The sequence below is a fragment of the Oreochromis aureus genome, linkage group 16, assembly GCF_013358895.1.
Source record: "Oreochromis aureus strain Israel breed Guangdong linkage group 16, ZZ_aureus, whole genome shotgun sequence".
Lineage (NCBI taxonomy): Eukaryota > Metazoa > Chordata > Actinopteri > Cichliformes > Cichlidae > Oreochromis > Oreochromis aureus.
Genome location: NC_052957.1, coordinates 3,282,785 through 3,426,963, shown reverse-complemented (window position 1 = coordinate 3,426,963; position 144,179 = coordinate 3,282,785). Strand labels below are relative to the sequence as shown.

The 144,179-nt window shown below is 40.2% G+C and overlaps 5 protein-coding genes across 10 annotated transcripts in view; 2 read left to right on the top strand and 3 right to left on the bottom strand.

Moving 5' to 3' along the window:
• Window positions 1-26,296, bottom strand: part of ramp1 (receptor activity modifying protein 1) — a 65,152-nt gene extending 38,856 nt beyond the window's left edge. For both annotated transcript variants that reach the window (XM_031746677.2, XM_031746678.2), the window contains exon 1: window positions 25,719-26,296. In XM_031746677.2, coding sequence (XP_031602537.1) covers window positions 25,719-25,776 — 58 coding nt within the window. In that variant the 5' untranslated portion in view covers window positions 25,777-26,296. The remainder of the gene's footprint in view (window positions 1-25,718) is intronic.
• Window positions 26,297-30,056: 3,760 nt separating this feature from the next.
• On the top strand, window positions 30,057-45,437 carry map3k19 (mitogen-activated protein kinase kinase kinase 19). The gene is made up of 17 exons (XM_039599546.1): window positions 30,057-30,187; window positions 31,003-31,135; window positions 31,562-31,756; window positions 33,598-33,758; window positions 34,122-34,237; window positions 35,610-35,770; window positions 36,501-36,561; window positions 37,441-37,528; window positions 38,235-38,357; window positions 38,561-38,718; window positions 38,800-38,834; window positions 38,951-41,128; window positions 41,931-42,035; window positions 42,304-42,542; window positions 42,652-42,904; window positions 43,014-43,222; window positions 43,596-45,437. Exons 1-17 carry the CDS (start codon window positions 30,177-30,179, stop codon window positions 43,663-43,665), a joined length of 4,296 nt encoding a protein of 1,431 aa, XP_039455480.1. The 5' UTR covers window positions 30,057-30,176; the 3' UTR covers window positions 43,666-45,437.
• ccnt2a (cyclin T2a) lies at window positions 44,386-56,801 on the bottom strand. Of its 4 annotated transcripts, XM_039599548.1 has the most exons (10): window positions 56,579-56,801; window positions 55,789-55,870; window positions 55,568-55,696; window positions 55,202-55,262; window positions 53,910-53,972; window positions 52,437-52,482; window positions 49,180-49,343; window positions 48,940-49,010; window positions 46,173-47,448; window positions 44,386-45,984 (listed from the first exon to the last, which is right to left on the bottom strand). In XM_039599548.1, exons 1-10 carry the CDS (start codon window positions 56,734-56,736, stop codon window positions 45,911-45,913), a joined length of 2,124 nt encoding a protein of 707 aa, XP_039455482.1. In that variant the 5' UTR covers window positions 56,737-56,801; the 3' UTR covers window positions 44,386-45,910. The 4 variants fall into 4 exon arrangements, 3 of the variants coding, with proteins under 3 accessions (XP_039455482.1, XP_039455481.1, XP_031602534.2); XM_039599547.1 differs by having other exon boundaries at window positions 44,386-47,448; XR_005608526.1 differs by lacking the exons at window positions 44,386-45,984; window positions 46,173-47,448; window positions 48,940-49,010 and having other exon boundaries at window positions 49,207-49,343; window positions 52,043-52,482; window positions 56,579-56,800.
• A 1,981-nt stretch (window positions 56,802-58,782) lies between these two features.
• acmsd (aminocarboxymuconate semialdehyde decarboxylase) lies at window positions 58,783-64,656 on the bottom strand. The gene is made up of 10 exons (XM_031746679.2): window positions 64,323-64,656; window positions 63,184-63,228; window positions 61,277-61,373; window positions 61,138-61,187; window positions 60,711-60,947; window positions 60,477-60,570; window positions 60,213-60,308; window positions 59,865-60,037; window positions 59,544-59,642; window positions 58,783-59,172 (listed from the first exon to the last, which is right to left on the bottom strand). Exons 1-10 carry the CDS (start codon window positions 64,377-64,379, stop codon window positions 59,110-59,112), a joined length of 1,011 nt encoding a protein of 336 aa, XP_031602539.1. The 5' UTR covers window positions 64,380-64,656; the 3' UTR covers window positions 58,783-59,109.
• A 548-nt stretch (window positions 64,657-65,204) lies between these two features.
• On the top strand, window positions 65,205-136,941 carry LOC116325699 (transmembrane protein 163-like). Of its 2 annotated transcripts, XM_039599566.1 has the most exons (9): window positions 65,205-65,738; window positions 77,228-77,347; window positions 117,584-117,627; window positions 118,687-118,778; window positions 121,983-122,079; window positions 130,760-130,871; window positions 133,233-133,374; window positions 133,555-133,643; window positions 134,372-136,941. In XM_039599566.1, exons 1-8 carry the CDS (start codon window positions 65,537-65,539, stop codon window positions 133,613-133,615), a joined length of 870 nt encoding a protein of 289 aa, XP_039455500.1. In that variant the 5' UTR covers window positions 65,205-65,536; the 3' UTR covers window positions 133,616-133,643; window positions 134,372-136,941. The 2 variants fall into 2 exon arrangements, with proteins under 2 accessions (XP_039455500.1, XP_031602530.1); XM_031746670.2 differs by having other exon boundaries at window positions 133,555-136,941.
• Window positions 136,942-144,179: the final 7,238 nt, after the last annotated feature.

Here is a 144,179-nt window from a genome sequence, read left to right as displayed (position 1 = left end):
AGAAAGGAACGCTGGTAGCGATACATCAGCCGCCGTCATTACATCTTGTTACGGCTTCGCCTCTAGCCCTGTCACTCACACTCGCGTACACACAAATTAGTTCTTTCCTCCACCTCTCTGTCCTAATCAGACAGCTGGAGACCTCGAGGGTAGGAACTAGCATCCTGGAAAGTTCTCAGATAATTGAAGTGAGAGACAGAGAGAACAGAGGAATGATTTCCTTCAGAGAAACCTCGAGCGTAGCACAACGTACACACGACCCCACTCATGATGCAGTGACTTGAGATGACCATGAAGCTTAACAAGGCCCTCTTTCTCTCCCAGGTACTCTTAGTGTTATTATCAATGCTTGAAGCTGCTGCATACCGATGCCACTTGAAAGCAGCAGCAAAGAAAAAGAAAAGAGCTGAAGAATCAGAAAACAGCCTCCGGTTTTGACAAATAGATGCATACACACAATCTTACCCACTCCCACACCCTCCTACACACTCACACACATAAAAGCTACAAAAGTGGCTTCGTACAAAGTGTTTTCAATTTTCACATCAAACAATTACAGCTTTTCATGAAGTGCTTTCAATTTAGGGGTTTAATAAAGGCAGTGGGTTTTTAACCTAATGAGGCTGAAGTGCTTTTTTGTTTCTACTCTATTGTTAAGTTTGAGGATAAATTAAGAATTTTATGACTGGTTCTACTTATTATTTTACATCGGTTGTTACATCATTATTTTATTTTATGGATTTTTATGGTTGTTAAAGTTCTTCTTATTGTATTAATCCAACATTTAGATATGACATTAAACCTGAATGTTTGGATTTAGATAAGAAAACTGATGCCATGATCATGTACGATATGTAGCAGCCAAGTTAGCTGAGCATAGGGAATTACAGCAGAGGGGGGAAAGAACAAAAAATGTCCTCGCTCTGTTGGAAGACAAAAACATCCCCAAACAAACACAAAGCAAAAGAGGAATTTCTGAGCATGTTTCAATTAAAAACATGAATCTGTATTCCTCTGCAAACGTATCTGAGCCTTAAAATCAGCGCTGAGTCTGGAGTTTGTTGGGGCAACAGTTCACAGAGGGCCTCTTCAATTATGTTATATACAATCTGACCCAACAGAAGCACAGACCTGTAAAACAGACAGGTAAGTCTTGACTCTTTAAATATCATATAGCATGTTCATTTTGGTAGCAGTCCCAAAGATCATTATCCACTTCATGGAACTAGTTTACAAACTCGTCAGCTGATTGCGACCAGAGTAAACAAACATCTTAACTACGGTAAACAACAACAGCTACCTGACATGTGACGTGACACATATTATTACAATAAATGATCAATTATCAAAATTATTAATAGATTTTACCAACAAAACAGAACATTTATGACAAGGAAAAGAATATAACTGACCATCGTCCATTTCCATATTCATATTTAAATGATTTTTCTGTGAAAGAAACAGGAAATCACTGGAGATCTCTTACTGTTAAGCATCACACTCAGCCTCCAGCTCCAGTGAAACACAGCATGCTTGTGCTTCTCTGTGACAGGACCCTACGCCGAACTTACTGTCAGAATAAAAATAAACGGCTCAAACACGTCACCTGAATATTTTATCGGTGTTCTTTTCAGATGTAATAATACAGCACAAACAGGGGAAAACTAGCAGTAATAAATAAATGAAAATAATCAGAAAGATGAGCTCGTTATCGTTACACTCGATGTGATTAATGTGATTAGATAACCCCTGCCTGGAGATCTATATATGGATTTGTGGTTCATATGAGCGCCGATATAATGAAGTGGATTCAGGCTAAGCTCTCTGCATCACTGTTTTGAACAACATGAAAAGTGCTCAATAAATTAGATTTATTTGTATTTATGCTCCCTCACTGTAAATAATAGTCCCCCATAGATTTATCAAACCATATTAAATGCCCAGCAACAGGCCAGGCAACAAGGCACGATGATAAATAACTGCATGGTTTCCCTCATAACAACACGATTTGTGAAGGCTAATGAGATTTTTATCACAGGGATTAGGCTTCAGGGATTGTTATCTACCCCATGTAAGAACCACTTTGATTGCATTTAAAGTAGTCAGGTGTTTAATAAATACTAATGCGCACACACACACACACACACACACACACACACACACACACACACACACACACACACACACACACACACACACACACACTCTCAGAGAGATGGAGGGAGAAATTGGTTCATATCCCTCTATCAGAGCAGGCCTTGTACGCTGCTTTCATGGAATGCTTATTGATTTTGCATCTTCTGCTTTTATAGCTTTTAACAGTCTTGTTAGAGCGTGTTCACAGTCTGCAGTCTGGCCTACATCTAACTTCATCGCCTATCTCTGATTGTTTTCTTCTTTTATTTTGATGTTGAAATGTGTGATTAGCATCCACAGATGTAAACAGGTGCTTTAAAACTACCAGATAGCTGCTGCCTGGTCCTGGACATGCTGTGACCCACTGGTTCAGATACACTTGATTTTTTTCAACATTATTTTTGCTCTGATTTCTGTTGCAAACACTTTGTGGTATCTGCTCCAGACTAACACTTGCTATAAGGAAATATAAAGAACCTCATCAGTTCTTCTTTCACGCTGCCAGCTTCACACACACTCTGTTACAAAGGGTTATTATGGGGCAAACTATTGGGGTTAAGTATCCATCCCCACACAGTTTTAAAAACACATTCCTGGTGTAATCGATGTAATGCTGACAGCTGGCTGAGTGCTCTGCCAGGTGTCGGGCTGACACCTTCCTGCACACCTTGCAGTGTTGCAATTATTTAAAAGGCGTGCATGTGCTTGTGTGTGTGCGTGTGTGTGTGTGTGTGTGTGTGTGTGTGTGTGTGCGCATTTGCCCATCATATTTAGCTCTGTCAACTTGAGTTCCATTTGTCACCAGCTAGTCATTACAGTGAGCCGGGCTTTCATCACAGATAAAGGGCTGCCCAGACTGGCCGGGTCTCTTTGGTAATAGCACGCAATTAATGCGGAAAAACGGCACACAACAATTGGATGAGCGGATGAATGCTACAGTAACACGTTATCTACAAAAAACAAAGGGCAGATAACAGGAAGACATAAGAATAAAGACATATTCTTCTTCCTTGGAACGACTTCTATTTACCAGAGCAGTTATACACAGTGCAGCAGTGCATGAGGGGTGTGGCGATCATTTTAAAGCATCCTGTAAGAGGTGGCTTTAAAATGAGAGGAATTTAGGGAAATTGAGTTTGAATTCGTATCATTTTTCTTACATTCTGTACTTTGTGCTTTTTATTACTCACAGTTTAATTATCTTAAACAAACAGTAACATATAAAGGGGTCAGGGCTGAGAGATCACACTGATAACAATGTTTGTGTATCAAGTATGATACAGCTGGTGCTCTAGTTACATATCTAAGACACATTGCAAAGAAACTGTAACTGAATTTTATTGGAAAAACTGCAAAAACACTGCAACATTGTAACCTTACTGCAGAGCATGCTGGGAAATATATGCACATAAGCTCACAATGTTTGTAAAAACTTTGAGATGAACAATCTGTTTTGTCAGTGAAACTAATGAGCATATAATGAGTCACAGTTGAATATATTTATCAAATGTATTAAAGCTTCGGTTTGCTTGTTTATTTTCATTCAAGCAGCGGCCGTGCTGATGAGCAACAAGCAGCCACACAAAGACATGTTTATAATGAACAAGGTCTCAGAGCGAGTAAGAGGAGAATCAGGAGTGTTAATCGGTGTTTTGAGCCTCGGGAGGAATCGTGCCACTGAGTATGAGCGAGGAGGAAGGCTTTCTCTGATGCGCTCGAGAGGAAACGTTGACAGCAGACACTGAAGTGACTGAAAAAACTCAAAAATGAAGCCTCTTTGAGTTACAGGTTAAAAAACAGATTACGGTTTGGGTTTTTAATTGAAAGCTCAGTGTGGCTGAATCTACACTGTGTGCATATGTGTGTGTGTGTGTGTGTGTGTGTGTGTGTGTGTGTGTGTGTGTGTGTGTGTGTGTACTGTGGAGTGATTTAGAGAGGCTGTCAAGAGAAAGAGACACAAAAGGAAGCACCAAGAGGCAGAAAGCATTTAACAGCCAACAAACAAAAGAGAGCCGGCTTGTAGTGGATGAATGCAATTATACAACACATCAGAATGACTTTAGAGAGAAAGGTGATAAACACACACACACACACACACACACACACACAGTGAGTGTCAGAGCAGGTTTGATTAGAGGTGAGCAGCTGGTGAAGCCCCGAGGAGGAGATAAAGGCTGTAGTCCTGTCACGATAATTTAGAAAGAGAGGGCAACAAAAGAAATGAGCTTTTCTTTTTTTAGCCGTCAACACGCGTTCATGCTACAGATCTCTGTGCGGTGTGAAGATGTTGTAGCAGAAATTTGTTGCAGGCTATGAGCAACAACCGCAGTTTTGGTAACCCTAGCCTTTCCTTTTGTCTTCATGTAGTCTGGGAGTTGGTGGGTTAGGTTTAGTGCACGGCTTTGAGTGATTTCTCAGCAAGCATGTCAACTTTGAATAACCTGACTCAGAGTAAAGTCGACCGTGCTTTCTCGCTGTCTAGTCTTGATCGAAAAAAGTACTGTTTTATATCATTCTTTAATAGGACAAACTCACACTGGGCTAAGCAATCAGAACTCTGAAAAGTCCCTCACAACAACAGGTTAATGATGCTAACACGTCACTGTGACGTGTTAGCACGTCCAGGCGAGTTTAATATGTAACAAAGAGACGGAAATTCACGCACCAAACATACTGAAGCATAAAAAACATAAACTGACCCTGTGTGGGTGTCTGTTCACTGATAGTTAGCAATTAAATTAGATGACAATAAAATGTTCTTGTATTTAAAAAAATTAATAAAATGGGGAGCATCAGTGTTCACCGATCCCCCCGAGACGTGCTTAAAGCTCCAAACATTTAATAAGCAGATTAATACGACGTCATCTTTGGACTTCTTAATAAGATCATGTAAATCCCATCATGCACTGAGGTGACGGGTCCATGGTCGCATCTGGCTTAGCACACTTTTCCATACCGATATCTGGATTACCCACGGCATCCACGATTCCACCTACTGACTCAGTATTCTGGCATTTGTGATGCTGGAACATCAATTTAAAGTTGGAAAACTACTGTAGCTTTGAATGGATGAAAATAGGTGCAAACGTGCCCAAAGGCATGAGGTTTATTCCTGTCTGTTTTTATCGAAATGTTTATTTTCCCACTTTGAAATGCAAAGCAGTCGTTTTGGGATTTGAGGGATAATCTCGCTCATGGAAAACTGCTATCTTTAGTCTGTAGTTTATAGACTGATTGGATTTTCTCTTTTTTATGGGGCAGGGGTTTGGTGTTGGCTGTTCACGCTGCATCTGAGCAGTGGCTGCAGATTGCAAAACCAAACCACTCTTCCACTTCAGTGCTGCAGTGGAGGATTTATAAAGTGGGCAAAAGCACAAGTTAAACCACAGAGCTGCCACTGCTGCAATGTGTGAGTCCTGTCACGCTAGTTTTATTCCATGATTCGCCTTTGGAAAATATTTCAGGATCATTTCCTCACGTCAGTTTAACAGATTAATAGTGGATCACACACAAAACAACTTTTATCTAAAATCTTCTACTGATATTAGTTTGATTTGCATTTTGAATAATTCAAAATTTTGCTAAATATCTTTTTAAATTATTTTAGTTTCCAAAAAAAGCATCTGTTTCTGACTGTGTAGCCTCCCTGAAGTGAATGTTACAGAGGCTGTGACATGTACAGCTGTAGATTATGTTGCAGTGAAGACGATGAAGAAACCTCCACAGAATTGTCTGTTCTCCCGCTCTGCCCTTAAACCAAATTGAGGCATAAATCCTCTGCCTTTTGTTGTTTTGTCCAAGTATCTGTTCAACACTGAGACACAGAGGAAAGTAAAGACATTATGTACTTGGAAACAAACTCGTGCCTAGGGGCCTACGTTTCAGTCTCTGTCTCTCTCTGTTTTTCCTCTTTGTTCTTTAAGCTTTGAATTAAGTTCAGTTTTAACTAAAAATTACAGTTAAACTGTCCATCCCACACTCAAACAATGATTATTTTCCCTGCATATATATAATACATATATATATATATATAATCACAGGCTTATTAATTCATACAATTAATCATTAAGGAAACTGTGATTGGTATAAACTGAATTTATACCAATCAAGTAAATTTCAGCATTTTATATTATAATTATAGTTACTTACCTATATTATACTTGTACTGTAAATTTTCTATGTAACAAAATTAGTTGGAAAATGTAAATGTAATCAAATTAGTTTAACTGACTGTGTCTGTGTCGACTGTGTGACGGGGTGAAAGTGATGTTTTGGCACGCAGCCTTGTTGTGGTTAGTATTTGGGGAACAAGTGTGAAGTTAAAGCATTTCAGCCTATAGTTTAGATTATTTTTACCCCAGCTCAGTAAAAACATGATGCTATCTGCATTAATTAATCCCTGTCTGAATGCACAGGTGATACCATCAAGTGATCCAAATCAGACATAGCTACAATGTTGCAAGTTCAAAAACTGTAACAAAAAGATGGACGTTGCCACTATTACATCACCCGCTGATTTGGGAGCTACATTTCCAACTGCTTTTATGACGCCACCAAAAAGAAAGAATAAAACTGAGTGTTTTGTTAAAAAAACAAAAATCCCGTCCACATGGAAAAATAAAAAACAAAGTCAAACGTTGTCAAGAACTTGCCAAAGCAACAGGTGGCAATATAATCGTAACCGTGTAGAAATGTTGGCCAATCAAATCAATCGAAGATGGTGCAAAGAAACAGTCTTTCTAAATGGATGGACGGTAACTGCATATGTACATGTAAGCATGTAAAAACTGCAGATAGTAACACCAACAGTATTTTGTCTATATCCGCCATTGTAGAAATTAATCTCATGTAAACAATAATATGGCACACAGCGTGACGTCAAAATGATGTTGTGTGACTAAATCTCAGTTTTCCTCGTCCACCCTGGCAGGAGTTTTTATAAATCTCAGTTTTCAGTGATTAAAAACGCCGTAGAAAAAGCTGAGTTTTCAAAAATACCCGTGTACGTGTGGACGTAGCCTAGATCAGACTGAAAAACTCCGCCCTCATATGATACCAAGTAGCAGTCACAAGACAACCACACTTATAAACAAATACGATAACAGTCCTGCATTTTTCCTACACTGAACACCATCATTTACAAAACTGACATCATAAATCAGATTTCAGACACAGATCTTCAGATCATACATGTTGTAGGAAAAGTATTTGTTGAGGTAATAAATGAAGCGTGATGTAGGGTCTGGCTTCATCGATGGCACCGCTGCATCACTTTTGCTGTTTTTGAGCATCCGCATTACTGCAGACGTGCAGAGGCTTGCCAGACTGCACTATAAACAACCTTTATGTGAACGAGTACAGTCTTGTGCTTGCTTATAGGTGAGTTTTTGGAGATATCTAGCAAATCCATTGAACAAGGTATGCAGTAATATTTGTCCATAAAGTCAGTGAAATATGCTGTGGTGGTTTTATTCTCAGTTGTCAGTTTGTCTATAGAGACAGGATTTGTTTGACAGTCTTGTTTCTGGTAATTGCATGATGGTATTGTCATATATTTATGCCCTTAATAATATCTATCGTTTGACTGTGAGTATGTCTAAACTGCTTCTTTATTTTTATTTTTGAGTATGCTTGTTGCTGTTGCTTCATCTGGTTGGAATCGCAGATTTGCTTTCCTTTAATTAAGTATAGGCAGCAGGGTTTAGCCAAAATATTTAAAGCAAAATATGTAAAGTTAAATAAAACATTGCAGAGTTGTTGTTTTTTTCCTCTTCTGTAATCCCATCAGAGAGCTGATACTAAGCCAGTTCTGCTGTTCTGCCCGCAGCACTTCTGAACCAGCGAAGGCCACTGCTGCTGCTACAAACAGCTGAGATCTCTTTCTTTTTCAGTGGAAATTATGTGTTACCACACTTTCAGTGAAAAAATGAATAAAAAATGTAACAAGTTGTCTTTGTGATATGAAGGATGGCTGTAAAAACACTGGCGTGTCTGCTCAAGCATGTGGCCGAGTCTATTTCCCAGACAGAGAGAAAGCTGATTATTGAATTTATAGAAGCTGTAATTTCATTGAACTAATACGATACTCTGCGCTGCAGAGTCCAGGGCTCTCCTGCATAATGCATAATGGCTCAAGTAAGGAGCTGTCATGTATAACCGACAGTAACTCTATCCTGCTGTCCGATGGCTCCTTGAGTGTGACTTTATTTTACAGCTGATCTCAAATTCTTAGTCCGTTTTCTCCTTTTCCCAACATTAAATGTTCTCTCCCTCCTCACATCTATCATCCACCTGCAAGGGTTGACTTCAAAATTTATGAGATGCTCAGATTACACCTGTAATCTGTTCATGCAGGGATGACAGGCTTCAGATTACATGCTCGTGATGTGCTTTATTAAACTTTTAATAGTTCCAGTTGACTGGCACTGACTGATATATCTGAACACAGCAAGAGATAAATATGGATGATGTTATTCAGTCAGTCTGTGGGAAACATCTCTCGATCTGGGAGAGGACTTAGGATTTTTCCATACACAGTTAAGCCATTACTGGCACATTTTTAAATGCCAGACAGGAGACTAACATCAGCTGTAATAACTCGAAAATGTTTTTATTTGAAGATACAATATCAGCTTTATCCCTGAGCTCTGATACACTTGCTGCACCTGCTGACGTAGCGACTGAAAAATGTCTGGATTAGGGGTCTCGAGTGGTTGCAGTGGAGTAAATATCAGGTTTGTCAACCATGAAGCCATGTTCATGTCGTGCTTGGAAGCTTTGATTTCTCACTTAGTTTTTACTGCAAGGAAACAAACTGAACAGGTTTGGAAAAGAGTTTCAGTCTAAATAGATCGCTCACGATTTTAATCCTTCAGGTAGAAAAACGATGCTTCCCCAAGAACATTTCACGTTAATGTTATAAAGTGATGTGAAAAAACACACCTGCTTAAATTCTATAGTTTCAAGAGCCCAACCAATATAAGATTTTTAAGACTGATTTAAAAATCTGACACACAAAACGTGAAGTGTTATGTGGAGCTATTTATGAGTCACAGGTCAAGAAGAACTCGTTGCCCGACTCTGCTCAGTCTTCTTATTGTGCTGTCACAAACTTTAACATTTAAATGATAACTGAGGCTTGTAAAGTCTCTGATGCAGCTCTTGAGCTCTGGTTTCGTGCCATCAAAGGACAGTAAAAGAGGGAAAATAATGTCCTCGCACTTTATTTTCAAATTCTGAAAAATGAACTCCCTGCTGGAAGAGCTGATAGTTTGGACTCTCTTTGTCAAGAGATTAATATGCAGAACTATCAAATACAGAAACTCCTGCTGAGATGTGAAGGAAAAATCTGTAAAGTGAAAAATCTTTCACTGTGACGCAAAAAATAAAAAATAGGATTGAATGTTTTTTAACTGATTACACAGTTTGATTACACATGTGCTGTGTAATCAAACTGTTTTTCCCTTAATGCATTTCTCCTGTTTGTAGGGACCATAAAAAGATTCCTCATGGTTTTCATGGACGTAATGTATAATTCCAAAATATTGAGTTCTCGTGTAAGCAACGCCAGTGAGACTTAATTACTCTTAGTTAAAAATCAAGAGACTACTGTTAGTGCTGTTATAGTCTTTCCAATAAAATAATCAGAAGCAATGCCCAGTGAAGGAACAAGAATTATTTTAGTCACCACTTAATAATGACTCATAAAAGGTTCACATAATTCTTTTAATATATTTTTGGACAGCAGAAGTACTGGGTGCATTTTATTTATTTCCATTCGAGCCAGGAGGAAACATTAGCTCCAACTGTTTCAGTGTTCAGCTGGACACTGTTGTGATCAGAACGACTTAAATCTTAACCTTTACTTACTAAAAAAAATAAGTGTTCTTATAATTTGGATCATTGAGCTGTGGCATCTGTGAGTTTTTAATCTAATGATTTATAAAGAAGAGTAATAAAAGCCTGTGATAAGCACAACTGTTGTTGCACACCACATGGGCGAAGTCTTCGTGACACGACCTTCACCTCAGTTTTTATTACACTGGACCAATTTACATGCTCTCATCACTTTACCTACCACCTACACTACAGACACTGAGAGCTGCAGTCTTCTTAAAAACACACTTCAGGAAATTCTGCCAAACTTCTGTGAGTTAAATATTAAATTCAGAGTAAAATAACTGACAATGTGGCACCAAACAGCACCAACGCAACAGAGCACAAGGCCAAGGAAGCCGTTTGGTCAAACTAAAGAACGAAGCAGAGCTGACACTCGCATTATACATACAAAGCTTTCTCTTTCTCTTCTAACACGATCAACAAACGGTTAAAGAAAAAAAAGGGGCGTATATGAGGCGTTCGATCCAGTCACAAATCAGATAATAAGCAATAACAGGAATACTTATTACCAGTTTAATATCAAGTTAATGCAAAAGCCTGGGATCAAATTTCATCCATATACATACAGTGCATCCAGAACGGGAAGCATATTGAGCATTAAGTGTCAGCAGACTCACTTCACAAAACGAATCATCTAAAACTATGACGAGAGCTTTAGTGTGTGCATGCTAGCTTTCCTTAATTTCATTCATTTGATTGTTCCTGTGTTTACGGTGAACATGCAAAGATCCTTTTCTACACAGAAACAGATGAAACATACAGGTCTTTCAGTGAAGCTGCTCTAAGGTATCAGTTGTCTATTAGGAAATCTTTAGTGAAACATTAACTGAGGAAAAACAACAGCAGAGCGAAGTGCCTAATTTTACGCAATGGCCACTTAATGACATCCAGTCACAAATAAGTTATTCTGATGTAACATTAACACAAGCAATTACCAAGTTTCTACTGACTTAATGCAAAAGTCTTTGATGCATCAAGAACTTAAAATACAGTATATGATACTGTGCAAAAATCGTGAGCCGCCCATCATTTCTTTCTAGTTTGTTTCCAAGGAGCCAGACTTTCTTGTAATTTAAAAACTACATATTCTCAAGCAACAACTCTCAGGCTTTCTGAAGGTCTTCTTTGGACATTGGCTGCTTTTTACCTCATTTTCAGTCATGTCCTTGCAAATGATCAGTGGCAGAAAACAGAACAAAAGGCAGCTAAAATCCAAAGACGAGCTGTGAGTGTCCTTGAAAAAGCCTGGAGAATTATTCCTGAAGAATACTTAAAGAAATTATTAGAAAGCTGCCAAACAGAGTTCAGGCTGTGCTGAAGAATGAAGGCGGTCGTAGCAAGTATTCACTTTCAAGCTCCTTAAAATTGTACCTTGTAAACTGTATTTCCATGCACGTTTCAATAAATCCCATATGGAAAAGAAATAGTAAAAACTTACATGATTTACTCATGAAAGTGGCCACTTTCTTAATACTTTCATATATTGTTTTAGTAAGTATCCAAAACATACAAGTTTCATTTATATAATTTTTCAAGGGATCTTATATTTGTTTTCACTCTTGTATGCTTTTCATACAAGTTTCACACAAGACAGATACAAACTTTATAAGATTTATATACATCTTTTCCATGTGGGATCGCTTCTACCTATTTCCCATTTTCCCAGCAAAGTTTAAAGAAATGACGGGCGTCAGCACAGCACTGTATTTTGGTTAAGTGTTAACATTTAACCATAAGCAGGAAACTGGCATTACTTTCTTTTGGATATGCGCAACAGTCCCAGGCAGAGCTACATTTGTCTGATAGGATATTTACCGTGTAATGTGTGTTTGCACGCCGCCGTTCGATTCCACACTTATGAATGTATTCATGTTGTTGCACCATGTAACAGTTTGTCAGGATGTTGGCGCTGAATAAATTTGAGAGGTGCAGTACTTTAAGATATTTTATGATCGGTGTAAATTTTTATGGGAACAACTTACACACGCTTCCCGAGAGTCTTAATGTTTATAGTTTAATGGGAAGACACATCCAGTTCCACCAGCAGCATCTATCACTTGGCACATGGTAATATAATTCCAGTCAACATACGGCTCTCTCTCTGAGGTAGTAGGAAACACATCATAACATAAGCATTTCCTGTTTTTAAGTGGGAGAACTCGTTTTTAATATCTTCATTGTGCTTATAAGCATTGGAAGGCTGTTAAAGCTGACAGCTCACTGATTTGCTCCAAAGCCATGGCACTGGTATAGCTTCTTTATCCCACTCATGTTACTTCCTTAAATACGCTGTAGATGCACAACCACCGCCTGCCCTGTTGGCACATTAAGACAACTGAACACTGAGTGTTTTGCTCAAGGGCGCTGCTCTGTTATAAGGGACAGCGTGTCTAATGCACTTAACATGAATGTGTTCACACGTACACGTGTGAGATGGTGGATGCTGATTCTTTTGAGTTTTGTGGGTTTGTGGGTGTCAAGCATGACAGTACGAGCTAATACGTGTGTGCATGCGGCACCTACTGCAGCTCATACCAAGGTGCTGAAATCCTGGCTCCATGGTGCTAGACAACACAAGCAAAGACACACAAGGACACGCACACACACTCGGACACACTTTGTTTAACTATCGGTGCCTGAGTGATGCTCATTAGCTGCTGAGGCGTAACAGTTAAAACTGGGTTACTGCTTTGCAAATGCACAGATGTATATCCAAGACAGGCATAAACAAACACACAAACACACACAAATCCATAAGTGCACACACACCCATCATGACCAACTATACAACAGACAAATGTGGAGAGGTAAGAAAGAAGACAGCTTCATGCATTTTTCCCCCTGCAGTGAAAAATTGCATCGTATCTTAATGTTATTTTTTCCCCGGTGTTGGATTTATCTAAACATTTTCTCCATTTTCACAGCAGTGGGTGTGTTGTTGCACCCACGTCTTCATGATTAATGTCAAAGCAATCACTTTCATGTTCCCCAGAAGTACAAAATTATGCCAAACAAAAGCTGAACTATGTATGCATGTCTTTGTGTATGTCTTTCACAAAGAAACAAACAAAAAAAGCAAAGTGTGAAACCAGTTCCAGCATTTTTAGTGGAGTTTTACCTGAGAGAAAAGCACCGTTAGTTTGTGCTTCATTGTATTTATTGTGTGACTCTCTCCGCCATTTTTCATTCATCTCACCGCAGAACACCTAGGACTGATTGCTTCAGAGGATGAGTAAACATCATCTAATTTTGTTTTTAAGTCTCATTATATAAAAAGAAATTTGCTTTATTGATATTTTTGTTTACAGTTTTGTGAGAACCTTTCTTTAAAATCACTTACAGCGAGCGAACAGAGAGCGCTAAGAGGACGGGATGAGTGCTTTTATTAATTAAACTCATTTCCATACGGAAAACTCTGAATGACTCTCTAATAAACTAAAGGCTAAGGATGCTGAAGGTAATGTTGTACCTCTGTTACCTGAAGTAAAAATGATATATGGATCAGGTGATCACTGTGGAGCAGCGGGCTATTTGTCCAGATTTACCAGCAGCCGCAGAGCTACAGCGTGGCGTGAGATTAAACTCATCTCACTTCGTCCGAAGGGATGCTGGTTTTATTGAAACTGCAGCTTAGATCTGCCTTGACTTGAACACTCACAGAGAAGAAATTTACACCCTCTGGATTTGGCTTTTTATTACTATAGCTGGTTGATGTGGTCTTGTGTGAGATAAAGCATAAATGTCTCCCATATATAATCAATATTCATTTCGAGACTGTATAGTCTTTACTGTGGCGTAAGGATATTTCTGCATCTTGATTTACTTTCATGTTTAATTCTATTGCATGACAGGCAAATTAGCTGCAATTACATGTCCAAATTCCAGTGTCAATGTGCAAAATACGTTGCTCTCATTTGGTCCAATTTGGGATTTTCTGCACTGACTCGCTCAATTTGACATTAAATCCCCTTCAGTAAATTGGTGAGTTATGCATCACAAGCACTACAGAGAGAAACAGTTTTAAAAAAGGGCTCATGGAAGGCGATTCATTTGAGCTCCAGTGTGTAATTCAACCTTAATAGATGTCTTGATGCATTCTCGATCATCCAGGAAAGTAAATCTCCAAAAGTTGAATCTGTTCATCTGGACGTAGCGTTTGGTGGGAGAAACGTTTCATCACTCATCCAAGTGACTTCTTCTTCAGACTGAAGAAGTCACAACCTTAATAGAGTTTTTTTTCAGTTGCAACCTTTACGGAAAACCCAATATAAATTTCTAACGTGGGTTGTTTTACATCAGGGGTCGGCAACCCTAGGCACGCGTGCAGGGTTAACTGATGGCACGCACGACCACAGCTGGACTGGCCATCGGGCATACCGGACATTTGCTCGGTGGCCCGATGATTTTTGTTTTTTTGTTTTTTTTGGTGGTGGATTGGCCAGACGCTGGTCGGTGTATAAAAATAACTCAGTTGTTTGGTGTTGGCCATGGCTAGCTTCCACAGATTCAGTAAAATTAATAAGTGGTGGAGGCCAGCAGGTGGATGAGGGAAGGGGAGACAGGAGGAGGAGAGACCCGAGGAAGCCGCCAGTCGGAGCGTCAGGTGAACTGAACTTCAGGTAAGAAGTTATGACCTGCAGTCTATCTGGGTCAGATATAAACCAAGTTTAGGTGGAGTTTATTTTCGTTGTGCTGACTTTTTACAGTCAGTTACAATAACTCGTACTGCGTGCTAGCTAGCATGACGGAGTTTATATACTGCTGGGCGGGTGCTATGATTTTATTGATAGTGAACTTTATTTTATTCATAAGGTTAGTTAGTAGAGTTGCCAACCGTCCTGTACAAACGGAATCGTCCTGCATTCAGAGAAATTATTACGCGTTTGGTGTTGAGCTGAGAAGGAACACAGTTTGTCCCGTACTTCAGCCAGGATGGAAAAAGACACAAAGCTGGAGTTATTGTGTCTTTGCTGCACAGCTGCATCTTCTTCTCCTCCCATTCTCTCCCCTCTCTCTCCTGTTGCTACTTCAATGTGAAACTGATCAATGATCAGCTGATCAGCTTTTCTCTCTTGTTTGTTTATCGCTCACTTTGCGCCACAAAGAGGAAACTTATCATTGTTGTGAGGAGACCATAAATAGCATTTGTATTTTCTGTTGTACAGTTCATTTGCTGTTATGGAGTTCTTCTTATGAATAAAAAGTGTCTTTTTTTTGTTTCAAAATAGCTGATCACTATTCGCTGATAGCTGCCAACATCTGCAAACAAATATAATTCTATAAAGTGGTTCTATATAATGTGTAACTGTTCATATAGAGCGTAATAATAAATAAATTTATTGCTAATGCAATCATATGGCACACTGACTTCTGAGGAAATTTTAAATGGCACTCGCCATCAGAAAGGTTGCCGACCCCTGTTTTACATTGTGACCTATGAGAGAGGATTTCCATGGATGAAATGGCTGTGAAACTCTAATCCACAGTCTTAACTGTAACAGTGCAAGGCACAATCAGTCTGGGAAATCTGAAGCCATTGTCACAAACAGAACTGAGGAATTAAAGGTCACCAGTTCAAATCATAGACCTCAAACGATCTGTGCGGAAACCGAACGCCACCAGAAGTCCTCACCCCAAAATGCCACATGTATTATTCAAAACCTATTAAGGTGGAGGAAGACTGGCCAGCAAAGCCCTTCTCAGCAAATGCAATCCCACCTTTTCTATACCTGTATGTGCACCTGCACCTTATAAATGTACAGAATATAAATGCAATAAACGTACAGCATCAAGATTACCTCATTAACAATAATATTTGATGAAATCAATAGAAATCAGCCATTACTTTAAAAAAGTATCTTATCAAAATATAAATTTCACTGACACAGATCAGTGTACTTCTGAGTTTTCAACAATAACTTCTTAGAAAGTAAAGGAGATAATGTTTGTCCTTATTATCTTTGGTCTTTACTGACATGTTAGCATCACACAGATGCTGGAGATTTGTCACATCCAGTGTGGTCTTCTGCTGCTCTAGCTCATCTGCTTCGAGGTTTGCCAGCTTCTGTGTTCAGAGCGTTGCTGTTGCCCTCCTATCAGCCCGAAGCAGTCTGGCTTTTCTCCTCTGCTTTCTGGCATCAACAGGATATTTTCACCCACAGAAATGCCACTCACTGGATATCTTGTCTTTCATGGATCATTCTCTGTAAACGCTACAGATGGCTGTTTGGGAAAATCCCAGTTTTTAAAATAGACCAGTTAGTCTGGGACTAACAGCCATCCCGATCACCTTTGTTTCTTTATTCAGATGCTTTGTTAGATCTTCAGCAGGTAGTCTTGACCATGTCTACATGACAAAAGGAACTGGGTTGCTGCCATGTGATTCGCTAATTAGATAATTACATTAAGTGGTCAGTGAGTGTACACACAGTTAAATGTATTCACATTTGATAGCTCACATTAAAAATGGGTAAAGTTTCAAATAAATGCACCATATGTGCGAGTATTCCCTGAGAGCCAATAAGAATTAGAATTAGAATACGTCATTAATCCCAGGGGGAAATTCTTTCAGTAATAGTAAGCAGTCTTCAGACTGCCCTAAATTCTTGCTTTCAGATGTTTTTTATTTCTGCTTTCAGCTCAATATGATGTCCCTAATACCATCATCACAGACACGCAGCACTGACCGGATCCTGTTGTTCATGAACTATTAAAATCTCTGAAGTTTGATAAAACAGTTTTATATAGCACCCTTATTGAAAATAAAAACATGATCTGGACTGACAATAAGTTATATATATATGTACTCTGCCATGTGAGATAAATTGTATCATTAGCAGCAGAATAATCCTCAGCAGTGATAAGAGAAAAGCGTTATGGATTCAGATCAGTAGGATCATTCAGGAAGAACCGAGCAGCGTCTCTGACTGGTTCTCTATCTGATGGGTCATCTGTCAGTGATCCAGAGCCTCAGAAAAAGCTATACAGCAACCAGAGGTGCTTGTAGTGTTCATCTGTCCTGTACTGAACAACTTTAAGATCCTACAGACGTCTTTTACAACTGTCCAAAACTGACAGGCTAAAGTTACATAGACACGATTTTCTCATGTGCACCGTCTCAGCATTGTGAGTTAAAGTTTGCTTATTTGCAGATGGAATTGTCTTCAGCCTCACATGAATGCTGGGATAAACAAAAGCACCGTGTATTGGGAAATTTAAGTGGACAATTAAAGTTGTTGTGATTCATTCTGGTCATACAAAAATGTCCAAATCAAACGTGTATTTCAACATAGACCACAGAAAGAGTCAGAGGGCTGTCAAACAAAGCTGGAGTGCATGGTAAAAGATAACTCAGTGTGAGTGAAGTCCAGCAGAAGATTTTAGTAGACGTGCCAGCATCTCAGCAAATTTCCTGTAACAGAGCTCCTGAGCACAAAAAGTATGCACTGCATGTCCCATCACTCAGCCACTTCTACCTCAGGTCATTACTATAAATACCAATGTGTTACTATTTGACCAGCCTTGTAGGATAAATGTTTGGAGAAATAGCTTTCAGGCTTGTTGGTGGCATTACATGACTGCTACGTCTCAGGCGCTCGATGCCGTGGGCTCGGCTCCTGCACACAACCTCTTTGACGTATCGTCATGTGAAGCAGAAATGCTGCAGAGGGAAAAAAATCTTCAAAAGAAAGCTCCAGCCTGATTCACTGGCTGAGTGAGCCGCTGCGACAGGCTCACTATGTCACTGCTCCGTGAGGTTAAATGTAATATATGAGAGTGTTGGGCCAGATAAATGGGCAGTAAAACCTGCTCTCTGTTTCTTAGTTCGAGGACTAGAACTGAAGAGGAAGACGAGTTATGTTCACACTTTCTGATTCTTTTTCATAATGGATCGTCTATCAATGAGACACTCACACCCCTGAGATGAACCTATGATGCTTCTCAACACAGATTTTAGTCTACAGCACTGAATGCAAATAAGCCTTGTACCTTAAACTTGATTAAAAAATATAAATGTTAGTTTGAGAAATCGATCCTTTCAGTAAGTTCAGTGCTCCCAAAAACTCTTCTTGTTCGCTTTTCAACGGTAATAAATAAATGTTGCTGTCACATAAGAAACTGTTTGACTAAAATTGGCTTGAAATTATAAATATGTTCATTTTATAATAATTTTCAGACATCTAACTCTAAATGAATGCTGATGTGGATTTGTGTCAGATGTACAGAAACCTCATTGTTATCTAATAAACCAGCTATAACCACATTATTGGTGGATAATATGCCAATGTTGTGTCTGCCAAGCGCTCACAACAGCATATTTTCCTGACCACAGCGATTTTTACACACGCACTAATGCATGCACATGATTCATGTGCACACGTTGCCCAAAGTTTGTCCACTGTCTTGGATAACGATGCAAACTAAATGTGTATTCTCGGACTAGCCTGCAGTGGCTCCTGGAGGTCGACTGCAGAGAAAGTGGTGCACCAAAAACCTCCTTTGGTTGCTATCAGAGTGGAAGTAGAGTCCTCACTTCCACTCAGTCTGCAACCACAGAAATAGTAACCAAAACAATCGCAAGGTTTTTGACTGCCCGTTGGGCAACATGTTTTCCCTAGTGGAAGGTGGGTCACTTCGGAACAAAGGCCTTATCGACCCGTCTGGAGCTTTAGCCATCAACCTCCTCAGCTTTTTGCAACTGCTCAGGGAATACTCATTTATCCCTCACAACGGGTGATTGCAAAGACTCCAGTCCAGCCCACTGGATGGTTTTGGAAAATGTGAAGGCAAACATAGATTTGGGACTTTTAGAGGTATTTTTATATGTTTTACAGCTTCTCCTACTGATTCAGATCTTCTCCATGGTCAGTCATACTACACGAAAGCAACAGATAAATAATTAAATGACAGAAAAGTTTCTTTTTTTTCACAATGGGTCAACAGTACAGGATATACAGAAATCTGGCCAATGAGCTGCCAGAACTTTCCTGTAATTTTACACATTAATTTCTTCGTGCTGACAGATTTCATTTATTTACCACAGCAGCATTTCTTTATCATGTAGAAAAACTGAGACGTACTGTTGAAATTGGCCTTCTTTTACCTTCTACAGTTCTGACCTCAGCTATATTTAATAGCAAAAGAATAATCAGACAGAAATGCCAACACCTGAACTTTCAGAAATCATTCATCACTGCATGTCATCGGCCAGCTTTATGGAAATGCAAAACGGAATCAATACCAGCGTTCGGCTTGGAGAGTGGGTTCAACAACTGAATTAAATGGACTGTGAATGTTCTCTCACATACACACAAACACAAACAGGCAGCCTATTCATTAGAAAAGCACCCCTGACCAGAAAGATGGCTGTTCTCTGGCATAACCACTGATCCTATAGCTAATTAAGAAGATCTGATCGTTAGTGATCCTAGACACTTTGCACCTCTTCAGTTCCCCTCTCCTAAAAACTGTAGGCAAACACGGAGCTGTTCCTACTGCTCGCCGATTATGGCAGAGCCTTTAGGCTCACTAATCCTCTCAAACGAGTGTTAAATAGGCTCTCGAAAGAAAAGTTAAAAATAGGCCTTCCATGGGTTAGCACGTATTGACTCTGGTACAGTAAACTGCTTTTGCTGCAGCTTTCTGTAGTACAAGGAGATTTGAAAAGCTAAATACTGGAAACACTCATATGGAGTGCATAAGAGGGGCCTTGGGCTATTATCTGTGTTTCCCATTGTGAGCTTTGCTAGCTTGAAGACATCCCACTGAAGCGTGAAGCAGAGTTATTTAATCAGAAAGAGCATATCTTAACTTAACTTATAAATAGAGAAGCCACAGAAGGAGATGAAATCACACAGATGAAGAAGTGCACGAGGGAAGTTATCTAGTATTACGCATGATTATTAGATAACCATATGAAAAACAGCTCCATCAAACAGGGCATGGCTACTTTTGTTGGCTCTCTTTGCCTCATTCACCCTCTATCTAATTAGCTGAGGTCCAGTGGGCGGGCTTGTTGCACAGGATGCACACAGACACACACCAAATCAGCGCTATTAAAACTTTCACAGCCCGGCCCCACCTACCTCGTTTATCTCCTTCTGTCTTGTTAAAGCGATTCGAGCTCTTGCTCCCCTCCCCCGCTATCTGCTGCTCTATGAAGCTTCTTAAAAATGCTCCCTTGAGTCCTTCATATCAGAAATACGCACCCTGTCCAAGCAGAACAGAGACAGCAAAAGCTTTTACACAATCTATCCAGATATTTGATAGCTCAGCTGAGGAGCGAGGCGAAAACCTGACAGAAATATTATCATTATTGTCTCTGGTGGCAGCATCACAGACTGCTGAAAATGTGTCTGCAGCAGTTGGGGTCGAACTTGTGCTCTTTCTGTCTCTCACCCCCTTGTGTTCCCTTGTGTTCACACTGTTGCATCAAAAAAGACCCGTGCCTGCTGGGGCTCGTGGATGTCAGCCAACCGAACACAACATCTCACTGGACGGATAAACCATTCCACACTGATGAAGCAAACCGCTTATCTGCTCAAGAAAAAGGCAGAATTTCATCATCTAAAAATTCTGCTTTCTCCTTCAGGTGCTGGGATAAACATTTGCTGAAATCATACTAAAGTAAATGGACCAATTTTCCAATTTTAAGAAAATGGTTTCTTGTCAAAATAATCTACATCTTCTTTAAATTCTAAGGTTTTACATATCAGAACATAATAAAAAAAAACATCTGGTTCTGTAAGAGGTTACTGTGTCATTTATTTATTTAGGAAAAACTGAGCCAATATGCAGAAGCAGTCTGTGGAAATCTAAGTGCACCCTTACTGCTTCTGTAGGAATTAAAAGCAGAGGTTTTGGGCAGTTTGCTGGTCTGGAGCATTCAGGTGTGCATTAACACAATCCCAAGGAAGAAAGACATCAGCAATGACCTTAGAGAGGCAATTGTTGCTGCCCATCAATCTGGAAGGGCTAAAAGGCCATTTCCAAATAATTTGAAGTCCATTATCCTGCAGCGAGAAAGATTATTCGTGAGTGGAAAACATTCACAACCGTCATCAGTCTACCCAGCAGTGGACGTCCCAGCAAACCGACACCAAGGTTAGTCGGTGCAAAGTTCAGAAAAACTGTATAAAACACGAAACACATCTCAGCCTCCACAGGTTACAGCTAGCATGCTAAATGTTAAAGTTCAAAAACAGCACAATTTTAAAAAAAAATTAACAAGTATGACTCATGTGGAAGGTTTGCCAGGAAAGAGCCTCATCTTTCTAAAAAGAACATGACGGCGCGGCTCGGACCATCACGCACAGCAGCACATATCAGCACAAACACTTCATACCAGCTGTCGGGTTTAAGTGAAGACTGATAACTTGGCTGGACGCTGCTATTGGCCAATATTGGCTCTGTTGACCGATATGGGCCTATCGCCAAGCAACGATGCATTTGGAAATGTCAGCTGTTGGCGTTTCTGTTGTTTCACATCAGCATAGAAAGATTTCTTTATTTTCTTGACACAAGACGAGGAATAGTTATAAAAAAAAACATGATACACCAACAGAAAAGATATCAGTATCTGCATCTGCTATTGCAGAGAGTACTCAACAGAGTACTCAAAGTGCTTAATACAACATGCCACATTCACTTTTTTTATGATTTTAAGTGCTTACTAACTTTCATACTTGGATGCATGCGTTGGAGAGGAACTTAGGATTAATATCTTGCCCAAGGATATTTGGCATGCAGACCTGGGGGAGCCAGGGATGGAACCACCAGCCTTCTAAAAGATGACCTGCTCTACCTCCTGAGCTACAGCCACCCCACTAGCTTTTCAATACTATCAATTACTGCTTCACAGTAAGAAGGTCCTGAGTTCAATTCCACCATCAGGTTGGAGTTCGCATGTTCTCCCTGTGTTTACGTGGGTACTCTGGCTTCCTCCCACAGTCCAAAGACATTCAGTTAGTTGGGACAGGTCAAGTGGAAACTCTAAGTTGCTCATAGGTGTGAATGGTTGTCTGTGTCTATATGTTAGCGCTGCCTGTCTGTCAGACAGAATACATGGACTGGTCAGTCCCCAGCATCGCTTTTAAACAGTCTTTTCAGGTTAAAAAAAAATATGCAAACCATCAAAACAAAGAGCGGATGCACACATTTGAAATTGTTCGCAGCGTTTAGCGATCGTGATGAGCCATAAATGTTCCACAAGATTTAAGCGAGTTGTTATCCGACCACAAACAATTGTCATGTTCCATTCATCATTTTTATGAGATAATAAATTAGTGTTGAGTTCATATCTATTTCAGCTTCTGTGTCGCAGTTTCATTTTATCTTCCTCAGTTTTACAACCATTTGAGTGAAAAAAAAAGCTCCATTATGGTTCCCAGGACTGTTTATGTTGTGTATCCTTGGCGTTCCCACGTGTGCTTGTTGCCTGGACACAATAACACCAATAAACTGTGTAAACAAATAACTGCTTGGAAAGAGACAGCCATTTTTTTGGCTAGCTCGTGCTGCTAAAGTCTCATAGCAGCTTGGGCTTGGGACCGCTCTGTGGCCAGCAGGAGAAACGGTTGCGATGGCCAGCAAAATGAATCTGAAAGACCAGTTGATTCTGAATAAAGCCTCCAAAATGAAATTCATTAAAACTGGCTTCTCTTCTACTAGAATTTTATTTAACTTTGGCTGAAGAGTCGATTAAAAACTCGCCCGAGACCCAGATTTATGAGAGCAGCTCCCACAAACTTGGTTACGGGAACCTGACACTCGGCGTTCTTTGATCCGCTCTGAGCTTCGTACTTCAGTTTGTGTAAACCGTGTCAACCATTTTGATTGTTTATAGAATATTCAGTGAATATGGCCAAATTGTTAGAGACGTTTTCCCCCCTGAATCATTCTATAAAAGTGTTTACCTTTTGTCATTTCACATTTCACTGTGACTGAGTTGCTTCTGTGTGCAAAATGTTTGAAAGGATTCAAATCAAATCCTGAGCCGTCAGATGAAAGACGATCACGTCAGAGAGAGAAGATTAAAGCTTCTCTCTATGTGCCAGGCCCTTTTTGAACGAGTGACAGACTCCTTCCCCTTCATCCATTCTGCACTCTTTGGTGAAAGAAAACTAGCATGGAAAATTAAAAGAAATAAATACCTCTGTCATGGCACAAATGACTGTGGCGAGTTCCACGGCAGGGTTTGTTTTGATTTGTCATTTCCAAGTGTTCTGTCAGATATTAACAAAAGTGAGTTTTGGGAGGAAAACTTTCGAAATTCCCATTTTAGACAGAAATGTGGTGGAGCAGTAATGTGGCAGTTCAGCGGTACTGCGATGATTCATAACTTTCTCTTTCTGTAAATATAAAACACCTACACAGAGTATTAGTTACAGGAAACAAAAGACAAAGAGTAGAGGAAGCTTGCCTGAATGCTGCTGTTAGAGTGTCACAGTCTGAGCGTGCATACATTTGCCACATATTTCCAGTGTGTATTTCAGCTGTGCAGATGTTCATTTTCTTTTTCCACTGACAAGCTCATAGCTTCAAAACACCCAAGGAAGGGACAGCGACCACAGTGTCAAATATTTAGTTCAGGGTTAGCAGACAGGTTTCATATTACAGTTCAGCTAAGGGTGAAGCATTCAGTGGTTAGCATTATGTCTGAGACTATGTCAGCTGAATCTGATGATAAGTCTAAAATTACGAGTGCCGTGAATTTGTGAGTGCTCTCAGCGAGAAAGAGGGAGAACGAGGTTAGGCAAAAAAGTGATCCACATACAGAATGAGATGTCCATAATCTTTCTGCCTCTAACAGGGCTCTGCTTATTGTTATTTTGCTCTTGATGGGCAAATCTCGTCTTTGTATGTCCCACTTTTCCTTCATGTCTTAATTCTGCCCTTAAACCCCATGCTGAACCTCACCAGGCCTTCTTCAGACCATGTCTGAGACTTCCTAACACCAACACTTGTGTCATACTTGCCAGCTGTTCACTAATTCTTTGTCACACAACTGTTTGTTGAGCTTTTCCGGTCCTGTGAAAAACTGAGTCCAACTCCACGAACGTCTGTCTGCAGAGACTGTTTAAAATATACGTGCACAGTCGTCCCACCTGTTTGAAGAATATCACCTCTCAACCGTATCGTACAACAACCTGTTCTCCACTCGGCTTGGACGTGTGGCCTTTCAGATCAAATATAAACACTTTTAAAAACCCATCTTAGGCACTAGTTTTGACAAACATAGTGGCACTTACCGAGAGCCTAACCAGAGGTTTTCTGGTTAGGCTCTCGGTGGCTGTCTTTGCTAAGATTATTTAAGTTTCCAAAGCGAGCCGCTTCACCAAGCAACAGGTTTGTAAAGACAACATTTAAGAGCTGCAAACGCGACGGCCAAGCACAACATTAAAACCTGGCGACAGGTGAAATTAATAACATCGATCATCCTGTCACAATCTAATCTGCAGGGAAACCTTGGGTCCTGGCATTCACGTGCATGTTAATTTGATACCATCAGCCACCTAAACATTGTTGGGAAGCCAGAAGGAATGATTTTAATTAAGAAAGTAAAATAAATTATGCCCACTACAGAGGCAGATCGTGTCACAGTGGTTTCGAGAAATACCCTGAGTGGAACACAGTAATAGAACAGTGTCGTTCCTTCGTTATGAGCACGCTGTAACACCTAAAAGTGGGATTCACTGTTGTGTTTGAGTCAGATTTGCAGCTTTGCATTCTCTGCTGTGTTGGCCAGTGTTTTGTTTTATGCAAATATCATGTGTGTGTTGTTGTGTGTTTAAAGGAAAGAGCAGAGCGTCGTGTCCTGCCTGAGCTCATCTTCGTTTTAGCTGATAAGTATCCAAACAAACAGTCATCACAATAAAATAGATAACTTGTGAGATTTGTTGTGTAGAGAAAACACTTTTATTCAGTGCATTATTGAGATTTTAAAAAAACAAAATTTACAAATTATTATGTTAAAAAATTATTAATCATTTGAGAACAAACCAAACAAAGTCAGTTCTGCACATCTAAACCGTTTATAAAGTCCAGCAAACCCCACTCTCACTAATCTCACTAAAGTCTCACTCTCTGGATGTGAACTTTCTTTCTTTTTGATAAAAAACGAAAGTTTCCAGCCAACTGCAGTCTCCAGCGCGCACATCCATCCTGAAACATGCCACTTCCCAACATCGCTGCTATGCTTTAGTTTAAACAGAGATTATCGTGTTTACACACCACCCAGCCTCCAGTAGTCCTGTAATAAATCTCATATCATGTCATGACAAACACTCGTCCTGTAATTGATATAAAACTGTGTGAAATATTTTATATTCTAATCAACGATTACAATTAAAAGCAGTTTGAGAAACGCTGGCATGATTTCGCATTTTATGTTGAAAGGAAACAAAAACTTCTCATTTTCTTTCACATGTCTGTGGTAAATAAAGGCGTGAATGGCACAGGGTTGGTCCTCCTTTGGCTCTGGAGGAGAAGGCGAGTGAACTCTGTTTAACAGAAGTGCATCCAAACCCGTTTCTTTTACACTGTTCTGGCAGGATGCGTCTATTTCTTCGCGTTTTAGAATCTTCGTTGTGATATTTTTCAAACAAAACTCATAGTTTAGCCCAGAAATATTCGAGTGCCTTAATCAGAAGAGCATCCGTTAAACCACGGTGTGTGGGACTCACCTATAACGAACCACAGGAGCGCCTGTTTCTGCAGAGCTGTGCAGGTTTGCGAGCCCATCCTGTCGCTCTCAAAACGATCCACTGGCTGAAGTTTTGAAGCGAGGAAGTGAAGGGAACGGCAACTAACAAGAGCTCAACGAGTAATTGGTAGCATCATAAATGACTGCTGGTTAAGAAGCCCATGTAATGCGGCCGCACGGTCAATCAGCCCCAATAAAAGCTTCACTGTGTCACCCTGCGCAAACCGCTCGGGGGAGAGCCGAGGCTGCTCCTTGTTCCTGCTGTAGGCTACCTCAACTCCCCCGAGTCCTCCTGTCACCGAGTCATCCAGACGTGAAACATAATGAGTCGTAAAGTTGCAACTCTCTCTCCAACAAGCCGTCCACAGGTCTGAAGAAATCCGAAAAACGTCACTGGAAGCGTGCAGTGTTTGGTTCAAGCGCTCTTGTGCGCAACGGGACGCACCAGTATGGAACCAGTGGAGCTGAGCGACTGTGTCAGGGTTCACTGCTTTCCCCTGAGGACATGGGTCCCGGTTAGCGACGGGGACACCGGACAGACCCAAACAGTGCAGGAAGGGGGAGCGGGGCTCATTTGTAAGAGCGGAGGGAGGGGGAGGGCGCTGGACTTCTTTTCTCATTCTTTGATTGGTTACTCGGATAAATTAGAAAGCCCAGAAGTCTGTAAAAGATATATCTATTACTTTAAATAAACAATAAACGATGCATCCAAATAATAAAAAAACAAAAGTTATGGAGGACAGCGAACCTAAATGATCAAAAACTATGAAGAGAACTCGTGAAAATAAACAGGTGTGAATAAGAACAAACACACAGAGGAGTCTGTAGAGTTCAGAGTTCCATCTGAAGTGTTGTATTGTTGCAGCAGAAGCTGCATCGCTACAGTAAACTTTAAAGTCCAAAAGACAAGAAAATATAATTTTCTGATTCTATATAAAATTCTGTTCTCTTCACTATATTCTATTCGCTGTGCATCCGCCTGTGGTGACGCGATGAGGACAGGTGCAGCGAGTACGGATTCAAGTGTGGCTGTTGTCCAACAGCGACATCTAGTGTTCATATGGAGCGTTACAGAGCGATTTACATCAAATATCACAACTCCAGTCCTCAGGAGGTAAAGTTGGTTTTGTTGTTTAATCTTCTCCTCCATAATTGTATATTTGCACCTCTTGCGTGGATGTAGGCCATGGATAAAAATTATTTCACTTTAAGCTGTTTTCATAGCTAATATCAGATTGAGAATAGAATAGAATAGAATAGCTTTTTATTGTCAGTGTTACAAGAACAGTGAAAGGCAGTTTGGCATCTCTCCATGTGTGTGGAGTACACAATAGCGTAAGTATTTACACAATAACAGACAAATTTACATTTACACAAGAAAGATATGTACAAGTTATACATACACCTGCAAACATACACGCACATACATACATATATGTATATATACATATATGCATCCGTACATACATAGACACACATATTTCCACATACACGCTTACATCTATATACATACACATACATGCCATCTAACTAGCAGGTGCATTGAGAGGTGCAGTGTGATCAGTGATATTGCACATTGAGTGTGTGTGTGTGTGTGTGTGTGGGGGGTGCTGTTGGAACTATACTAAATAATGTTATAATAAATACAGTTTAAAGAGGTAGGGGTGTTGTTTGCATTGAAGTATAAACAGAAATACGATTTATAAATAAGGTGTAATGTCCATGAGTGTTGGCAGTGCAGTTATCTTCCAATCAGGGAGGAGGTAGGGCATGTTTGACAGCCTGTGGGTAAAAACTTCTGTTGAGTCTGTTTGTCTTCGACCTGATGGACCTGTAGCGTTTACCAGAGGGAAGGGGGGAAAAAAGTGAGTGTCCAGGGTGCGAGGGGTCTCTGATGATGATGCTGGCTTTCTGCTGAAGTCTGCCAATATAATTGTCTCTGAGGGGGGTTAGTGAAGTGCCGATTGCCCGCTCTGCTGCCCTCACCACCCGCTCCAGTTTCCTCTTGTCCTCCGCGGTGCAGCAGTTGAACCAGAGTGTGCAGCAGTAAGTCAGAAGGCTCTCAATGGTGGAGAGGTAGAAGTTTATTAGCAGTCTTTGGGGTAATTGGGCCTGACGTAGTTTCCTGAGGAAGTACAGGCTTTGTTGTGCTTTCCCTACCTGGTGGGAGATGTTTGTGGACCAGGTAAGGTCGGCCGAGATGTGGACTCCGAGGAACTTAAAGCTTTCTACCCTTTCTACCTCCTCCCCATCAATGTAGAGGGTAGAGTGCTCAGATCGCTTTGTTCTTCTGAAGTCGATTACCATCTCCTTGGTCTTGGCTGTGTTCAGATGCAGGTTGTTGTCGTCACACCATTGCTTCAGATGCTGAACCTCCTCTCTGTAGGCTGAATCATCGTTGTTGTCGATCAGTCCTATGACAGTGGTGTCATCAGCAAATTTTATGATGGTGTTACTGGTGTGGATTGGTGAACAGTCATGGGTGAAAAGTGAGTATAAAAGTGAGTATAAGAGGGGACTAAGAGGTATAAGAGGGTATAAGTATAGTGAGGTGGTTCCATCCATTTGTTCTTTAGCTTATCCGGGGCCGGGTCACAGGGGCAGCAGCCCAAGCAGAGAAGCCCAGACCTCCCTCTCCCCAGACACCTCCTCCAGCTTGTCCGGGGGAACACCAAGGCGTTCCCGGGCAGTCGAGAAATATAATCTCTCCAGCGTGTCCTGGGTCAGCCCCGGGGCCTCCTCCCGGTGGTTCAGATTCAGGTGCTTGCATAGTTCAATTTGCAGTATTTTTTTCTATAAATTGGATTTTTTTTAATGTGTACAAATAAGAATATTTTTTAAGAAATAAAATTAATAGAAGCGACAGATTTTACTGTGCAGCTTTAGCATTAATTAATATTATATTCAGAAGCTGCAGAAACATAAACCTACTCATGTATTTATTAAAACTTCATATTCTATGGAAAGTCACTTTAAAATTTACTGAAAGTTTTTTTCTTTCTTTGTTTGTTTTTTTCATTTATGTATTATGTATTTTAAAGTGTCAAAACAAAATGTTACCAGAAGGTCTAAACATGACACATATATGCATTTATACAGGCCTTCGTGTCATTCCCTTAGGTGTGGCTTTGTAAAATCGTGATATCAGAACTACAGAAGAAGCTCAGAGACAATTTAAATTCAGAAAGTGTGCACGACTGAAAGGAAACCTGAAACTGGTCAAATCATCTCCCACTGACAGAGTCAGGACCCAATTTCCTCACTGCGGGCTTCACAGATAAGGTCAGACAGGAGGATAAAACAGAAGAAAAAGAATTATACACAAGGTCAACAACATCACTGCTGTGCTGCCAGCGCAGGGACTTAAAGAGGAGACAACTGGAGTCAAATTTCAGGAAAACAAAGTCGGATCCATCTGTTCAGCTGAAATGAAAAGGTCCAGAGGAAATGACACCACAGAGCAAACGCACTGCAAAAACAAAGTGAGAGGACAGAATATGGTCTCTGACAAATACTACCAGAGATATCATCGAGCCCTCTTAACCAGAACCAAAGTCAGAGTTGAAAGGAACAATGAAGAGTTTCTCAGACTGACCTAAGAGTCACTTATTGATCTGTCCTATTTACTTGTGATGGACAAATTACAGAATAATAGGAAAGAAGGAGGAATGAGGAATTAACTGTTCCATCCAGTTTGCTTCTGAAACTGAAACCGACACAAAGTTGCATCTAGAAGTTAAAAACAGAGACTTTCACACAGCTGTGGAGAAGTAATGCAGCGTTAAATTATACCTCAGCTTGGTGTGACTGTCATTATGGAGGATCACACCTGACCATTCAGCTGTAATTGTACGTGGTCTCTGAATGTAAAGACTAGCATGTTTTAACCATGTCAGCAAAACCCATCAACAAAAGAGCAGGTTTGGAGTTTAAAACAGCACCGTGTGCACAAGCAGTCGTCCTAAAGCCTCATTTAGAGAATATATTAGTTATACAGTATCATATTTATGGATATGAAGGCTGGATATATATATGATCGTGCTCAATTATAGGTTTCTCCAGCCTCCCTGTTGTTTAGTTGAGCTTGATGAGTTAAAAGATTGCTTGTGCATTACTCCCCTTCTCCAAAAACAAAGCCTGATCGTGCACAGAGGCAAACATTACTACATGCACAGTCTAACTGCATCGAGCACACTAGACAGAAATCATATTCGTGGTTTCACTTAGGTTTAATGCGTCAGGCAACAAACAGAGTGAAAGCATTTAAAGCCACAGCTTGTCTGTCTGACTGTCTCCAAGGTAACCAAATGTAAACGTACGGCAGAAGGCATGCAGGACAAAACAGAAGAAAGTGGAGGAAACACTGGAGTGGAGAGTGCGCTGAAAAGATCAAACGTCCACAGAAGGTTTGAGAAGATATACAAGTGGACTCAGACAAATGAAACAACAGTAAGTAAAGAATAGTTCATTTCAGCATTTTACTCCAATTATCATCGTGTGCCCTTAAAGCTGCTCACAAATGAGCAACACTTACAACCATTTAATGTCAGGAAATGTATACAAGGCACTTTTTCTATTGTACTTTTAAATTAGCCTGCTTAGCACTCGTTTTAGACACTTCATCCATTTTGACTGTTACTTTTGTCAAACATTAAACCAGAGGGAGTTCAGTCCTCACAGACACATTTCTACTTCACACATATACAAACACTTATAAAATTATTTCACATCACATTGGGGGGGAGTGTTAGCGTGCACGAACATGCTCAAATAAGGTGGTTTACTAAAAAAAACACACTTTTTGTTCATGAATAATCAATCCTGAGACTTTGGGCTATTTTGTTCTTCCTGTTATGGTGACACAACCACACAGAAACACAGAAGTGTTTCCAGATCAACACAAGTTGAAATATTATTATTTAGCTCCATAAACTCTGCGTTTATGTAGTACCATAATGCATTAAGATGTGTATCGCTAGCAGTAATAATGAGACATAATATTTCATACTCTGCCCGAGTCTAGTCTCTGCAGGGAGCACTAGATCACCAGAGACTTACATCACAAGGTTAATGTCACACTAATAATCACACAGACACAGAGGCTGCCAAAGACATCTAGCTGAAAGTGCTTGGTAATATCTATCAGCGGTGTGTTTACAATCATTTCTCCACCTCGTTTTTTTCTCTAAATAACGAAGAAAGTAGCAGTCTGCTCTGACTCACAGCTCAGACACTGTGCTTTTCTTTGGCTCGTGTTCACACAGGTCTGACTGGGGGATGGTGAAAGGGTGTAAGAAGGGCGAGACTGATGATGGGGTGCAGAAAGGAGAGCTGAAGGAAGACAAGGAACAAGGATGCACTCCCCTTATCGCTGCCTGCCGCGGTGCCATGAGTGAGGTACTGCGTGTGCATGTGTGTGTGGGAGAGAGAGTTTGGCAAGTGCATGTCTATTGTAACCATGCTTCAGCTTTGGTAACCAGGCTGCAGATGGATATGATTGGTTGGGTAGACGAAACCAGTTTCTGTCACGTAACACGTCGTACTTTTCCTTTCAATAACAACAATGTGCTGTGATCACATGAGATTATGCGACTTTTTTTAATGTAGCTCCTCTGCATCCTCTTGGGAAGACATTCAAAACAAGCTTGTCTGGAGAGAAACTCTCCAATTATGAGTCAAACTTAAGTTTTCATAAAATACACCCAACCACAAGGTGTTTATACTAAAATGAGCAACAACAGCCCGTTTACTGACAGAAATGACACATCTACACTTCACATTTTTTTGAGATGTTTCAGGTTTTTTATGTGGTGGGTTTAACAGGTGGTTCAGCAGCTCCTAAGGACTGATGCTGACCTGACCGTGTGCAACTTCAGCCAGCAGACAGCGCTCCACGTAAGTCCGTCGGAGCTGCAGGAAAAAATGGTGGGGTGGATGTCAAGGCCTCATCTGCCCCCCCAGGCGCAGCTACTGCAGGCTGCCTGGCAGGGAGACCTGCACTCCTTACAGCACCTGTTGGTAAGCTCACTTCACACACACACTTCACACACACACACACACACACACACACACACACACACACACACACACACACACACACACACACACACACACACACACACACACACACACACACACACACACACTCCCATCTGAGAGTGAGAGGATTTCCCAGATGAGTAGAGACAACACAACAAGGGCAACAATCTTCTCCCATTTCAAAAACACATCCAGTTGTTGTGCACTGTGTGGTTTTGGAAAATGTAAAGGATGACTTAGATTTTGGCTTTTTAACTGTATTTTAATACGTTTATTTTATATAAGCGTTTCCTACTGATAAGGACCGCCCCATAACCACTCACACGACACCAAAGTGATTAAGTAACAGATAAACAATTAAATGACACAAACGTTTCAGATTTTTCATCTACTATAGAATCTGTTTAATGGGTTCACAGTAAAAAAAATCCAATAAAAATGAACAAATAAATAAATACATTTAGATTTTAGATTTATCATGTAAAAAAACAGAGACGTACTGTTAAAAGTGCACTTCTTTTTCTTATATTAAGCTATTTCAGGGATTTTAAACGTATGATGTCTACACTGGCAGAAAGGGGGGAGTTTCACTGGTCCAGCCCAAAGTGAGCTGCACGTGGCCCACAACTGAAATGAAGTTGCCATCGCTGGATTAAAAAAAAGTTTTGATTCTGAGACTGAAAATGTTGTTAAACCTCTAAAATCATGAGAAAATAAATATGTAATATTGTAATGTAATACTAAGGCACATGTAATTTGGCATTTCCAAATGCATTCCTGAATTATAACCACCTCAGAGCAGCAAAGAGGCGTGCCATTGTTCGTGTGTCCTTTGGTGACTTTGTGTATCTGGAAATGTGAAACTAACGCTCAGATGCTTTTGTAAAATGACTGGAAATAGCCCACACTGTTTGGGTATGCTGACAGCTGAGTACTTTGCTGACAGACAGGGTTTTTTTTATTTTATTATGAGTTAAACATAAACTGAATGAACTAATAACTTACATATATCACCCTGGTTATTTATTTATGAAGCACACATGTGTTTGGGGTATTTCATATGCAAGATTCTTTTATATTTAACACGTCGATCTGTTGCTGCTTAATTTATAAATTTTTCCAAAACTCTAACTTGTTACAAACATTTCCAGCACAAAGTACAGCTCACTGAATGTAGGGTAAGGTCTGAGCCTCGTGGCCTCATTTCACACTGCAGCACTTTGTTACACTGTGTGCAGTTTTAATAAAGGGAGATAATTTGGAACAAAAGGCCAAAATTTGTTTAAAAAAATGTGAACATGCAAGATGAAATGTTTTTGTGGTGTTAGATTCCACCATGGAGTCTAAAAGGCTGGAGCAGAGTAAGCAGATGGTTGATGAATATTTTGAATTAGATGCCATGGACAACCTTGATGAGGCAGAGATGGGGAGAAAGAGGGTTGCACAACAGAGTCTGAATATGAACACAATGCATTTATAGAACAGGGACTGGGGCTGATTTGCTCGTGATGGGAAAAGTGATCAAATGTTGCATGAGGTGACAACATGAGAAAATGGAAGGAAGACAAGGAGAAAACAGATCTTCATTAGTGTTTAGTTCCCTATAAAGCATCAAATTAATTCTCCCATAGCTGTGAAGAAGAGTCTGTTTGCTGACTAGTACCATCTGACTGCTTTACGATAACTAATTCACACACACGGTGAGGCCAGTAACATCTAATGGTGGAAATGGATGACACTAAAGCGCGATGCTTGTTAGATCAGCAGTTTAATTTAGATTTTTTTTCCCCCCTGTGTTTGTGTTTGTTTGCACGTGTCAGCTTCAGACCGATGGGCTGGATGTGAATGTTCCAAATAGCGACGGTGTGACAGCTGTGATGCTTGCTGTCAGGGACATCGACCTGTTTGAAGACTTAGGAGCACATTTGCCATGGGAGCACAAACCCGTGGAGGTCATCAAGGAACTGCTCGGAGTTTCTGCGTAAGAAAGCACAAATACATGCACATATTTATACAGTAGATAGGTAACATTAAAGCCTTTTGTCATTGAGCAACATGCCGATTTGGTTTTAAATATGTAAAGTTCACATTTTCTTACATACTATTCTTATTTAATTCACTTTCTGTACAGAATTCACCTGCTTGCTGCATACATGCTACTACTGCACATTCACCTAATGTATAATGTCCCCCCTTTTTTTTGCACAAGTCGAGGAGTGTATCAGGTTACATTTCACTGTGTGTTATACCTGTATAACTATGCATGTGACGAATAAAGAACCTTGAACCTAGAAGTGTAAAAAATGTACTGAGACTTGTTTCATCTGTCTTTTAACTTCATCAGTGATCTGATGGTACGAGACCATAATGGCTGCTCTGCTCTCCACTACGCTGCTAATACCAACAGCTTTCTGACAGAAGACATCATCCATGTTCTGATGGAGGCGTTAAGTCAAAAAGGTACACACACTCACACACACACACCTACACACACACATCTTATCCTCATTTGTCTCACTCTTTGCAATCAATGCCACTGATGATTTTGTCATAATAGCAAGTCCTGCTGGAAATCATTGGGCCTTGGCATTCACCTCCCACCTACAGTGTTGCAGTCCTCACACAATATCCATAGCTACAGCATCCCCGATGGCAGCGGTCTCCTCCATACCACACAAACTGCTCAGGAACAGCTTTAGAGATATGAAAAACTGACCAATCTTCCAAACTCCATCAGTAGCATACACAGGATTTCCCTTAACCAGTGTAAACCATGGCACGGAGGCCCCATCCCACAGCTCACAGGATTCACAGGATCAGATCATCAGCAGTAAGAGACAGATGTTCCTCCCAAAGTCAATGGAGACCAAAAAAGGAGGTAAAGGGACAATAAAAGGGTTCAAAGGAAATAAACATCCCTGCTCAGCTGCGCAAAAATCATGAAATTCCTTATTTCAACAGTGTTTTTAATCTTCTTTGGAAAAGTAAGGATTATCGTTTCATGCTCTTTCAGAACGATCACAAATCGGATTATGTCATGCAGTTTGTAAAGGTTTCTGTAAAATGTAAATGATCCTGTCTACAAGCCCTGCACTTTAACACTGTTGTCCAGCACTATGGTGCTCACAGGATGTGAGTGTATGCTGTTTGTTCTGTAACGTCACAATGCATGACTTCAATCTGCAGATTATAAACCAAATCAGCTGATGTTCCTGTTTATTATTTTTTGTGACACTGCCTCTTAGATTATATTAGAGTACTCTTATTGTTGAGTGAGTTATTTTCTCATTTCATGGTCTTTACTTTGGTTAGTGTTTAATTGATCAGCTACTTATTAAACTTATTAAAATGAATCTAAAGTAAGACTGTGCTAATGTACGAAGTATAAAGCCTCATATTCTCCGTTCTTGATCTTTCTGGCTTTCTTATACGGATACAAATAAACGGGCATACCACATTCATTCATAATCCTGTTTGTCACAGTAAAACAAACAAAGCGTGCACTCATGTGGATATAAGAAAGACTTGTTTGTTAATGTGTGAGGGAGCGCTTCACTAAGAGCCTTTACATGTGTCCGAGTCTGCATCAAAAATCTGCAACCATGTGACAGAGAGAGCATGGATCAGTAGAGATGAACAAATATTTTAAGCCAAAAATAAAAATAGCTTTTTTTTCTTTTTCTTTTACTTTTTTTAACCTATCAGACCCCTGCACCCCGACCCCAGGGGTGTGGCCCCAAACAGGGATTTGCAGGATTTCTGCAGGAAGAAAAAAAGTGGACTTATTTTTCTTTACACTTTACTACTTCTTTCTTTTCCTGGTTTTGTGTAGATGCCATTCCCATTTCACAAATACGGGATTTGGTCTCAGAGTTTGGAGATTCAGACGTAGAGTTGGACATTGAGAGCTTTCATCCTAACCAGTTGATAGCAGCCTCGCCCACAAGGACACCAACCCATCAAGATCACTTTCTTCTATACAGCCACACCAGGGTGAGTTTTCCATCTGCAGTGTGACCAGCATGTTGTGTGTTTTTCAGTGCAGTCAGTTCAGTTAACAAACACACAGAGAGACGGCAGTGTGGTCACCCAGAAGACAAATATATGGACCAGTAATTGGCTCTCTGTTTGAGTGTACATGTGTGTGTGTGTGTGTGTGTGTGTGTGTGTGTGTGTGTGTGTGTGTGTGTGTGTGTGTGTGTGTGTGTGTACATGTGCTGTGTGTAGCTGACACCATACTGCCATGCTGCTGAATTGTGGGTGTTCTTATAGGAAAAGTAGATGAGCAGACAGCTGGTTAGCTGAAGGAGAACAGCAGGTGGTTTACAGGGAAGATCTGTAGTGTATGTATGTATTTTACAGCCACACATATTACACACAGGTATAATGTCTGTGTGCACAACACATTTAGAGTAATACATATATAGAATACAGGGCGAGTCTATAGCAGCATATTAAACTCAGTGTAGAATGAAAAAATACAGCTTACAGGAAAGTTCAGAGTCATATATTTTAATTATAGAGTTATAAAGTTTTACGTTTTTGTGTCAAAGTCACTTGTGGACATTGATGCTACAAGTACATTTAATCTAATTGAAATGTATGTATTTTTTTTATTTTTTTATTTTAAGTATTACAAACATAAATTCCATCTGGAAGATCTTTTATGAGCCTCATTTTTAAGACTGGGGCATGACGACCTCACCTTTGTTCTTGGTTCCAGGAAGTGCCAGAGTCTCCAGGGAGCCCCCCTCTATCTGACCATCATAAAGACCTGAGCCAAGGTAAGGGCGCTTTGAAGGACTTCAGAGGTTTTAGCCATGTTTACTTGGAGTGTTTGGTGAAAATGAAGCAGTATTCCTTTTGTGGACTTATTAGATTGGGGTAAAGTTTGTGCTTTAGTTAACCTAACCTTTTAACATAAGAGGTCAAAAGGGTTAAAGACGAAGTTAACATTAACCTGCAATAAAAATGCCTTTCAGTTCACGGGTCCTGGATGGCAGCTAGTGCTTCAGATTTTGAAAAAGGAACGGAATCAGCATCCCAAATAGGCCATGAGATCAAATCACCTTCTAAAAGGAGGGGGTTGAGGGGGTGTGACTAGATAGGAGTGGTCTCACACTCAACCCCAGGCGGCATGGTTTGGACACCACAGAGGGAAAGCGAGGATGTTAGACAGGACACCAAAAGCATTTCGACTACAGTGAGAAAAAAACTACTGACCACGAAAACAGGATAGAGGAGTGATAGTTTAAAAAATAATTCTTTAAAGTGACCTCATCATGGGATCAGAGACCAACAGGCTCAGAAACAGGTAAAACCTATGACTTCCTCTGTGGTGAGCATTGGTGTGGTAAATATGAACGCTGTACTGCTGTACATTTAATGTAGAAAATAGCAAGTGTGATCTTACGATTATAAGTTTATCTTGTTTGTTTGTATGGTTATCAAGGCTCTTTGTAGAGTTAGAAAACCCCAGATGTTTTTCCCACTGACTGTTACAGGAGGTACAACGTGGCTTTTCTGTTTTTGTACCACTGACAGACTGTTTGGATGGTACATGAATGAGTTTCAGATCAGCATTTTACTATGAAGACTGAAAGAATAAAAATAACATATGATGAACGGGTGTTACGCTGTGTGTTTGTGTGTGTCTGGAGCAGATAAGGGGATCCCCCCCTGTTCCCAAGAAGCCATGGAAACACTGATAGACATCAGGGAAGCCTATCAGGAGGCAGGCAGGGGAGGCAGGTGGGCACGCTAAAATCTCTCTCTCTCACGCACACACATTATCATGTGCAGTCTTTTAAAGTGTGCATTAACTGTATAAAGATAAGAATATAATTTACAAGCTGGTGATCCTGCGCTGACTCCTGTGAACACATCAGCATGTGTTTATAGGTAACCACAGACTGTTGTGTACAGACAAACATCTTGTACAGGTAACAGCCTGCAGCTATAACACACAGTCCTGTATATACAGCGTACACTCTCAGTGGGCTGGTCAACAAATCCCCCGTCCTTTAACACCAACAGTAGAAAAGTGTCTGGTTACAGCCACAGATCTGCGCACAGGCACCTGCCACCGTGTCCAGAGGACAACCTGTTCTACCCAAACAGGTTAGGAACAGGGGGAGAGGGGGCTTTGGTGAATCAGCCCATTGTCTGTTATGAGCAGCTCTCACCACTGAATCAAGTCCAAGCTCTCCAAGGAGAACAAAGGTCTTTAAGCCGGTCTCTCCTTTCATAGCGTCAGCTTCCAGAAATAGAGAGAAATGTGAGCAAAGTGAGGCTTTACATGCAGTTTGAAACAAAACAAACTTCAAATGCATCTGTACATTTCTTTCATTAATGTTCTTATTTATAATTTTTCAGTTGAGACATTACAGTGTGTCCACAAATAATAATGCCAGTTTCTCCATGACAACCATAAAGGGATTTTCTCTCTTTTCCTCAGTCGAGGTGTGTCTCTGCCCAGTTTGCACAAGAGCAACAACAGCAGACATCGGGGCCATGCAGACCACCCTCTGTCGTCTGGCTTGCTGAGAAGCCCCTGCCAGCCAATACCCCCACCACACAGGTATACATATATGTGAACTATCAAGCAGCAGATAGCTAACTCGTTACGCTACTTGTTACCATCACAGATGAAGAGAAGCAGGCGCAGCAGTGCTGATGACAAGAAAAATCTGACTTCTCCTTATTTCTTTGTTAGAAAGTGAAAGTTTAACAAATCTGTGGCACTCACAAAAACTAAATATTGCTTTATTTTATTTTTTTCAGGAGACGAAGAACAAGAAGCGTGGTTGCTGCATCGCCACCCTCCCATAGCTTGTTGTCTGTGGCAGAGCCCAGTCAGCTCAGCCAATCAGCTCCCAGCATCATGGAACCTCTGCTCTGTCCAAACACTATGATGCAGGCCAGAGCACACATCCAGACCCGTATGCACTCTGCATTACACGTTGTATTTCACTGATGACGTTTGATGGTTGTTTAAATTTTACATCTCTTTCTGTCTGCAGGGTTGGGTTCTCATCGTACTATAAATGAACAAAAGGTAAGTTTTAGCCACAATCCTTCTATTTTCCCCAATACTTCCATTTCTTTTTCATCCACATAATGTTTTTATAATGAATAATTCCTGTGTTATTGATTTGCCACGGGTTTCTACAGGGTCTACTGCCCCGAACACCTAAACTCTTGGCACCCCTGGACAACCGCTCCAGAAATGGCACCGCTCTGCCTGTACTAAAGCAACATGTTCCCCTGAAGCCCATCAGTCAGAGCCCCCTTTCTACAAGGACCAGGTTGAAAAGAGAGAGACTGTCCTGGGGCAGCTCATGCATTGATCCTTCAACAACTAAGGCTGGCAGTGAGGAGAGTGGGTCCAGCAGCAGCCACAGCTCAGTCGATTTAGAGGATGAGGACGCTGACAGGGATCAAGATGCATATCTGACTGTCAGTCACGACAGGATGTTGGAGCTTCCAAAGGATGCGAGCACCACTGAGGCTGATAGGACTGGGAAGACAGCGCTGCATTTTAAAGTTCAGTCAAAGATTAGTCATGTTCCACTGATCCGCAGATCAGGACGTAGCCGGAAGGAAGACCTTATCAATCATACAAGTGATCTTCACAACAGTGCAATAGCTTTGAATATTACAAAAGAGTGTGCTGACAGCGAGTCATCAAAAGTATATGACTCTGCAAAAAATGGAGACACTCTGACTCAGGATAAAGGCATTTTGAATAATGTAATAGTTTTCACATCAGAGTCAAAGGAGGAGAAGAACAGTGTGGGGAACACTTCTGAACCTGGGACTGAGATTATCCATGCAGTTATATTTAATGCGAATAATGATCTAAATGAATTGAGAAATGTGAAACAGACAGAAAAAACGAAGTATTCGTGTGATGAAGAAAACCAAGTAGACAAAAAATTTGTTTGCAGTCCAGTAGATGAAACGTTAAATCCCAGTGCTGCTGTGGGGAATGTTCAAGTTTGTACTTCACCTGAAAACATTCATCAGAACGATGGAGGTCACAAGAAAGATGAGAAGCTTACACAGGAGAAGGAGAAAAGAACCAATGTGAACTTTGAACTGAGAACAAGCAATCACACTAAGCAGCCTTTCAACATACTAGCACATAAAGACAGAAGCATTTTAAGTCGGAATAAGTCCAAAAGCAACTTTAAGTACGCCTCGCTGAATACTCAGGTCAAAGATAAAACCAGGAAAAGTCCTGAGCAAACTGGTGGCAGAGAGGGTATTGTAACTAAAGCCAAATCAAAGATGAAATCAAAAGGTCGCTCTAATTCTGGCACTCCATCGCCACGAAAGAAAGTTATTGATTATTCACAGAGCAAAATAATACATCCTGTCACTACTCAACAGCACACACAAGGGAGGGAGCTGAGAAGTGCCCAGCAGCTGAGAAAACCCTGTGTAGGGGAAACACCAAGGTCTAAATCTGCCGTTGACCTCATCACCTACAAGGATATGTTTCGGCAGATACAGAGTCAGAGTCAAGAAGGGCCAGCCATCTACGAGATGTTTGCCGGTCCTGTCTATGAAAACCTCAGAGTTCCCCACACCTGTGAGAAACTAAACGAGAAAAGCCCACCCCAGTGTGCTCCACCTAAGAAGACGCAACAGGGCCATAAAGCAAAACACAGGCAACTAAAATCAGCACCCAGTAAGCCAAAGAGAAGCCCAGCTGAGACAACAGTGTTTTCAGCTAAAAGCAAAGCAAAGCCTGTGCCGTCCAGGATAAAAACTCCAACCACACCTGTCAGGAAGAGCATCCACAAAGGGCGAAATAATCCTCGACTAGACACTGAGGTAGTTCTTAACAAAGGTGTCAACATTTGTCAAGACAAGGGTGAAAGTCACCTGTCTACAATAGAAGAGACCTTTCCTACATATGACTGTGAAACGATCAAATGTGATGACAACACTCTCACTACACCAAAATCTCCCTCTCATGGTGCAGATTTCAGTCACACACACACAAATATTCAAGACACAACAGTAAGTTCATTAACAGGAAATCAAAACAGACCACTTCCAGAGCCCGTGTTATCACAACGTCCTCATCGGCCAAAGATGGACACATGGACATCTTCAAGTAGCAACAGCTACACAATTACGTCCCCTGTTTACCAGAAGTTTCTGGATGAAGCAGGTGACGGGCCACTCACAGACGATCTGCTGCAGTGTCTGGCAGAGGAACTGATCTCTTTGGATGAGAGGGATGCATCTATAGGCCCGCTTAATCCAAATAAGGAAAAGAGCAACCAGGAATCCAGCATGGAAGATGATCGTGTCATGGGACTAAATATGTTTTCCGAGGTAACCATTTTGGAAGTCAAAATGTCAAATCTTTATCTACCGATAAATACTGCTGGTTGAGGAGGATCAGGGTCTGGAGAAGAGATGCCCGTTAGATTGTTTATTCTTCAAAGAAGTGGAGCAGCGGAGGGTACATGCAGAACTGGACATGGGGTATACGTACCATATGTTAATTAAGATTCTCCCAGGACTCTTGAAACAGGAATGTATGTGTAATTTGCATAATACTTATTAGAGAATAAACAATGCAAACAGAACTGGTAAATGTGAAACAAACAAGAACACATTCAAGCAGACGCGTCAGGCAAGAAGCTTTATGGCAGAATGCTGTTTGTGATGGCAGGAGAGGGATTACTTTCAGTTTGGTGTTATGTCTGCTGGGCAAGCACCGCTTTCCTTGCTTGTCCTGACAGAATAACATTGCATTCATTAGTGCTATTTCTGTGCTATGGTGAACTCTAAAGCCTGACTGAAACTATTCTAATAATCATCCTTTTGCAGAAGATCACCCAGCTGTTTTACAACTACTCTTTCAAGAATTTTTTTAATTAAATGAAGGTTAAACATTAGCCTGCAGTTAACTGAGACAGGGGGATCAAGTAAAAGGTTTAAGTAATGGTTTCATTAACATTGCCTTTAAAGCCTGTGGTACATAGCCCATTTAATAAAGAAAAACTGATCATATTTAAAACTGAAGCATTACTAATGCATAACAAATTGTTGAATGAGCTGATAATTGAGTTCAGTCACTGTGATAACGCTTTCTTGTGGTGTAATTATCATTATGTGCCTTTTATTGAAGATTGCTTCAAGAGGCAGTGGCACCGTGCTTGGCTCTGGGTTGGTCTTGGATGACACCATCACATGGAGAAAGGGTGAAGTACTCGGCAGGGGCGCCTATGGCACAGTATGTATCCTAACTTTTGATAGCACACAGCAAAAAAAAAACAAAAAACTGAACAAGAACTTAAAAAAAAATTGTTAAATTACTGAGAATTACCTACTTTTGCCACTGTGTGTTCATTTAGGACTAAATGAACTACTAGAATTTACCTTCTTTGACATTTTCTCTGACATGAAAATTTGCTTTTCATTTATTAAAACATGCACTCCAGAATAATCCTGGAAAACCAAAATCATTTACAACAGCGGGTCTTATTGCCTCACATTACCAGGTGTACTGTGGCCTGACCAGTCAGGGTCAGCTAATAGCTGTGAAGCAGGTGATCCTCGATTCCTCGGACGCTGATGCCGCAAAGAAAGAATATAGTCGTCTGCAGGGGGAGGTGGAGTTGCTTAAAACCCTCAGACACATCAACATTGTTGGCTTCTTGGGTACCTCGCTTCAGCAGCATGTGGTTTCCATCTTCATGGAGTATATTCCAGGAGGCTCCATTGCAAGCATCATTCACAGGTTAGTCTGAAATATTTTGTCTGTTTTTGAGCCCCAGAGCTATCACTTCTGGCAAAATAACTGTTCTTCAATAGTGCCCCGAGTACAAGTTATTATCCGATGCCCTCAGATTTGGTCCACTGCCAGAGCGAGTCCTGGCTCTGTACACTCAACAGATCCTGGAAGGGGTGGCTTACCTTCACGTGAACAGGGTGATTCATCGAGACCTGAAGGGAAACAATGTCATGCTAATGCCAACTGGTGTCATCAAACTCATAGACTTTGGATGCGCACGTCGTCTAAGTTGTATGCATCACACAACTTGCAACAGTGTCGACCTGCTCAAGTCTGTCCATGGCACGCCTTACTGGATGGCACCAGAGGTACACTGGAGTCAAGTCATTTAAATAAATAAATAAATAATCTGCAAACATTTACGCTGCCATGAGACCTCAACTTTACTTTTTAGACATTTCTGTCTTCTCGCTTCAGATTATCAATGAAACAGGATATGGGAGGAAGTCAGACATATGGAGTGTGGGGTGCACGGTGTTTGAGATGGCCACAGGGAAACCACCGCTGGCACACATGGACAAGATGGCTGCCTTGTTCTATATTGGGGCTCAGAGAGGGTTGATGCCTTCCTTACCAGACAGTTTCTCAGAAAATGCAAAGGATTTTGTAAAAATCTGCTTGACAAGGTGAGATGTAGTGCAATGATTTTTGTTTTAAAAATGTATTAGTTTATTTCACAAGCTCACTTGCATGCCAAAACAATTTCTGATTTACTATATCAAGCAGGTATGAGATGTGGTGATACTGTGTAGGTCTAACACAGAAGCAGAAAATCCACTGTACAAGTCTATATACTTGACTGCTTTTATTTTATTTTTTTAACCATTTCGGTGTTAGGTGACATTAATGGTTTGACACGTGCCTAAAATTTAAGGTATCCTGTGCACAGGTTTCAACATGGTGGGCATGTCCATTTATTATGTGCAGTCTGTGGTTACATGCAGAAGGCATTGCATCTTTTATTTCGTTTACTTTTATCTAATTTCATTGTCTCTCTAGTGACCAGAAGCTACGTCCATCAGCTGACCAGCTGCTGAAGCATTCATTCATCCCCACAAATGTGACGTGAAAGAGGAAATAAATGCCGCGATCAGACAGGACTGTGTTGTCAAATTAAAAGATTTCACTGAGTTTGATTTATACAACTCAAAACATCAAATGGTCTTTTGTGACCCTGTGAGAGCTTACTATCTATTCAGCACTATAGCAGTAGTGCCAATGATGGGCAGGATGAAAAAGAACAGTTATGAGAAGCACTTTTGTATACAGTGATATGATCTATAAAATGTGAATTGCATGTAGGATTTTTCCTTCCTCATACATGTGCCATTTAGTTTTTATGGTATTTTCAGTTTTAATAAAAGGAAAATGCATCATCTAGCCCAACCATCATTTTTCAGTGACCCCCATACCTTTATATCGAATCACAAAGAATTCAGCATTTAACTGTGTTTAAATATCATGCCACTGGAAAAAACACAGCATGTCTCAAATTTAACTACAAATCAGTACCGTACAAACTTTTTATTTTGCATTAAATGACAAAGACCACCAGGACTTATTCTGTGTCAGGGTAGTGGCAACATTAAAGTTTATTTGGAATTTTGAAATGAAAAGTGGAGAAAAAGGATGTGAAGAGTAGCTTATGTTCTACAACTGCAGTAATCCTGTGTGCCCGAATGCAAATCCCCAACCAGGGTACAATATAGCCTCAGCCTAATTTGTATTTTGCACACTCTTAACATAAAACAAGTAACCCGGTCAGAAACAGAGAAGATTGGGTCATATCAAGAATTTACAACGGAAGAGTGTTTAATGTATGAAAGGGATAATAAAGCCGTGTCCAGACACGGACAGGGCTGCAAACATAATAAAACCAACTGAATAAAAGAAAGTCAATGATACACAAAAACTATGAAGCACGTCTACATTGCAGATATTTGAGGTCACCTACATATCAGGCAGGTCAATTTGCCTGTGGCCAATTATTCACAGCTAAATGAAAGCGAGCCAACAAGTGTTTCATCCTGAACAGTACCCTGTGACTCAGTGACTGAACAATGGGCATTTCCTTTTTTTATCTAAAGGGCTACAGCTTTATGTCATGAAATGTCTGATGCAGTTAAAATAAAAAGGGTTATGTAAACTTTAATAGCACAACTACTGTCCTTGCCAGCTTTATTTTTTTCCTTGTTGAGGCACAACCTTTGGCATCCAGCTTCAAGTCTACTTAAGAGGTCCAAAAAAATATTTTGGTACAAATTGCATCGCTCTTATGTGATAAGTAGGTGTCGGATGTGCCAGTTGCTGAGGGAATCAAGTAATATTCTCTGATGGAAACCTACAGTACATCACTGTCTTATAGCAAGGCTGCAAGAAGCACACACCACTGGAATGCTTCGATCATTTACCCGATGATGCCCACTCCACTGATCAACAAAATAAAACTCTTTTATAGGTATTACAATAATCTTGTTATACTTACAAGCAGCTCCTAACCTGAGTAGTCATGGTATAGCTTTTTTTTCTTTAAACATACAAAAACGTATGTACATTTATCTCCATTTTTTGTAAACAGCAAGTTAGCGCTCTCCTTCCAAATCCCTTTGATTGAAACATGCAAATCATACGCACAGTACTTAAGTATAAAAAGAAACCAAGACAAGAAAGTAATTTAGGAGATGAATTTTAAACACCTAAAAAATTGCATCCATCAACAGTACTAAATGGAATATCAGCAAACTGAAGTCATCTCCACCTGGCCACCATCTTCCTCCATAAAACCACAGAAATGTGATTCAATGAAAATTACTTCTTTAAAAGAAAAAAAAAAAAAAAAAAGAGGAAGAAAAATAAGGAAAGTGCACCTTCCTTGCTTTTTATAGAACTTGTAATACTTGTGTTTTCTCATATGGATATCTGACATGTAGGGAAAGAACTTCTCCCCCCGATGGAAACAAACTTTCCCAAACACACAACCACCTTTTACACGTTCCTAGACCCATTTGAGGAGGAAGAATAACAAAGCAACAATTCAACACAATAACAGAAAGAGGACTGAGCACCAAAGCCCAGAGATGTGACAGTCAGGAAGCATAATTTTTCATCTTTCACATCTCAGAAGCTGAGAAGTCCAACAATACTCTTTTTTTTGCAGATAACTTTCTGCCTTTCAATAAAGGGTTTATCATCACATAGAGTTTTTTTTTTTTTCTAGGGCACTTAACAAAGAGGTGAGCATAGTCTTTAAAGTTTGAACTGTGTGTAGTTTGTTGCCATTTTCATGTGCTGGCCATGGCTGCAGAGGGGTGGACTCAGTGTCTCTGCTCTCCCACTTCATGTGGCGATTCACTAGGAGGAGGGTACTGCTGAGAGGTCCGCAGCCCACCTGGGTGTGACAGGAGGGGAGGAGGAGAAACGAGAATAAGGAGGAGGAGGAGGAGGAGGAGGAGGAGAAGGGTGGGGTGGAGGTAGGGAGGGAAGGAGGTTAGCCATAGAGCTGCAAGCCAGATGAGACACACTGCAGTACAGGAGAGGAGCAAGGAGGAAAAGAGGGGGAAGAAAAAGATGAAGTACCTGCAGCACTAGAGCCACCCTTGGAGATTTTGCTCACTTTGGAGCTAGCAGTGAAGGATGAGGCCGAAGGGTGGTGGTTGTGGCTGGCCTCTGGATATGCCCTCTTGCGTGATGAAGATGAAGAGGTGGGCCCAGGAGGCCCATGTGTTGTTCCTTCCATGCTGATGAGTCCAGGAGGACCTCGCAGCAGGCCTATCCCAATGCCTGAGCCCTCTGTAGCTCCGCGGCCGTTGCCACTGTGTGTGGGGGCGTAACTGTGTTTATGGTGGCGATGGGGGTTGTGCTCTGCCCCACGATGTTTCTCTTTGCTCACCATTGGGCTGGAATGTTTGCTTTTGTTGTTGTTGGTGCCCATGCCTTCATCTGATGAGCTGTGACGCTCAGAGGACGACACTTTAATCTTCATTTTAAGCTCATCTTTGCTCATCTGTTGACTGGTTTTATCCAGCTGTGAACCACTGCTGGATCCCGGCACAGCTAAGCGAACTTTAAGCGAACTTTTGTCCCGTTTGTCACTGTGATGGCGTCTATCTTGGCCCGAAGAGGAGGGCACTTTCATTTTCATTGGGGAAGCTGTGGCGCTGCCACCACTGCCATGGACTGTTTGTTTTCTGTTGTCTCCTTGGCTCATCATGGATGGTGCATAGCTAGAGGAGGACAACAAATCCCCCCTTACATCACAGTCCATTACTCCACCATGCTGTTCCTGCCTACGTTTCTGCCCAGAGGCAGCCAGCTCTGCAGCATGTTTCTCTCTGTATTTATCCAGTGACAGCTTCTGAGCTGGAGACGGCTGAGCTGGTGGAGGGTAACCAGACTGAGGTGCTAGTTGATGCTTAGCAGCTCCACTCCCACCAGCTCCCTTTTGTTCTTGTTTGACTGGGTTGAAATCTATTTTTTCAGTCTTGTATACCATTGGATGCTGAAGCAAAGAGGAAGCAGAGGTTTGCAAAGATTCTTGGATAGGGATGCTGAGCGGTTCCTGTTTTATACAGGTGGTAGAGTATCCTTGCTGGCTCTGGTTGCCCTGGGGCCATTCACTGTGGCTACCTGGATTGTATGTGGTGGCTATGGAGTCTAGAGACAGAGCTGCTCCACCAGACTGGCTGAGCATGGGCATAGGAAAGGTAGAGCCTGCTTTGGAAAATCCTGGGTTGGAAGAAGGAACGCCAGGAAGTGAGGCATCAGCTTGGTCCTGGGCCAATGAAGGTCCAGGAAATGAGTTGTCAGTCATCTGGGTGTTTTCAGTCTTAGGCTTTTTGGCAGCTTGCGTTGCCTGCAGGACAGAAAATAAGGCTGGTATGACTTTGGTTTTTGTAGCTGTAAGATGATGGCTAATGTAACCCACATCAACTACGCACTGCCACATGACCTACGTCAGCTGATATGAGGTCCCTCTCCTGATTTGCTGCATAAGGTAAGACCTGGGGATGAAGGAAGACTTTTGGCATTTAGCTCCTGCTGTGGCTATAAGCATGAATGGCATCGAAAACGGCGTGGGAAACACGGCTCTTTCCTTCTCTCAAATCAACCATAAAAATTGTAGTAATTCAGCAGTAAGTGTCTCGAACCTTTGGCGATAGCAATGGCAGCTGGTCAGCTGTTTCTATAATTGAATTCGCATTATTTTTTTATAGTTTGCTTCGGTAACGATTGTTTCCGTACTCTCTAGCTTATGTAATTACTTAAACATGCTCTTCTTGAAACAGTGTACACTTGATTATTCTTACTTGTTGGCTTAAATTCGGCTGTGCTGTCTGTTAGACAACTGCCTTTTTTCATGCCGTTTCCATATTTGTTTGTTGCAATACTACCTGAACATAGCCTGAAGTGTACTGATAAAGCTATGTACCTAAAACAATTAGCAATTTAAGTGAACTATTGTACTTTTATGAAATGTGATAATGTAACCTAAGGAGGAACTCCTGAAATCGAATCTTTAAAATGAACTCTAAGAGGTTCCTCTAAAAGGATTAAACCAGGACTTCAACCATGCTGACTTATAGTCAGTATTCCCCAGATTTGAACAACATATTAACTGTGCAACAAGGGGAAAAAAACAACAACAACAACAACAACAAAAAAAACAAAACAAAACAAAAAAACAACACATTGGATAAAGCCTACAGTAACATCCTAAAAGGCCACAGAGCAGCCCCTCTACCACATCTAGGTTTGTCAGACCACATGTCCATGCTACTGATCCTTGCCCCCCACCCCAGTCGTGTTGTGCGTAGTGCCGACACAGGACAGTTTCCAATTTCATTGTACTATTGTACTAGGTATGACTGTGCGATGACAATAAACAGTTATGTTATCTTATCTTATCTAAAAAGGGAGTCCCTTCACTGGGATTTGAAAGACTTTTTGATAACGAATATTCAAGCAGTGAAATTAACGTAAACAGATTTATTTATTTTGTGGTTGTACTTATTTTGTTCCACTTACCCTCAGGTCTTCAGCAGCTACGTGATTCTCTCCTACATTGTTCTCTTAAAGTTTCTGTGTCAAGTCTCATCATTCACACAATCTGGGCTCCATAAATAACCTTTCCTTCTGCGCATCAGTCAGTTACCTCTACTCAAACTAGCCCTTTAATAACTGTTACACAAACTGGCAGCAATGCTCAATGTGGCAAGATTTCAGCTGCAGTTCTCCAACAGCACCTACATGAAGTATTTGCAATTTAAAAACCTGCTGCCAATACTGCAAAAATAAAATATAAATACATTTATGGCTAACAAACAGGGCAGTAAATCCAGCCTACCCTCCAGTTGCGTATCCTCTTTAGTCGGCTGGGCGTTTTCTCCAGAATCTGCAGAAACTCATGGGTCAACTCTGAAAATGCAGGGTATGCATGTTGTTAAAAAAAATGCTGATGTTACTTTTAAAGCCGTTACTTCTATAAACTTGTCCTTGGTTAAGTATGCCTACAAAACAACCAGGAAAAGGACTTAAAGCAAATTGCAAGAGATTACTTTGAATTAAAGGTAAAATTCAGTCTCACCATCAAGCAGCTCGAGAGTGACAGAGTTGTCCACATATTCCCACCAGTGTTTCCCATCAGTAGAAACCGGGATCTCCCAGTTGGACCACTTGCACGCCAGATGGATGCACACACAGGCAATCACTGTGGGCTTGTACTGGAGGCAGAAGGTAGTGAGGTGCAGACTGCATGTTGTGTGATGGTAAAGGCACATGAGTCAGTTGATTCAGTGCAGGTGTAGTCGGGATCAGTCCCACATGTGGACAAAGGAGAAAAACAAGAGGGGGCCGACAGCTTTAATATGATGTTGGAACAGGTTGCAAGACTCATTGTTTTCTAATAGTGTTCATGTTAAATGGATTTTATAAACTAAAAGACTTAATACAAGTACAGCTGTATGGTTGCAGGTATGATAAGGAGATAATTCTAATCGTGTCTAAAAGTAATAAACGTGTCATAAAAATGTTATAAATCAATTGAACAAACAAATTTAAATATCAAGAACAACACAAAGGTAGTGAAGTAGGGAATGACTCCACTCATACTATCAGAAGTTCGCCTTTTTTGTAGGAGCTATCATTGGACATTTTAAGTGTACCGAGGCCACGATTTAGATCTCTGCACAACATCTCACTGCTAATGGGACCTTAATCCATAATCAAAAAGCCTAAAGGAAGACAGTTGACTTCATGGTTAAATTTAACAACATTTTAATAAATTATTAATGCCGTTGTAAGTTGTTGAAAAACAGCTATCAATAACTTCTGCATCGGTGCATTTTAAACACTGCAGAGTGTACAATGTCTGGAATCTGTCTAAATATTGTGACGATAACCATTATCAAAGCCAATGCTTTATATGCTCGCTCTCTATATAAATGTATATTTAACCAATTCGACTGAAAACAAATCTAATGTAATCCTTATTATTGAGTCAAAATAAATCGGAGTTACAAGTTTTCTACATTTGAAGTTCCAACACATTTCCACCACTCACACTCAGCATCCAGACACTGTAAACTGAAGTTTCAGAAGACAAAAAGACAAAAACAATTTCCTCTACCACCAACATTAAAAACCCGTTAAGGACCCGGTTTTTCACCTCAGAAACATGGCATGTCCTTTTGCCCTTACATTCAAAAAACAAAAACCACACGCACACTAAATGATTTGATGAAATTAGTTCCGCATCATATTTGGGTTTTTCCATAGCAGGGGTAAAGTTGTGCCAAGCCATGCAGTAAATGGTACAACTGTTTTTCCACTGCACCACACAGCAATAATAGTCGTTTTCTTGCACCACTGATAAAGATCAATAATGCAGCGATAAACACATTCCATTTGCTGAAACTTATCTGCTTTTCATGGAAGAGAGCAGTTTACCACTGAAGAGCTTTTAAAATACAGCATCCTACAACAGCTAAGGTTTGGTTTTCATTCGCAGAAAACGAGTCCAACTATTGTTAAGAGCAGCTAATAACCAGTAAAATGAAACGCTATCAACACAGGAGTAAAAACTAAACGCCTTTTTCCATTAGTACCTACTTGGATCGAATCGCCACGGCTTTCCATTAGGTCATAGTACCAGGTACTAAAGTAGTGCCTGCTAGGCCGAGTTCCAAGCTATCTGAGCAGGTACTAAATTGTGACGCCGTCAGACTGCATGGCACCGATTGGCTGGTCAGTGGCGGCACTCGATTCATTAGAGCGTCTCCTTCACAAAAATCAAAACCAACATTTTTTGAAACCTGGCAACAAAGGAAACGGCCACCAAAAAACCCAAACAAAACAACAACAACTGATCCTATACTGGAACGCAGTCGATCTGTGTTGAGCCGATGCGAGTAGGTACTAATGGAAAAGGGCCTTAAACTCCAAACCAGATGGATTCAAGTCCACCAAGGGTGAGAAAAGCGTCATTCAAGTAGCAAAAACTTCAGTTCCTCAAATGGACCCTTGAGCTTGGCGTTCTCTGCATGACGCGTGTCGCCTCTCAGACAAACTGTCAACACCAGCAACTGGTGTAGAAGAAATCAAAAGCAGAAGCAAAGAGATCATCTCCCTCTGCACTCTGAATCAGAGTTTTTGTGTGGATACATATCAAGTTTTGGCAAAAACCAATACGATCCTACACTCCCAATTCACTTACACAGTAGAAAAGCAGGGCTTTAACTGGGTGACTAAAAAAAAAAAAAAAAAAAAAAAAAAAAAAAAAGCTCAAGCCAAAATGAAACTAGAAAAACATTTTTCACAGCACTGTCACAGTTATATGACATAATCATGTAGCTGCTGAAGACCTAATTTAGTTATTAAACTTATTTCAAACTTAATTGAAAAGTCTACTTTGGCTACTCTTGTGCTCTCTTCCTACCATTGCAATATAATGCTGCTGCTGCTGGCAGCAATATTATTTATGTAAACTGTCATAAATGACAGCAACTCACTGGAAAAGAAAGATGGAAAACATCCTTCATTTTATCTGCACTAAATGTTGCTGCCTGCAAGATGCAATAACTGCTAAACATGTTCTCTTTCTCTAAATTGTCATAAACATCAGTATCGCAAATTATGGTGATATATTGTTGAGGCTGTGTCGCTCACTCCTACCCTGCTGTAGGGCTGTAGTGGAAATGCATGTCAGGATTGCTTGACTTAGCATGGTGTGGCTCAAGTGGACCAACCTGGGCTAATGGTAAAACCCTGATTTTTTGCAGGTCCTTAATGGGTTATAATTAGCTTTTTCTTAAGCTTAAATCAACTTTGAGCTAGAAGTGCATTTAATGACAGGCAAACATTACAAAGGCTGAAGATATCTAAAGAGATGATACATTTTGAACAGATTCATATGAAAAACAACATTTTAAGAATTAATCTGCGGTACTTACCGGAAGGCCCTCTATGAGAAATGTTTACATCTGTGAAATCTTTAGCTGCTATTCAGGCTACCAAAGTGTCTTTCTTTTAGAATTATGCACTTTTTCGCAACCGAACAAACGTGTGGGTTTCAAGCGCACCACTACACTTCACATTTTGCATTCAACCCATCTGTGCCAACACGTGGTCCCTTGTACAATACACCGCACTGCAACTGGGGCCGGTAACGCTACAAGCCACCACGTCCCGCTACCTTGGAAGAAGGGAGGGGAGCTGAGGGGAGGAGGCAAGCGTCCCAACAACCACCAGCGCAAGTAGGGCCGGTTGGACACTGAAAGGGTACCCTGCATTACAGGAAGCTATGGTGTGCAGTCAAAGTGCAACAAAGAGGGGCAGGATAACAACCTGTTGGTAGCCATGAAATAGGAAGTCTGTGCCAGATCCTTGCTTGCTGTAAGAGAGGGGAAAAAGACAGAAGGAAAAGAAAAATCAATTTTTCTGCAAACCAAAATTATTTTATCATTAATATAAGGACAGAATGTCAAGTTTAGCATTTAAGCAGATTTCCAACGCACTAATTAAGGCAAGACCGAGACTGAATAAAAACTGAGCTAAGCTAGTCCAACATTTTGGAAACTTAAAAGCTGTAGTACCTTTTCTGAATAGAGACTAGAGACTAATAGAGCCACTACAAAGGTAATACAATAGGGCAACAGGGAATGTAAAGACGTGTTTGTAACTGGACATGGATCGTAAATTTGTCCTTAGTCTACACCACAAAAACAACCTTTAGGGCAAACAACAAATGTAATACTACCCCTTATAGACTATTGTATGGTAAACAGTGAAATTAACATTTTGTTCATTTTAAATTGTATTCATAAACAAGTTTGATTTATATGTCATGTGCACAAAGTAGAATGGTAGCAACATATTTCTGGATGACAGAGAATATTAATGTTTTGGTAGTTTTTTTCCTGCACAGAGGAATTTTTGGCAACCTAAATACAGTCCTTTTGTTAAGGGTTTCACTAACTCGAGTATAATAGGAATAAATGTTTGTCAAATGATCACAAATGCCATGAAGATGCATATATCATTATGAAATAGGGTGCAGGCTAATTCTGAGACAGGAAAATAACTGTAATTTGAAAGTTAAAAATAGAATTTCAGCTCATAATTATGTTATTTTAAGAATACTCCAAACTCGGAACACTTAAATGTACAGCTCTGAGTGGTGATTTCTCTCTCTTTGCTCTCATCTGCTCTGCAAAGGCTGCATGCATTCTGGGCTACAGTTTAGTCAGGCAGACAACTCATGCTCTGCATGAGGGCGAACGCAAAAATCCACCAGTACTGGAGCAATTTATCAATATCAAAGGCAGCTCCCGTTTCTAAACAAACAAAAGTTTTAGACAATCATTAATTTGTATGAGGGAAATTTAAAGCTACCAGGTTGTTGTTGTTTTTTTTAGGACTGTAGCTGCCGGTAATCTAGCCTGGTAGTATTAAGATTAACATTTTTGTTTTTTTTTAAAGGACACATTGTTGATTTTATTAGAAACAAAGATAAATCTGAAAACAGTTTCTAGCTGAATTTTTGCAGTTCTTGGTTTATTAAAGATTACAGTTATATTCTAGTTGTATGAAATAGTAATATCTCAAAACCAATTTCATCTCAGTCTTGCTTTAATAAGTGTTGGCCGTTTATGCTATGTCAAAAACAATAATGTGAAGGAAAAAACAAAAACAAAACACAGGGTTAAGTGTTTTCACGTAAGCATTAAATCAGCAAGGTTTTCTTCCCCCTCCCCACCCACATCTGAGGTGGGATAAACAAGAGCAGAGGGCACAAAGAGCAAAGAAGGAAGCCTCTACCTCGCACTAGCTGGGTACATTTCACCACATCAGTGTGTGGGTGATCAATAGTTATTTCAAAGCCTGGAACAAAATACATGACAGGTGAGTTCAACACAGACATAGCTGGGAGGTGACATGTCATTTTGTGATATAAAAAAAAAAAGAAAAAAAAAAAAAAGAAATGTTAAAAAAGCAAGTGAATTTGCAATCTATTAAGATTAGTACACATCTGTGTATGGTTGTTAAAAGTAGATGTTGGAGCTTGATACTGAATTTGGGTAAATTTGAAGTGAGACTTAATTGACTTGTATAAACAGATTTTCCACGATTGAAGCAGGAGAGCACAAACTGTTCTAGTCAAACCAGAGATGCATCAATCCAATACTGGGATTGGTATCTGTCCAACTGTGACTCAAAAAGCTGGCGCAATATCAAGGCTAATGACCCCAATCTACACCCAATCTATTTGACTACCTCGTTCTGTCTCACAGACGTGTGATGTAGAAGCCAGAAGGATGATTGTTCGGGGGCACTTGTGGGGAAGCTTTTATGTAATGTACAGTATTTGCAGTTACATAACATTTCTCTAGTCTAGGAACAAAAGGAGAAACACGCATGACTGTAACATAGAGCTATGTGCATTTTGAGCTCAAATAGTGCTATAGCAAATAAATGAAAGAAATAACACCAATAAATCTATTTACCCACAATAAATAATTAAATGTTTTGTGTACGTTTTCATGTAACATTTTACTAATCACTGCAGATCCACGAAATGTAATTTATCTAGGGTACTCCTTTCTTGGCTCTTGTTTTACATATAATCTAAGAAAGTGATGTTTAAGATTAATCTCATGTTGCCTAACATTACATTAAAAACAAACGAAAAACTATCCCAAGTCTCTTCCCAGTGAAGAATGCATATTTCAACACTAGTATAAAATCACTACAAAGTATCAGCAGATACGCTTTAGGTATCACAAATGGGAAAAGTTGGATCAGTGCATCCCTCGTTTCAACATAGAATTTTGCAATTAGATGGAGGGAAAAAAAAAAAAAAAAAAAAAGAAAAGAATCAGTGCCACATTCGTAATTTGCATTACCAAAAAGAGAATGACATGTCACCTTTACATGATTCACTGAAAACATGTATGTGAAAACAACCATATGCAAATAAAACATTTCAGTCAGCAGGTTGTGATAAACAAATTCATCAGTAATCAATAGCACTACTCCCTTACTTATAATTAACCAATGATATTGACAAACAAACTGCTCTCAAGTCATCCACTCCAGTCACCACTACTCACCCAGGGTCTGCAGCACTATGGATTCAAGTATCACCAGCTCTTGAGCTTGCTGGAGGTATGCCTGAAGTTTGATAGACAGTCATTACAACACAACTGTAATGTGTCTATTAATCTAACCCCCTAACATCTGATTGCAAATGGCCAAAACTCCAAACAGAGAGGCTCATTACACTATTACTACAAGCCTTGATGGGTGTATTTGTTTTGTACACACCAACTGCAGGCCAGTGCAGAATAACAGAACTGTTTTACAGCGTAGGGAAATGCGGCCCCTCCGCTTTAACACAGGCAAACCATGACCACTGAGACAACTGGAAAGAATTTTTTTTTTTAAACAATACAATATGCACAAATGCCGATACTTACATTACTTTTTGTGTCTAGAGGCGGTTCTTGGGGGTTTAGGCAAGCATGTGCAACTTTGATTACATGTTCGAGTTTCCGAGGTTGCTCTTCCACTTTTGCAGCCAAGAATAGGGTGGTTGGAGAGATTATCTGTATAAAAATTAAAAATGTAAGTATATCTGTCAAATCTACTCAACAGGTGGCTGGTGGTAAACAAGAGAGCTAGCTATATTAATACTTACATTCCTATGGAATTTGCTGAAAGAATGGTGCATATAAAATCTATGCATGTAAACGATTGCTGTGTTTATTGTTAATTGAGAGCTGAAGGGAGAGTCAAGGAAATATTTAAACTTAAGGTCAGAGCAAAACAAATGCTCTTATATTTATGTCAACATACAGTCTTAACCAGCTGAAGGAGCCGATATACGTCAACTTTCTCAACTTTTTAAAAAAATAAACGGCAATTTGACAGTTTATAGAGTAACGATTCGCATCTTATTACCTTTAAATAATGGCCTAAATAACAAAAATCACCGAGTGTAGAGAGAAATCTAAAGTTTGTATTTATGTCGGTACAGCGACATAAATATAAACCAGAAGAGACAAATAATGGATTTAAAAAAACATTTACTACAGACCACACTATGGAAATATAACGTTATCCAGTAAATAAATGATATTTTTGTGAAGCTGTGTATTTCTGTGGGCCACTCGAAGCTGCAAATTCGCTTTAAGGCCTTCAACGCGCGAACTATTAGCTACGGAAATAACTAGCATGCTATATTAGCGCGAAGCCAAACGGAAAACAATTAAGAGTGAAAGGCATTACTGTACTTAAAGGTAAAGGACTTAATAAGCTAAAATATTTTTCAAGAATATAACAAAACAAAGCACAGCAACTGAAAAGTCCCGCGTCAAGCTCCCTAACCTCAAAAGCGGTTCAAAATCAGCTAACGGGCCTAGCCAACGGTTAGTTAGCGCCATGTCTCCGTCCAGCCTGCTGGAGGAGGAGATATTTACAAAGGATACACGTTGAGTCTTTGACCCATATCTTGGATCAGATTTGCCGCTTGTTGTCGGTAGGAGAGTTCTCGATCTGCGTCTACTCCACTTCGGCGAGACGGCGTGTTTTCGAGCTGTTCCCGGGTGAAAAACCATTTCGACGAAGACCCCCGGCACGCCGCCATTACTCTCCAACGTTCGCTTGGGCATCAAGAAAGAGGATATGACGTCAGTGTCGCACAGGAAACGCAACTCTTCTGTCTTCTGTGCCCGATTTTTAAGTTAATGAAGACTGCTTTATTGCAAAGGTTATATTGTCACATACACGATAGAAATAAATATAATGCTTTACAGGTTTACAGTATTACACAGTATAATGAAACTTTTATTTTCCCAGCCTCCCTTCCCACAAACCAATTATATAAAAAAAAAGAAAAAAAAAAGATCAAAGAAATGGACAAAAGAAAGTGCAAGTAATAAATAGAAACAGTGGAATGAGTTTAAAAAAATGTCTAAGCTTGAAAGCCTTAGTTGTCCCTTGTATTGCGCAAGTCTAGAAACAGATCTTAATAAGTGTAATAATGGATAATGGTTTGACCTGACAAAAAGCCGCGAAGCCTAGTTGTAGATGTTATAAATTTCATTGGCAGTGACCACAATGGACAGAATTCATAATGAGCATATCAGAGGGATGGCTAAGGTTAAGCAGTTAAGACACAAGATTTGAGAGGCAAGGCCTGAATGGTTGGAACTTGTGCAGAGGAGTGATTGTGGATATATTAAAGGATGTTGAATGTGGAGCTGCCAGGCAGGAGGAAAAGGTGAAGACCACAGAAGATGCTGTTGGTTCTTATATAGCACTTTTCTGCTCTGCCTGAGCACTCAAAGAACTTTATCCAACATGCCTCATTCACCCAAGCAATTTTGTTTTCTATGCTATGTACATTCCATCAAACATTCACACAAGAGCATCTTGGGGTTAGTATCTTGCCCAAGCATATTTGGCATCCAGGGATCAAACCACCAACCTTCCAGTTAGTAGATGACGTGCTCTACCTCCTGAGCTAAAGAATAGGCTTGTGGATGTAGTGAAAAAGGACATGTGGAGGGTTGTTGTGGCAGAAGAGAATGCAAGGGATATGAGATGGAGGCAGATAAAATACTTTGGCCACTGCAGCAAACCTTAATCAGAGTAGCCAAAAGAAGGAAGAGTCAACAGTAGCAGTGGGTGAGTGTATGTCTTGTTCAGGAGTCTGATTGCTTGTGGAAGAATATTTTGGGGTCTTTTAGTCCTGAATTTTAGACTCTTTTAACTTCTGCTCAAGAGAAGAAGCATAAACAGACTGTGCTATGGGTGTGTATTGTCCTTAATGTTGTTTTGGGTTCTCCTAACAACCCTTGTGGCTTAGCTGTCCTGTACTGATGAGAAGGCTGCTCCAGTGATATCTTGGAGGTTTTGAACAGTCCACCTTCCATGCCACACTGTGACTGAGGACCTGATGACACTCTCAACTGTATCTGTAGAAGCTGCTGAGGATTGTAGTCGACATGCCAAATGTCCTCCGTCATCTCAAGTCTTTCCTCAAGTACAGTCTTTGTTGTGTTTTCTTGAGTAACTTCTAGGTGTTGTGAGATCAGGTGAGATCCTCACTGATGTGTTTCCAAATAAATTAAAGGTTTTCAACCTCTCTACCTGAGTCTCACCGATGTATATTGGATTTATATTGAGGTCTTATCATGGCCTGTTGCTCCTAAAGTCAAAAAAGATACTTTAAAACTACATTGTAATTTACATTTATTAATGTTTTAAAGGCTGCTAATGATTTACAATGACAACACTGAACCAGTGTTGCGTCCACACATAACAACAAAAAACTATTTTTAAATTGTATCTTTAGGCACTTTCGTACTTGCAGCTTTTCACACAAACACACAATTTTTTCCTACTTTAGTTGAAGCTGTGCTAAAAAGGAAACAATAACACAGTTTGACAGAGATGAAATGATATTTTTGTATCAACAAGTTGATTCCCAAAGAGTTATTAGCTGCAGTGCAATGCAGTGTGTCCTTATAAACAATGAGGAAACTGGACAAATAACAAACAAAAGAAGTCTGTACTACGTCCATGTCAGCAAAGACCTAAGAGATGCATCTGTCCAAAGCCATTTTACTATAAGAAAGAAGAACAAAACAAGTGACGAAGAAGCAAAGCAGCAGAGCGGCCTATTACATCATATTAACATTTTTATTTAGAGCCTACTGAAACGCTGCAACTTCAAACAGATGGAAAACCTGTTACATTTACAACATTACCATTACTATACCGTAATTACTCTAAAATTTGTGCAGGACTAACTTAGAGTGATAACATTACATCTTTACATTCTGAAAATAGCAACATCAGCTGTCTCTTCTATGAATACAGTGCTTACCTTCTCATGATAAACAACAATAACAACGTTCCATAATTAGAATCTTTTAAAAAATCATTCAAACACAAATATTTGCAAAAAAAATCCTTTGTACTTAATGACCATTGGTGGTATTTCAGTATCATGTTACATAAAAAGCTCCCGTTTCAGTCCCAAGAATTCTAGTGCATTTCCAGCAAGCAGTTTATCCTGTAACACAAAAGAGAGTGTCATTATTTTAAAGATATTTTTTAAAAAAAGTCATTAAAATCTACAAAAAACTGTAATGCCAAGTATATCATATTTGATACATGAGATTTTGGGGGGCCTCTATATCATCAGCGTGATTTGTTTTTTAAATCTAAAGAAAAATGCACACATACACAAATTAAAACACATATATGTAAATGGGTTTTTTTTTTGGTTTTGTTTTATTTGTTAAGTGTTCAATAGACATGGTTCAGATTTTACATGATGTACAATGGCTGGCTTTCCTTTCTTTCCATGTGTGGTAGCATCCACCACGATGACAAACCCTTTCTCCTGTGCTGCTTAACTAAACAAGAGGAAAATAATGCTACCTTTAGTGTATCATCAAACACATCCATCGACTCGATGAGTGACCCTGGCTGTAGCTCACCAAGTGGGAATGGATAATCTGTTCCCAGCATCACTTTATCCTGGAACAGGAAAATGTGAACTTAGCAAATTAAGATTTGGTGAAAGCAGGCATAACTCCATCCTGAAGACATCAGTGTTTCCACACATCAGCACACACTCTCACAGCCCACATTCTCTGTGTTTAAAACTGTCAGTACTCTTCAGTGTGTTTTGAATCTATCCTGTCTCGCCACCAAAGAGGTGTAACTCGTGGAATGAATGAATGTTGGACACCAGCTCACTTTTCCAATAACGTCAATGAGCAGCTTCAGGGAGGCGGGATCGTGAACCAGGGAGTCGGTGTAAAAAGAACCGAGGTATTTCCGTGGACTGACATCGTTGTCAACTGCACAAAGGTCAGGGCGGACTTTGTGGCCGTGTTCAATTCTGCCAACAGTGAATGGGAAAGAGCCACCTGGATACACGTGAACACAGGCACTAAATGTCAAACATCAACACACAGTGGCTTATTTCATCTTAAATTGAGCATAAAGCAAGAATACATTGAAACTGGCTGCCTAATGCTTTTCATATACTGCTGTGATCTTAATAGTAAACTAAATGATAAGCATGGTGTTATCTTTTTATACCTCCATGAGCAAAGCAGACTTTCAGTTTTGGAAATCTCTCAAAGATACCACCAAATATCATCGAGCAAATAGCCATGGTTGTCTCAGATGGCATACCTAAGGAATGAAAAACATTTAAAATATATCAACATTAATAATTTTTCTATTACAATGCACTAAATAGCACATGAAAGCTGGGTTGTTTTAATATTAGTGTTGTTTTTAGTTGACTAGACCAGATGTAATAGTCAGTATGTTCTGTTCCCACTCCAGTATCCTCCTCACCCACTAGCCAGGGTAACCAATACTTTGCCATCCTCCCATCTGTCTGCATGTCCCATGGGTGGACAAATATGGAACAACCCAGCTCCTCTGCTTCCTGTAGTGTTTATCAGAATGAGAAATGAATGAGAAATTAGGCCATAATTATAAAGAAGAATTAGTGGAACCAATGTAGGCATAATTAAAAAACACTATCACAATAACCCCATGTTATTATGTAAGTGTGTAAAGTCTTACAGCATAGAAGGGATAGAGTTCAGAGGCATTGAGGTCCCAGTTGTTGATATGTGACCCAATCTGGACCCCAGGGAAGCCTAGCTCCTTCACACAGCGCCTCATCTCCATCACAGCTAAATCAGGGGCCTGCATGGGCAGCGTGCCCAGGCCCACAAACCTCTTGGGGTGGCTACACACTGTCTGAGCCAAGTCATCATTCAAAAGGACACAGAGATCAAGTGTGTCGTGAGGCTTAGCCTGCAATCAAAACACACGATGAATATACACAAATATATGTGTGAAGACTTCTCGATTGAAGAAGATCATTAAGCAGCTTGTAGTATTGCAAAGTTTAGTGGTAGGCACAACTCAGTTATCTGACACACAGTAGACACCACTTTGTCACACAGCCTTTGACCAAATCTGCTGTGACTGGTTGTGCATTTACCCAATAACTGAACATCACAGGAACGGTCGAAAGGGCCTGCAGTGCGACACCTGCAGGCCGTGAAAAGAAATGCTGCTTTTAGTCACTGATGAAAGGATGAAACTAACAAACTTTGTGTCATTTGTGTCTGTGCATGTACCGTGTTTATCCATGTCCTTTATGCGAGCATTTGGATCCCAGCAGTTTTTCTGTATTACCCGGAAAACCTTCCCATCCTTCATCATCTTTGCTTCACCCTAAAACACAACATTAAGACCACTATCAGCTCTAGTTTCTTTTAATATCTTTGGATTGTCTTTGGACAGATTTTCTTTGTGTTATTGGTCAGTTACAACCTTACTTTCGAAATGCTGGGATGCAGTGAGACTTGCAAATAAAAGCAGAATGCAATGATCCCAGAAACATATTCACATAAAATATGCGCATCTTAGACAGGAAGACTTTCTCAGAAGTAAAGATGAGCAGGGGTTCACCAGTCTACAAGTAGAATAATGTTCCTCAACAATCAATTCCAGTGACTTAAATATTTAATCATCTTTAGTGCAAAATATCAGCAGGATTCAGAGAATCTGGACAAAACTGAAAATCAGTGCTAATGTCACTGATGTTCGGACCCTCAGGCGGCACTGCATTGAAAACAGGGGCGATTCTGTCATGGAAATCAATGCATGTGATTTGGGCTTAGGAACACTTCCAGCCACTGTGCCATCCACAAATGCAAGTTTAAGCTCTATGATACAAAGAAGAAGCCATATGTGAACATCATCCAAAAAAGTCTTGTCCTCTCCGGACGTTCATTTAATATAGACTGAGGCAATATGGAAAACTGTTCTGTGGTTGGATTAGTTTAAATTTGAAATTCCTTTTGGAAAAAATGGCCTTTTCCTCCTCTGGACTAAGAAGGAGAGGGACCATCCAGCTGGTTTTCAACACCCACTTAAAGCACCTGCATCTCTGATGGTATGGGGGTGCATTAGTTCCTGTGGCGTTGGCAGCTTACACATCTGGAAAGATACCATCAATGCTGAAAGCTATATACAGGTTTTAGATGAACACATATATGCTCCTATTGATATGACGTCTTTTATCTGGGAAGTCGTTGCATATTTCAGCATGACAATGCCAAACTGCATACTGTCTATTCCAACAGCATGGCTTTATAGTAGAAGAGTCTGAGTCCTGAACTGCCCTACCTGTAGTCCAGATCTTCACCAGCTGAAAATATTTTGCAAAGACCCCGCACTGCCAGAAGACCCAGCCAGAATCCTCCACCAGACAAGAATGGGACAACACTCCTCTTCTTCATTGTTAAATAAAGAGGGGCGCTTCACAGTGGTAAAGATGGCCCCATCTCCCCTTTCTTAACATTTTTGAAATGTGTTGCTGCCATCAAATTCAAAATGAATGGTACATGTTCCTAGTTTAACCAGTTGATATGTTTTCTATGCTCTGCTGTTAATCAAATATGGGTTTATGAGATTTTCAAATCACTGCGTTTTGTTTTTATATACATTTCATGCTGTGTCCCAGCCTTTTTGAAATTAGGTTTGTGTGTAATTTTAAAGCACATGTTATAACATTTAGATTTGCTAACAAAACTGAGCCACATGATGGCAGCAGACAGTTGATATTACTGCAAATGTTCTGGGTGAATCCAAAAGGCCTGGACTCCTCTAAGATCTTTAGTACGAAGCACACAAGCACAAGTTCATTGCTTATCTGAGTTTAGGCATTAATTCTGAAGAATAGATTGCTCATTGTCAAGTATACTTTGCTGTTACTAAAATGCTCAGCCCATGTTTGGGGCTAAAAGTTGCCAGGCTGCTCTGTATTGGGCTGTGTTACGGCTGTTTGAACCGAATCACTTGACTGATGCTGTGTCACCTCGCTGAGTTCTGCAGCTGCTCACATAGCCAGGGCCAGCCTGGCAGGTCTGTGGGGTGGGTGCAGCCGCCAGCTGGGATGAATCTGCTGTGTGTTCAACAAAGTAGTGCAGTGCATAAGTGCTCCTGCACCTGCACCCTAGCAGAGGAAATAGTGACTTACCTCGCAGTGATGGTGAAGCTGGACAAACCCATCATAGCCGTACCTCTGAAACACATAAAAAATACAGGATTACAAACCCAGAGTTTAAAAGTATCACATATAAATATCAGCCATATATTTGACTCCATATTTGTTGTTTCTGATAGAAAATGTTGATTTTGTTATCCCATCTGTGAGGGTTTGGTCATCATCCTACAGGACTGGCCACTCCAGTGCCCTGAATACTTAAAAGATATTGCCTTTTGAGCATACTGACACTTTTTGCATACAAATGAAGCTGCAGATGAGCTACGTGAGCAATACAGCAGAAAAGCCCCTTTTCATATCCATGCAGATCAGCTGAACTGTGTACTCGGATAATGCCACTGAGGAGCTTCTGTTTTTCCAGTTGCAAGATGGGTTTTACATCCGTGTTTGATGTGTGGATCTGTGGCCTCAAGAAGCTGTTTCAGTGAAAGGTTGCTTTAAATGAAATGTCATCATGCCAGTTTAACTGTGGACTTGATCTTAAGTTCAAATAATGTTGTGCTTAGGGCCCTAGGCCCTTTTAACCAACTCAGAACACACAATAACATAGTTTTATTGCCTTGATACGTTTTTAAATATCAGATTCTTTGCAGAAGATTCTTACAGACATGATGTTTCATAGAGGAAGACATATTTGCAATAAATCATATGGTGTAGAGAATGCCACATGATTTAATGATTTGCATTGTATTAAGTTTTTTTTTATGCGGGAGATCTTGCGGGAGGACTCAGGCTTTAGCTCACGTCTTCTGTTCAGCTTTAAATGTGGGAAATGATTAGCCCGGCAGTGACAGAGACATAAGGGCAGGAACAGATAAACCAAGTCCAACGTCTATTGATTAAAGTTTAACCATCCATAGAGAGGACAGATTTATGCAGTGGACTTTTAATCTCCCTGCTGACAAGCCAGCTGAAAAGTCTATATATTTAACGTTAGTAGCATTTAATAGCCCCAGTTCAAGCTCCATCTGCCAGGGAAGTGACACAAAGATGTTTTTCTCAAACCCACTGACCCACTTCAGGTGAGATCTGATCTACAGACTGTGGGTTTATTTAACACTCCAGCTCCGTGACATTAAAACCCAAATCATCTTGTCTGTGACAGTTCCTACCTGCTTCAGGTCGGGCCACTCCTTTGGTAAAATATGATTGTGAATATCAACCTTCATCCTTATGATTATTATTCACGGAAAACGTAAAAGTCTGCTGGCCGAGGTATCCTGGGAAAAACTGTGGGCACATTCACTCCCCACCCTGAGCCTGAAACCAATGACCGACAGGTGAATGTCTGCTGCTGCTGCTGGGACATTTATTGCCTAATCTTTGAAACAAACAGAAAACCAGAGCAGAGGCTTTAAACTGCTCCTTTAACTGGCTGCCTTCGTTACACTGAGCCTGAATTCTGCACTCATGGCTTTAATTGATTATTTTGGTTTCACATCATGGCTGCAGCTTATTTCTGTGGTTAGCCTGCACAGTTTGAAATGTACTGAAACGACCTTCATTAGCCAACTTTATTTCATTGCTTGCACATATCGCTGCTCGAGGATGCCACCTGGTGGCTGATTAAGGTTGGTCACCCTGCCAGGGTTCAAGATCCAAAACTGGTTATTGTCAATATGCAAGCATATCGAATTTAGGGCAATAATCCCTCACATGATGCAAAAACCTTTAATAACATAAATATACTGGCACAAATATAAGTAGAAAATACAATGGTTAAATACAATTTACTAACGTGCATTAAGGCCATCTGTGGCAGCAGGGTAATGTTAAGTTGCTCGGTAGCTTATTGGATGCCTGTGTAAAGGTCTGGGCTTTGGGCTACAGGTCTCCTGTGCGTATAAATCACAGCAAACTCAAAGTGAAAGAGTAAAAATGCTTGGCTAACTCGGGCAGATGTCACTGCATGTACTGATTCTGAATTAACAGCTGAATTATGGGAGGAGAGAAAGAAGAAGGGGAGGAGGGGGAAAACTTGAAGGTACCGCCTGCTTGATTCACAGCAGATCTCAGCAATTTATCGCTTTGTCGCATCTAACCCTAAACTGTGTCTAAGTGGCTCAGCCAGCTGGGTGTTTGCACTGATCCTACAGCGCTCACTTCTCTCAGAGGGAGTTGCTTCGCTGCTGATGCTACGAAGATAAATCCGTTATCTCCCATCTTGTCTTATCGCCATCTCTTCTCTCTCCCCTCTGCGCAACTGAGTCGACCGGTGGCATATTGGACGCGCTGGATGGCTGCTGCACTTATCGAACCGCTGTGAATCTTTTTTCCATCATCCTCATCTTCCTCTGAGACTGAAAGCAAAACAACCGCAGTAAGAATGACAGACCAGGTGACCCAAGAGTCCTACCCCGTCCCAGACCCGACTGTTGTGGATCCCTGCCCGGCAACGGTGCGGAACGGCCAGTGCGCCCCGGATGGCTTCACCAACCACAATCACCAGCAAGCCAAAACCCCCACGGAGCCCGAGTCATTCACCGTGGGCCAGGAGATGAAAATCACAGACACGGTGGAGGGAGAAGGTAACTTGACACACCTATGGCAGGTTTGGGGATGCATTGTGAAAGTTATGGATGCTCATGTGCATGTGTTTGTGTATGTATGTGTGTGTGTATGTATGTGATGGTGTTTTGGGGGTTGGGGGGGTGGGCTGTGGAGATGGGATGGTTATTTTTACTCATGTGAGATATTTTTAGTCTGCTCCCTGAATAATAAATGACAACCATTCATCAGCAGGATTCATACCAGACAAAATGACCAAATTCAAAGTGAAGTTTAAAGCTTTAAAATCGCTTCAGCTCTTAGACTCATTCATTCATTCATTCATTCATTCATTTGCAGACATTGGTCTACATTGCCTTTGGAAAAAGTTGCCTTTTTAAAAAAGACATGCTACAGACGCTAGTTGTTTATATGTTTCACAAACCCTCCAGTGTGCCTTTGCATTTGCTTAATCACTTCAAAAACGCTTTAGAGAATTAAAAAACAAAAAAATAAACTTATTGCCTGTATTGTAATTGAGACTCTGATTAAATATAAAGAATGTTTATTGGATCTGCTGACATGCTGATTAAACAGTGTTTCTCCCAGTAGTCTTGCAATGTGATCAAGCATGTCTGCAATAATAATAAACTGCTGAAATGTATTAATGTTCTGATGGATTATTGCTAAGAGCTGAAATCCATGTCTGGGATCACACTGAATGATGAGACAAGACTGATACTCAAGCTTGGAATAGCTTTAGGATACACGTCAGGGGGCAGAAGAACAAACTGGAACATTGTGTGTATTAAAAATCACCTTAAGGCAGCGTAGCGTATTATTTGTAGTCAGTTAAATTTTTTTTTTTTTTTTTTTTTTTGGTTGAAAATTGACCAAAAAACCTCCTGAACAATCTTCCCAACGTTTTTGCCTCCAGTTTTTTTAGGTTTATGGAAAGTTTAAGGTTTTGGTTAGAAGACCCTTGTTTTTAGTCATTGTTAAAAGGAACAGTGGCTTCCTGTTTGGAATGGAAAAAGAACAGCAGTCTTCTGTGGCTAGTGTCACTGTTGTCAACCTTAACCTCCATCCTGTGCAGACTCGATGGCTGTGCAACCACATCACTGGACTGCTGTCCCTTTGATTATAACTGCAGCCATTAGAAGGCGCTGTTACAACGAACCCAAACATCAGGTCTTAGATTCTTGCAAAAACGGACCATAAATTTGTGGGGATCCCCTCGATATGTTTGCAATGCCATGGTACCTCTCATGATAACAAACAAGGCGATATAAATCAAAGTAATTACTTACAGCAATATTAAAAATCTGTAAGGAGAGAAAAAAAGAGGAAACTTCATTTAAAAAACAGCAACAAACGAGTGAAACAGACGCATGGTGGTTTAAGCACTGCTGCTGTACATCATGCACACACATTTCATTCAGTATTTTTCACTTTCACAGCCTCTCTTTCACCCCCCCTCCCCCAGTCTTTTTTTCTTCACACTTCTGATTTGCATAAATGATAAATATATCCTGTAATAATGCTGTTTATATATATTTTACTAATGAAGATATACACATGACATGGTGCACATATTGATGACCGATGATAGTAAGGCATACAGCAGGGTTACAAAAGGTTTGTCACACCCCTCTCAGGAGTATCTCTCTTGTATTTCCTTATGCATGTGTTCATATGGGAGATGTGTAATCTGCTGTTTGAGCTGTGTGCCTGATGTTCATCATTTTTAGAAGAGAAAGGTGTGAAGGAGTTGAGCATTGAGAGAGAGACATGCGCAAATGCACACAAGCTTGTGTGTGAGTCAGAGAGACGTACGAGGAGATGTTGAGCACATGCCTTCTGTCTGATCCCCCAGCTGGAGATCATGTGAGCAAAGTGATTTACCATGCTGTCCCACTTCCCCCTCAGTCTCTCTCACACACACACTCACACACACACACACACACACACACACACACACACATTGGTTAGTTAAGGTTTTAACTGAGTTTACTCTTTTTTACTGTTTTACTCTTTCTCTTTAATTCAAGTATTGAAAAACCAAACATCGTTCACAGAGCTACTAAAGAGCATTTCTTACTATTTTAAGTTTTGCAACGTTAGTTATAATTTTACAAACGCCATAAATCCAATGTTCATAGATAGTTTACAAACCAATTATTAACTGATTAGCAGATATTATTAAAGGCATTATTATTTATCTTTTAGCTGATAGTAAACAATAAAAAAACATAGGCCATTTTTATTTATCATTTATAAAACAGTGTATTAGTTAGTAAGATTTTGCACTGAAGTATATACAGAGCTGGTGACTCTGTTATGGGTAATCTTGCCCCTTTTTTAAAGTCACTTAACATCAATACAAGTTATTCCTAATTATCGTGTCTATCCCAAGCTGATACATTTCAACTCAAATTCAAGAGAGGGGTCTAGTGGGTGGTCTAGAGGCGGCTCAGCACTTGACTAAGGCACTTCATGTTGGTGCAATATATGATCAATTTGAGTGCTCTAATAGAATGGAAAGGCACTATACAATATCCATAGAAAATCACTCTTTGCACCTTGTTTACAGCACGTTCAGCTCAGGTTGTAAGAAAAGTTTCTTCAGAACAAATATCAAATAAAACAGGTCATAAAGCATGATTCATTGATATTGTAGCATTTAGCTGGCCTTTTACAACTGTTGATAAACCATGCATGTTTGGTTTAAAGTCATATTAATGAATCTTTGTCCCAATAATATTACACAGAAATCACAGTTTGCTCTGATGGCAGTCGTCCAGATGATTTTCATCTCCCTTTGTGCACAGCCCATGTGACTCTTCTGGTTTTCTTTGAGCTTTTGCCTTAAAAATAAAATCTGTTGCAGCTAGAGCAAAAGATTAGTGACGATGAGTCACAGGATAAATTTTTTTCTGCGTCACAGTGTTACCAAAAAAGGTTGAGTTTTGCTGTTTTCCCCTTCATGGCGACAAATTTATACTTTGTCATTTATACTTTGTGATAATACAAACACAAGCTTGACACTGAACAGTAAATTATTGTTGTGATCCATAAAAGATATCAAATACTTAATACATCAAGTTTAAGTCCTCATAAACTAATTACATGCAGACTGGGGGCTTTTTACTATCTTGATTAAAGATATTGGAGCTATATTGCATCTTTTAAAAGATATAGTTTTACATTCTTTATATCTATTAGGGTGCAAACTGCTTTTGTATAGTTTGGACCAAGTTTGAAACTAAACCAAAGTTTTATTTGGAACAGTTGGTAGCTTTCACTGGTGGGAATCTGGTGAGGGATTATATCTGAGTTGCTGTATGGTCTATCTGACTTGTCTCCTTCTGTCTGCACCAATGTAAGACTAACAGTCTTAGGTGGCAGCAAGAAAGCCTGTGCACAGGGTGAGCTGGAGACTCACGAAACAAAAGAGGTCTCATTTAAAAAAGGAAGTCAAATAAAAGTAATGGACTTAATTTGCATCACGGCACCGGTGGTGCAAGAGTCACTTAGCGACTCTGAAATGTGGTTGTAACAAAGACCGCTGAGCAACAAGCTTCTCTGAAAACATGATGCTGTTGTGGAAACTGAAGGGAAATTTGACTGTCTGTTGGATGTACTCAGGGTATGTGCGGCGTGATGTATTCTGTGAATCTGAAGGAATCCAATTAAGCGCCTTGACTGTTGTTGTGATTTGGTGCTATATAAATAAAATGGAATTGAGTTGAATTAATTAAAATATGAACAGATTGACAGTAAACAACGTTTGGTGTTCTTCTACACATCCTGTCTTCCTCCCCTCACCTCAACCTGTCACAGCAGACGGTCGCCCCCCTCCCCGAGCCTGGTTCTGCTGAAAGTTTCTTCCTGTTGAAAGGGAGTTTTGTCACCAATTTTTATTTCAACTTTCAACTTTCATTTTATTTTATTTATACAGCACCAAATCACAACAACAGTCGCCTCGAGGTGCTGTTGTAAGATAGACCCTACGATAATACATACAGAGAAAAACCCAACAATCATATGACCCCCTATGAGCAAGCACTTTGGCAAAAGTAGGAAGGAGAGGTCTAGTAACACATAGTGAGTGAGAAAGGCAGAGGTGGGACCAAGTCATTGTTTTGCAAGTCTCAAGTAAGTCTCAAGTCTTTATCCTCAAGTCAGAGTCAAGTCTCAAGTAAAGTCAAGCAAGTCCGAGTCAAGTCGTAAGTCAAGACAGACAACTTTCAAGTCAAGTCCCAAGTCCGAAACTTTGAATTTCAAGTCCTTTCAAGTCTTTTTTTTAAAAACAATGTTGCAGTTATATGTTAGGTGGAAATAATAGACCATGTGTTCTTTTTTTAAAATCTGTATTAATCTCATCACCTGATGAAACAAGTAACTTACAAAATATGCACAAACTAATTCTGAAATTGCACCTTGCACAGCTCAATTAAACTTTGCTGCAAGAATAGTCTTCCTCTAAATTACAAATTCACAGAATAAACATTCAGCGAAAAATGCAAAAGCAGAACTTCCTGTTGAAACAAAAACTGCTGAGATTTCCTTATGTACAAAACAAAACATTTCCTTATGTACAAAATAAATATATATATATATATATATATATATATATATATATATATATATATATATATATATATATATATATATATATATATATATATATATATATATATATATATATATATATATATATATATATATATATATACATATATATATATATATATATATATATATATATATATATATATATATATATATATATACATATATATATATATATGTATATATATATATATATGTGTATATATATATATATATATATATATATATATATATATATATATATATATATATATATATACATATACATATATATATATATATACATATACATATACATATACATATACATATACATATATATATATATATATATATATATATATATATATATATATGAACAATGAACAAGAATGTGCACTTTATGTTATTTCAGTTAACTATTAACTATTCTGCATTGCATTTGCAAAAGACCAAATTGGCCAAAAGTCTGTCAGTCATTTGTGCACGATGAGGCCGTAGAATGATGCCACCATAGCTGAAAACTCGCTCCACAGGAGCACTACATGCAGGTACTGCCAAAACTCTGGTGGCCACATGAAACAGAGAAGGAAGAGTCTGCATGTTCATTGCCCAGAACAAGAGGGCGCTCTGTCCATCAGCAATATCCAGGTAGTGACTTAGCTGTAGAGCTGGACTCTTCCCCACATCCTTCTTCTGCCTCTTACAGTAAGCAGCAAAGAGTCCTCCATCTTCAGAGTCCTCTTGATGTTCCTCACCAGGAGTCACAGGTTGCTCTGACTTTGCAGGATTTGCCGCATCTTGCAGGATCAGATCTGGCAAAACAAATTAACAACAGCAAAAGAGCCTTTATTACAATTTTAGACAAAAAAAAAAAAAAAAAACAGAAAAAAAAAAAAACTATATTCAATCTTTACCTTTAACTTTTTGTGTCACCTCTGCCTTTATGTCACAACTGCCCAACACATGGTGTTCCACCCACAACAGAGAAAATGCTGGATCCAAAGCAGCTGCTTTAAGGTACACTGGATCTGAAAAGGGGCAGTGATCCCATCTTCTGCTCTAGCCATTCGCACACTGATAAAGATTCCAAGAAATCTTTTGTTCAAAGATGCTTGGAGGCTCCTGACCAGACCATTCAGGAAACGGACTTGAGGCTTCAGTTTCTCAAGGTGGTGATTGAGGGACAGCACAGATGGAACAACAGCACTAATCGTGACTATTTTCTCACCTTGTGTCAAATCTGTTGCTTCTCCAAAAGGCTTCAATATGTCCACCATCTCCTTCAACAGGTTCCACTCTCGTGTTGTGAATAATAACTCCTTGTGCCCAGCCATTTCAAGAACAGCACAGAGTTTTAGATGTTCACATTGGAGAACTGCCTTCACTTGTCTCAGTGTTGAATTCCATCTTGTGATTACAGCTGCAGGGATCGCTTTCTGTTCACCAAATTCAGCTTCAAACACATCTTTGAATGTTGTGCTTGTGTGCAGTAGAGAGCTGAGCTTAGATAACTTTGAAAGTGAAGGAGATGCCACTTTGGTCTCTGACAAACCATCTTTCACCACCAGCTGAAGTGTGCGCAAAACACTGCAGGCGCTGTGTCTTTGCCATAGCAGCACCTACTGTTTCCTGATCTTCCAAGGTTAAGTCGTGCCAGAGCTCTGGGTCGTCAAGATGATCACCATCATCATCATCATGTTCCTCACCTTGCTCAGTGGGGAAGCACACAGTGAATGCTTTCCGCATATTGGCAGCATTGTCAATAATAATATAGTTTAGTTTATCTTTGATGTTGTATTCGTCACATATAGCTTCAAATTTCTCACAGATTCTTTCACCAGTGTGTAATCCTTTGAAGCGGTCAAAGGCCAGCAGTTTGGATTTTAGCTGCATCCGCTCTGTCTCTTTCTGTATCCAGTGCACAGTGATACCAAGGAAACCCCTCATCCTTCGGTCTGACCAAATGTCCACAGTGACTGAAACATGATCAGTCTCGCTCAACTGAGTTTTTAACATTGAACGTTTCTCAGCAGCGAGGTTCTCTGTTTTTGATATAATTGTTCTGCGACATACCGGGCTGTATTTTCTGTCAACTACCGTCAGAAAGTGCCGAAAATTCTTGTTTTCCACAATAGAAAGGGGCAGGTTGCAACCAATAATCAAGTCACTTAATAATGCATTCGTGATAGCTTTCTGCTGTGGATGAGTCATGCTGTACTGTCCGGCACAAGTGTCCATAAACTGTGATATGGAAGGCTGTTGAGGTTCATTTGTGATCCTCTTTTTCATCTGGTATTCTTCAAATCTGATAGAGGTAAGCATATTAGACTCATGTCAGAAATTCCATTACAGCCATTCATTTGACTTTAAGTTGATCCTAATAATCCTAAATAACTGTTAACACTTAAACCCTCATAGTTTTCAGACAATAAAAAATATAAATGAAAAATATATAAACAATATTTATTAAAACACTTTTCTCAAAACTCTGCATACAGTTCTAATAAGCAATGTTTAGCATCCCTGTTAAGAATAACTGACCTTTGCAAATAAACAACAGCTAATAACATAAGTATTTTATTTGATGTATTGACATAAATGACAGAAGAAAAAGGCCATATATAGCAGGACTACTCAATTACACACTAAGGTGGGCCAGATTTTCTAACCAAATTTTTTTTTCCCTGGCTCAGACATGCAAAAGTTAAACACGACCATATGTTACCGGCACCAAACCTAGGGGAATCTAGACCGGCAACAAGCGGCACACAGGCTAGAGAGCACTGCGTAGCCAAATATGAGCAAACTGTTAGCGTCTTGCTCAGGCCGGAGCTCATTTATTTCTCCACATATACACAATACAAATCACACTAGACCATGCATTCTTCCCATAAAATAAAAGAGTTCATAAACAAAAATAAAGTTACAAAAAGCATTCTCTCAAAAGCAAAATAAATACAAACTAATTCAAAATGACTTTACATACTCACAACTTAAACAAAACACTCGCGGCTAAAGCATAACAACATACCAAAATAACCCATCTCACATTCACACCTTTCCCCACATTCGCGCCATATACGCTATTACTTTTGAACATGGCGTCTCAAAACTCTCATCTCAAAATATAGCCGAACAGTTGTTACTCAACTTACATGACATTTAGAACCAGTTCGGTAACATAAAAGTTTGTTTGTTAGTACCTGTGGATTAATAGAGAGGACACCAAAGTTAGCATCTTGCTCAGGCCGGAGCTCATTTATTTTTGAGCTGCGCGTGCACAGAGCCTATAGCTAGAGTCTCTCTGGTAGTTCCACGGCAATGCAAGAGCACCATCCACTGGCATAATGAAATATAACCATGGTCTGGCAACACATAACAATGTCAAAATAATTCACAATAATAAACAAAAAATAAGGGGGTAATTGGTTTTCTTACAAAAATAAACATGTAGCTCTACGGGGTTAATGATGAGGAGGAGACGGAGAGAAACTCTCTTCCCTGAGTACAGCTACAGAACCCACTTTCTGAAACGGACCCTGCTCACCATTCACCGACAATTGTGAGCTAACAAGTTGCATGTTATTCTTGGATGTGCTTGTAGGACCGGATTTAAAATAGCATGACAAACATATCATACCTGTTAAAGCCAAACAGTATCATCAACGTAGCCCGGAGAACATTTGCTAATAAGATGCAGTTAGCTAAGTCGCTATCTCATCGTAGCAAAAAAAGGCAGCACCTACCGTTCTTTATGCAACTTCAAATGTCGGACAAAGTTGGAAGTTGTTCCATCTCCGTCTGTAATTCTTTTCTTGCATGTTTTGCATGTTGCATTTCGGTTTTTTTTCGACTACTTCGTAGTTTGTGTAGCTGAAAGAAATTACTCTTGGGAGCATCTTTGGCTCGAGCGTTTTTTTTTTTTTTTTTTTTTTTTTTTAAATCTGGTTCATTTGATTGGCTGTGCTACAGCTCACGCTCACATACATACGGAGTGTGGTAAGAATGAATGAATGAATAAAGTGAATTAATGGTCCGCACTTTTTATATAATATGTATGTTAAATTTTAGATTTGGGTAAAATATCAAGTCTTTTCAAGTAAACAGGTTCAAGTCCAATTCAAGTCCCAAGTCACTGGTGTAAAAGTCCAAGTCAAGTCACAAGTCTTACAACCTTTTTTCAAGTCAAGTCTAAAGTCATAAAATGAATGACTCGAGTCTGACTCGAGTCCAAGTCATGTGACTCGAGTCCACACCTCTGGAGAAAGGTGACTGAAGAAGAAACACCCAGTGCATCATGGGAATCCCCCAGCAGCCTACACCACAGGTGTCGAAGTCCAGGCCTCGAGGGCCGGTGTCCTGCAGGTTTTGGATGTGACCTTGATCCAACACAGCTGATTCAAATGGCTAAATTACCTCCTCAACATGTCTTGTAGTTCTCCAGAGGCCTGGTAATGAACTACTCATTTGATTCAGGTGTGTTCACCCAGGGTGTTATCTAAAACCTGCAGGACACCGGCCCTCGAGGCCTGGACTTCGACACCCCTGGCCTACACCTATTGCAGCATAACTAAGGGAGGATTCAGGGTCACCTGGTCCAGCCCTAACTATATGCTTTAGCAAAAAGGAAAGTTTGAAGCCTAATCTTGAAAGTAGAGATAGTGTCTGTCTCCTGAATCCAAACTGGAAGCTGGTTCCACAGAAGAGGGGCCTGAAAACTGAAGGCTCTGCCTCCCATTCTACTTTTAAATACTCTAGGAACAACAAGTAGGCCTGCAGAGCGAGAGCAAAGTGCTCTAATAGGGTGATATGGTACTACAAGGTCATTAAGATAAGATGGGGCCTGATTATTTAAGACCTTGTATGTGAGGAGCAGGATTTTGAATTCAGTTCTGGATTTCACCGAGGCGCTTGCTCAGAGGGGGTTGGCTGACTGCATTAATGTTCATCATTCTTTCAAAGATGATTTTTTATCTTTGAGCCCCAACATAGCTCTCCTCTTTCTCTAATTTGGCACCACTGAAGACAAGTTCAGCCATCAGGCGTGTCCTTTAGTAAAACCACTTTCACTTTATGAAACGATCTTATGACTTGTCAGCTTTTTATCAGCAGATTTTCCCTCCTCTGTGACGCAGTTCTGTGTTGCCATTTAAAGGGAGTTTTGAGCTTGTAACCCCTGTAACCTTTAGATTGGAGTTGACCAGAAGAATAAAGGCTCAGCTCCAATAAAGGTTAAACACAGAGCTGTGTTACTGCGTGGGAAAAATATACATTTTTCTTAATATCTCATGACGAGCATGGCACAGTGCCCCACTGTAAAAAACAAACAAAAACCTGTGCTTTCAGTAATAACTGAGAATATGAACAAATTTTGCATAAACTATCATTTAATGAAGATTTTAAAGCAAATCTCAAAAGCTGATTTCAAGTTGCATTCCAAACATTTGGCTCAGGGAGTTCAGAGGTTAACAGAGTCTCGTTTTTCCCTTTATTAATTTCTATTCTCAACTTGTTTTTGTGACGACTGCGACAGACCCCAGGACACATTTCAGGAAAAAAAAGGAAGAAGAAAAAAGACAACAGCCTTACAATCACTTTTGGATGTAAAAGTTCAGACTTATAAATAATGCATGACTCTGCAGAGCCATCCTCACATTTCATGACAATGAAAACGCTTCAGGCAGTCCAGAAGCTGGGCTGTTTAGTCTGTGACTTCAGGCGAGGAAGTCTCACACCACAGCAGGCCTGAAATTCATGTGAATGTCTTGACCAAGAGTTATTCTCTTTTTCTTTAACACCACATCTCTGTAGTCTGTGGGCTGCCTGATAAATCACTCCAATAAAGCTGTAAAATATCACAGTCTGATTTATTTAAAATACCTGAATTATTTATTCCATTTCTATGAAACTAATAAATACTAAAGCTAGCAAATACCGCTATAATATTTTAGTTTAGTTAGTTTTCCAAATTAAGAAAATTGTCTCAGTAAGTTTACATTTTTTTTCACAACTGTAGTTGTTGTTGTCATGTCTAAATTTAGTTTTGGTTTAGTTTTAGTTATTTACAATAACACAATGACAATGATATTAACACTAAAAGTAAGGAGCTACTTTACTGCGTCCATACGCTTTGAATTTGTGAGTGCTGGTGGCGGAGTGATACGGGTGCTGTTGAGGTTCAAATGAAACCGTTCGGTATGAACTGTGTTTCCAGATTATTCCATGAACATCTAATGCTCTCTTGGAAGGTGATGAGACAATAATAATTACCCATGAAGACGTCTGCCAGCCTTTTGGAGTTGAGTCATTATAAATGGTGTTGCACTGAAACTTTTTAAATGGATCTTCACAGTGACCTTCCTTCAGACTGAAGGAAATCTGAGATTCTTCTTATACAAGGATGCACTGGAAAAGTAGGGCACATCAGTGGTCCCAGGAGTTTTTCCCACCGGACACCCTTTTGAAAGTGTACCTGAAACAAAGCGGGTAGTTTTCTGCAAAAATCCAGCATACTGTGCTGTAGCTGCTCTGTTTTATTCTTTTTTCTCTAAGTACTGATCACAGTACACCTTTATTACATTGAGCTGTCTGTACTAAACACCCCCAGTCCAGTTATTTGTGCAAAGTGTTGAATTAAACTATATTAGAATATCTTTCTGTATCTTCAAGATTTCATCTTAACACTTCTTCTCTGTGGGACACATGATTGCCTTTAACCGTTTTTTCAGTAGACTAAATTAATTACTCCGGGTTAAAGAGAGTTGAACTCCTTTTTAAGTGTATTAATAACTCAGATTGCCACCTACTTTACCTCTGACCACACAGTAAAGTGTTTCATTTAATGAACCTTGCAAACCAGAGACAAAAAAAGAGAGAGTTGTCCTTGTAACAGAGTTTATGTGTCTGACTGCAGGTCTCCTGGAGAGCAGCATGCGCCTGAAGCCCCATGAAGCACAGAACTACAGGAAGAAGGCGCTCTGGGTGTCTTGGCTCTCCATCGTCGTCACTCTTATTCTGGCTGTGGCAGCTTTCAGTGAGACTTTGCTATTTTTTGGCCATATTTAGCAGCTATAGAGCTGTTTATTTCTCACTTTACTGTCAAAACTCACATTAAAGTAAAAAAACCCCTTTCATAAGGAGTTGGAAAAGACTCAGGATTGAAATACTTAGTTGTATAATGTTAAAAAGGATTTTTTTCTGGTTTAATTCATGACAAAGATCCCATTTAGCACTTTGGATTTAATCCAACCATACACAAAGGAGAAACGATTTGACTAACATACCAAGCCATAAAAAATGTGCCGATGAATGAACACTGATTCCGTAGTTAAAGCACTTAAACGGTATATTCATAGCATTTCTGAAAGCTTTCCCAGTTATAAAAGTGAAGCAAATTGAAGCCCAGCACATTTCATCTGCTACTGTTTTGAAATTTACATGAACAGATCACACATGTTTGGAGCGTATGACCACAAAGAGCGCGTGTCTGATACCTATGCTGACGTGATAAAGGTGCCGTTGGGAAAAGAAAATGATTGAATCTCAGAAATCGATTTCAGAAGCTACATTTTGCTGTTTGTTGCTGGTGTTTTGTAGCAATTTATCCTTTTTTTAAAAGAAATTCTGGTTTGGCGCTGTGTGTTTGGTTCAACAAAGACTGATATTAATTCACCAGATGTGTTCTGTCAGCTGCTGTGTTGGAGAAATTCATAGCTATTGTATATAACACCACACTCCAAGTGACGGAGCACTGAACACATTACTGCTCCAAAGAAAACATCAGGAGTTGCTGTGAAACTGCTTTAATTTTTAGCTAAAGGCTTTGATCACCATACAAGCATCTGAGCTGTTGTTGTCTGTTGTTGTCTTTTTTATGCTTCATGATTCATAAGTCAGTGTTAAATGTGTTTAAGAGACAAACAAACAAACCATTTCTCTGAAATGAAAATGAGATGTTCACTCATGGAGCCAATGTCCATAAAAAGTCTGGCTGTTTTGAAGCAAAACATAAAGAAATGAGGGTTGCTTGAGACTTTTTGCACAGTGCTGTAATTTATCACTATAAACCTTTTTGTTTACAAAAACAGAAGTGAGGATTCGGCATAAATAGACTTATTCTGCAAGCTCGATGTAAGCAGTTTCTTCATCATAGCTAGACTGCAGAGGTTAGGTCTGTTTCTGCTGCACTTGTAGTAATTTCATAATCTCTGAATTACACGGCTTAAAACTAATTTGTCAGCATCAAATCATGTAATAATGTCTGACAGAAGTTTACTTTTTCAAAATTCAGGTTTATCCTCGAAGCCTTTGTAAGCGATATAATGTCTAACATGGAAGTAAATATAGTCTGAGAGCTGTAATAATTATTTCACTGGCCTCATGCCTCTTTAACTACTTAATTAACTCACACTCGGCAGTTAAAACTCACTTCATCTAATTTGAACAAAAAGAAGTTCTTCACATTGCGTGCAACAGTTTCAACACAGTTTCTTGTCTTATGACTTACAGCACAGGTGTCGAACTCCAGGCCTCGAGGGCCGGTGTCCTGCAGGTTTTAGATGTGTCTTTGTTCCAACGCAGCTGATTTAAATGGCTAAATTACCTCTTCAACATGACTTAAAGTTCTCCAGAAGTCTGGTAATGAACTAATCATTTGATTCAGGTGTGTTGAAACAGGGTGAGATCTAAAACCTGCAGGACACCGGCCCTCGAGGCCTGGAGTTCGACACCCCCGACTTACAGGATATGTGAGGGCGCAGTCTGCAGTGACAAAGGGGACGTTGCTTTTTCATTCTGCTAAGATTCAACTTGTGATGTGTCCCAACCTTTTCAAGCCTTTTGTCTTTTCAATTAAATACTGATGAAGCACAAGCTCATTTTCCAAGCATGATGATGGGGTTTGCAGTAGGGAGGAGAACTAGCGCCTCCCCTTTGGTAGAGGCTGGCTCGTCCACTCCAGTTTGGAGTGAGCTGGTGTCTCAAGTGAATAAGCAGCAGTATTTTGCATTCTTGCTCATGAGTGTTGGATGAACTACGTGGGTAACTGACAGTTGGGCCAGTGCAAGGTCTGCAGTGATTAGCTAAAACAGTGAAGCCCAAAGGCAAAGCTGTTGATTTACTGGTAAAACTGTGCTTCGGTCCTTAGCTATGGATAATGATCCATTTAGCAAACAAAGTCTCCTCTAAAGAATTTTTGGGCTCACTTTAAAGATAGTGTGAGATTGGTTTCCAGATAACATGGAGGAGACCTGAAGACACACCCACAAGACGCTGGAGAGAATATTCATGTTATGGCCAGCAGGTATCATCCCCAAAGAGGTGAAGGAGGTGGCAGGGGAGGAGGACGGTGTGGTCTGTCTTTTATGCAACATCCAGTAATACGGGTTATTTTTGCTCTTGTTTGTGCTGTTGTTGGTGCTTTAGCACAGCTCCTCAAAACATGCTAAATCGATTATTGAATCAGAATCAGAAAGACTTTATTTATCCCCAAGGGGCAATTAACATTGCACACAGATTGTCCCTAAAATTGCCACCCATATTTAAAAGAATATTATAATAATATAATACAGATATCAACTCATAATTAAAACACATTTTTAATTAGCTGATGAAATCTGGATATAAGTAGCACTTCTTCTTCAGCCCCACAGGAATCAGGATTCAGTCCATTAAAAAAAAATTACAACCTGTATGTGTAAAAATAGACCAAGATGAGAAAAAAGAAATATTCTATTGTCAATGTTGGCATGAATTAATACAGCTCACAGAGGGAAGTGCAGGGATGAATGAGGAGAAAGAGGCGAAATGTAGAATGGTGTGTGTGTGTGTTTTGTTTGACTCTCAGCACACAGAGAACAGAGACTTCAGCAGAAGAACAGGATGACCCACTAAAATATGAACTTCTAAACTGAGAGAGAGAAAAAAGCAAGAACAAGAGAGCAGAAGGTACCCGGATGTGTAGATGCGCTTCTTTCCACGTCTCCTAAACGCAGCCCTGAGAAGACGAGTCAGGGGAACTTGGTCAGAAAATTACAGTATGGATGCATTGCTTCCTCCGTCTCCTCTCCTGCCACCTGCAGTAGAGGGAAGAGAGGCAGATGGATATGGAGGAATGAAGCTCTGGAAGGTACGATGGCACCAGGGGACGAGGCAGGACTGGGCGTGATGAGTCCTGGCAGGCAGTGCCGGGGATTTAGTGGTTGCGATGGCTCAACTTTAAAGAATACCAGCGTGTCGTTTCCTCCTGCTTGTGCCCTAGTTTCTCCCACTTTCAGGCCCACCATCTTCCATTTTTTATGTTTTACATCTTGTCAATGTATTTCCTCTTTATGGGTTTTCTCAGCATATATCTCCCTCCTTACTCATTATTTCTTTCTCTGTGATTTGCTGGCAAAGGCAAAAATATAGTTTGAGTCTATCAAAATCAAAATACCTACTGTCATAGATATAGCTTTTATGAGTTTTTCTCAAATGGACATGTTTAAACAAAACTCAGTTTTTGGATCCTGTTTTTGCCTTTTAGCTTTTGCCCTTCTAGTTTTCCTTTTCCTCTTCTTCTCTGTCTTCAGCTCTCTCCCTGGAAATCTGCAATGATCCTCTAGCCTTCCGTGACCTTTAGCAGCACTTTAACATTTAGAAAGGAGAAGGGTTCACTGCAAGCCTCTTCTGCTTTACTTTCAATTGTATTGACTCTCGAATGTCTCGGTCATGATTGGCTGCTCTGGGTGAGCTTGCTCTCTTGAGAAGCTGCCTTTTGTGGTTAGGTATTCACCTGTGAAAGTGGTACAAGTCTTTGAGGCTTTATCAGACATATCAGACTCAGAGAGAAAGCACAGACCACACCTGAAGAGAAAGGAGCAGGAACATTTCTGTGCTTTAAGCTGTCCAGCAGGTAATTATATGAACTCTGTGACTGAGAAACACAGGAAACTAGAAGATGACGACAACATTTCCTTTATATCTTGGTAATCTTGGCAAGTATTTTGATATTCATATTCAGGATGATGAAATCAATGAAAATTTCTTTTTAAAAATAAAATAAATAGACAGATAAAACAGATAACTATTGAAAAAAATAAACAATTTTCACAGTAGTTCCTGTCATCCTCCTTCAACTTTCATTTTTTTTCACTCTACATAAATATACACGACTAATATGTAAAAATATGAGACATCGAACGTAAGTCTTTACATAATATTAGATGCAGTTTAGTACAGTATTCACATGATGCACAGGGCATCAAACCAATTCTACTCCAGTCTTAATTTTGTTGTATTCATTGAAAATGGATGCACAATGCATGAAAACGTACTATTTAGTTTTTAGTTTTGTGGTCTGAGAATTATGTTGATGTGTTGTTATGACTGGAGACAAGAACTGCAGGCTTACATATAAAAGTCAGGTGTTTTTGCATCATGCGTGACTGTAACACTCACCTTTCCTTCAAGTAGAAAATAGATTTTTCTGTGTTGCCATCAACCAGCTTATAATAAACATATAAAGCCTTCTAGTGTTTTTGATTAAAGATTCTTGTGTGAATTGTTAGTATTAGAGGATTTCTGCCTTATGGTACATTTTATGGTGCTTGCCAGGCACTGAGAAGCTGTTCCACGCTCAGAGTAGGGACTGACTGCACACCAACAGGAATGATTTTCAGAGTGCCTCTAGGACATCTAGGAGCAGGCTATAGGCCTCCACACTAATAGGCAGCCATGAGATCAATCAGGGCTGTTGCCAACAACCATTTAATTTTTGAGCAAGAAGAAGATTGTGGTAGAAATGAGTAAAAGAGGGTTAAAGTAGTAGGATGGCCGAGGGGAATAAAGCTGAGATTGAGAAGACGCCAAAGCAAGATTTAGAAAGACGGAAGAAGAAAGAGGGAAATGTGGTGGTGCGGTAGTGACAGGATGTGAAGTAGAGGACATAAAAGAGGAAGAATGTTACTAAAATACTGTGAAATTATAAATATAGCAGAGTAAGAGTAAGACAGCAGGAAAAAGAAATAAATAGATTTGGCTTCAGCAGCTTCTCCTTCACTCTTCTGTCTTCCTCTGTGCTTCTTGTTTACTTTCCCTTCTTTCTCTTCATGCAGTCGGGACGTAATTACTGTGATTTAACCCAGATACATAAAGCAAAAGCCCAACATAGTTATAAATAATCCAGCACTTTATGGATATCTATGTGTGCCACGACTGCGTGGCTGGAGACAGAAGTAGCTGAAACCCAGCATGCAGAAAAAACGTAGCTCTGTAACACAACCTCTGCACAAACTTGTAATCTCTGACATGTGCTGAAGGCACAACGACACCCCTGTTTGACCTGCCAGACTGCTGTCACAGATTAAACTCCGCTCGTCTCTACTCAGGCTCATTTTCTTTGACTTCATAAACTCATTCAGTGCAATACTCGATTAAATAATGCTCTCTTGACTGAATACAGGTATCACAAACACGTTCTGGTGTGTAACTTGTTTATTGGAGATAATAGTTTACACTATAAATGTTTTTTTTTGTCTTTAAAGGGTTTATATTGCAGATTTTTCCCTTAGTTTCACCTTGTTGGTTAAAACATACAGTTTGATGCCTCTCACACTGTTAGCATTAGCATTTATCATCTTCATAAATTCAGTTTTTTTGAAACAAGCTGTTTGTAGCGAAGCGCCCGAGGATACCATTTAAAATGAGCTATTTTGTTATGTGTAGACACAGCTTTGGTTTATGGTGCATTTTTATGCTTGAATGATTCATAGGTCAGTATTAAGGGGCTTAGCGAACTAAAACAAACACGATTCTGAAAATGGTCAGGTACAAGTACGAGGACTGGACTGAAAATGAGCGAACAAGCAGCTAATGTTCATAGAAAATCTTTGAAAGACCTTCATAAAACCAGAAGACCTAGAGGAGAACGATCTTTTTAAAAATTCCCATGAATACAGCCTTTATATTCAAGAAAACTCTCAGTATGTGTCACGTCTGAAAAGAAGAAACCTGAAACATGGAAACACGGCGGGAGAAAGGCAGACAAACCAACAGACAGAGGAAGATAGAGGACTAAATACACAAGAGGGTAACGAGGACCAGGAGGGAAACACAGCTGGGACTAATGACACACACGAGACAGGGAGGAAGCAGAATACTCTAACACAGGACACGGCACTGTCAAAGTAAAACAGGAAATACACGAACACAGAAACCAGGATAATTAGACGTAACACGAGGAACACAAGGGAGGCACAGTAACAAAACCAAAGGGCTAGAAACTACCAAAATACTAAAGGATAACTAAGAGAGCTAGAAATACAAAAGACAAAACCATGAAAAACCACTAAAATCAGAGAATATAAATGATCTAAAAGATAAACGCTGGGTAACCAGAACCACAACAATATGTGTTAAATCTATAGCTTAAGATTCTCCCTAACAAATGTTCTCCTTTTTAAGCAAATTTTACAACACTGTGGTGTCCAGTTTTCAGAAAATCTTTTTTAAAAATTCAGCAGTTAAAGTACATATGTGTAAGAAAAAAACAAGACTTTTGTCACGGATGGGGAACGCCGGTGTTTTTATGGAGTGAAAACGAAAACCTCAACTGGGAAAATTAGACTGTGAAAACTATGATGAGCGACAAGAACGTGAAACTGAACGGGAACAAACGTAACTGTGAAATAATCCAAACATGAGTTTGAGCATGAACCCGAACAGTAGGAAGCAGAAACTCTGTGACATAAAGACAAACAGACAACCCGACAAAGAACAGAAGGAGACAGAAGACTTAAATACAGAGGAGGGTAATGGGGGAAGTGGAAACACCTGGGGAGACACAGCTGACACAAATAAACATGATGCCACAAGGGAAGTAAAACTAAACACAATGAACATGGAAACACAAGACTTTCAAAATAAAACAGGAAACCTGGAGAAATGTAGACATGAAACACATGACAGACTGACACAGAAGACAGGAAAAGACTCACAAACACAGGGGCACAGATGAAACCTAGACTAGACTAAACACAACGCAACCCTAACTAAAAAATAGCACAATAACTTTACATATTTCCAATATAACATAAGAAATCAAAAATATAAACTAAACTCAAAATGCTGGGTCACAGACCGAGCTCCTGACGGCTTTGGTCTTTTAATAAAATTTATTTACACTAAAATAAACAAAGAATAATGACAGCCTTGTAAATAAATATGACTCGAAGCACCTTTCATAGAGTGATGTGAATTACGCAGCCATTTGAACAGACAGTGCTCGATATGAATCCACGTTTGTAGCTAAGGCAGAAATGTGTAACTGTGGTCGGTCACGGATTGTAGTTATTTATGTTGTGCTTTTCAACACTTACGCTGGAGTATTACCTGTAAGGATTCAGTCATAACCTTATGAGTTTCATGTCTCTGACGCTTTCATTATTACCTTACTATTATTATAGATCTCATGTTACCATCATAAAGAATAAATGAATGAAAGTGTAACTCACAGACATCAGAGTCTGTACAAAGTGACGTTTGTGTTGAGTTGTACGATATCTGTTTGCTATCTGCAGGACATTTATCACATCCTGGCAGTCACTGCAGAAACAAGCGTGCTAATATACATCTCTCTCCCTCCTCCCTCCTTCTCTTGCTCCAGTTTTACCCTCTCTGCACTTTACTCCCCCAGTCCCTCATCACCTCCCACTTTTCCTCCTCTCTTCCTCTCCACCCAGACCTTCCTTCTTCAGAAGCTTCCACTCTCCATGTTCTATTTCCTTTATTCTGCCTCCACCTTACTTGAAAACTCGACCCCACCCCTGTTGCCACGGTGCCTCGGGGTAGAAAACACAATCATTTATTCATTTGTTTTACCTTCACTCCCAGTTGCAGTCTGTTTTTATTGGTGTTTTCGTTGCTGTTGCTTGTTTTGGCTTCGCTCCCATTATCGTACATGCTCTGACTTGGTTGGAGTTTCTATTTTTATGTAGCCCTCCAGATGTGTATTGTTTATGTGATTACTGGATGAGTTTAGTAATTGGATGAGGCTTAATCTCCTGGTCCAAATGGTCATTGTGTGTCATTGTAGCGTCAGCCACATCCAGTCATCGATTTCTGTCTGTCAGTGCTAAATGTGTCAGAAATTTTATGCCACACATGCCATGGCAGGACAATTTCTATGGACTGTGTAATCCTCACTGCTGTCTTTTTAGGCTCTGAATAAATACTGAAAAATTCCGTGTTTGTTATCCCAGCTTTCAGTCCTGAAAGAATAACTTTTCCCACTTCAAGACTTGCTGGACTTGCACAATGAAAAGCATGCACAGATGAACATAATGTTCAGAAAAAGCATGTCAGGGTATGAAATTGTCAGCCATCTGTGGGCTCATTCAGATCATGAATTTTGTATTGCGCAGACAGAGAACTAAGAAATGTTCCTGTTAGTACACCTCTGTGCACATATTTGCACGTGTGTGTGTATATGTTTATCTAAGAAGGCTTTAAACTCACCCATCAAGTTATTTTTTATTTATGTTGGTGTTCTGGGTGTTCAAGCGCCGTACATTCTACTTCTGCGGGAACTAATCTATTTTATTCACCGTGATCATACAAGGTCTTTACTTAAATAATTATGAAACCTTTGCCTCTGCTGGCCCAAAGGTGCGAATGAAAGCATTATTTGAATGTGAACAGATTGCAGGTGTTGCGTTCTGCATCTGTGTTTGAGCTCAGTCTCATTCGTTCAGTCTGTTTTTTTGTTTAACTCGTAAAACTTTTACAGATTCAATATGTAATTTCAAAAGAGCCATTTCAGCGATCGTTGAGTTTTTCCCCTCCAGTCTCCACTTTTAGGGCTAAATCTAAACTCTCTGAGCCTTCAGCCTTCCAGCCTACTTATGAGCCAAATGCTGGAATGAAAGCTTGTTATTATGTTAAAAGATGGCTTTTCAGGCTGATTGATGTACTTGGACTTTGAGGTGTGTAATTTGCCTCAAATTACTGTTTTCTAAACATTTTTTTATAACCGTGTAAATTATAAACATATCAGGTCAAATCACAGATACTCCTTTCTACAGATAATGTTTTCAGTTCCTCCGTATCTGTGCAGTATTTAGTGATTACACTCGTCATTCCTCAGGTGCTTCTGATTATCAGACAATAGTAAAACAATGGAGAGTAGTGAATTGGGCTAAGGCCACAGATTAGCTGAAATGCTAATCTTGTTAAATGTCAAGCATCCCATTATTCGCCGTGTCTGTGTGTTGTGTTGTGAGAAGGATAATGCTCTCTTTGCGCATCATAATTTGATGGCATGTGCTGAGACTCTTAACCATTCACTATCAATTATACTATGAATGGAGCTGCTCTGTGTAGTATCTCTGCATTCAGCGGGTTGCTGTATCTTACTGTTGGCAGAATGGGGACGAGGGTACTTTGACTTCTCAGGGATAGAGTAAGGTTACAGGGGTGCTACGGCGGCTGTCCTGCATAGCTTCTATTGGGTGACGCATCACTCTGTGGCCCCTGCAGTGTTTGTGACTTATGAGATTCATTAAAGATTCAGATTCATAACAACTTATTCTTATAATTGTTGCAGATCATATAATCTGGACTAAACATTATAAATAAATAGCATAATCTAGCTGTAAATCTCCATACAGACAGGAGCTTTTTGGAGTCCATTATTAGTCTGAACTCTTGAGTAATCAAGCTTGCACAGACTTTGGTTGTTTCCCATCTTCATAAAGAGCAAATGAGGAAACATGTTTGTTAAAATACAAGCTGAAGACAATCAGCTTTTATCTGACAATCATTTGGCTTTTTATTAGCTTTTAAACAATATCTGTTTCTGTAAATCACGACAGCCACACAGAAAACTAGTCCTTTGTCCTCGATAGCTGCTGGCCATGGCCAATGGTAAGTCAGTAAGGGTTTACTGCGGCTCGTGTGAGCTCTGTTTGGTTTGTTTGCACTGGTTTGAACGGGTTACTGTGCAAGCTTAAACAGCTTGAACTGAGCAGTGAGACAGAAACACAAACGAGAGACTCCAATGATGTAAACAAAGAAAGTGGCGGCATTAATAGCAAATATAAATACACCATTTAAAAATATTCCAGCGAGTCGGTTTTTACTAAAATATCAGTAATATTCTTTATTTCTTATCACTTTTATTGCAGTTTCTTTAACTGCTCTTCATTACAGTTACAGATTTTTTTTATTATTAATATGTGTTCTATAAAAACACACATCTTTGACTTTAAAGGTTAATGCACAAGGCTTTAAGAGTGAGATGCACTTGTAAGCTGCCATCTTTCTCTTTATAATGAAAACTATCATAACACAGTGCAGGGATACCGCATTATTACACCACACTGTCACAATATACAGATCCCCTGCTATCTGCACTCTTTGAAGATCCTAGACTGCAGCACTGAGGTTGTTATCAGCAGTTTCTCACACCAGATGCTTCAATCCCATTTCCCCTCCTCCTCTTCAACACCAAGCGTCTGCAGACCAATTAGGCCCACTGTACATAAGCGCGCACATATAGGTGTGACATCCCAACATGACACCGCATGATGTAGGCTGAGGTTATTAATACATGTCTTAAAGCAGTAGAATCTTAAATAGTGATAATAAAGATCTCTTACTTTTACCTTAATCTCTCTTGTCCTGAAACGCTCACACTAATGCCAAAGATTTGATCATTTTAATGATCAAAGTCGATTCTTAATCATTATTGACTGGACGTTTAGTTACATGTGCATAAATCTGTATGTATCACACTGTGGGCGGTGTTTGTATTTGTACTCAGGCCTTTCTGTAATTCCAAAGCCATTTATGAACTCTCTACTAGGCTGAGAATAATGTCAGAGGTATAAATCACAGTCCTAATGTTTCCCCTCCAACTAGAACAGCAGTTTTTAAACATTTTTCTCCTTTATGAGCCTTGGTAATTTTACTACATCTATTAGTAAATCAGTGCAAAACCTGCAGTAGTGCTTCTGTTTGTGTGCTGTCCTCACTGGAACACCCAGGAAGTCTAGTCCCTTTTAGCTTTCAGGACTATTCATGGCACTGATTCAACAAGGTGCTGGAAACTCCTCAGAGACTTGGGCTCACGCTGACCTGAAAGCATCACACAGCAGATTTGTTGGCTGCACATCCATGATGTGAATCTCCAGTTTATCCACATCCCAAAAGTGCTCTGTTGAATTGACATCTGCTGACTGCAGAGGTCATTTCAGTACAGTGAACGTATTGTCACGACACAGTTGAGATCATTTGAGTTTTGTCCTGAAAGATGGGTACACTAAGGTCACGAGGGGACAGATATGGTCAGCAGCAATACTTTGGCAGTTTGTGGCATTTAAATGCTGCTCAGTCGATACCAAAACCTATCCCCTGAACCATTACACAACGATCACCAGCCTGATCACCTTCCTATTTCCAATGCTCTACCTTATTCTGGTGAGCAGAAGCAAGCTATCAGAAGTCGCATCTGTGATTTTGTGAGTTACTTTGCCCTCAACCTGAAGCAGTCTGGCTGTTATCTCATGGCCTCCGACTTCAGCGAGGGATTTTTGCTCAGAGAACTGCTGCTCACTGGACACATTTTCAGACATTTCTCCATAAACACAAGAGTTTTATGGGGGTTTTATGTAGTTTCTGAAATATTCAGACCAGCCCGTTTAGCACCAGCAACTATGCCACGTTCAAATCATCTTTCTTCCTCACTTTGATACTTTGAACTTCTGCTCGTCATCTTGAACATATCTGTATGCCTAAGCATATTGAACTGCTGCCATACTTAATGAAGTGGCAAGTGGGTGTACACTGATAACATACTTAGGTTTTGTTACAAATGGCTACAGATAGATGGCACTAGATATTTGATGTGACATATCGGATCTTTAATTTTCTTTAAATTCAGATGTAAGACTTATAAATGGTCGTGGTGTTTGGTTTGGTTGTGTAACTTTATGTACGAGTCCTTTGAACAAAAGTGCGTGCGTGTCTTTTTGTATGTGCACCCTTGTGCTCTGCTACAAACCCTTGATGTTCAGTGGATACCATGTGGTCATGCACGGTGTATTAAACTACTTCAGTCGTCAGCTGGCTCTGAGCTAAATCAGTTATGAAAACCGACACAGAGAAATGAACTTCTCACTCTCATTCAATTCCTTTTAATGCAGAAATTTGTTTGTGGAAACATTTAGTGAATCACAAAAAAGAAAAAAAAACTAGATTAAGTAATTAGATAAATTTGATTGGTCAAACATGCCTTTTGTGTAACTCACTGCAATCTCCTCATCTACAAATGGTGGCATTTTGTAATAAGGTTTAACCTTTTGAACCCGTTTCCAGTGTTGTCAAGGTAATCCTGTCCATCCCAGCCTTTTAGTCACGCTGAACAGGCTTCTGTTTAGGTTTCATGCTACATTAATCCTCATATTCCATCTGCAGTTTGTGACAGGCAGTCAGGTTTTACAACCATGCTGCCTCCTGGGTTTGATGTGGCTAATGGGACTCTATCCGCTAATGGCAAATAGAGTTTGTTGAAGTTAATTTTAAACATATTTTTTGGCTCAAATCAGGAAGTAAGAAATAAGAATAAGTCTTACTCAAATTTTTTAAGGATGTATGAAGTCTAAAAATCTGTGCAGAGAGAGAGGTGAAGTATTGTGAGTGCACTAACGGCTCAGGTTTATCTTTCTGGTCAAGGTGCTGTTTCTGGATTACTTACAGGCACTGCTTTGTGCCGATATGTAAAGTTTCCTGATGCCATTTTAAAGATGAAGCCACAGAAGATATCCTACCTCACTGCAGCAACAGTGCACTATCGATCCGCGGCTCAGGAGAAATTGTTTTAACAATGCTGCAGGGCTGACGCAGAGTAAGAGGTACTTTATTTTCCAGCTGAGGCAAACTGACGTTTAGGCACACACCTTTAATATTTGAATGAGTTTGATTCCACTGTTGTCAAACACTGCAAACCAGACGACTCTCCACAGTGATGCTGAACAGCTCCTTGGGTTTGTAAAAGTACCTCTCCGCCACACCTCGCCTCGCTGTTGATGCGTCAGGGAACTCTTTTTTTTTTTTAAAGAAGCCATGGAGTGTTTTATCTGTGTATTTGCTTGGCTGTCAGAAACTCTCCATCTGCAGCATAATTATAGGACAGCCTCTCTAGGCAGCCTCACACCATCTTTTATCAGTCAGCACCACTTGACTATTTTTGCTCCTCACTGATGAGCCAAAGAAGTGAGGTGGTGCAGTGTGATCAGACAAAAGAAAGTGTCAGAAGAGACTGCGAGAAAGTGAAAGTGTGTTCAGGATGTTTTGTTTTAGTCACACGGTGTGGTTGCAGCACAGCGTCAGGGTAGCATTTCACAACACGAGTAAGCAGGTATGTGCTGAAAATAAATATATAAACGGAAAACGAGTTGTTAGGATGCAGAGACTTAACAGGAGCTGATTTGTCCTTATTCGCTGCGGCGTTGTGTTTGAGGCCCACAGCTTCACCTCCTGCCTTGACGTCTTGCGTCACGTGCAGCTGCATGTGATCTAGGCATGAGAAAAGCAGTCCTGTGAATATCGTTAAATATTAATGACAGCTCAGTTAATCGGGCTGTAACACAAGTGGAGGCAGCATTGTGTTCATTCCCTTGTGAACTACTCAAGTGCTGAGCAGAGGAAGTTTGCTTTTTTTTCTTCCTAATGGTTCAAAACATCAACCACACATCTTAATGAAATACTCTGGAGTCCACGAGAGAGGATGAAGACGAATGACAATCATTTTCTAATTAAGTTAAAGGTTCACATCATAATTTTTGCAGATATTTACTTTGCTCTGTAATTTTGTTTATGATTTTTTATGTGTTTACACATAAAAAAGAAGGAACACACACATGTAAAGGAAGCACTTAAAACATGTGGCTATCCTAACTGGGCGTTTATAAAGTCAGCAAAGATGCACAGAAAAGAAGATCAGACACCAGCGAGGGAGGATAAGAAAGACAGATGCAACAACAGACATTTTTCTCCTTATCTTTCCTCATGTGGTGCATTTTCCATTGTTATACCTCTTTGACCTGTCTTCCCCATGTGATGTTTTTGTGTAATTTATGTATGGTCGGAGGGTAAGATGGCGCCGCCATTGCGTGCAATAGGTCGGCAGCCTTATGAAATTTCCCCTTGTGGGACTAATAAAGGTATATCATATCATATCATATCATATCATATCATATCCCCTATGTAGCCGGTGTATCAGAGAAACTCAGGAGAGTTTTCTCCAAGCACGACATCCCAGTGTACTTCAGACCCAGCAACACACTCAGACAGAAACTGGTTCACTCGAAAGACAAAACTCCTAAACACAAACTTAACAACGTGGTGTATGCTGTACAGTGCAGCGAGGAATGCCCAGACCTCTACATTGGAGAGACCAAACAGCCACTTCACAAGCGCATGGCACAACATAGAAGAGCCACCTCCACAGGACAAGACTCAGCTGTCCACCTGCATCTAAAGGACAAAGGTCACTCTTTCGAGGATACCAATGTTCACATATTGGACAGAGAGGACAGATGGTTTGAAAGAGGAGTGAAAGAAGCCATCTATGTCCACTGTGAACGACCATCTTTGAATAGAGGCGTGGTTTACGACACCAACTGTCTGCCATCTATAATCCAGTTTTGAGATCCCTTCCCAGACGCCTTAACGCCCACTCACATCCTGGGCCATCTGACCTCAGGAAATCACATGATAGGATGGGTCTAGGTTTCACAATGAGCTCACCCGAAACCCTGGCTGATTGTGACCCACACCCGCTTTCACACCTTGGCGCATGTGATTAGGTAGAGGATCATCAGGGGGTCCTTTGTCCCTCTTTGGGGGGATACTCCGACGGGGTTTAAATCTGGGACTCTCCACCATTTTACCCTAGAACTGAAGAAGCTTCTCGGATGAGAGGTGAAACGTCTTCAAGCAACTCAAAGAAGTCCAGACGCTTTTCTTTTTAATTTCCTTAGACAACGCCACATTTAATCTTTAGTTATTACCTTGCACAGTTTTATCTCCTCCTACCCTCATCCCAAACCGGTCGCAGCACATGGCCGCCCCTCCCTTAAAAGGGAGTTTTTCCTTCCCACTTTCACCAATTGGTTACTTATAGGGGGTCGTCTGATGGGGTTGTTGGGTTTGTCTCTGCAGCAGCTTTAGCTGGCGACTGTTGTTGTGATTCGGTGCCATGTAAATAAAATTGAATTGAACTGAACTTAATATCAGTTAAATTGGTGAACTCACATTGAAACAACCCACTGTAAATGCATTTACATTTTCCTAAGTATAATGGAGCTAAATGGCTCTTAAGTTTCTGGAAGACAAGGTTTTCTTACAGGTTGGGGTTGTAACCTCTATGCCCAACCTGCAGCCTGTGGGGCCGCAGTCGGTTTCTGTCTGGCTTCTGGCTTTTGACTGTCCTGGAACAGCTTAGCACTTGTGATAGATGATGGAAAGCCTTGTCCCACGAATGAAGAGGAGAAAGTCACTAAATGACTCTCAAAGTCTACTCAGCGTGCCATAGCACTCATATCTCTCTGTACAGCGTTTCCATGACCATCGTTCACATTTCTTATGCAGAAAATTTCTTTCTACCCAACAACATTTCCTAAGCATCCATCCGCATGTGATAGTTGTGACAACATGGAAAATATAAAGATTAATGGTCTTAATTTTGTCTGCACTGTGATGTTAGTAAGCTGCATGTGTCTTTTTGAATTTCTGTGTGTAATTCAATAGAAAGAAAATAGTTCTTATGTAAAGCTCCTTACAATAATGCTTTTATTGCTGTTGAGATTTTCACGTTTATTTTTTTGGCACTTTGAGTAACACCGCAAGTGCCATTCAGCAGCGTTTTATTCAGTAGGATTGTGTCTATTTAACTGGCTAACTGACACTGAAACAGTCTACAGTATATGGACAAAAGCAGCGGGATCTGCACACCTTACACCTACAGGATATGCTCGGCCATGCGATGAAGCTCCTGACGCACAGGTTTGTGTTCATGTTCATGCCAGAGGAGGTCTGGGACTCTGCAGTTACTGAGTCAGCAGACTGTTGGAAATCTGCCTTAAGAACCACAGTTTCTTTTGCAAAGTCAAATTGCATGACTAGCAGCTTGCTTTCATACATATATGGAAATAGGACTGAAAACATCTGAATTCAAAGAGGTATGGCTCAATACTTGTTGTCCATGTAATGTATTTAACATCACAGTCCACAGGCAAAATGACATTTATGTCTCATATACATTGAAAAACACAGAATCTAACATTTGATATGTTTGGTACATCAGTGAAAGTACATTCATAACGTTTGTGAGGACTTTACGTTTCACACTTATCACCACTGAATAACCTTCAAAAAGTTTACTGTTGTTTCCTACAGAGTGAAGGACAAACCGCTGAAGTGATTCAGACATGCACATGTTGACATACTTCACTAAATAAACTTGGTTATGAACAAAAATCAGAAATTCAAAAAATTGCTTTGATTGATCTGAGGAGAGTAAGAATAACAGTTTTCACTGTATTCAGTGGTGAGAATGAAAGCAGCAGTGCATTTTTATACGCATTCTTAAACTAGATACCCCCTTTCCTCATGCAGTGGGATAACACAGTGGAACAGACAGGAGAGCTCCAAGAACACCCAGCAGCCAGGTCCAGTGTGATCAATGGTAAACTGATGCTTGGACTGGATCCATTACCAACAGGCCTCGGGTTCTTCATTCTGCAATTTGTTTCCAGGGAACAGATTATATGCTGACTTAGGTGACCTCAGGGTAAAGCGACTGGGAGAGCCTAATTTTCCCCTTAATGCATGAATGTTTTATTGAGCTGATGGAACAGGTAAATACTATTGGAGAAACCTATAAGGGAGCGAGGAAATGAATGCGAGAAAGAATGGGCAAGTCGTTTATCTTCATTCTGCAGAGTAATTTCAGTTTCTTCCGTCATCATTCTGGCTTAGACCTGTTAGGGTTATGTTAGCGCAGAATACAAAGGTGTGCATGGGAAAACACACAAGGGCCAGGAAGTGCAGTCAGATAGAGAATATGAAGATAAGTAGGTGACAGGATAAAGAGGGGAAGAAGTAAAGGGCTGATAAAGTTCACAACATGTGGACAGAGATAGCTTATCTTGTTGTCCATGGAGCAGCTGGAGCAACACCGGTGAATGTTAGTGGTACCTCCATTTCCAGGAATAAGAGTTCAGGAGTATTATTTCTTTAAAAAAAATCTAGTTATATATCGACTCATTTGAGCATTGATGATAGTCAGTGGTGAATTCAGAAGTAGTTTGAGTGGTTCAGGAAATGAATAGTACGTTAAAATGTTCTCTTTGCAAAGGTGCAGTTTTTAGCTACAGTACATTTATACAGTGGATGAAATGCCTGTAGATGAATACTCGACCTTCAGTTTTCCCTTTAATGTTAGCATTCAGGCTATTTATTCATCCCTTAAAAAAAGACTAGATTTAGAACAAAATCCATCCATCCATCCATTTTCTTCTGCTCATCCGGGGCCGGGTCGTGGGGGAAGCAGCCCAAGCAGAGAAGCCCAGACCTCCCTCTCCCCAGCCACCTCCTCCAGCTTGTCCGGGGGAACATCAAGGCGTTCCCAGGCCAGCCGAGAGATATAATCTCTCCGGCGTGTCCTGGGTCTGCCACCTTATCTCTAAGGGAGAGGCCAGCCACCCTTCAGAGGAAGCCCATTTCCGCCGCGTGTATTCGCGATCTCGTTCTTTCGGTCACTACCCACAGCTCGTGACCATAGGTGAGGTTAGGGGCGTAGATCGACCAGTAAATTGAGAACAGACCAGTCAATTTAGAACACAAGTCTCTGGAAATAAATGTACACATTCTGGTTCTTGTGGAGGAACTTTATGCAGTTTTTTCCATCAACGGGATCTCATAAAGGCTGCAAAGCCACCTGCTAAACACACATTCCCTGGAGTATCTATAGTTAACAAAGGAACTATGTGTTTCTGGGATCATTAGTTTTCCCTACTGCTGAATCATAATATCTTCTTTGTGAGTGTTGAATAGACGGTAACCCACCTCCCACTCATGGTACATTCTATCTATCTATCTATCTATCTATCTATCTATCTATCTATCTATCTATCTATCTATCTATCTATCTATCTATCTGTCTGTCTGTCTGTCTGTCTGTCTGTCTGTCTGTCTGTCTGTCTGTCTGTCTGTCTGTCTGTCTGTCTATCTAGATTGGTGCCTGATTGTAGCATTTTGGAACAGCGTCCATGTTTCACTGGTCTGGATAGGCCTGTGCCATGGTGCAACTTAAACCATTTTGATGCATTTTTTGAGTGAGCCGTTGTTGCCTCTCCAAATTGAAGGCTAAGTTCAGTATAATAGAGGGTGTCAGAGACAGGCGGCGAAGTGGACATCCTAAGAAGAACATTTCCTTGCCCTGTCGTAGGGTCAAAGTATGGAGAAGATCATGGAGAACGCTATGTTGATAACAGCTTTTGGTGGAGGCAGTGTGATGGTGAAGGGCATCTTCTCTCTCACTGGAAAAACAAGGCTTGCTGTCATTGGAGGCACTCTCGGTGCAGAGATATCAAGGTGAGATTCTGCAACCACTGGCAATCCCAGAGCGGGGTTTGCCTGCAGTCCTGACCTCCACCCCTTTGAACACTTATGTGATCAGCTTAAGCGTGCCGTCCGTACCAGAGTGACCAACACAATCAGCATGAGGAGGAGGTGCCAGGCTGTTGTTCCTCTGTATGATTCTTCCACATGTCACTGAGGCCCCAGTTTGTTAAATTAAAAAATGTTTAAACTGACAATATGTCTTGTTTCTTCAGATTTCAATCATCCATCTAAATGACACCATATAAGAGTTCACAGCAGAATAAGCTGTTTGGCATTAGCAGCGAAGATTTGGCTAGTTTTTCATAGGCGCAACCCACATACTCAACTCTGCTGCTCAACCCACAAATGCATTTTCCTTTCAAATGTGGCACCATTAAAGGGGCAATAAACAGGCTTTCCAGAGGTGTCAGATTTATTGCCAAGAAGCATAGTTACAGCAAAGAAATAATCGACCAATCACAAACGTCCTTTCTTTTTGTGCTAAGTTTATCTTTCATATAAAAATAATATCAGGTTGTTGGTAGATGATATCTTTGCTGCAGTTTGAACCTCGAAGGTTTAAGGGCTTCATCTCGATCCAACCTTGTCACCCAAGACACATACACACACACACACACACACACACACACACACACACACACACACACACACAGAATAACACAGGGTAAAGCACTTACAGGCAGAATGCAAGTAGGTTTGGCCGTCTCGACAAGAGGTCCCTGAAAATTGAGTGCAAATTAGTCTCCTGTTTCAAGTGTGTGTGTGTGTGTGTGTGTGTGTGTGTGTGTGTGTGTGTGTGTGTGTGTGTGTGTGTGTGTGTGTGTGTGTGTGTGTGTAAAAACGTAATCCTGGCCGATAAACCAAAAATAGATTTTTTTTTCACAATCTCAGTCTCAGTCTTTTATAACTGTGGCTCAGGATGTTTTAGTGAATCGACAGCTTGCACACGACGCACTACACTAAGACACTGAATGGATTTTACACTGAAGGTGGGTGTTATATCAGACATGTGGTGAGAATGAGTTGACAAAATGCTAGTGAACCCTTCACTGGAAGCACCAAAAACAACAATCACTGTCACTCAGGCTTGTAAATCTTTGCACCTCAGCTTTGAGTAAGACTTCTGTTTCATCTTGTTTCTGTTGTGCGGCGTGTCGGTTGTCGGCTGTGGATAATGGTGCATGCACTGCTTAGGGTATGTGTCTGTTTTTTCCCTCAGCTCACTTAATGCCAAGAAAAAAATGTTAGAAAAATGAGAAATGAAATTCGAGCTGCCAGGTGTCCCAGCTCCTGTAGCACTGAAAGCACACACTGTATATACAGCGTCACCCTCACTCAGCTAGGACAAGCACACACTACGTGATGATATGCAACTCACACAATGCAAAAACTGCATGTTGTTATCGTCCCTGAAAGTCAGGTGTAAGAAGATGAGCACGACTGCCTGGTAGATACTAATACCAGCCTATATTTGTGCTTCTGACAGCGAAACATTTTGTTTTCTATTCCTCTTTTTTTGTCTTTCAGTCTCGGGTGTGATTGTTACAACAAATGAAATGTCGAGGATAGATTCCACAAATTATTGATCAAATGAGAGAAGACTTTGCCTGATGTGAACTGTCACAGGGTGTAAATGCTTTTATTTATTCAGCAAATGGATTGATCTGGTTTTTTTTCAATGGGTGGTGTTAACAGCTGATGGTAAACAAATGTGAGTGAGAGATAGTGTAATGGTTTAGGAAAAGTGCCTCATCAAATCCTAATGCAGGATACCACTGAGGCATGTACAAGGAGTAAATAAAAGGGATTTAATGAACTTGGATATTTAAGAATAGTTTAAGGGCCTCAAAAAAGATTACCAACTCAATGTCATTATTTTGTAATGATTAAGGCCATTATAAGCCAAATATAGTCCATAATATAATGTATAATAAATAAAGCAGTTGATATTGAGCCACTGAAAACCACAGTATCACGCCTTTGCTATATTTTCAGCATTTTAAAAAAACACCCCCAAAAACATATGCTTATGAATGAAGCAGAGCTAAAAACTGCAGTACCAGTAGTGGCCACTGGGGGCTGCCTCTAAAAGAGAGTTAGTCCCAAGAGAAATAAACATGTTAAGGCCTGGTCTCTGCACACAGTTTACTTATAACAGCTTACTTGTTGTGCTGCTGCTAGCTGTCTGCTAGGTGTCAGTTCAGCTAATTGGAGCTGATAACTTGTTAATCCACCAGCTAATTAAAATATGGCAACACCCCAAAAGAGATGGTTGCATGTTGAAAGCTATGGAACCATTTAATTAATTTAAGTAATTACAAGTGAAAATTAAAAGGAGATGTTGGACAAGGCGTGTAGTACCTTCTCAAAATTAACTTTACCTCAAAGATGCCAGAAGTGCAGTATTTTTTACTTTGTTATGACAGGACCAGCTCACAGTCAGACACACCCCTCTAATCCATCGCCTGTTGTTTGCTGTTAGCTCTCTCAAGAGGTAGAGGTGAAGGCTAACAGAAAGCGACAACTCCGAATCAAAATAGATGGAAATAGTTTCTGGTCATGACTCATACCTCATTCATTTTTAACCAAGATGAAACTGTGTGTTGGTGCAGACGTGTTTGAATGAGTGAAACTGGGCTGTGATGTGAGGTAGACTGAAGTGCAGATGATTCTTTAAGCAGATTCATACGAAATGTATCAAAGCAAGAGCATTTACTGACATTCAAATGTAGTGGAGATAAGTCAGAGCCGTGATAATAAGAATCTGTCTTTTCTTTGTTTTAAACTCAGGAGAACAGAGTATTGTGGTTCTGTGGAAGAGTTGCATCATCACAACAAGTGTTAAAATCCTTTCTCAAGCCGTACTGTCGCACTATCTTCATCCAGTTTCAGCTATACTGGCTTCAATGACTTTCCTCAGCTGCCACACACTTTTCAGTCCAATTCATCACACAGTGTTTTCAGCCGAGGAGCCTATTGGCGCCTTCTGTGCTGTTGTTACCACGGTGAATGATGATGATGAAACAGGAGGCCTGTTGCTATGAAAGGATTGCTTGTCATATTGTGCATCCAGAAATCAGTAATCCTCAACTTTTTGTACCAGAAAAATTACACATAACTGCACATAACTCTCAGACATGACTAGTAGGTGATTATCTTTCAAGATCAGGACTCACAGGTTTGGTTACAGTTTACTCGAGGGCCCTTAATTTACAGTAAATGCAATTTCACTGGTGTCTACTGGCCTTAAATGATTTCCCTGTAAATAAGTGAAGTATTTTCTCATGTCAGATGAGATAGAAAGGTTTTTCCTTCGAATGGTAAATATTCAGAAGGATTTTTCAACTATTTGTGTTTTAATATGTGTGTGAAGTCTGGGCTCTTGTTTATGTGCACCGAAAGCTCAAAAGGTGATTAATATTGGGGTTAAATGCAATACTGAGCTAATCTAAATAAGTGTGACCTGCATTAGCACACTTCTAATACTGATCAAAGTAACCCTGAAACCATTCCATCAACCTTTCTCTTGAGCTGTTCTGTTAGCTGCCATGTTTGGTCTCTTTGGTAATTCACTGGTTTCTAACTAAATCAAAGAAGTGACATATTGGAAAGGTGGTGCAGCGGTTGGCACTATCACCGCCCATTAAGCAGGTCCTGGATAGGAATCCGTAGGTTAACTGGGTGCTTTTTGTGTGACGTTTGGATACTCTCTCAGGGTATGTCACTTCCTTATAATCGTCTATAGAATTAAATAAAATCTTAATTGGCCAACTGTATGAATTGGACACATTAGAAACTTTTAAAACCTGTTGGAAAAATCAAACAAAACACACAAAAAGGAAAAAAAAAGATGGATCCATGCTTTTATGCTGTTTACACCAAATTCTGAAGAAATTGAGACTCATCACACCTGGCAGTGTTTTTTCAGTCTTCTACTTTCCAGTTTTCACAAACCTGTGTGAATTGTAGCTTTTCTTTCCAAGCTCCTTAGACAATTGTAGCCTCAGTTTCCTGTCTGCTCTTATAATCCACTGTTTTTTTGAGAAAGTACTTTTGCACAAACTAAAATTCAAAGCAGTGTTGGGTCAGGGGGCGAGTTCCCCCTCAAGTCTATTTAATTGTATTTTTATTTGCATCATTTTGCGACTGAATCACATGGCTGCATAACAGTGAGAACCCTTAATGAGACATTTACAGCTCTAATACTTTATTCAGCTCATAACATTTTTTATCATTTGCTACAAATATCACAGTAATTGGTGTTTGACTACTGAAATAATCTTCCCCTACCTCCCACAAATAGCAGCCCACAGTGTGTGTGTGTGTGTGTGTGTGTGTGTGTGTGTGTGTGTGTGTGTGTGTGTGTGTGTGTGTGTGTGGTTGCTTAAGTGAGCATCTCAGAGATTTCTGTCTGTCTGCATGTCTCAATTTGATTATGTAAAACAGTCTCCACAGAGCTCATTATTTAGCTGTGGGAGGTAAACGCTGTGGTCAGAGGTGCACAGCAGATCAGCACTGTGGATCTGCTTAGGACTCAGTTCTTCATAAACAAAACAAAACAGCAAACCAACTTTCTCAACTTATATTCAGACGAAGTCACACTCACAGCGTACACACAAGGATGTGACACTTTACACATGAATTATAATGAATTCAAGCAGCACTTCATGCATTGAAACCATCAACTGAACAATACAAGAGTCACCACTTTAACAGAAGTTAAAGTGGTGACTCTTGCTTAGTTCATAATAATTACAACAATATTCACTTCCATTACTGTTTAGTTGTTTAACGTGTCCTGTCAACCACCAGTGGGTTCTCATTTAGGGCAGCTAATTAGAAATGTCCTTGGATGGGAGAGTTTGAGTCCTCAGGCTATATTACTAATCAGACACATCTGTCAATCCCAACTTATCATCAAACTTATTATCAAACTTTCAGTGTTGTGAATATGTGTATTTTCCCTCAAATCATAATCTTTCCCTAACTCCATGTAATCACCATGTAAGTGTCTAAAACTAACCAGCAAGTTTAAAAAAAGGAAAGAAGCAAAACAACCATAATGGTACACAAACCACAGTTTCCTGATTGGCAAACCAGCTCCAACCTCAGTATATAGAAATGACGAATGGCTCGAGAGCTTTGCATAATACTGTATGTTACTTGGATAGTGCGTTAAGTCATCGATGCCAAAGGCAGCCTAGTGTGTAACAGATAAATGTAGACGTAGATGACAAAGCAACCTTATATGTCAGCTTGGAATGTGTGTTGCTGATAATGAAGACAAACATGATGAATAACTCATAAAACATGATTAATTACATACTTTGTTACATTAATGAAAAATATTCTTTTGGATCTTAACACCAATAAGACTTCAGGAGAAGAGAAAGTACAGCCCACTTCCTCCTTCACATACAGGGAGAAGCAGAGAGTGTGGAGAGACTCTTGCCATCTAGTCTGACAACACCTGAAGCCTGGTCACAAAAGCCCAACAAGCCCAACAGAGACTGTTATTCTTAAGGAAGCTGAAACAAGCACAGCTCCCCCAGAAACATCTGCAGCATCGTTACAAACAGCATCACGATGTGGCACAGAAGCTGTGCAGCTGCCGAGCTGAAGGACCTACACCGTATGGAGTAAAGTTGGAGCTCCCACATGTAGAAGATGTCTACCCAAACCATCTAAGGAAGAAGGCCTGCAGCAACAATCAATTCAGACATTTCACACCCCGCTCACCCTCTATTTGAACTTTTGCCATCAAGCAAACGATCAATTCAGTCCTGCAGGAGCTGATTGAGGAGCAGGTTTTGCCCCTGGAGCTGGGGCCTCCATCAACCCCCACCATAACACCATCCACTAACGGTCTAATCTATTTCACCCTATATAATTATTCCCTTTGGAGCAATGATGTCTAGTTTTTACTAATTTTGTTTAATTTCTTTTTTAGTGGGTTTAGAAGAGATACCAGTCTAATTTCATTGTACCTCTATAACAACAATAAAATCTATTCTGTTCTTTTCTATTCTATTAGTTAAATGTAGGTGCTACTTTGTGAGGTTTTGCATGAATGCATGCATCATCGTGTTATTTTGTATCATTCTATCTTCAGTTTACTTCCTCCAGTTTTTTATTGCGCTACAATGAAAATGAATCCTCACCTGAAATATCTCTGAATCAGCACCTCCTCAAGGTCAGTGACAGAGACATACGTATTGAATAGACTAGCAAGTACACACAGTGGGGAAGGAACACGTTGGGTTTTTTGTTTGTTTGTTTGTTTTTTTGTCCTCTGGAAGTCAAATAATAGGCAATGCCAAAGCAGATGATAAACATTTTGTATCTAGATTAAAAGTATAGCATACTACCTTAAACAGCGTGCTTAATATTTGCATGCAAATCTACATAAAGTTAGAGCTAAAGTTGCAGGCTTTCATACCATTAAATAAGCAGTACAGGGATAGATGTGAATAATTTCTTGTCCTGTTCATGCATAAATCCAGATTGGCGGTAGAAGGCTTCTGCTTAGCCTTTTCATTTGCACAGAGAAGGGTTTTGCAACTCATTGTATCTTGTTTTACTCGAGCAGCATGGATGGAAAATGTTCTCAGGAAGAGGTGCCAGGGGAAATTGAGTAATAGTGATACAAAGAGAGGCTGGGAAATTACTGTAGCTCTCAAGTGCATGTATCTCACTGAAGAAAGAGAGGGAAAGAGTTGGCGGGAGATCAGACATTCAAGCTAGTGCAGGGGATCAGGTGTCTCCGTGCAGGGCTAAAACAGACAGTCAGACTCAGCTGAATCCATCCTGCCATATCTGAAATTTGTTAGGTTACGTGTATGTCGGTGGTTTGGTTGTAAGCGTGTTTATCTGTGTGCCACAGTTGCTTGTCTACATGTCAGACTAAGACTGTAGCAGTTGTTCCCACTCACTTCACAGTGGAACTTACGGGCCAAAGTTAACCACAGCAGCTGCCGAGTTTGGCTCTGTGATTTCCACTAATTATTACTCACTGTATCCCTGACAAGGAACTCTGAAGGCTCGAGTCTTATCAAAGCAAATAGGTAAACAGTAAACAGTGAGGAGATTATTTAATGGGCTGCCAGGAGTGGTAATGCACCCCCAGGAAACGCTTTCCCCTGAGTCTTTGTTGTAATTAGATAGGGAAGTATACAGGGTGATTAGTGCATTTATTTAAAGAAAACAAAGTTTATGTTGTTTTTTGTGGTGATTTTAAACATAAAGGGAAAAAAGTTAAATAACTGTATGAAAATATAAAAATTCATGCAGCTAATGCCAAAGAGAAGTAAGTTAGTTACACAGTGTCTGCATCGGATGCAGGTGAGCAGTATTACCTCCTTCAGTATAGCTTTTTAATCTGGTTCTCACGCTGCTTATAAGCTCCTGTCCTGTCTCCTTGTTTTGATGTTAGGGTCTCAGTGAAAGTTATTTCCTGTTTTATTTTGGTAGTCTCTTGTCTTCTGTGCCTTGCATTGAGTTAATTTCCTTTGTCTTGTTATCCCTGATTTGTTCCCACCCATTTTTCCCTAACCTCATTACCATGTGTAGATATTGTCAAGCCTCCACTTGCACTCTGTTTTCCTGAGATTCCTTGTTTTTGGAATGCTAGCTCCTTGTCAGCTACAGTTTGGATTTTTTAAAGAGTTCGTCATTAAAGCTGCTTTTGGAGTTAATGTTTTGTCTCCTGAATCCGGCACCTAGCTGCCACAGTTTGACAGCTAGGTGATATTTTTGCTTTTTGACAGCACCACAATATTCATCAGTTTCTGCTGCTGTAACTGTATAAAGCTAGACGTTCAGGTCTACTGATATATTTATCGAGCTTGAAGGAGCTGTCCACTTGGACAGCTCCTTCAAGCTAGTTAAATCTGGCTTCTTTCAATTGTGCCAGATTTCTAAAGCTAAGCATTATATACCACACAGGGACCTGGAAAAACTTATCCACGCTTTTGTGACCTCCAGGTTAGACTACTGCAATTCTCTCTACTGTGGTCTCCGAGCCTTCTCTCTTCGAAGGCTGCAGCTTGTTCAGAATGCTGCGGCTCGCCTTCTTACTGGAGCTAGAAAATTTGATCCTATTACTCCAGCTCTTGTTGATCTACACTGGTTACCAATCAAATATTGCATTGAGTTTAAAATTTTGCTACTCACTTTTAAAATCCTGAATAATATTGCGGCCAGTTACCTCACTGACCTCCTCAGTCTGTACACTCCTTGTCGTGCATTAAGATCATCGGGTCAGTTACTCCTGGCCCAACCTAAGTTTAGACTGAAGACCAGAGGCGATCGTGCCTTTGCTTCAGCTGCACCCAACCTTTGGAATAGCCTCCCTGCTTCTATTCGTGCCTTGGACTCTATCCAATCCTTCAAATCAAGATTGAAAGCATACTTATTTGACCTGGCTTTCCTGACCAGTTAATACCCTTTTTAAACTTAATATTAAATGTATTATTTTATTATTAATTTTCTTGCTGTTTTTATCTTCTTAGTAGATATTCTGTATTCACGATCTGACCTTCCTTCTGTATTGAGGTTTGATACCTATTTTATTTAACTCTTCTGGTCTATTAGTGCCTCCGTTCTGTCTGTGCTAGTGCCCGATCTGTACCCTGTTATTGACTTATGTTGTTTCTCTGTATTACTGTGAAGGACTTTGGTGTGCCTTTGGGTTTTTAAATGTGCTATATAAATAAAACTGTATTGTATTGTATTGTACTTATTCATTCATATTTAGTGCCGAAGAACACAAACCTAACACTGCATGCTGCATACAACACAGTACATGTAGTGTATTTAATAGTACTTGTCATAGTGCTGTGGTTGAACTGTGTTGTTCAGTTCAAGTGAAACGCTGTATTCGAGTTCAAACGGTTAGTCATACTTTGTTTTGTGGTCAACTTTCTGTGGTGGATTGCCAGATTTTAGCAAAGGATGTCCAAGTTGGCAACAAAAATGAAAACAATAAAAAACAGTTTGAACAGTTGGAATCGGCTCAGTTTTGGCAAAGGTTTAGTCTCTAGCAAATGCTTTCTACTGTGATATTGTATCGGACAAACGTAGGATGTCTAATTATTTAAAGTGTCTCATTCTTAATAATAATGATAATAATAAGAAGAAGAATACATTTTATTTACAGGCACCTTTAAAGACCTTCAAGGTCAACTTATATTAGTACAATAAAATAAAAGACACAACTATAAAAGTGAATCGAGGTAAAAATAGATCAAGTTATGATGAAGGGTGTACAGTCCTGAATAGATGGGTATTAAAACATGACAGAGAGAGAGTTTGTAGCCTGGAGATCTGGTGGAAGTGCATCCCAAAGTCTCGGGAGTCTCTTAAGTAAGGTCTTAATGATGCCTCAAGGTCACAGCGGAGACCTTGAGAGGAAATCTTGTTTGATGCCTCATAAGTTGCCACAGGATGTCCCTTGGCTACCTGCAGCACAGTAATTCCCCTTGCTAAAGGAAATTAAGAGAATCTTCATTAGAAATGTCTTATGTACCAACACAAACCATTTATGACTCTGCTGGACTGTAATTTCTTTCTAAACACATTCGTGTCTAGCGTACCAGTGACACGTCGTTCTTGGCATTGAGCAGGAAAGCTGCAGAAAATCCTTGAACCCCATCTTAAAGCTTTTAAAATGGTTCCAGGATGAAGCTCTTTAAAACCTGCAGGTGTTTCGGAAGCATGAGTCCAACCAGTCGTGTGCTTGTCCTAACTTAATCTCTGCATGAAACCCCGTGAGTCCACAGCACCATGCCGCTCGCAGATGGCGCCTCCCTCGCTGTGCCCATCAACTGCAGCTCTGCCCTGCTGCAAATCAATACTGCTGGGCTACAGTGAGAGAAGAGCGCTGATGAATGAAGGGAGTAGGGGAGCCCCGCAGGGAGGTACCGAATCAAGGCAGGACGGCTTAGGACGGGGAAAGAAGAAATGGACAGAGGAGTGAAGAAAAGTGCCAAATTAAGAGGCATGATGAAAGAGATGGAAACAGACAGGAGTGGTGGACGAGAGTAAAGAGAGGAAGGGAGGGAGTACAAAAGGGTGATTAATAGTAAAACGAAGGTGGGGTGATGTGGGGAAGGAGAAAGGGAAGATGAATACAACTGCAGCTAAGAGGAAAAGAAGTAGACAGAGCGGGAGGGGCACGGAGGCAAAGAATGACTTCTCCTTAAGAAGTTAGGCAGAGACAAAGGGAGAGCAAGAGGGCCACCCACAGGGGACAAAGAGAGCAAGGAGGATAGAAAAAAGGGAGAGGTTAAAATGAGAGAGGACTGAGGGGGAGAGGCGGAGGGAGAAAGGAAGTATCCCAGTAGGGTTTTTTCCGCAGGGTGAACTCAGCCATAGTGCAGAGCTGAGCAGTAGGTCCTGAATTATTAAACAGAATATTTTGCAGCTGAGCAAACGGCCGCAGCCATGTCGGATGTGTCTGCCGAGGAGGCAAGGGTCGTGTTTTTGTTTGTGTGCGTGGATCGAAATGTAGCTTGAGTTCTTTGGTTAAAGGTCTTAATTTTTGATACTTTATGTAGAAGTGCTTGTTGCTTTTACAGTTTGCTGTGTGTGTGTGTGTGTGTGTGGGGGTGTCTGTGAATGGCCATCAGAGGGTTTGTTTGTCTGCTTAAAGCTGCTAATTAATGTGAAAGCAGCATCCTGAGGGCTTTTCGTTTAACTCCCTGCCCTGGCGGAGAGTAACAAGCAGTTTAAGATCTACATGTTGAGAACCACAAAGGAATACACACACAAACATGAATTCAATAATAGGCAAATCTACTGAAGTCACACTCCTGTGGTTGCATTTCACAAAATAGTTTTCTGAAAGGCAACATGTTTTGTAGTAAGGTTAGTAGTTTGTGTTGATTTATATAGTGACTCACAGTGACTCCCACAGACTCTATATTGTAAACGGATGTAGTCACCATAATGTCATCCTGTGGTGATCCAGTCGCAGCTGTTAGCAAAGCTAAATCCAACCAATCACTTTGCACACCGGCTGTAATGAACAGGAAAACTATCAATGGAGGCTAAAATGATCAGTTTTATTACGCTGTAAAAATATAAATACACTTCTTGATGTAGCAGAGTAGAGAAATAGGTAATTGTGATTTGTGTATATTTTATTTTCTTACTCCTCCCAATTCAAGTCCATAATCCTAGCTACGGTGGCCACTGTAGGACAAACAACTCTGGCTCCTGTCCATTTATGAATGTCAGCCCGTTGCTCTTTACCTCAGCTGTCAATGCTGGGTGAGAAGTGTCCACGTTTCTTTATCCTGGAGGAGGCCCTAAAACGAGTCAGTGAGTCGGTGAAGCTCACTCGTCTTTGCTGACAGCGATAGTGAAGTTTCTGAGGATACAAGTGTCTTAGTTCGGGTTAGCAAAAACACTTTCCAGTACATTTTTTTCCTAGTTTAGCCCCACCTCCAAAAGTTTTGTTATCATTTTACATGCACTTCCTCCCAATGAGTGCAATATCTATACTGTCATGTCATGTCTCCTTGAGTGAATGTTTTCTTCAATTCTTTGATGAACTTGTGGAGTGTGAATGTAGTTCTTAGCTTACTGCTATGAGCTACAAAGCTTTGAAATATTTCACCTTACATTCAATGAAATTTTATTTTCTTTTAAATGAATTTAAGACAAAAAGCTATTCTACATTTTTGCATTTGCACTTTGAATTTATTTTCATCTTCAGTGTGTCTTTTGAATTCCCTTGCAGCAGGTCACCTTGAGCATTGTTAGTCAGAGTTTGTTTTGCTTTGATTTTCCACCTCGGATAGTAAAACAGAAATGTTCTTTTCCACTGGAACTGCAAAATTTATGCTCAGACAGGTGGATTTGCATAAAAATCTTGTTACGTCCAACTATAATGATGCATAATTCCTCCTCCCTGTCAGCTCGCCTCCTTCTGTGTTCCCTCTCCCCTCCTTCTGCTCTCTGTCCAGCTTTTTTGCTCCCCTCTCCCTCTGGCTCTTTACGTACCCGCCTCTGTTTGCTGGTTCCATCTCGTCATTACTTTGTGCAAATAACAGATCTACCAGGACCATGTTTTCAAGGAATAAAATTATCTGCTGTTGAACCACATGACTACAATTCAACCACTGAATCTCTTTCCTCATCTTGGAACCATCTTCAACTTCAATACGAGTCTACTGGGAGTTATTTTGAAAGTGCAGATGAGTCACCTCGATTAGATTAGAAGCTCAGAGATGCATTGATTGGCAGTGCAAGAGTGCCTCCTACAATCTCATCTTTCTCTCACTTTAATCTCTCACCTTTCTCTGTCTGCTGCTCTCTCACACGTGCTGTCTCACTGTGTCACTCTATTTGTCCATCTGCTGCCTGTGCTGCTGCCTTCTCATCCCTCCTCCACCTTTTTCGCAGTCTCCCAGATTACTCCTTTCCTCTGTGTGATGTAAAATGACTTTCACATCCCTAAATTGAGCTCTTGCCCTTGAGGAACACAGGGGAGGACATAATTATGCTTCTATTTGGTTGCAAATGATTCTGTTAATTCAATACAGAATTTCCCCCCAATACAATCAGTGGGAGAGGTGATTTGATGGATAACAAGCATTTGCTGTAGAAAGTGCCTCTGTGGATATAGACTATATTTCTCTGCGGTTTGACCAGAATGAAACAGATTCTTAGCATTAACATTGTAGATATTTACAGATCAGCTTTAACCAATGGTACATGGTCCTGGGTCTCTCACCCAGTGTTTCCAGCTTTTTCTGAACTCCTTTGCATTCAGGAGATGATTTATGTTCAAGTTCTGTATTTTGTCTTACAAGTGTAATATTTCCTAGTGCCTCTGAGTTTATCTTTATTCCTAGTCTAGTAGTATGTTAGTTTCTTTTCGTGTCCAGTCTGTCCTAGTCTCGTTTCTGTGTTTTGTCCTCAGCGTCTCCTGAATGAATTCTGTCTTGTCTCTGTGCTTGTTTTTATTTCTGTCTTTGTATTGAGCCCACTTGTTTCTTTGTTCAGTTACTACTTGTTTTATTTTGATAGTCTCTCGTTTCATGTGCATTATGTCTAGTTTTACTTCTCTTGTCTTGTTAGTTAGATTTATTTCAGCTGTGTTTTTTCTCCAGGTGTTTCCACTCTGGCGTAATCTGTGAGTTTGCGTCATTGTTGTGTTCTCATGGTCCGTGTCTCTCCTCGTGGGTTCTCCAGTTTTAGTCTTGTTTGTTCCTGACCTACATTATGTTTATTTTTGTGTCCAGCAATAAAGCTGCGCTTGGATTTTACATTACGTCCTCTGAGTTCTGCCCATCATACAGAACTTCCTGAGAGGGAAAACTCAGGAAGGTCACATTACTGGTGGAGCTAATGTAACTCCAGTGATTGCTACTAGAGATGGGACTCGACAACCACTTCTGGTTCAGAACCAGGCCAAAACTGTCCAATCACTAGCACCGTTTACCTATACTATTAAGTTTATTTTACCAGCGCTTATGTGAATCATGAGCAAGCCTTTTATTCTATTCTATCTATTCTATCAATAAGGCAATCAATAAAGGACCACACCCAATCAATGATAGTACTGTATCAATAAAAAACATCAATATCAATCAATTCCTAGTGAGGACTTGCTGTATATGTGCTGTATATCTGCTTGCTTTATCTTTTATACAGTTATCCTTTATCAGCCTGTTTTACAAAGATAGCTCACACATTAGTTGCATTACACTCTGCAGAGATCATTTTCACCCCAGAAAGCTCAAAACTACAATCTGTCACTCTCACTAGTTCCCCTCTGAACAATTGTCACAAAGACCAGATGGCTTTTATTTGTTTCTTGGTGATTTGATAGAAATGTTGCTGTCTTGGATCTGTTACAAGTTCCAGAGCTCTCTTTATCAAGTAAATACCTCTGTGAGGTTCTCTGAGGTCTTGTTTTCATTTCAGTTTCTATCCAAATACAGACATGCTGTGGGCATCAGAGCAGCAGTGCCTTGGCCAGAAAAGGGTGACTCCTCTGATTGCAAAATATGATGTTATCACATAGAAGTCTCTAAGAGAACAGGGCATGCTTTAGTTCATGTGACTGGTATCTCAGTCAGCTGCTGAATGCAACTGACTCGGTGCTGTAATAGGGGGATTTTACAAACCAGCGGTCAGCATCACAGTGACTTCATCTTATACACTCCACTTTATCACTCTCAACTCTTTTCCTTCTGCAGAAAACATGACTCTTCTTCTTTTGTCCAGTTATTCAAAGTCCAATATTAGCTGCATGCTATTCTCACAGAGGCAAAATCTTTAACAATGAAAGTGAAAGCAGTAAGAAAAATTTGCACCAAGCAGAAACCAAAGGAAACGAGCTTTAAAGAGCACCAACAAACCATTAGAAAGGGGGAAGTCGGTCCAATACAGCCTGTAAGCTTTTATCATTTATATTTTCATTTCTGCATATTGCCTCAAGCAGAGGACAACAGAGCTCAGAAACTATTAATAGTCATTATGAATGCTTCCATCATGTCTCGCTCGCTGGTCCTCAACACCCCCAAGAGTTCAAAGCCTGGTCTGGAAGTGATGTCTGATCAGATGCTGCTTCATCCAAGTCCTGCTTATAATCAGCGATCAGTGCCAAGGGAACATTAGAGACAGAGAGCCAGAGCCACAGAGAGGGAGAGAGAGAATATCGATGCTAAGTGTTGGCTCTGGCCCCAGTTCTTGTATAACTCACTGATAATTAGGTTTTTACTGCTGCCAAGTCATAACCATTGCTACAGCTATGAGCTATGCAGGTGTTGACAGGACATCTAAGTGAACTATTAGCAAATAGAATAGAATAGAAGACTGTTCGTATTAGAACTGTGTTTTCCTCAAAATAAATACTGCAACACAGAAGAATCACAATTATGAATTTCTTAGCTATCAGGTTTTTTTCTCTGTGCAAACATTATATGTATAAAAAACACACACACATTTAATTGTGGGGACATCCAATTGTCATTAGGCTTTCTCTAGCCCCTTACCCTAACCCTAACCATGAAAAATGAATGCCTAACCCTTACCGTAAACCTAACCATAACCCAACTGTAACCCTTTCACTACAACCACATTTTGAGCCTCAAAAATGCATTCAAACTTGTGGGGACCAGCATTTTTGTCCCTATAAGGGCTGTTGGTCCTCACAAGTATGGTAAACTTCCAATTTTTGGAAGATATGAATACACACACACACACACACACCTACACAAACACACACACACATTCACACACACACACACACATTTTTGCTCTTATTCACGTTCCCATTTTCTTCATGTCTTTTTACATTTTACCCTCATTCTTCTGTTTCCCCAGACTCTATATGATCCTCACATCTGCATCTTACTTCCAGTCCCCTGCTTCTCCTCCTCCTCCTTCTCTTGTAAGCACGTACCCCCTTTCTTTTAGTTGCTCCTCCTTCTCGTTTATTTCCTCCTACCCTACACCCTTCTTTTTCCTACTTCTTCTACTCCATTTCTACCATACTCTGCTTTGCTTTTCCTCTTTGTTTCCCCAGTCTTGTTAGCACTGGTCATGCATGCTTGACTCCCTGATTAACTAACAACCCAGAGGATGTTACACAGAATCGTGTCTGCTCACCTCAAGAGAGGCATCGATTTGCTGGCAGGCGGTAACCACACAGACGGCTGGCACATCGAAATGAGTCTGAGAGCAGAAACTGGAGAAATGAATACATGCTGGGAGAGGAAAGAGGCTGCTATTTAAAAATTAGCAGCTTTATTTAGGGGAGAATTCTGTTTTTTCCATCTGAGTGCATGTTTAATTAAAGGGGGGCATGAAGTGAAAGATAAATATGATGAATGAGGAATAATATCAGCAATAACAAATGAATTAATAGATGACGAATCTGTTCTTTGAAGCAGTGAATAGATTTTAAATACAGCAGAAAAATCTCAGGCTCATTCTATGTATGCATGTGTGAAAACTGCTTCCTCAGTGAACGTGTTGTTAGCTTTACCGTTTGTATTTGAAGACAGAAGGTCAGATATTATGCAGTGAGAAATTCCTCAAAAAGATGCAGATGTAAGCAGATTTTTTTCTCTTTCTCAGTGGATAATTATCCTGTGTGAACCATTTTGGCTATTTTAAAGATTGCATCATATATTACAAAAAAGTCTTTTCTTGCTTCTGAATATGCTGCAGTTTCAATAATATCTGTTTGAATGTCTGGCACCAAGCACAGAATGAATCACCACAGCTAATTTTCTAATAATGTAGAATTGCATGTGATGATGTGCTACAATAGATCAATTCAATTCAATTCAATTTTATTTACATAGCACCAAATCACAACAGAAGTCGCCTCAAGGCGCTTTATATTGTACAGTAGATCGCACAATAATACATACAGAGAAAAACCCAACAATCATATGACCCCCTATGAGCAAGCACTTTGGCGACAGTGGGAAGGAAAAACTCCCTTTTAACAGGAAGAAACCTCCGGCAGAACCAGGCTCAGGGAGGGGCGGGGCCATCTGCTGCGACCGGTTGGGGTGAGAGAAGGAAGACATGATAAAGACATGCTGTGGAAGAGAGACAGAGATTAATAACAGATACGATTCGATGCAGAGAGGTCTATTAACACATAGTGAGTGAGAAAGGTGACTGGAAAGGAAAAACTCAATGCATCATGGGAATCCCCGGCAGCCTACGTCTATTGCAGCATAACTAAGGGAGGATTCAGGGTCACCTGGTCCAGCCCTAACTATATGCTTTAGCAAAAGGAAAGTTTGAAGCCTAATCTTGAAAGTAGAGATAGTGTCTGTCTCCTGAATCCAAACTGGAAGCTGGTTCCACAGAAGAGGGGCCTGAAAACTGAAGGCTCTGCCTCCCATTCTACTTTTAAATACTCTAGGAACAACAAGTAGGCCTGCAGTGTGAGAGCGAAGTGCTCTAATAGGGTGATATGGTACTACAAGGTCATTAAGATATGATGGGGCCTGATTATTTAAGACCTTGTATGTGAGGAGCAGGATTTTGAATTCAATTCTGGATTTAACAGGAAGCCAATGAAGGGAAGCCAAAACAGGAGAAATCTGCTCTCTCTTTCTAGTCCCTGTCAGGACTCTTGCTGCAGCATTTTGGATCAGCTGAAGGCTTTTCAGGGAGTTTTAGGACATCCTGATAATAATGAATTACAGTAGTCCAGCCTGGAAGTAATAAATGCATGAACTAGTTTTTCAGCATCACTCTGAGACAGGATATTTCTCATTTTAGAGATGATGCGCAAATGGAAGAAAGCAGTCTTACATATTTGTTTAATATGTGCATTGAAGGACATGTCCTGGTCAAAAATGACTCCAAGGTTCCTCACAGCATTACTGGAGGCCAAGGTAATGCCATCCAGACTAAGAATCTGCTTAGATACCATATTTCTAAGATTTTCAGGGCCGAGTACAATAACCTCAGTTTGATCTGAATTAAGAAGCAGAAAGTTAGCGGCCATCCAGGTCTTTATGTCTTTAAGACATTCCTGCAGTTTAACTAATTGGTGTGTGTTCCCTGGCTTCATGGATAGATAGAGCTGTGTGTCATCTGCATAGCAGTGAAAATTTATGCTATGTCTTCTAATGATGCTGCCTAAGGGAAGCATGTATAATGTAAACAGAATTGGTCCTAGCACTGAACCCTGTGGAACTCCGGGATATTGAGAAAATCTTACACATGTTTTCTTTTCCCCACACTGAAGTAAAAAAATAGAATATAGGCTCTCAACTGTACTGTCCAGGCCAAAAACTAATGGTGATAGTGACCAGTTAAGTTATTGGAATCATGATGACGTCACATCCACATCCTGTCTGGGTCTTATCAGTGATTAAACACTTGCGCTATCCTCACATACCTACGGTGATTTTCCCTTCTTGTGTGGGTAGGTCTTTAACTTTGTTATAGCTTCCTCTGGTGATGGACAGTACTTCTCAAACTGCATGTTTGTCAGATATTTCCCAAGATGTCCTGGACAGACGTTATTTGTATTTAAAAACTGTGTAATAAAATGAAAATGGATAATTGCACCTCATAAAGTTTGTATTTGAAGCATCGGACGTGGTGGCCTTTACATCTAAGAACAGATTATCTAAAAGTCACTCCAGCCACCATCACCTTATAGGTAAACAGAGAGCCCAGAGGAAGAGAGGACCTTACTATCAACAACTGGGAAAAACCTGAATAAGGATGGACAAAGAACTGACATATAAAAACTACTCAACAGTGCGGGGGAGTACTCGGCTACCCCACTGAGTGCTTCACAAGGGTAGTGAAGTCATCACACCAAAAGTCACAAATATAACTGCTTAACAAAACTAAAGTTTAAAACTGATACATAGACCTTGATCATTACACACATACACGCTCGATACCATCCATCCAGTTGTGTCCAACCTGCACTTTTCTACAGACCTAACAGCAAACGTGATGATGCACAGTCACATGGCAATATGAAATATGCCATCATTTCTGTCTATGAAATGCATCAGAGACAGTGTAGTCACCAAATGAACCCAATGCAGTTAACTCAACTCAGATGAAATGTCCAATCTACTGGAACTCCTTTCAAATAAAGACAAACTATGAGCTTGATGTTGGACCAGGGATAATATATATATATAATATATATATATATATATATCACACCAGGCAAGACCCCAGGTGCAGGCTGTGTAAAGATGCCCCAGAGACAATCCAGCACATAACAGCAGGGTGCAAGATGCTAGCAGGCAAGGCATACATGGGCGCCATAACCAAGTGGCGGCGGCATAGTGTACAGGAACATCTGTGCCGAGTATAACCTGGAAGTCCCGAGGTCAAAATGGGAGATGCCCCAAGGGTGGTGGAGAATGACCGAGCTAAGATCCTGTGGGACTTCCAGATGCAGACGGACAAAATGGTGGTGGCTAACCAACCGGACATAGTGGTGGTAGACAAACAGAAGAAGACGGCCGTAGTGATCGATGTAGCGGTTCGAATGACAGCAATATCAGGAAGAAGGAACACGAAGCTGGAGAAATACCAAGGGCTCAGAGAAGAGCTCGAGAGGATGTGGAGGGTGAAGGTGACGGTGGTCCCCGTGGTAATCGGAGCACTAGGTGCGGTGACTCCCAAGCTAGGCGAGTGGCTCCAGCAGATCCCAGGAACAACATCGGAGATCTCTGTCCAGAAGAGCGCAGTCCTGGGAACAGCTAAGATACTGCATGAGGACCCTCAAGCTCCCAGGCCTCTGGTAGAGGACCCGAGCTTGAAGGATAAACCGCCCGCAGGGGCGTGCTGGGTGTTTTTTTTTTTTTTTCTTTATATATATATATATGGTCTATATACATAGTAGACAGACTGTATATACAGACTGAGGAGTCACCACCTCTCCGACTTCCCTGTGTTAGCTTCCTCAGACATTCTCAGTTTGACTTTTTCTCTTGACTCAACAGATGGGTCGGAGGTCTGGTTGAGCCCCAGAGATTCATAAACTTTGTATGCGAGAGACAGTGAGAGAGTTTGTACGTGAGGGCACAGATAATCGTGAAAGATGGTGAGTGTGACTCAGAATGAAGAGGAGAATCTGGGTGATGCTATCTGGGACAAAACCAGACACAAAGACAGCATATGTGTGAGCAACCATGTGTTATCTTTGGTCTCCCGTTCAGCTTTTCCATCCTTTCTTCTCCACAGTGTTGGCATAGCTGTAGCACAGCTAAGCCTGATCCTATCCTCATACTGGAGGCATCAAAAGAACTGAAAAGTGTGTAACACAGTTGTATTCATTAAAGCTTGTCAAATAAGGTCACATCCTACCTGACACTGTGAAGCATCAAAGTCTTATAAACGGCCAAAAGGCTCCCGCTAGATATATATATATATATATATATATATATATATATATATATATATATATATATATATAAATAACAGGGAACATGACAAGAAGACCAGGAGGAAGGAAAAGAAAAGAAAAGGAAATATGAGCTGAAGGAAATCAGAATAGGAGAGGCTGAGAGAATCGACCAGCCAAGGGAAAGACTTTGAGAAGAGAAGATGAAAGCTTTGAGTTCAAACCAACTGCCAGCTTGCCCTCAAATCTCCTGTTGCCATGGTGATTTAACTGCCCATGTGCTGTCCCCTGAGAGTCTCCCTCTCTCACACACACACACACACACACACACACACACACACACACACACACACACACACACACACACACAAAGAGGGGAAAGCACACAAGGACAGGTAGATGAACAGCACAGGTGTGGTAGACAAAGAATGCCCAAAACCTTTAATCCCATTCATGGAATACTTCATGTTGCATTAGCCGATCATTAATGTTGTTAATAAACAGTTAATCATGCCAAGCTTACGTGTGACAAACTCGGATAGCCTGGAACATCATCAGATGGACATAAATGAGCTGTGTGTTTTTCTTTTAGTTTTTAGGGCTTGTTGTTCTGCTTTGGAGGATACTGAGTAGGATAATAGACTATAAAGGACAGTGCTGTAAAAATCTGGATCAGATAAAGGTTCAACCTGCCAAGAACTCCTTTAATTTGCTCACATGTAAAATAGAGGTGTCATGAACTCGCTGTGTGGAGGCAGATGAGGACCCAAACGCAAAACTCACAGAAACAGAAGATGAACTCAAAAACGCTGCTTTATTGCAGTTCTTACAAAGTAACAGAACAGGTTCGGGGAGGAGACATCGACGACGCGACACTGAACAGAGAAAGACATGCACATAAATACACAGAGGGTTAACGAGGGAAGTGGGAGCACACGGGGAACACAGCTGACACAGATAATCATAACGAGACATGGCAGGGGTAAACAACACTGACGGGAGACTATCAAAGTAAAACAGGAAGTACGCAGAGGTGCAGACAGGAGGAGAGAGAGGACAGGGAGAACACAGGCATAGCGGGCTGGGGAAACATGGAATAAAACACAAGGAGGGGACACGGGGTTCACAGATACAGAGGGGCACACAGAGGGTAACCAAATAAGGAACATTTTAACTGAACGACCCAGGAACTAATGCCTAAATAAAGAGGAAAATACAAAATGCACAAAAACTAAGAATACTGGGCCAACATGGCCCAGGACCATGACAAGAGGTGTCATATGTGGTATCATAAATAATAAATAAAAATGTAATTGTTCTTTTTGGCACTTCCTTTCTTTGCTTAATCATTTGCCAAAAAGACAGAATACAATAAACAAAGATTTAGGTTTTAACTTCTTATTGATTGAACTCCAGCTCAGGTTAACCCAGTGGTTTTAATTTCCTGTTTCTAGATATAGTGATATAGTGTGTGCATGTGAGAGGTGCTGGTGATTTCAATAAAAAGGAATTACATTTATGAATATCAGTGTTGATTTTTTAAGAAATAACTTGTCTAATCACAGTCGCTTTTCATTTTGTTATGCTGATTTAATAAACACATTGTTTCCCACTTAGCATCACAAACCTACTGATCGTGCATGTGCTGAATCACATGTGCTAACATGTGCATGTTAGTGTAACTAAAAAGCAATAAAGACTTGTATGATGTAAACAGTCCCCCTCTCTCTCTCTCCACAGCTGTATCGTTCATGAGACACAGCGCGTCAGCATTTGGATTCGCCGTAAGTTCCCGCCCCCTTCTTTTCTCTATTTGCATTGATCAATTAGTCATAACTTGGGTGCTGGTGATTTATTAATGAATCCCAGTACCAAAGTACTATTGGTCCTTTTGTCTCCAAGGTAACAGGGCAGAGAAGGACTGGAGACTGGCGCTGTGGTTGAATGTCAAAATGCTTCTTGTGTTTGCTAAACAGATCTCCGCTAGAAGACAGTGGAAATCTTATTCAGAGGAAATCACTGAGAATCATCATAAAAAAATATGACGTAATAACAGTGAAGGTGAAAATTAAAATATCCACACCCGGGCCCAGTGAGGGAGATGTGATTAGCCTAATGTGATTAAAATATTATAACCCATAATCTGCAGAGCTAGCTATCTCTTTCTCAAAGATTGGATTTTAATTAGCAGTTTAACTGCTTGGCTGCAGATGACAGTTTGAAAACAGAAGCAGGAAGAAAATAAGAGGATGTGCCCCAATGCAAAGAGGTTAGATCATAGCAGCTTATCATCGATAGCTCTGTGAGACTTTGAGTCCTCCTCTTCTTACTTTTTACATTTTATGATTTGAAAATTAACTAATAATGATTTTATTTTGTGATCCTGCTTCAGGGAGAGAAGTTTTTCTCTGAGGAGTCCTGAATCCAACATGAAGCCGCTGTCGTCGCGTTAATGATGTTTATGGCTTTGATTTTCCTGCCAAACATCAACACTACGCTCTTTGTGGTGAAACAGACTTGAAAGTGGTCCCTGCAGTTTTTACACTATAGCAAGCCTTAATGAGACCCTTAAATCCTTGCATCCACTCATCCCTATTCATGCATAACTTGAGTCAGTTCATGTGTCCACTGAAATTCTGTTCTGCTGAAATAAATGCCTTATTCTCCTGCATGGGATTTCAGAATGAAGTGGTTTTACTTTCAGCACAAACAAGTTATGGCTAAAGGTGTCTACACGTCTTACTGGACATCTGATCATTTAAAGAGTCATGGTATAGGTCCAATGGATAGTTTTGACCTTCCTCCCTTCTCTCTCGTTGATAACTTGCTTCTCGTTTCTGTAGTTTGATGCCACGCTGGACGTCATGTCATCAGCCATCGTCCTGTGGCGCTACAGCAATGCAGCAGCTGTGCACTCTGCACACAGAGAGTATATGTGAGTACAAAACTTTATCTTTTGATTAATGATACAAGGGTGGAATCATAAACAACTCCCAAACCACAGGTGTTGTATGTTTTATTTATTTGTTCATTTATCTTTACTCTTTGGCGTCTTTTACCCATGAATTCCACCTCTGCTGTGAAAGGACTTCACCCATTCCTCTGCAATCTAATCATCTGATATGATTTTATCTTTATATAGTAAATAACATTTAAAAAATGATGGGATCCTATGTAAAATATAAATAAAAATAGAGTGCAATGATCTCATTTTTTATTTACAATAAAACATAGAAAACACATCAAATGTTCAAAGTGAGAAATTTTATTATTTCATAAGAAAATGTGGTTATTAGCTCATTTTGAATTTGATGCCAGCAACTCAGAGTTAGGATTGGGGAACAAAAGGCTGGAGAAGTAAGTTGTCCTATAAAGAAACAGATGGACGAACTAATGAGGTTAATTGGCAGCCGGTCAGTAACATGATATAAAAAGAACGTCTTAGAGAGGCAGAGGTTATGAGAGGTAAAGATGGGCAGAGGTTCATTAAACTGCAAATAAACTACATGTAAAAATAGTGGAATAATAATGTTCCTCAACAGAAAATTATGAGGACTATAAATATCATCTGCAGTACATAATCATCACAAGATTCAGAATATCAGAATAAATATCTGTGCGCATGGGACAAGGCTGAAAATCAATATTTCCTCTGATCTTTGGGCCCTTGGGCAGCACTGCAATAACATCAGACGTTGTTCTTCAATGGAAACTGCATGGACTCAGGAGCACACTGTGCCATCCACAAATGCAGGTTAAAGCTCCATCGTGGAGAGAAGAAGCCACGCGTGAACAGGATTTTGAAAGGCAGCTATCTTCTCTGGACCAAAGTTCATTTAAAGTGAACTCAATCAAAATGGAAAAGTGTTCTGAGGTCCAAACAAATCCAAAGTGGAAATTATTTTTGGAAAACATGCATGCTTGCACACCAGGAAAGGCAGATGTGCAAACATGCACATGCACATGCATGCCTCATGCATGCCGGTGTCCTGCAGGTTTTAGATCTCACCCTGGGTCAACACACCTGGATCAAACGATTAGTTCATTACCAGGCCTCTGGAGAGCTTCAAGACATGTTGAGGAGGTGATTTAGCCATTTTAATCAGCTGTGATGGATCAAGGACACATCTAAAACCTGCAGGACACCAGCACTTGAGGCCTGGAGTTCCCCTAGCCCTGTTTTAGTACTCCCATGAAAATGACATTTTTCCAGGTGAGACCATATTTCAGCAAGACAATACTAAACTGCAAACTGCATCTATTACAACTGCTGCTGTAGGAGAAGTGTCCGGGTCCTGAACTGGCCTGCTGCAGTCTGGACCTGGACCAGCTGAGAACATCTGGAGCATCATGAAACAGAAAAATATGACAAAGAAGACTCAGGACTGCTGAGCAGCGTGAGTCTCAGTTTGCAGACGTTTACACAGTGTTCTTCACAGAAGAAGGGACACTTGTTGCTCCATCAAGTTCAAAATGACCTTTCGGAAAATGTACTTCTTAAATTGCAGGCTGGAGAGAAGTGTATCCTTATTGATGAGCCATTAACTGTGTGTCGTTACTGTATATGTGTCACTGCTACACGTGCGTTAATCCATCAGGTTTTAGGGCTGCTGTGGCTCAGCTGAATGAATCAATTAACTGTCAGGCTGTATGGAGCCCTGTTTGTCTTGCAAGAACACCTCTGTGTAGCTCAGAGGTGTTACAGATAATGAACGACCGAGCTGCCCCTCCACTGTCCATTAACTCACACAGAGTCACGCACAGGCACACACGGCATCTTTTTCTCTATTAGTGCTGTCAGCTGGATGTAGAGGCACACACAAACCACAAAATAGCCCATATGTTTAATATTTGTGTTCCTTCCATGGAAAATTAAAGTGTAATGTTGGAAAAGTAGAAAAAAGTGTGAGCATATCATTGCAAATGAGGCAAGACGTTTTACTTCCTGGAGATTGGTTCATGTAAAAGATGTAAGGATAGGCTTACTACTACTGATAGTGCCACTGAGGTCATCGATTCTATTCCCACCTTCATGGACAAGCTTCTAGACAGGTTCAGTGGCCTCAGGATCACCTATTAGGTTTTTTGTGGTTCTTCATCAGGCAGTGAGCTCCAGCTCACTCTGGGGTGCAGGAACAAGGATCCGTACTGACGACTTGCTGCTCTGCCTTTCTCAGAATCTTGTTCAGAGACGAGTGTGAAAGCAAAACCGTCAGTCAGTCTGTGTTCCTACGGCCATGAGCTCTGGGTAGTGACCAAAATAATGTCTTCTTGGCCCTTGGGTGTTGGGTTTTGGATTTCTAAATTTCTGTTTATTTAGTATTCTTTGGTTTTTTTAGTTTGTTTATTGGTTAAATTTTCATCCTAGTGCATATTCTTATATATTTGGAGTCCTTCTGCTTGTTTGTATTATGAGATATTTATTTCCCTCCATGTTTTCTTTCCACTTCCTGTGTCAGTTCCTGTATGTTAAGTTCGATATAGGCTATAGGCTAATTGCTAACTGCAACAACAATACGTCGCAAGTACGAAAGCCAAGGGGTTGTCACATGATTCGGAAGGCATTGTGGGCATTGTAGGCATTCTGGGCTCAGCCAATCAGAGCCAGCGGATTTCGTTACGGGCATTTTGCTGTAACACGGGCAGAAATATTGCCGTTAAGTGCCTTCGTAACTTGAATTTTTCGTTAAATGGGGTATTTGTAAGTTCCACTGTATTTTTATTTCCTGCTGTATTTCTGTAATAGTTGCTCCTTTACTTCCTTTGTCTCATTACCTTAATTGTATGCACCAGTGTGTTTTCCCAGCTGTTTACTTCCCCTAATTAACCCTGTGTGATCAAGACATGTTAAAGTCTCTATGCAACATTTCTGCACATCCATTAATTGTTTGCTCGTTGACATTTTTTCATGCAATCATACTTTACCATAAAAGGTTTTGAAAGATGTTGTCAAATTTCTGTCAAACACTGAGACTATAATGAGAAAGATGTTTTTATAGTGAAATGCAGAGAAGACGATCATGATGGATGTAAACATAATAGGACCTTAGGAAAGCATGGCTGCTCTCCTTTAAGCTCCTTTGGGTTATTACATCATCAATAATCTTCATACCTTCTTCTTCTGCCTGTTTGTCTGCAGAGCATGTGTCGTCCTTGGGGTTGTGTTCGTTCTCTCCTCTATTTGTATTCTTGGAAAGGCCATCCACGATCTGGCTACCAGGATGCCCCCCAAAGTGGTGAGGCTACATGCACATACACAACATGGACACAGACACTGGCTCACTCTGCACCAGCACTTTCTTTGTGTAATTGAGATAAAGGAAAGTTACAGCTTTGACTTTTGATTAATTGTGATTTTTGTCTCTCCCTAACCTGAAGTTTTTTACATAATGTAACCAGATATTACTATTACTGTTGTGGGGTCTGAATTCAAACCCTCAAATATATTTTCTGAACACTGACTTCATAACTCTGCATAACTTTCCAATATTGGCTGATGCATTTTCATTGGCTAGTGAGTGGGTTTAAAAAGCCTGTCTTAAATCTTGCATGGAGAACAATTTAAAGCGATGGATTCAAAGGATGCGTGGGCGAGTGATTTGGCGTTTATTTGGCAGAAACTGCAAAAAGATTCAGAGTAAAACTGAAAATATATTGAAAGATAAATAGACACTCTCAGCTAGTCACATTTATGTGGTGTAATAACTGAACTCTGAAATAGCTGAGCCAATCACAGTGAAGTAGACCAGCTCAACAAATGGAAGAACATTTCTCTGGGAAACAGCCCGCTCTGATGACATTGTGAAAATTACTTTTTCCAATTTGCGAAGCCACAGAAGACATAATGCTGTAATATATTGTATCTAATCTGTTTTCAGTACATGTCATGACAAGTAAACTGAGTTCAATAATGAACAAACTGTTTACTTCAGAACTGACTGTTGCTCTTTTCTGATGGTGATCTTTTCTGATATTATGAGATGAAACATGTTTTAATGTTTGGCCTTTGTGTCTTTGTGCACTGATAATACATTTTTTTTTAAAGAAAAAGTACGAACGCATGAGACTAGAGTGTGTGAATCACAACACATATTATACTCTAGGGTGACCAGATTTTGATTTCCAAAAAAGAGGACACTTAGCTCAGTCATGCAGAACTTGCTTAAAGAAACATATTTATCATATTTAAACGATGCCTTCTCTGTGCGGTTAATGAATTATGAAATAAAATATGTCATATAGGCTTTTACAAGTCATCAAGTGCAAAAAAAACCAAACTTAAAAACCTCTGGAATTAAATAATGGTACCGAAATAATGCCTCATCTGCATAAGAAAAATTACCAGTACTGGGTCGGTATGAGGGCTGGACTGGGACAAAAAATTGACCAGTGCATTTTGACTAGAGACCGGCCCACCAGGTATTATAGGAGAAGCCATAAAGCCTTTGAATGAAAACAAACACTGTTGTGACAGTGATGTACACGGCCTTGTTGGTATATGTATGATTTCTATACATATTACATCAGATGAAAACTTTGGTTGTAAGATTCAGGAAATTATTTTTTAAAAGCGAGACATTTTAAATGAGAATAAGAAATGAAAAGTATTTCTTTGTGCCCCCCTTTCCCTGTTAATGCCCAACTAGGCCCCCGACAACACTTTGCTAGAGCCGCCCCTGCACAGTTACCAGCTGTCAGCTACGTAGAAAAGGATCCTGGTGTTATTTGTCTCTCAGAAACAGTTCATAACTTCCCTTCAACTCATTCATGTCACCTAAAAGGTAAACCTGTTTCTCCATCACCTGTTCAGCTCTGATGATTCAGTAAGGACATCTCCTGGTTTCATCTTCATGTTTCCCTCTCACCACATATCCAAACCGATATCATATCACTATCAGTAACATCATAACACCCGCCCAGCTGCATAGAAACTCCGTCATGCTAGCTAGTACACAGTATGAGTTATTGTAACTGACTGTAAAATGTCAGCACAACGAAAATAAACTCCACCTAAACTTGGTTTATATCTGACCCAGATAGACTGCAGGTCATAACTTCTTACCTGAAGTTCAGTTCACCTGACACTCGGACCGGCGGCCGCCTCGAGTCTCTCCTCCTCCTGCCTCCCCTTTCCCTCATCCACCCACTGGCCTCTGTGGAAGCTCCGGCATAGACACCACCAAATAACTGAGTTATTTTTACACATCGGCCAGCATCTGGCCAATCCACCACCTTTCATTGTTTATACCGTTACAAAAACAACAACAACAACAAAACCATCGGCCCGTAAAAACGAAAAATCACCATCGGCCCACTGGGCAAATGCCCGGCATGCCCGATGGCCAGTCCAGCTATGTTCGGTACCAGGGAAATTTCTTTTGCAGTTCGTCTGAAAGAACTTGTGCTTTGGGATCTTTTAAACATCATCAGGCGCGTTGCTGCGCGCTGTCAGTCCCGTCTGTGAGCGCAGAACAAGCGCTCACAAAACAGCAGTTCGGGGATGACGTCTCACACATGGGTCCTCTGTCGGAATATAGGAAAACCCAGACGTTTTTATCAATCTCGAAAATCCCCCCGGACACCCCGGACAGAACATGAAAAGTGAACATGTCCGGGGAAAAGAGGACGGTTGGTCACCCTATTATACTCACACATTTACATGCATGCACTGATCAGGCATGATATTATGAGCACCTGCCTAATGTTGTGTTGATCCCCCTGACTGTCCAGGCGTGGACTCCACTAGACCTCTGAAGGTGTGCTGTGGTATCTGCACCAACGTGTTAGCAACAGTCCTGTTAGCTGTGAGGTGAGGCCTCCATGGATTGGACTACTTTATTCATCACATCCCACAGATGCCCAATTGGATTGAGATCTGGGGAATTTGGAGGCCAAGTCAACAACTCAAACAGGTTGTTGTGTTCCTCAAACCATTCCTGAACCATTTCTGATTGGTGGCACATTACCCTGTTGATAGAGGCCACAGCCATCAGGGAGTACTGTTTCCATGAAAGGATGTTTATGATTTGCAACAATGCTTAGGTAGGAGGTCCACCATGGTGTGTCCTGTTCCCAGGCGTCGCCCAGGTAAGCAACACACAATCACCTGGTAATCCACGTGATGTAAAGAAATCATCTTTCATCAGACTGACACACCTTCGTCCATTGCTCCGTGGTCCAGTTCTGATGCTCACATGTCCATTGTTGGTGGTTTTGGTGGTGGACGGGGGTCAGCATGGGCACCCTGACTGGTCTGCAGCTCCATACACAACAAACTGTGATGCTCTGTGTATTCTGGCTTTCTATGAGAACCAGCATGAACTTTTATTGCAGTTTGAGCTGCTGTAGCTCAGTGACCGTTGGCCACCCGTGACCCTGTCGCTAATAGAAACGGACTGCACCTCACAGAGCTGCTGTTCTGGAGATTTAGATATAAACAGAATGTTTTTTTGCATGATCTGTGTATATTTGTAATGATGGATAATGATTTATTTTCTAGTGCCATACAAACAAACAGAGCAGCACACACACACATCACTGTGAGTAAGGGTTCTTTTTATAGCCCTCTGCTGCTGTTCTTCTGACGTCAGAGCTTATGTCTCCCTCCACCTGACGTTTGTTTGTTTTTTGTTTTTGACACAGACATGCGCAGACACACACACACACACACACACACACACACACACACACACACACACACACACACACACACACACACACACACACACACACACACACACACACACACTTTCTTTTTAAATGCCAGCTCCACTTCCCCCACCACCTCTCTCTGGAGGTGTAGGAGTATGAATAAGGTCCCAAAATAGTCTCTTCTTTCTGTTGCTGGGGTACAGCCCAGCTCTCCCACCATCAGACTGAGAATGTTTCTCAGTCTCAGCTTTGAGACCCTCTTTGTGTGTAAATGATTTAATCCTAACCATGTGTCCATTTCACTAACCAGAGAAGAGGGAGACCAAAAACAAATTCTCTCATTGTACCCCAGTTTAGTTAGTTCAACGATGCCTCTGAGAAAGAAAAAACAGGCTACTTGTCATGCAATGCAACTAGTCTTGTACCACTTCATTTCAGTGCTTGTGTTGATTTTTAAAAGTATAATATGTGCATAAGACTAAGACTAGGACACAATTTAAAAACACACACAAAGCAAAAGCAAATCAAGCAAACAGCTTTTCCTCACAGTGTGCAGGTTCAGGTTTCCTGGATGAGTAGCTCTACATTAAAAGTAGATGCAACAAAATTTAAATGTCTAGCACAGCAGAAGGGGAAGAACTTCTCCCACGATGTTTGGAAATATTTTGGATATAGGGCAGGAAAAATATCAGATGCAAAGACTGCAGTAGAGTTGTGCCTGTGCTGTAAAGCATCACAGCTAAGTTATTAAACCATTTAAACGCAGCACAAACTGCAGTTTAATTAATGAAAGAATAACATGAAAAACAATACAGTGATTGCTAATGACATTCGTCCAACATCAACCATAAAGGTTACCAGCGTGTCGACATATCCATCCAGCTCAAAAAGATGCTCTGGAATCACCAGGGTGCAAGGAATAGAGTGAGGCAATTTTTGATTTTGGGGTATACACCTAGTGTACAAACACCCTTTTTGTCTCAGAAACATTGATTTATTAAGATTAAATAACATAAATGTAGCACAATCTAAAACTCTTACTTTTGGATAATAACAGATGAGAAAAGTACCTGCAACAAAGTTCTGCCAGTACCAAAATCTTTGTTTTCTAAGCTGGTGTATTTTAACATTTCTCTAAAAACAACCTCCCAACACCAAAACGTTGCAAATGCTACAAAACAAGAATTTATTATAGGACTATTCTTTGGGCTTTGTTCATTTCAGCTAGTTGTACCTAATAAACTGTCAAGTGCATGCGTGTACTGTTCAAATGTTCCAGAAGAGTCACTGCTCTTGGCATCTACTCTGTGCTTTTTAGTGTGATCTCATAATAGTTATTAAGTGTATTCACCTCAGAGTTTCATCTCGTTAAGATCATTTAGACCCAGACGCATTTTGGTCTTAATTTGTTCAATTCCAGGCAGAAAATCTTCTCTTTGCACCAACTGCTTCATTAGTGGCATAAATTAGCAGGACATTAAAAGCCAGCAGCAGTGGACCAATTAGAAAACTGACACGTAGAGCAAAACTGTAACCGCTGTGCATATCAAAAGAGTCTGAACAATGAATTCAACAACATGAGAATTAATAGTTTTAACTGGGATAAAGCGAAAAAACAAAAACATAAATAAAAATTAAAACAAAAATGGAGTCACTGAAGTCCCTTTTATCACAGATTGAAACGGGTAAAGCCAAGAGATGGCTGCATCTATTCTGCAGCCTGTGTGTGATGCTCCAGTGCCATTATGTTAATAGAAACTCTGGCTGTTAGGTCTCAGAGGACCTTCCTGACAGCAGCACGAGCCGATTACCGCTGCCTGTCTCTGGGACATTTCTTTGACGTGTCTCGTGTTTTTAGCATCAATCTTTGTTCCATTTCAGGCTCTATATTTATGATAAACATGCATGTACTCTATTAATATTTGGCCTCTTTGGCTTCGTGTATTCAACATTGCGAGAGGATAAAAAGCAATGAACGGTTCTCAGTGTATAACTCACATCTGGTTAATCATCCGTTTGTTTAAGAGTGATCTCAGCCATCTGGCTCTGTCTTTTTATGTAAACACTGTCATTGGCTTCTTGCTTTGGTTAAATACAGGAGTTTGAAGGATGGAAGCATCTCATCTTCTTCTTATTTATCCTGTTTTCTCCTTACTAACACATTCAGTATCTTTCACCACTCTCTCCTTTTTTTGGCTCCATCACACAGATCCAAATCCTTTCTCTGACTGATTCCATTCCCGCGTCTGTCTTCACTGCTTTGCCATTTTCAGGATCTTGTTTTTGACATGCACAGCATCCCTTTTTCTGTATCCACACACACACTCACACTGTTAACACCCCCCCAAAAAACAGTAGTAAGTAAGAACAAGTACTGGTCTGGAAATTCATATTGTGTAAATGCAGGTTGCAGAAAGGGAATCTTGATTCACGTCACGTCCTTGGTTTCGCTCTCATGGCAGGCTGTCGGTGTCTAGTGCCTGATTAAATGCAGAGAGCTGAGATTGGCCCCCACCAGCTCTGTGCTTGGGAGAGAGAGCAGCACGTACCCATGCAACACATACATACAGTACACACCATGCAGTTACAGACAAGCTGTGGATAAAACCACTTTACACAGAGCTTTATAAGTGAAACTTACTTTTTAATCATGGATTTATTGGGATATACTTGCAATGGAAAGGAAAGCTCTTGTTGCCTTCTGAAAGCATACAGTACAGATGCACCATGAAAAGGTCACAGGCCAAGACTGTGCTGACATTATTATATATTAAGTATATTTTATAGATATATAACTGTATAATTGTTTTCATCTTGGTATCTTCATGAAATGCAAAAATACTTGAGTGTGGTCAGATTTCTGAAAAAGGACAAAAGTGTCTGCATCTATTTCACATACATAGGAGTAAGAAAAGCACAGGTGGTTAAAAATTTTACATATCAGGACATAAAGTATGTAAAGTTATGTAAATGCAACCTCAGATTAACCTTAAATTGAAGAAAAACGAACATGTGACATATTCGTCGTTATTTATTTAAACGCTGAGCCAAAATATAAAAAGCAGTGTGAAAACCAAGTACACCCCATGATTCGAGAGCTTGTAAAACCACCTTTACCAATAACTTGAAGTAATTATTTCCTGTCCAACTTTGTCAGTCTCTCACACGGTTGTAGAGGAGTGCTAGCCCACTCTTCTGTCTTCTTCCTCAGTTCATTGATGTTTGTCATTTTTCTTCTTTAAGGTCCTCCCACAGTATCTTAATCAGGTGGAGATCTGAACTGGGCCACTGCAACATCTTGTTCTTCAATCTTTTTCTGACATTTTGTTGTAGATTTGCTGCTGTGCTTAGAATCACTGTCCTGTTGCATGACCCCATCGGCACCAGCATGTCAGACAGATGGCCTCACATTTGACTCTAGAACACTTGTTCACCTCAGTGGCTCCACATGAAGGTGCTCAAGTCCTGTGCAGCTTTGCAAACTTAAGCTGTGCTGCCATGTTTCTTTTGTTGTTTTTTACAGAGAAGAGGGTTTCTCCTGGCAACCCTTTGAAGCCATGCTTCTTCAGTCTTTTTCTAACTCATAAGCTTTAACGTTGAACATGCTAACAGTAGCCTGTGGAGTTTGAGATGTAGCTCTTGAGTTTTTTGCAGTTCCTCTGAGCATTGCACAATCTGACTCTTGGGTTAATCCACACCTGAGACGACTGTCTTCAGTGTCTGTATTAGTGATGTCTCCCCTCCTTGGCACTGTGTTAACACACAGCTGAATGGTCCAGACCTACAAACTCATACAAACCTCTGTTAAACATGTTCACACTTGTCTGCTACTTCTCTTGGTTTCTATGCAAACAGAGTGTATTTAGTTTTCAAACACTGTTCCTCTATTTCGCTTAATCACTGTGTAATGTGTTGTTTTGCTTGTTTTGTTGTTCATCTGAGCCTTTATTTTCCTCATTTTAACAGCTGCTAATTTGTTTTTATCATATCCTGATACATAAATTATATATAAAGCAATACATAAAGAGGGTGTACTTTACAAAAACTGTACAGTGGATAAAATGAGGACAGATCTGCTTACAATGCAATACTTCTTGTTCTTTGCAAAGGTTGCTGTTGTACGATGCTGCACACTAACTAATAAGCACCTTCTAAGGGAACAAGTGAGTGGCTTTTCCCAACAATGCTGAAATTGGATGAGGGTCTGCTGGAATTACATGGGGTCAAACTAATGATCTACTAACGTCTGTTTAGTATTGTAACAAAACAAACTGATACCAAGTATCAGTCAGCAAATGCAGCTAAATACAAAAAACAAATTCATTTTAGAGACCTAACTAGGAAAGACATTGATCACTGCTTCCTTACATTACATAGACCCAACTATTGATTATTAATGATAGTTTATTATTAATTACAATAAAAAACATTTGTTAGATGCAAGTCTGTTTTTCACTCGCCCACGTTGTCCCAAAACAGAATATAATCAGGCCAAATAAACAAAGTCACCTGTGTGGGTGTACCAAAGAGTCTGATAAATAAACAGTATTTTAGGCCTAATGTCTTTAATTTAACTTTGAAAATCTACTCAAAAGATTCCAGCAGGTGAGATTAACATGTGAAAACAGGAGGATGGAATCAGCTGTTTCCAACAGAAATGTTTGTTTTTCCAAATGTTGAAATGCAGTCACTCTAATTTATGTGCATGTTTGTCTAATATAGTTGGGGTTTTGTTAGCAGGTAGTTTATGCCGCTTTATAATGTCCAGATATGTTTGATATAGCTGTGACTTTAAATCTAGTGGAGAACAGCAAAGTCAGAACAAAAACAATGTGGCGGTTTCCCCCTCAGACGTGTCCTTTAGGCTCTTCTCTTCCTCTCATCTCCGGCTCTCAGTCCCTGCTGCAGGTCAATTAAATCTGAAAGGTTGATACTCTCGAGTCAAGCGTTTTCTTTTTCTTTTCTTTTGCTGAGTCTGTTTGAGACACAACCTGAAAACACCCAAAGCTCACATCACTTCATCTGTATGACCTTGGGCTGATGCACCAAGGCGAGCCTGTATATATTAATAATGCCTGAGCTGACAGAAGCTTTGTGGGTCACACAATCTATTGGTTCCTGCTCTACAGCTATACAGTAGCTCCCTCTGTGTTTTTGCTGAACTTTTATTTGTTCTTTAGGATGAAACCTTTAATTTCACCCTCTGCATATTTTTACAAATATTGCCATATTCTCTTATATTTTGTCTCCTGTGTCTCACCCCAGGACGACTTCCTCTTTAGTGTGTCCATAGTGAGTGGGCTCACATGTGCTGTGCTGGCTGTGGCCAAGTTCATGCTGGGAAGAGTGCTGACTAGTCGGGCACTTATCACTGATGGTAGGACACACACACACTCACACACACACACACACACTCACTCACTCACACTCACACACACACACACACACTGATGACTATAAATAAATGAAGAACACAACAGAAGAGCACAAGGGACTAGATAACTAGATAGATGACTTAAAGTTTTTTTTGTACATGCTGCATAATTATTATTTATATCATTACTTTCCTTTCCTTTTAACAACGATAGGGCTGTAACTCCGCCCTCATGGGCACGATTCGGTGACAAGTTGGCCAGACACAACAGCTGCATAAGCAACTTTCAGTTGTTTGAATTATCAAGAAGAAAGACACTGTCCTTAAAGAGGGAGACTTAGAGTGGAGTTAAAAAATCTGTGTTTATTTGGTATATTCATATGAATTAATAAAATTTTAATAAACCTATTAAACTATTACCTACCAAGTGAACTTCTAACAATAGCAAAAGTATCGAAGCTCTAATGATATCACAGATAACACAAGAATTATAAATATGGGAGTTTTACAAACACAACAGTTTTCATGAAGCATCGTAGCCACGATCAGAATGATATTAATTATGAGTGGATTAGTATCACTGATGCATTAACTTGTCAGAAGCTTCCAGGGTTTTAGGTGAGCCAGAGGAAGCTAATATTCTTGGATTAAGTGTATGCATCATATTTTATCTGCTCTTTGAGTTTTTGTCATGTTGTGGTGGTGAAGTGCAGGAACGAGCACCCAAATGTAGGATGCAGGAATCAGAGACACACCTGAAACAAAAAAGTCCAAAACTAACAAAGTGTATCAAAAACAGCAATTCACGGACAGACTGAGGATCAGAAGAATAACAGAGGACAGTGCTGAATGAGACACGGTGCACACACATGAAAGGGCAATCAGACAGGAAGGGAACAAAACCCAAAGCTTGGAAACATGTAAATAAAAAATTAGTGAAAACTTGGCATTTCCTGTGGATTTTAAATGAAAACTCAGAGCATGACCTGAATCAGTTTATGTGTTCAGAAGTTACCACGTGATTTACTGACTTCTGTGACACAGAAAAGTCTGACAAAGCTCGTTAACCCTTTAATCTCTCTTTCTGTACCCCTCAAAAAAGAGAACTGACACTGGAGATTAACCTAAGCATGGACATAACCAGGTACAGCAATGAGACGGAGACAAAACAGAGAACTCACAATGAACTCACTCAAAATGAGGAAAAACTAAAAATCGTCACTAAAATGAAAAATCAGAACACAGTTATTATTCTCATATTAATTCCTAATAATTCAAACCCACAAAACGACCGTGGCATTTTAAAACATCTGCACCATCAAAGCCTTTGGAAACAGAATATTTGTGCCAACACATTAAACCAAAGGAAATAAAACACGCAGCTGAAACGAACATTGCAAACCAGAACATGCCTGCTTGTGTTTTATTGTGTGACTTTCTCACACAAATGAACTGAAAAAATGTTGTCTGTAATGACCCGCTGCTCGTAGGCACGTGCTCAGCTGAACAAAAGCACAGCACGCACACACACACAAACAGCAAACACACACTGCACACTGCTATCCCCAGGTCTCAAAACACACAGGGCATCAATCCAATAAACCTGAGGTTGCTGTTCTCTGAGCCTCTTATTTCCCACAAGACTATACACTCACTGCAGGCAAGACAATAACCCACCGTGCTAGCTTTCACACATGTAATTATAAAGAACAACATCAGCCACTATAAAGGGTCATTCAAACATTATGTGTAGTGTGGAGCCATTTATGTAGTTCAAAACAGCTGCAAAATATTGATCCGACACCTACCATAAGTATATACATAAGCTTGGCTGTAGCTTCAGATTTATCCTTTAAAATTGATTAAAAAATGATACAACTTAAAGCTCATATATACAAGTTTACATTTAGTTTGTGTTTCAAAGTGAAATGGAGATGATTTTATCCCACCTGTTATTCCTTTCTCTGAGGGAATGCTGCTTCTCACCAGGTCGTCTAAATCAGGGCTGGGGAACTCCAGGCCTCGAGGACCGGAGTCCTGCAGGTTTTAGATCTCACCCTGTGTGAGCACACCTGAATCAAACGATTAGTTCATTACCAGGCCTCTGGAGAACTCCAAGACATATTGAGGAGGTCATTTAGCCATTTAAATCGGCTGCATTGGATCAAGGACACATCTGAAACCTGCAGGACACCGGCCCTCGAGGCCTGGAGTGAGCTACCACCACCATACGTAACATCTTGGTCCTTCATTTCACCGTATCTGTCCAACTAAAACCACTACATTAAGGTCAGGAAAAGACTGTCATTGTTAACAGAAACGTCGTTTTTTATTTGCCCTCACCTATATTTGTTTGTTTTTCAGGGTTTAATTCTCTGGTTGGAGCAATCATGGGGTTTTCCATTCTAATCAGCGCCGAAGTTTTCAAGCACCATACTGACGTCTGGTTTCTGGATGCCACCATTGGAGTTCTAATGGGACTTATTATTTTGGCATATGGGGTCAAGTAAGACATGAACCAGCAGCAGTGTCTAATCTGAAATATTTAATCTTTTATAGTTATTCAGGCATTATTTACGCTGTGCTAATGCCAGCGTGCCAGCTCAGCAGCTCTGTATCTGCACCTGCATGAACGGCCATTTTTGCTCACCTATCTTACAATTAGAATTTGTTTCTTTGCTCACAGGCTCCTGAAGGACATGGTTCCCCGTGTGAGACAGACAAGGAACTACGAGCGCTTTGAATGAGAGACCTGTGTGCCGACCAGACAAGCAGGTTCTAACATACTCACGCACCTGCACACCTGGGTGCCTCCTGCCCCGCCTCTCTCTGTATTTCATACACCTGTTCATCGACATTTCATTACACACTCAGAGGGACCGTACACACTCCCATAGACACAAAAAACATGTATACATACACCCACACACGATCTGTACATACTGTACATACATTCAAAGATTAATACATGTGTCTCACACACACACACACACACACACACACACACACACACACACACACACACACACACAAGTCTGAGAGATTCTGAGAAGGACGTGATTGAAGAGCATCCTCCTGGAAAGAAAGCATTTCAGATTATTTTATCTCCTCGTCTTTGCGTTTTGTACAATAAAGCACCAATAACAAGAAAAACGATGACACAAAACAGAAGAAATATTCAAGAACTGCTTTGGATTTGTTGAAGTTGGACATACATCACTTGCTGCTAAGAGGACATCATTGAAGCCATAGCTGTTAGTTTTTTTTTCAAACCAATAGGAAAGATTGTAGGTTTTGCTTAAGTGAAAATAATGCATGTTATCCCAAAATTTGCTTCAGGAACGTGTTTTGTTTGTGACCCAGTAATAAACGGAGGGCTGCCGGCCAACTTATTTCATTATTTATTTTGTAGTTTTCTGGTTATCATAAAGCACATAGGACAGAGATGAAATGAAAACTTGTCATCAGCCTCCTCACGTCAGTGCAGCCTTTCTACCTCCTAGTTTGTATCTGGAAGACAGCGAGAGAGGAAGCAGGAAGCAGGGAGAGAGACTCAGGCAGAGCACGCTGAGTCAGCAAATGCTGCTACTTCTGAACACACAAGCACCTACGAACGCTACACCTAAAGCTAACGAGAAACAGAGAGGACTGGAGACACCAAGTACAAGCACTTGTCATAAAATGAAACATAAGAGCACAAATCTCAATGTATTTCTCCCATTTATATTACACTGCACACTCTGCTCAATATTTCAGAAAGGATCACTTTAGTCGACAGAAAAATGTTATTTCTGTGTGCAGCAATTTGTACCAGAGCCACAGAACAACAAAGATAGCATTAATTTAGAAAGTATGGCAATGAGGAGGAGCAGTGGTGGTGGGTTCCAAAGCAGCTTGCAGCCTAAAACAATGCTACACAGACTGCTCGATGTGGAATTTGTCAGTCAGCTGTGGTCTGACAACCTTAGGCTGTGCTTTATTTAATTAACCTTTTGCTTAAAGCTTATAGCAAAGTCACTTTTAGCAAAAGCAGACACAGCACAATTAAAACTCATGAATAGTGACGACACAGGCACCAAACCCATTTGTTTATGTTGTTAATGTAGTCTGGGATTTATTAGGTTCATTAATGCCGCTTCATTCTCCTCATTTTGTCTGTAAGCTCGACGTGGGAACCATTAAAACAGAGGTGGCTCTAAGCACAGTGCCAGAGATCACACAGCCTGTAGAAATGTCATTGGCAGAGACGGCATTAGTCTGTGCTTCCTCTTTGTTCTGCATGTTTCCATTCGTTATCAGTCATTACTCCGTGCAATGAATGGAATGTAAATACGAAGCACACGGTCTGTAAATATGTTCGCCGCACTGTTTGGGTGCATCGGTATCAAAAGGTCACACATCGTCATAGTGCTGTACGGCTGACGTGAGAGTAGACAATATATAGTTAAAGTACAGACTGATCAATGTTGCGTATAATTACAAATGTTTACTCCGTAGTGTGCATATACTGTAAATGTCGTTTTACATATTACTGTAGATTATCGTTGACATAAAATGATGAGTCTTACTGTAAGTTTTTTGCACTGTAGGTGAAAATATCTGACTGGATGTAGGTGGATTCCAGCAATGCTGTCCAAGGCAAACTTCACTTATGAAAACAATTTTTTTAACATGCTGAAATAGAAGTTACAGGTGATCACGTCCGCATATTACCTGCTAGCACAAATCGGTATTATTTTACTATAATACTGTAGGTATTATAGCTCAGATATTAGATAACCAAGCATGTAAAAACTGGGGATTTAAAAGCAATATATAGACTCATATTCAGTATTTAGCTGGTGGAGCCATGATGCACGTACGCCCTCTTGTGGCTGGAACTGTCACAACAGCAGTCTTAATTAATATTCAGTCGTCTGGATCCAAGTGTAAATTTATCCCCAGCTGAAAGCCTTGGGCACTGGCTGTGGAGAGGCCTACATCCACTCTACACTGTAATTATCAACTCTGAGTTGGCATACTGGACGTGGTGCAGAATTATTGGTATTATCTTTAGTTTCATTGTGTGAAGAATATGATTAAGATATAAAGTGAAGGTGTGATTCAGCTCGCACCATTTCTACTCACCAACAGCACACTGATTTGTAATGCCCCTCCCCCTCTTTAATGCATAGAAGACAATCTTTACAATGGCTTTTACTAGCAAAGCTCAGTGTTTACATGCTAAAGCCACAGTGTAAGGCACAGAACAAACTCATTATGCTTTACAGTAGCTCTGTTGCTCATTTAAAGTAAACTGCTGTGTTGGATAAAGTGGACACTGTTTTGAAGTTGGCAGCAAAATCCTTTCTACCTCTCTTCTTTTATTTTCATGCCACATCTGTTGTGTGCATTCAAAACCCCCTAATGTTTAGTCCGGATGCTACGACTGAGGCCCTGGTTACTCGATTCCTCCTTAGCAACGGATGGTCTCTGAAGGTGTTGCACTCGCTGCTGCCAGTCGTGGGGATTGTGCAACAACTGAATGCCAAAAATGTCAAATGTAACTGATGATCACTGCAGTTGCATTTAACTCATCTAAAATGTTTTGTTTTCATTTTTCTCCATCTCTCTCAAAGACAGGAACCCTGAAACATGAATATCTTCTTATGATATGTTGCACAAACCTCTCATTAATTGACGAATGGCATGATACACGAAAACCATTTCATTATTTCACTGAAACATGTCAGAAATATGGCCACTTCTGTAGCTTAATGAACTGTGCCAAATCATTCAGACCATTTGTCAGCTCTGTTGAAATGTGTGTATCTTTGGTGTGCTTGTAATGATGAATGAACTTCCCATTGACCCCAGAAAAGGCATCAAACCATCAATTCTGTAGAATTTCATGAGATTATAATAGCAATACTAACCACTCCTCTGTTGCTATAGGCTTTGCATGGGCTTGTAAAAAATCCTTACACTTTCAGTGGTTACAAATGCATTAAATACACACACACACACCTACATACATACACACACACACACACACGCACACCTACATACACACACACGCACACACACACACACCTATACACACACACACACACACACACACCCACACCTACATACACAACCACACACACACACACACACACACACACACACACACACACACACACACACACACACACACACACCTACATACACAACCACACACACACACACACACAGACAACCAAATTTATAATAAATCAAGACTATGTGACATAATTGTTTGTACAATATCGACATTGGTGGTATTGCAGATGATGTAAACATTATTTATTTATGTAAAAGAAACAATGAAATATCTCTTTGTCAAAGAGAAATGTTTTATTGATCAATAAAGTTTTATCCTGCCTAATCATCAACAATGCTGAGTCATTTGTTTTTAAAAAACACCCAACATCCTCCAAAGAAGCATGTGTGGGATTTTGGAATAACATAATAAGACCAAATATCTGTAAGAACTACTTTCAGGTCATGGCATCAGTTATACATGTGTAAATAAATATGGATGCAACTTGCAGGAAGTTACAAGTGTGGACGATGCAGGGTGAAGACGTTATTGTTGAGCAGCTGAGTGCTTCTTAGTATTTTAAATTAAAAATGGAAAACATTAATGGTAAGTATACTGTATGAAAAACCATTATCACTAATGAAATCTAAACCAAAAACATAATGGGTGACTCAAAAATAAAACCTAGACGTTTAGAAAAAAATTAAAACAAACTGAAAAATTTTTTTTGAAATTGGAAACTTGTAGAAAAAATGATATAAACTAAAAATGTGCAAAATGTATAATCACAACCTGCCTGAGGAGGATTCGATGGCCTGAACTTTGGAGCTTTGGGAATCAACTGCTTTCAGAAAGGTTTTCTTCTATTTGCATTTTTCTTGTATTGATTTTCCTAAAATCTTTCCTCCATGTAATATTAATTTTGTTTTTTAAAAAAACAACCAACACTAACATCGGGACCATTAACATCTAAACTGAAATGATTAAACCCACTGTGAAAACGCACTGAAACCACAGTAAACTGAAAAAAGTCAAAACAAACTAAAATAAAATCTAATTAGAAAATGGAAAATTATAATGACTCCAGCACAGAAATTACTCTTACTTAATTTAACTACGTCTCTGATGGGAATTTTTTTAGCAGTTTTCCTGCATACTGAGTACTATATTTGTGTCATATACTTGTTTCATTTAAAAATTACGAAGTCAAGAAGAACAGGTTTGCAGTGGTTGGCGCGCGGACTCATTGAATACAAGTATTTAGGTTAAAATGACCAAATTATTATTGTTGTCATTATTTCCTCAGTATGATGATGAGACTTTGATTCTTGTGTGTTTGTTTTCCAGTGTTTGAAAGAGACACGACTGTGTGTGCGTAACAGTGACAAACATGAACACAAAGAAAACACAAAAATAAAATAAAATAGAAACTGTGAAGATAAATAGATTAGGTTTATTGTAAAATGTCCTAATTTATGGTGTTTACCTTAAAATAAAGGAAAACCTTTTAAATTAAGTACTACTTAATGTTATATTGTCTATTTTTAAGTGTTTATTTTTAATAAGCAGTACTTGACATTATAAAAACAATTCTGCATTGTGTTTAAGTAAAACTATTTACCTTAGCAATGTGTTAACTTTAATAATCAAATCAGTGATCCTGCTGACTCGCTCCTTGATATACTTGGAAATTCTAAATATCAGACCTATCGAGTTTAAGGAGCTTGGAAAGAAAAGCGTCTGGACTTCTTTAGGTTTCTTGAAGACGTTTCACCTCTCGTCCGAGAAGCTTCTTCAGTTCTAAGAGCAACTGGTGGAGAGTCCCAGATTTTAAGCCCTGTGGGAGTGTCCCCAAGAGGGTCATGGACCCCCTATTGATCCTCTACCTAATCACATGAGCCAAGGTGTGAAAATGCTCTTAGAACTGAAGAAGCTTCTCAGAAGAGAGGTGAAACGTCTTCAAGAAACCTAAAGAAGTCCAGACGCTTTTCTTTCCAAGCTTCTTAGACTATGATGACCTGGATGACAGACAAGCCTGTCGAGTGTTACTACAAGACTTTTGTTTCTTTACATGTGCCACGTTTTTCAAAACGTTTAATTGTTATGGTGCAAATTAAGTTACCAGATATGGTTTCTTGCCCAAGAAAGAGTTCTTAAAACTATTACACTCATTATAGAACAGGGGTGGGCACCGAGGGCCGGTGTCCCTGCAGGTTTTACATGTGTCCTTGAACCAACACAGCTGATTTAAATGGCTAAATTAGCTCCTCAACACATCCTGATGTTCTCCAGAGGCCTGGTAACGAACTAATCATGTGATTCAGGTGTGTTGACCCAAGGTGAGATCTAAAACCTGCAGGGACACCGGCCCTCGGGGCCTGGAATTGCCCACCCCTGTTATAGAAGATGCTTTAAAAGTCATCTGTGTTTGCTTTGTTGTGAATACTTTAAACACAGTCTTACTGTGATGTAATGTCACTTTACATTTAAACTATAAATGTAAAATAACGTGTGTCTACACTGATGGTTTTACAGGTTACTTGTGTGTTTGTATCCAGTATTCATGCTGTCATTCTGAGCTGCTCTATACTGTGGATGCTGAGCAGTGTGTGGGTAGTGTTGCAACAATCATATTCTTACTTTTTCATCTTTTTTTTTTGAAAAGCAAATTTCAAAGAGTGCTTTAACAGCTACAGTATTTGCAGCTCCTCTCTTATTTCCCAGGGTGATGCCACAGCAGTTGGATCCACATATTTGATTTGGCACAGATTTTACACCACATGCCCTTCCCTGACACAAGCCTCACATTCATCGAGGCTTGGGAAAGCCGTAGGAGTACACTAACTTGTGATTCCCTGAGGCTGGATTCTGTGTGTTGAAGCACGGAAACAGCAAAGAGAGGGTTAAAGACTAATAGAAGTCATTTCTGTACTTCAGTGTATTTTCTCACCTCCTAAGATTAAATTTCACACTTTTGCATCATCATCATCTCCGACCTGCACGCACACTGTTCTGCAAAGGCTCCTGTGCATTAAGAACACCACAAACTGACAACAGAAAAATGGGAATTTATCTCTGTGTCTGCTTCTGAGTTTATAGCAGTTGTAAAACACTTTTACATCATTAAGTAAGTGTGAATGAATTCTTCTATGAGGAGTAGAACTTCACAGACTAATGTTTAATGCCTTTTAGTTGGCAGATAGGCCTCTAGGAGGAATAAATCATGGCACCGAAGCTATTCATGTAACCACTCCAGTCTAGAGCTTTGACAGCTTTCCTGCCGGGCTGGAAAGCTGACTTTACAGAAACTAGGAGTCGGTCTCTGAGCTATGAGTCTAGACTTTCATTTAAAATCTACCTCCAAATCGAACTCTTCCAACTACAAATGATTCTGTACTGATTAACAACTAAAATTGTGTGTATGCACAAAAGGCAGCAAAGTGCACAGGCACTCTTTTTTCAGATTTTTGCAGTCACGTCTACACACAGATCACTTTTATAGTACTTATCATGAAATCTGGTGCACATGCACGAGTCTCATTTCTGCTCCAATCTTTAGTCAAGAAATGTAAGTAGGCAGTCACTTATTTCACCTTTTGCATATAAAATCATTGCTTGCATCTCAAGTTATTAGACATGGCAATTAAGACAACGTCAAAGAAGAAGTGCTTCATTGGAGGAGTGGAGGAAAACGTGGGTTTGTTTGCCTCAGTTTTGGAAACACAAACATAAAAATAAGCACTGAAGGAAAAGTGAATCATGATCATGATGACTGTGAAGTTCACTGCAAAGGACCCAAAGAGAGGTGAAGTGAAGGAGAATGGAAGAATCCGTCTCCACCTATTTCTTTTTTTGATCTTCACTTCATGTTATTGTCCTCGACCTGCCCTTTTCTCTCCATGTTTTGAAGCATGCATGACTTCTGCACAAACCAGTTAATGGGTAGTAAAACGCACAAGCATAGCTTCATACATCCATCCCCTGGAAAAAGGAATGAAACCTGAAGACACCCTGCTGCTCAACCAGCTGGAACTGCATATGTGAGAAGCTGTTGTACTTTGATCCTAGATCAGATCTTTATATAGTGTGTAAAGTGATGTACATTACACTGTTTGATTTTTTTTAACATCCCTGCAGCAGGTAGATTCATGTTTTCTGTAAGACTATCTGGTTTTTAATGAAATCTCTACAGGCACAGCTGTGAATCAGAGACTACGATCTCACACTGCTGAAAAGAGAGCCAACTGCTGGAAGCACCAACAACATCTGTGCATCCAGTCACGAGGTCCTAATGTTGAAATGGTAAGGTTTCACACACACAAAACTAAGGACGTAAAGCAGTGCTGACATACAGGTTTAATGAGCTCTGTTATTCATATCCTAGCTGGAGCATGTTGCGGTTCTCTTCCATGTACTCCATGCACTTTGAGGCTATGAGGTAAATGGCGTTAATGTGAGCATGAATAGCTGTTTGCATCTACGCATGAGGCCTGAACACTGAGTGTACTCTGCTTAGAAGTGGCTGTAGGAATAAATGGATAAATAGACAAAAGCTGCTTTAGAGTCATGCAACACAAAAGGGGAATTGCATCAGTAGCTGGAATGAACCTTGTGCAATCAGCCACCTCCTCGAACTCATCTGGGAAAAACCATGACATTCCCAGGTCAGACATGATCCCTCCAGTATATCCTGGGCCTGCCCTAAAACCTTGACCAGGAGGCATCCTAGTCAGATGCCTGAGCCTCCTCATCTGGGTGCTTTTGAGGAGAAGCAGCTCTACTCTACACTCTGCCTGAAGAGGTGACATGTGCCCACCCACCAGTGGGCTCACCACACACAGGAAGCCCCAGTAGGGATGGGTGCATGTCGGGCAGCAGTCAAGGGCAGAGGCTCTGCTGAGGCTGGCTACTGAGACTCTATTTCCTGTAGATAATCTATCATAACAAATGCCTCAATGCTAAAAATAACCATTGACCTCTCTGATGTCGGACTTTACTTTGAAAAATGTTAAGGTTGCAACTTAAGTGTCAGGAAACTGGTTTCCGGGGGGCCGCGCCCTTCCTGTGCCAAAGACACCTCAAAAACACTTTAAGTTCCCGGATTAATGAATGTATGCATTAATGTGTTATACATACATTATGAACTGATGTATCATTAACCTATTCATATGTTTGAAAGGTACTGTGATGCAGTTCTTTACTATCACCACATGGTGGCCCCCAACACCAGGATAATAAATGACAAACAAATCTAGCAGCAGCTCTCCTCCTGCAGACTTCTGCATTTAGATGATCTTTACAGCTCAGTTATACAGGTGATCAAATTTCATAATTTGTTTGAAACCTTTTTCCTTCTTGACTTTTTGTATCCTTAAATGAATGCATGTTGAAGAGGTACCCTTGAACCCGGCTAAAAACATGATTAAATATGTGATCTGTATTATCTTGACAGTACTTTATAGCTGCCACTTTCTCACAGAAATTAAGATTTTTTTGGTTATGTATTTTTTTCTGTTTTCCAACTGACAGTAATTGTGCAACACTGCTCTTTCAGGGTCCACAGGACAGCAATTTCATGTTATTATGTCAGCTGTATGTCCTGTATATATGCCCCTAATTACACAGAAAAATATACAAGTGAAGCAGATAATTACATAGAATTATAAAGATGCAGTGCTGGTTTGTAATCAGTATTGCAACATACACACTACAGTCAAAAGCACACTGAAAAACAACATAACATCGACTATGTTGTTTTTCATTCTATCCTTAGAATAAATAAATCTATCCTGTCATAAAAAACCTTAAAGCTAAACCTCTACAGTATTTTATTATTCAAGGATTTCTCTAACATGGAACAGTATTCTTTATTTCACTGACTGATGTAAATCACTCATCTGCACAGTGACAGAGAGAACATATTGACATATTGTGTGTAAAACTTTAGAACTGAAGCAGGATGTACTTTCTCTGTAGTCGAGGTTTGTGCTGTTTTTCATTTCAAGTCAAAGATGTCAAAGTCAAACATCTCAAAACCTGCATTAATTAACTTGAAGACTGAAATGAGCAACACACTCCAATGATGAGTACTTTGGGTAAATTTTATCTCTGTGATTTTGTGATTTTTGTTAGACATTTAGCTTCTGATTTGGTCCTCTTTAATAAGTCTCCCTCATTAAATATTTAAGCCCAATCTGATAAAGGTTACAGCTTCAGGACTTCATAATATTTTTAAAAAGGTCAGAAGAAAAAAAAATTATTTTTACATATACAGAGTTTTTCAATGACAAAGAGCAAATCTGAACATTTCACATGCTTCAGTGAAGCAGTTATGAACTGATAACTTTTTAAACTCATACTTAGTTTGCAAGCCTCAGATCTTTAAATCAGTCTCAGAGACAATGTCGTGGTTTTCCACATAGGAATCAAAGTACTGTCATCATCCATGGCATGAACATCCAGATAATCCTCTGTAGCCTTCCATGCAATGGCAAAGAAAGCAAGTGGAACCTTGCTGAAAAGAACTTCAATGCAAATAATCTGGATTACACCTCTGAACTTGCAGACTACTCCATACCTACAGCCCACATTAACAAAGTTAAAGATCTAAAGAAAACATGAAGAGACAAAATATTTCCAATGCTTTAGGCTTGCTAAAGTGAGCAGTTGAAAGAAGGAAGTTTCTCAGCTGATGATGTGCCACAAAGTCAGAAATGTCTGTGTTGGTGGTGTGTAGGCTCCTCAAAACAAGTCACAAACTTTAGCTTTAACTAAAAGCCTATCCCAGCTGCCTTAAGGTGAAAGATGGGGTACACCCTAAACAGGCTGTCAGTCTATTGCAGGGTTGACATGTGACATTAACGAGTAAAGATATTAGGTGACACAAACATAATATTAATATTTATATTAATTTTCTTGTCTTGACATATGGGACATGGTGTAGAACAGCGCTGGGATCAGATCAAGGCCACCAAATGGTCACGTTAGATTTGGTTTCAGGCTGAGGCTGCGTGACTGAAGTCTGGCTCAGTTCCACGAGTCCAACACATGAATCATGCACCTGATTGACAGACACCAGCGCACCTGTGCACAACAATTATAAACCTAAGCAAAATCAGACTGCCTTCATACCGATCTACTCAGCTGTCAAACTATTACACAGTGATGCTATAAACTAACTAAACTGAAACAGAAGAATTATGTGGATGTCTGAGCATTCTTCACTGCTGCATGTTCCAGGTGGATTTGCATACATTTACTGCTGTAAC

Excerpts from the sequence above, each read along its gene's own strand:
- acmsd (XM_031746679.2), bottom strand. The coding sequence starts at position 64,379 with ATGAAGGTTGATATTCACAATCATATTTTACCAAAGGAGTGGCCCGAC. Across the intron at positions 60,948-61,137 it reads CTGTGATGTTCAGTTATTGG|GCTAAGCCTCACGACACACT; the intron begins GTAAATGCACAA and ends TTTTGATTGCAG. Across the intron at positions 60,038-60,212 it reads AGTCTGCTTTGCTCATGGAG|GTGGCTCTTTCCCATTCACT; the intron begins GTATAAAAAGAT and ends ACGTGTATCCAG.
- ccnt2a (XM_039599547.1), bottom strand. The coding sequence starts at position 56,736 with ATGGCGGCGTGCCGGGGGTCTTCGTCGAAATGGTTTTTCACCCGGGAA. Across the intron at positions 49,011-49,179 it reads CACTCTCGAGCTGCTTGATG|AGTTGACCCATGAGTTTCTG; the intron begins GTGAGACTGAAT and ends CTGCATTTTCAG. Across the intron at positions 47,449-48,939 it reads AGAGGATACGCAACTGGAGG|GCAACGCAAGCTGCCAAAAA; the intron begins GTAGGCTGGATT and ends TCTGTCCTGCAG.
- map3k19 (XM_039599546.1), top strand. Across the intron at positions 35,771-36,500 it reads TTCTATACAGCCACACCAGG|GAAGTGCCAGAGTCTCCAGG; the intron begins GTGAGTTTTCCA and ends TCTTGGTTCCAG. Across the intron at positions 42,543-42,651 it reads ATTGCAAGCATCATTCACAG|ATTTGGTCCACTGCCAGAGC; the intron begins GTTAGTCTGAAA and ends CGATGCCCTCAG.
- LOC116325699 (XM_039599566.1), top strand. The coding sequence starts at position 65,537 with ATGACAGACCAGGTGACCCAAGAGTCCTACCCCGTCCCAGACCCGACT. Across the intron at positions 117,628-118,686 it reads CGTCAGCATTTGGATTCGCC|TTTGATGCCACGCTGGACGT; the intron begins GTAAGTTCCCGC and ends TCGTTTCTGTAG. Across the intron at positions 130,872-133,232 it reads TCGGGCACTTATCACTGATG|GGTTTAATTCTCTGGTTGGA; the intron begins GTAGGACACACA and ends TTTGTTTTTCAG.